The 124,616-nt window shown below is 35.1% G+C and overlaps 9 protein-coding genes and 1 long non-coding RNA gene across 17 annotated transcripts; 5 read left to right on the top strand and 5 right to left on the bottom strand.

Annotated features, from left to right (window-relative positions):
- The first annotated feature begins 4,892 nt into the window (after positions 1-4,892).
- On the top strand, positions 4,893-38,529 carry LOC136801021 (ras-specific guanine nucleotide-releasing factor RalGPS2-like). 6 transcript variants are annotated; one of them, XM_067057646.1, is made up of 19 exons: positions 4,893-5,015; positions 5,392-5,437; positions 22,386-22,466; positions 23,260-23,346; positions 24,115-24,165; positions 24,415-24,498; positions 24,723-24,812; positions 25,145-25,237; positions 25,846-25,913; positions 26,724-26,779; positions 27,040-27,119; positions 27,340-27,388; positions 28,878-28,968; positions 34,377-34,459; positions 34,770-34,974; positions 35,205-35,246; positions 35,640-35,997; positions 36,373-36,564; positions 37,018-38,529. In XM_067057646.1, exons 2-19 carry the CDS (start codon positions 5,432-5,434, stop codon positions 37,060-37,062), a joined length of 1,761 nt encoding a protein of 586 aa, XP_066913747.1. In that variant the 5' UTR covers positions 4,893-5,015; positions 5,392-5,431; the 3' UTR covers positions 37,063-38,529. The 6 variants fall into 6 exon arrangements, with proteins under 6 accessions (XP_066913747.1, XP_066913746.1, XP_066913745.1 ...); XM_067057645.1 differs by lacking the exons at positions 4,893-5,015; positions 5,392-5,437 and adding an exon at positions 10,430-10,465; XM_067057644.1 differs by lacking the exons at positions 4,893-5,015; positions 5,392-5,437 and adding an exon at positions 14,465-14,503.
- A 643-nt stretch (positions 38,530-39,172) lies between these two features.
- Positions 39,173-52,882, bottom strand: LOC136801019 (serine/threonine kinase-like domain-containing protein STKLD1). The gene is made up of 25 exons (XM_067057639.1): positions 52,772-52,882; positions 50,868-50,937; positions 50,642-50,728; positions 50,333-50,377; positions 49,977-50,051; positions 49,655-49,700; positions 49,351-49,409; positions 49,116-49,186; positions 48,735-48,787; positions 48,502-48,561; positions 48,169-48,208; positions 47,930-48,002; positions 47,500-47,580; positions 47,291-47,364; positions 46,066-46,180; positions 45,283-45,511; positions 44,555-44,619; positions 44,375-44,441; positions 43,742-43,870; positions 43,250-43,378; positions 42,401-42,532; positions 41,151-41,223; positions 40,720-40,787; positions 40,391-40,470; positions 39,173-39,886 (listed from the first exon to the last, which is right to left on the bottom strand). The coding sequence occupies exons 2-25, from the start codon at positions 50,880-50,882 to the stop codon at positions 39,785-39,787; spliced, it is 1,968 nt and encodes a 655-aa protein (XP_066913740.1). The 5' UTR covers positions 50,883-50,937; positions 52,772-52,882; the 3' UTR covers positions 39,173-39,784.
- A 7,055-nt stretch (positions 52,883-59,937) lies between these two features.
- LOC136801018 (exosome complex component RRP4-like) lies at positions 59,938-61,187 on the top strand. The gene is made up of 2 exons (XM_067057638.1): positions 59,938-60,113; positions 60,298-61,187. The coding sequence occupies exons 1-2, from the start codon at positions 59,962-59,964 to the stop codon at positions 61,016-61,018; spliced, it is 873 nt and encodes a 290-aa protein (XP_066913739.1). The 5' UTR covers positions 59,938-59,961; the 3' UTR covers positions 61,019-61,187.
- Positions 61,188-61,948: 761 nt separating this feature from the next.
- LOC136801025 (uncharacterized) lies at positions 61,949-65,099 on the bottom strand. The gene is made up of 5 exons (XM_067057653.1): positions 64,978-65,099; positions 64,397-64,796; positions 64,024-64,166; positions 63,558-63,762; positions 61,949-62,882 (listed from the first exon to the last, which is right to left on the bottom strand). The coding sequence occupies exons 2-5, from the start codon at positions 64,782-64,784 to the stop codon at positions 62,110-62,112; spliced, it is 1,509 nt and encodes a 502-aa protein (XP_066913754.1). The 5' UTR covers positions 64,785-64,796; positions 64,978-65,099; the 3' UTR covers positions 61,949-62,109.
- Positions 65,100-67,503: 2,404 nt separating this feature from the next.
- LOC136801023 (pleckstrin homology domain-containing family G member 5-like) lies at positions 67,504-83,299 on the bottom strand. Of its 2 annotated transcripts, none has more exons than XM_067057649.1 (12): positions 83,079-83,299; positions 74,590-74,693; positions 73,564-73,700; positions 73,131-73,198; positions 72,623-72,874; positions 72,108-72,305; positions 71,491-71,601; positions 71,023-71,172; positions 70,525-70,662; positions 69,941-70,057; positions 69,157-69,402; positions 67,504-68,786 (listed from the first exon to the last, which is right to left on the bottom strand). In XM_067057649.1, the coding sequence occupies exons 1-12, from the start codon at positions 83,091-83,093 to the stop codon at positions 68,517-68,519; spliced, it is 1,806 nt and encodes a 601-aa protein (XP_066913750.1). In that variant the 5' UTR covers positions 83,094-83,299; the 3' UTR covers positions 67,504-68,516. The 2 variants fall into 2 exon arrangements, with proteins under 2 accessions (XP_066913750.1, XP_066913748.1); XM_067057647.1 differs by lacking the exon at positions 83,079-83,299 and adding an exon at positions 79,501-79,711.
- Positions 83,300-86,445: 3,146 nt separating this feature from the next.
- Positions 86,446-91,051, bottom strand: LOC136801027 (putative T-box protein 7). Its single transcript, XM_067057656.1, has 5 exons — positions 90,522-91,051; positions 89,562-89,716; positions 88,759-88,880; positions 88,164-88,372; positions 86,446-87,895 (listed from the first exon to the last, which is right to left on the bottom strand). Exons 1-5 carry the CDS (start codon positions 90,950-90,952, stop codon positions 87,322-87,324), a joined length of 1,491 nt encoding a protein of 496 aa, XP_066913757.1. The 5' UTR covers positions 90,953-91,051; the 3' UTR covers positions 86,446-87,321.
- Positions 90,711-99,999, top strand: LOC136801026 (multiple inositol polyphosphate phosphatase 1-like). 2 transcript variants are annotated; one of them, XM_067057654.1, is made up of 2 exons: positions 90,711-90,783; positions 98,350-99,999. In XM_067057654.1, the coding sequence occupies exons 1-2, from the start codon at positions 90,763-90,765 to the stop codon at positions 99,835-99,837; spliced, it is 1,509 nt and encodes a 502-aa protein (XP_066913755.1). In that variant the 5' UTR covers positions 90,711-90,762; the 3' UTR covers positions 99,838-99,999. The 2 variants fall into 2 exon arrangements, with proteins under 2 accessions (XP_066913755.1, XP_066913756.1); XM_067057655.1 differs by lacking the exon at positions 90,711-90,783 and adding an exon at positions 97,397-97,526.
- Positions 95,031-97,306, top strand: LOC136801030 (multiple inositol polyphosphate phosphatase 1-like). The gene has a single exon (XM_067057658.1). The coding sequence runs from the start codon at positions 95,302-95,304 to the stop codon at positions 96,607-96,609; it is 1,308 nt and encodes a 435-aa protein (XP_066913759.1). The 5' UTR covers positions 95,031-95,301; the 3' UTR covers positions 96,610-97,306.
- A 669-nt stretch (positions 100,000-100,668) lies between the features above and the next one.
- On the top strand, positions 100,669-110,732 carry LOC136801029 (putative ammonium transporter 1). Its single transcript, XM_067057657.1, has 9 exons — positions 100,669-100,988; positions 105,255-105,344; positions 105,846-106,088; positions 106,725-106,831; positions 107,792-107,920; positions 108,424-108,615; positions 108,994-109,132; positions 109,433-109,645; positions 110,100-110,732. Exons 1-9 carry the CDS (start codon positions 100,967-100,969, stop codon positions 110,312-110,314), a joined length of 1,350 nt encoding a protein of 449 aa, XP_066913758.1. The 5' UTR covers positions 100,669-100,966; the 3' UTR covers positions 110,315-110,732.
- A 2,506-nt stretch (positions 110,733-113,238) lies between these two features.
- Positions 113,239-124,011, bottom strand: LOC136801017 (uncharacterized). Its single transcript, XR_010845790.1, has 3 exons — positions 123,830-124,011; positions 122,706-122,772; positions 113,239-114,920 (listed from the first exon to the last, which is right to left on the bottom strand). It is a non-coding gene; the product is annotated as an uncharacterized lncRNA (long non-coding RNA).
- Positions 124,012-124,616: the final 605 nt, after the last annotated feature.

The raw sequence follows: 124,616 nt of genomic DNA, 5'->3' as shown, positions 1-124,616 counted from the left end.
ATAAACTTGATGGAGTTATCAAAACAAATTTTTTGTCAAAGAGATTTAAAAGTAAGTGATAATACAGGCCAGATATCAACCAGTCCCATGATGTTTCGACGTCAATCGTCCCAAGTTAGAGCAGTTGACGGTACTGTAGAAACAAAAAGGAAGCCAGTCTAAATTCAAAAACTTGTTTTCTATTTTTTTCAAGGCCAAAACTTTTACCTCCTGCACATTTTTAAGAACACTTGCCTTTCAATGCTTGTTGTCATAACCATTCAGCATTCGGCACTTCAGTATGATTAGCCTGGGAATCCAAGCTCATAATCTTAGAAAAAAACATAAATACCTCACCTCACAAAGTTCTATCTAAGATTATAGAGCTTGGTGCAGGTAGATTAGTCTGACACAGAATATTATAAACAGTCTGTGTGTGAACCCTTGTTGATAGACTTTCTGAACTTTGGAAACCCAGGCAAACACACATAATCAACCTTTTACACGCAAGGAGTCTTTTAGTAGACTCTTTTATAATGAATCGAAAATAATAAAAATAACCCGGTTTCCTTTTGAATTTAATAAAGTTTTTTATTTAAATTTTTTAATGATGGGCACGAGAAAGTTTGCACGCGTTTTATGTTTCATTATGTTGTGTAAAATTGCTTATAATTTGGCTGCTTTTTTAATTGAAAGAATTGCAATGTTTACCGAACTTCTAGTTTGATGGATGAACTTGTTTTGATAAGAATGATACCAAGAGCTTCATTCAAGGGTTGTTTTGATTATTTTACAGATCTGGTGTCGACTTTAAAGGAGGGCTGTCGATATTAGACGATTATACGGTATTAAATTGCGTTCGCTTGCGTTCGAGTAAGGTTAGATTGCTTCAATTGATAGTTCGACTATGTTCGGTTGGTTTGATTGATTGTCAATTACATTTGATTGGTTTGATTGATTGTATTTCCCATTGGATCACTCCGTTAGAGCTTTTTAGCGTGGGCGATCGAGCGCTTACTTAATTACCGTGCGAAAGCAAACAAAATCAAACGTAATTGAAACAATGGAACAGCAAATCTTGGGTAATATTCGATTACGATTCGATTGCGTTCGACAATCGAATTTTTTCGACTGTGAAATGTTGAGTTAGCAAAAAAGTGTTTTCTTTATAAGGACAAAAATGTCAGAGATGTTTGAAATTTGTAAAATTGCATTAAGGAAAACGTTTTTTCAGATTTTTAAAAGTGATCATTTTTTTCAATTAATTGTTGCTCAATAACATAAATGACTTGTAGTAGAATGCAATGGTCTAGTATTGAAAAACTCATTACGACAGCATGAATTTTTTGATGTTAAGGTCATCGATCTTTATTTTGTAAGACTCCGGGTTAGTAAAAAATTGAGCAGCATGTAATTTTTTTACCTATTCAATGGACATGGTATTCTTCTAAAGGTTCTTTCACATCACCTAGATACTAGCATTAGGATTACCTGAAAATGTATCAATTTCTTAGCAATCAATTCTCATCTTAAAGATTTTAAGATTACCTTATTGGAACTAATTTTTGCGGGAACTAATATTTGCGTTCAAAAAAAAATTGCAAAAATTAATTTCCACAACAAATACTTTCAATAAGATTTGTAATGTTTTATGTAATGAGTCATTTAGAGAATGTTTTTTGGGTGTTTTTGCCTCACCAAAATGTGGGAGAGCTCCAATTCGGAAAGTTTTTAAGGGCAGCCTGGATTTGGCTGAAATTTGGCACACTTGTTCCTTGGGTGAATATCTGGGACACCCTGGGGGTGTTTTTTTCATTTTTTGAAAATTTTGATTTTTGGGGCCCGGGGACAAGTTTTTCGCCAGAACGAGGCTAAAACCTTGGGGCAACCTGGAGACTTCAAAAATGGTCAGATTTGGCTGAAATTTGGCACACTTGTTCCTTAGGTGAATATCTGGGGATCATTTTTTCATTTTTTGAAAATTTTGATTTTTGGGGCCCGGGGACAAGTTTTTCGCCAGAACGAGGCTAAAACCTTGGGGCAACCTGGAGACTTCAAAAATGGTCAGATTTGGCTGAAATTTGGCACACTTGTTCCTTAGGTGAATATCTGGGGATAATTTTTTCATTTTTTGAAAATTTTGATTTTTGGGGCCTGGGGCTGCCTGGGGATGAGTTTTTCGCCAAAACAAGGCTAAAACTTGGGGCAGCCTGGAGACTTCAAAAATTGGGATGAGCTGGAGTTTTTACAAGATACTTCACTAATTGGTCATTTAAAGTGATAGAGATGACGCGTTCTTTAGAAAAAGTAATGAGATTCTTTTATTCCATCTTAACGACCAACCAAATCAAATAAGAGCTTGTAAAAACTCAAGCTTGTCCCCAAAAATTGTTCTATTTGGCTGAAATTTCGCACACTTGTTCCTTGGGTGAATATCTGGGCGGGGCTACAATTGGGCCTATGAATAGTTTAAAGCCACTGAAGTTGAGCCCAGTGCATTGCGTACATTCCACTATGTAAAAATTAAAATGGTGTTAGAATTTAGATGAGTTATGCCAACATTAGACCAACTTCTGTTTATTTTTAGGCACTTCTAGCCTCAAATTGAATTGTTTTCATCATGTTTTTCTCAACTTTAGTTGAGCAGAATCTGCCTTTCTGTCATTTGTTTTCACAGGGACCAAGCCCGCCGGCCTGGCTAACATGATGGAAACATAGGGAAGAAGCTGAAACACAAACATTAATTACGCAAATCAAAATAAAAACATGATAAGATCAGTGCCAAAAAATAAGAACAGAACTTCCAAACAGTTTCAAGTAATTTTAGTGTGATAAATTGAAGGCAATCCAAAAGAGATGTATTCTGATGTATTTTGAAGTTCGTTTTAAAAGTTCACCGTGAAGAAAGGGATCAAACAGATGGACACAGGAAAACTAGATTGATAATAATAGCAAACCCCTGTCCCAATTATATTCATTCAGCTAAAGTTCATTAAATTGGAAGAATTGAAAGTAATTGATTATTTTATAAGATAAAAGCTTTTATCAATAATTTCAGCACTCAATTTAGTTTTAGTTTTCTGTAAAAGGAAGGGATTGAAAAATTGAAATCATTAAATACATTTTAGTAAGTTATTTTTTAAGAAATTTTAAAATATCCCCTGCAGTGTTATAATTTTTCGAAATTCAGAGAACTTCTCATATTCCTGATTCGGTTGTAGCAGAGTGCACCATAATACTCTTCCACCCTTTCATAGTGTCCCCCCCCCCCTTTATGAAGGGGGGAAAATGAAAATTTGAATAGTAAAGGGGGGGAAAAAAGAGGGGGTAAAACATCGGAAGTTGGCAAATTTGGTGGGGGGAAGTGTGAAATCAATTCAACTTGATCTCAGCAACCAAGGTCAGTCCACATGATATCATGTGATTAGATCATGATTGAAAAATTAACCAATTTTCGTTCTATTTTGTCTAGTATTCCTTTTGCAGCTAAATTTTACGTTTGTGTCAGGTTGAAATTTGAGAAATTTATATCAGTATATGGGGGGAGCTGATATTTTCAGAATTTTCTGGGGGGGAAGCAAAAAAGAGGGGGGAAACTAAAAAACCGAAAGGTCATAGGGGGAAAAAAAAGAGGGGGGAAATTTAAAAAAATCAAGAATTTGGTGGGGGGAACAAACCTTGGAGGACACTATGCCCTTTGTGGCACTCATTTCTGACAAAAACGATCCAGTGTTTGTAGCCATGTAGTTAAAGAATCAAGACTGAATATTTTTTCCTGCTGGGGCAAACATGGTTGCACCTATAAGTTTACATTTTTGTTGCCAAGTTTCCAGCCTTAATTGTAGAATCTTTTACAGAAGAGACTTTTAAGACTCTATAGCTCGATTGTTTTTTGTTTCAGTTTAATTGTATTTTTTATTCTTTTGAAATTACTTCTACTACAATTTTGGAAAAATTGCTTGAGAAAAAGGGGATTTCCCTGCCTGTGAAGTTTTCAACACCACAAATGATTTTTATTACTTCTGGAATGTACAGTTTTAACTCTGAGTTACATATTTCGACCATGGTTGTAGCACAATCCTAAAATCATTATCTACAATAATTGTTACTACGCAAGGTAAAATAGTTTGAGAAATTCAAGCTCACTTGGATACATCCTTGCTTTTATTTTAAAAATCTTTTTTTTAAACTTCCACAGGTTTCTTATGTTAAGCTCGGTGAACTCCCATGTTAAGAATATGTGTCATTTTTTGACTGATATATTCTTTCAATTTTTAAGTCCAGTGATTACAGTACAATTTTCAATTTTGATTTTGTGAATTATGATGCTTTTCAAGATACAGCAGGCAGATACTTATATATAGTATCAGTAGATAAACTTAGAATGAACTATTAGCATTAACAGATTCGTTTATTAATCTTTGATTTGTATTGTATGATCATAGTAATGGAGACATATTCTTCATTTTTCAGTAAGAGATTTTTGGTATTATTGAGTTAAGGTTTTTATTGATCCTCCCTCTTTATCTACAGCTATAAAAATCATCATCATTAATTATCTTGAACATTGTTTTTTGGGAGCTGGTAGTTTTGAAAAATAGTTTTTAAACAAAACACCCGATACAAACCAATTGCAATCTGTAGATAAAGATAATGAATAAACGATTTCATGTTTTGATGTCTCGTTGTTCTAATAGAAACCATTATAGATTGAAAGTTGTTTAGATAAGATAACCGTTTGAACTGAAATTCAATCAACTACAATGAAGAAATCTCTAACTTGTTTGCTTATCTATTTTTTTTCATTCTCGTTGTTCAACAAGTTTAGAGACACAGAAAGAAGAATGTCTTTTCAATACTATAGTTCTGTTTGTGTTTTTATCGTTTTTTAATTCAAGATCTTGTTTATTTTTAGAGAAGAACACATGAAAAATACTAAAACACGACAAGGTTTTTAATAATTTAAGAAGAATTAAAGAGATCTGTATTGATTTGACCTGGTTTGGATAGAAACTGGTAAAAAAATATGCTAACTGGTAAAATACTTTTACTTTCTTTTTCACATCAACAGAATAAAGCGAAAGCAACCATCAGAAGCCTAACCCTACCTTTATTGATCAGGCCTTGTTAACACATTACCAACTAACCACTTTTCGCAAGGATGAAGGCATTTTTTTTTCTGCATTTCTCTACCTTGTTTCTACAGTGAACTCTTGCTTATTCGAATCTTTCTATAATTCGAACTTTTTTTCAGTCCCCAGAGAAAAATCTAGCTCAATTTGAACAAAATATAGGATTCCCGTTTGAGTTCGAAATAGCAAGAGTCAACTGTATAAAAGATTTACCCCTCGCCTGTCATACTTCAGCTCTATAGAATATTTTACCAAATTATTTAATATTTATTCTTTATAGAAAATCATTGGAGATGACGTGAAGGTTTATTTGGCGTTAAATGAAAGTAAGTGAAAATTCTTCTTCTACTTCAACCCTTGTTCTTTTAAGCCACCAAACCTGTCATCATGTCAACAATATTGATAAGTGGGTAATTACTTTTAATAGCAAACTTGCTGCTTCCTTCATTTACCAGTTTAAAAAAAGCACAACTTCCTTCTCTATAAATTTCTACTACCAATCTCAACGAACTTTGTATAAATAAAGATTTTCAAGTCAAGCCAGTTGTTGACAACCACTATCTATGTTCTGCCAGAGCAGTTACTACTTCTTATCATCCAAACCATATGTAATGCCTCTTCTAAGGCACATCCTCTCAAGGCATACTTAAAAAAAGAAAATTTAGTATTTCCTTCATGATTCCTGCTTTGATATTTATCTCCTATAATCTGTAACTATAGAATTTGTACTTACTGACACAGCTATTCAAGCACGCATCAACGTGTTATATATAAATTCACGTTTTGTAGATTTGCACATGTTTGACATTAATGAATAATGACTCAAAAATGTCTTGCTTAAGAAACATCATGATGGCTATGCATTTATTATCGTTGTTAAATAGAAACCTCAGAACATTAAAAAGGATAAAAAACAGTTTGAATGTCTTTTTAATCTAATACACCTTATAGAGTGCATTGAGATTGAATTGTGTCAAAGAGGAAGCTAACAAAAAGCTCTATCACAAGTTAATAAGTCACCTACAAAGCTTTTTAAATGAATCAACACTATTTAATTTAAATGATAGATGGTAGGAAAATAAAAAGATTTTGCAGTCAAGTGTGGGAATCTCAGATTTAGCTTTTTTTGTCAATTGCTCGGAATAGTTTGACTGGTACCATCATGTAATGATGAGTTTACGTGACCGAAATTGTACTAGTTCGTATTTTGATGAAACATGATGTGATATAGTGCGTGTGTCCAGTGTTTTATCGAGTCCGATGACTTTGTTAATCTTGCAATGGCTTTAGGTCGCTTTTTAAATTGACTGAGGGTAGGACTGTATCAATGATTATTATCAGCTATTATGATAGTGTTTTTTTCACGTTTTCTGATTGTTGTAGCACTGGTCGATAGTCTAATTCAGATTTCGAATCACATAGTTAATTTGATTCTATTTGATTCTAATTACCAAAATCGTTCGTTTTGCGTTTGGCTTCATGGTATTTTTTATCTTCTTTAAACTGTCTGTCTTTCCTATAAATGTTGGAATAATCTGGCTCAAATTGACAACCAATTTAAGCATCTTTTTTGTGATATAAGTTTCTTTTAACAATTCACGAGAATCTCAATCATCACTTTTGAAGATTGTGTTTCTCATTCCAAAGCTGGCATAAATAAAGCTATTGGCCATAAACCAGCATTGGTTCGGAGTTGAGGAATTTTTCTGCACTATTGTTTTAAATAATGAACAATTTCTGCCCAAGATTGTAATATTTATTATGTTGTGGATGTTTTTTATATTTGAATATTGATAACTATTTGGCTCCTAATTATACATACATCTCAAGACTTTGCCAGAATGAAGTGGTTCAATATAGCTTAAATGTATAATACTCACCAATTTTCTACGAGATTTTGATTTTTGATTTTATTAAGGAAAGTATTAGGCTTGGTTGGTGTTCACCAAAGTTGGGGATAAATAGACTTGTGTATGCAGGATTGTTTTTAGTGGATAAATTTACTAATCTTGACGACAAAGCTATCTCTATGAAAGTATCTTGACCAATAATACCAGGAAATGGAATAGTTACTTTCTTATTTAATAATATCATGTCGATAATTTAATTCAACCTAACCCATAGAATGCAGCCCCCCTGGCTCTTAGGGGGGGGGGCTGGAAGCTAAAGTTCCGGTTGGGGGCTCTTTTTCCCTAAGATCAGGGGGGGGGCTACTTACTCAGGGGGGGGCTATTTGTTTAGGTCTGTTGACTGGGGGCTAACCTAACAACTTTTTCAAAGAACTAAGAAATTTTTCTTTTTACATTTTGGTATTTTGTTTGTGTAATAATGAAGTCGTACTATTGACGTTTGTTGATTAGAATTTCAAAAGAAGACATATACATTTGGTATCTCTTTCTCTTGTGTGGACATGCAAAATGAAGACCTTGCATTGTTTGAAATTTTTTCCATTCTAACATTTTTGTTTTTTTTTGTATTGTGGTGTGTGCGTGCGGGTGTGTGATATGTGATAAAGTTTGTTTATTGAAATGAATGACAAATAAAGAACGCAGCTATTTTCATGTGGTGTTTACAATTTTCTTAAGTTAGAATTGTCTTCTACTCACTTTTTTCAAAATAACAGTTTACTTTTCTATAAAATTTTATTTTTTATAGAAGGAAAATCTTCCTCTAGCTATACAAGGCCAATAAATTTATTGTGAACTTCATATTCTATGGAAAATTTTCGGTATTATACTTCTCTTCTGTGTTATAGATGAACAAAAAAGAAACTCAGAAAAGTAATAAGCCAAAGCGAGGATCCGTGAAGGTTTTCGATGGCATTCACGGAGATTTGACAGTTCAGATTTTTAAGCATAAATTAAATTTTTTTTTTGTATTTTGGTAGGGGGGGCTGTCTATTTCGAATTTTGGTGGGGGCTAAATCTCAGGGGGGGCCGAACCTTCAGGGGGGGCTTCAACCCCTCTGCATTCTATGCTAACCAGACTCGTCTACTCGGCCTGTTTGATAAATAGCAAGCTTTTGTCTGGAAGGCTAGTCTTAAGTCTGATTTATATTCCTCTAGAATTCGGAGATTTATCTCTTTCATGATAATTTACTTTTCCCCCGAAATCTTATTAACTATCTTTCTTGTTTCTCTTTTTGTAACTTGTATCAGTTTTTTTAAATCGAATCTCATTTCTTTCCATCTAAGTTTGACCTACGCCAACCTACATAATTCTATTACATCTTTCAAAATGTTTGGTCATATTATGAGATTCTTGAAACCAGTAAAATGTAGATACACTGTTGACATGATGAACCCGGTTTTGAATCCATTGGAAATATTGGTGTGTTGTTTGTAGTAAAACTAGATGGGTACACTAATTTTTGGGTTACTTTTTAGTCTATTATGCAGTATAGCCAAAATGCTGACATCAACATTTCCATGACTTGAGATAAAATCATTTTTTTTGTTTCTGACGTGTTATCCATATCCATCCCTAGTTTTTCCGCCTTGTCTACTGGAAACTCTAAAAATATGGTTTCTATTTTTTGTTTCTTGAATTATTTATCTACTTCAATGTTCATATAACACTTCACGAGATGAATAAAAGGAAAATCTAGGGACTATAAAGAAAGTTGGTCCCTTCTGTAAAAGCTTTTTCCTCTTTTTTATATTTTTGGGTCATTTTTTCATGAAGAGGGTTGGCAGTGTAATAATTTTGACTTTTCATTTTGTGTGTATTTTCAAAATCACGGTTTCTAAGTTACCATTTGTTCTTTAGCATTGTACTGTAAGGCACTTGAATTATGTTTGTAGCGGTTCCTTTTGATTGAATCGAATGCAAGGTCCTGACACGAGTTGTTTTCAACTCTCAGCCTTTTTTGTTTTTCCTACTTTCACTATGCTCTCATTTTTCTTTTACGATAAGCGCTTACAAAACCAGTCTTAATCTCCATTTCTGCTTTAAAACGAAACAGTATCCACAACCAATCTGGCTGTTCCCTTTAGAATTTTTTATTTTCCTAACTGTACGAAATCAAATTTCCTGCTGTTTGTTCACGACATGTATTTTGAAATATCTTGGCTGGACTACAAACTACATGATTATTTCGAGCTGTGTCACTTTCTCGTTTAATTCACTTATTTTATCAATCAAATAGATATTTTATATATAGGAATATCAAATTGATACTCAATATATCACTGTATTGCAGTAAGATGAGGAAATATGCTTTTGAAGATGTGATTAGCTGATATCTCTATGTTCTAAAACTTGTTCATTCAATGTCAACTCCACACCATCAGGAGACAAGTTCGTGACAAGTTTTTTTCTTGGATTTTTTACTTCCTGCTATTGAAAATCACATTCATGCTATTTTCCATTCATGTTGTTCACCAGAGTGTTCTTCTGTTCAAGGGATTCCTTGTGTGTGCTGTTAGATAAAATCAATGTCGTTGCGTGTTGGGTACCGTCTTCGGGAAAGTAATTTTTATGAAAATTTACTACAATCCTGGACTTAAATGTTTGAGAATCACTGGAAATTGTTGAGAAAACAATGGAAAGGTCTCTCCCTCTCCCCCAAGAGGCAATGTTGAGATCGGACGACTGTCCAACGGCTTTTTACTGTCCTGTCAACATTTCACGGGGGAATGGAGGTGAAGGTTAAATTCTACACTATTGATAAGTAAAGTATTTTTTTAGGATTTAAGTTTCTTACCAAGAAAGGAAATTGCTGAATTTGGAATTCTATAATCTCCTAAATACTCGTCTTACTCGAGCGAAACTCACGTGAAAATATTTAAATCTTGTGACATATCATTTGAGCTTTCTCTCATTGTGGTTGATGGAATCTTTATCTGTCAAACCTTAAGTTCTTTATGTACTCATATATGAGCCTGTCAGATGGAGTTCTGTGTCTAGAAAGCTTTCCAGTTAAAATACTAATACCTAAATTATATGGAGTATGCCTCTTTCTTTTTTACTAGTCGTCCAACAATGTTAAGTCTTTCCTGTGTCTAAAACCCCAAACAATTTGATACATTGATTCATAGACTAGCACAAGTGAAAATATTTTTACTTTTTTCCACAATGAGTTTAAAAAAAAACGAGAAAGATTTAAATTCTTTTATCATTTTGATCATCATCAAATCATTTAGTGTGAGATATATTTTTCATAAAGTGATAATGGGGGATACAAAATTACTCATTTCGTGATAAAGAATCTTAACTGCACATCACTAGAAAGTACTAGGTTTTTTTAACAAATTCGTGATTGGAGATATACAACTTGCATTTTACTGGTTGCTGATTTTTCGGTGATTGAGGTTTATAAGCAAGATATTACAATGCGTTACCACCGATATAATGTAAGTTAAATTCACTATTTTACCGACTTTTTATTATGGATGATGGTTGGCGTTGCTTGTAGAGAGATTCTATTAATATGATTGGGTAGTCAAGTAATCTTTGACTTTAACCCTATTCGGCCTAGGGGGGGGGGCTCTTTCTGTTCGGAAGTCAAACTATTGGTAATAGCTCTTGAAATAATAGAGCTTTTGCCGTGAAATTTTCTGTAAATTCTTAACTTTTATTTAGCTTCAAAATAAAAAAAGATTTGACACCTAAAAATTTTCACACCTTGAGCATGATGACATTTCTGACAGTAAGGTGTCACAAAAAGTGATACTTTTCCAATACAAATTGATTTTTAATGTCAAATATATCATTTAAACCGTAATTTATTGAATATTTAGGATAAAATAAGCATTTTAAACTCAGGCAACTTTATTCTAAAGCTTTTGTTAGAATACAATAGCTATTTATAAGAACAAAAGAAATTTTCGGTTTTTGCTCACTTTGGGCATGATGAGTGACGTCATCAAAAAAAAATTTTGTCAAAAGTTACCTTACGTGACAAGGATCTTGTGTGCCAAATTTCATCCAAAAAGACCCACTAGATCAAAAGTTAAGGGGTGGTACAGGAAAAGCCCCCCCCTAGTTCTGAACCGCCCCTAAAAGCCTAGGTTGAATAGGGTTAAGATGATGGTCTGGTTATTCACAAGGCTTCTTTGGTTTGCCATCTTTAAGTTGAACAAATCATGCATATATACATTCATCTGTTAAAAATTAGCTTTTTAAATGGAAGTTTTCAACCAGTATTGCTCTTTTATTATTCTGAGTTTGATTTTAGAGTCTCTTTACTGATCGAGGATTCCGATAAAACTCAAGCAGTTGAATAACACTTAAAGTTCTAAAACCATCGTATAATTGATATAACGTTTATGAGGGTGTTTAAAAACCGATTATTTGCTAATAGCCTATTGATTTTTAAACCATTTATGGCTTTAAAGAGTCTACCATTTTTGCATAATGAAAGCCTCAAGGCGTCCGTTATCCTTACCTTAACTATGAGTTTTTGCGGATAGAAGATCTATTTAAATTGTTGTGCTTATTTCTCGAACCCTCTGGCATCGCTCCTTTTTTAGAATATTTCGAGTAATAAATTTTTTATATAACTCGCGGTATATTCAATTTTAATAACCAGTCAAGAAAACGATCTTAATAATCAGCACGTTTCAGAAACAATATATAATTCAAGTTATAACTTTAGATTATAATTTTATATCATTAACATAGTACTGAATGCGGGGTGTTACAATATTTATTGATATGGTGTGTAGCTTGGCGAGAAGTTATCTGATTGGTTTGCTGCTAAGTGTAGTCGGGGTTTTAACTGAAGAATCTCGCTCAGTTATTTGGAATAGAAATAGCTTCAACAAAGTTTGACAATACCATAAAGTTTAACAGCAGTTTATGGTTTATCCATCCATATTATTTTGTTTAGATTGAAGACAAGGCCCAAGGGAGATTTTTGACCATGATTTGATTTTGATGACCATCCTTCATTTGATTAGCGTGCAATTTTCTTATCTCCCATCTCACGCCTTCCTTTTACTTGTGGTTTTCATTTATCTGATCACCAATATCTATTATCACCAATAATTCAAATAACTTTGACCTTTTACTTCTCTATTATGACTTTACGTTAGGAAATTTCTACCATCTATTGGTATTTTTGTCTCGATCCTACTTCCAATATACGTTTGTACAGCTCAAAACGGACAGCTACATACTATGCATAATAATTTGCCTTTTCAATAATTTTCCCTTAACAAATCTGGAAAAAATGAATAACTATATGACAAGTTGCGTTGGAGATTGGCTTCTTTTAAACGCCTTTATTACATTCTTTTTGACATTGGTCTCTTTCTTTACTATGCTTTTCTACCTAAACCTCGATGTGCGTGAAGATTTTTAGCAACAGTTTTGGTTTAACCCTCATGCATTTTATTTTTTATGGAGATAATCCTAATCCTATCCGTCAAATGAAAGGTTTAGCAAAGAAGTGGAAAATCCCCTTCTCCCTGCTTCTTAACCTAAACTATTCACGCTGTTAATGGTTGGATCTCATGAGGAAACTGAGCTGAAAATATATTTCCATATCGTCGCATCTCAAAACTAAAAAGACTTAAGTCACATTTTTAAGACTTCATCCTCTGGAAAGTTTTCAATTCTATAAAGCGTTACAACATTTCAGAACTAAAAAGCCTTTAAAATGGACGTTTTGGGACTTGAATCCATAATTTTCAGTATTTTACTACACAAAATTAAAAAAATTCAGAGTTAGAAAGACTTAAATCCAATTTTGTTGTTAAGGCTCTTTAGCTCTGAAAACCTTTATTTGCGTTTTTCTAATACAAAAAGTTTATTTTGCCTATCAATCACTAGTTCCTACGTCCTTGAGGAGATTTCTGAATCGAAAATACAATACAGTTGACGCTCTGTAATTCGACATTCTACTATTCGATAGGCTCCCTTATTCGATGAAATTTAAAGTCACCGTCAACAAGAAACTCTCATAAACGACGCTCCCTTATTCGATAAGCTCCCCTATTCGATGAAAATCCAATCCCCCTTGAAGATCGAATTAGAGAGTGTCAGCTGTATATTAAAATAACTTGAGTAGGAATAGTCGGAAATATAAAGAACTATTTTCCATGTTTCAAATCCTCTTTTCTTGTTAGCTATTGGTTACCAAGGGGAACTGCAGGTATACATAATGTCGAAATACTTTAATACCCTTTTTATTTGATGTGAGCTGACTATGTTTACATAAGTTTTAAAAGTATTAGAAGCAGAGAATTTTCTTTGTTTTACCATACTAGGGATGGAGGTTAACTTAATATTACATTTTTTTCGATGTGGTTGGCATTTTCATATAAACGTTTTACTGTACTTTGAGGCTGTTTGGTTCGGTCGTTGGATCTCGTTTTTAGTTCCTTTAAAGATAGAGAGAGCCGTGATTGTTTGATCTTTACGCTTTGACTACTGTTTCTAGTAAAAGGCACATACATTGAATCATTTTCTCAGCTATTCTTATCTGTTGTGATTTTCAGCTGGAACGTTTTTTAACTTTTTGCCTTAAAAGGAGCTCTTTTAGTAATTTTATAGTAAAAATGCTGAGGTCGTTCTTAGTTTTAAGTCAAAATTGAGCCTCATGTTCCTTTAAAATTGTTTCATTAAAAAAGCGTGTGGGAAAGGTTGTACTGACTGTGAGGACGAGACCCAAGTCCCTGGTTACTTAGCTTTAATGGCTTACTAATTGCAAGTTAATGATGGAACAGTCTCAGCGTGTGATAAAGTCAATTACGGTAATTAGATTTGCAAGTCTGATAAAAATTTAGGATAACCTTTGCATAGTTCAAAGTGACCGCGTGTTTTTGCCAAATCAATAAATAATTAAGGTTGCTTGAAATCTAAAAATGGAAACATTTTATTTATGTCTACATATAATGCAGCTGATAGTTTTGGCTTTCTATTAAAATATGATTTTCATGGTATTTTGTATGTGTGTAAAAATTAGAATATAGATTTTGATTACCATTTGCAATTTCAAATTGTTAAAACTTTTAAAATGTGTAATAGAGTCAAGTTAAAAATCGTTGTTTTGATAACGGTTTTTAACCTATGACCTACTTCAAAGCAGTATACCTACATTTTAAGAAAACTCTAAATCCGTTACTATAATGAAGAAATGAATTGGAATTGATGAAGTAATCGGATGATTGAATATTGAATCGTCTCGTAACTAGTCATCACCAGGGCCAATTTGAAATTGTGGTTGCTGATCTCACATTTAACATGTTTTCCCTTCTTCTTTAACTGATTGGTTGACCTTTTTTCGTAATATTCTTCTCTTCTCAAACGGGGAGTGACCTAGCTTCGAAAATTTTTGTTTTTGAAAAACAAGGTGGTGTGTTTTTTAAAACTCCAACTCCAAAAGAAGAAATCAAGTTCAAGTTGCTGTACCTTTTCATCAAATGTCGCCTTCCTCAGATTTTAAGGTATTAAATTTTTCTTATTGTTTTCTTATTTTCTTACTAGACTTTTAGAGATCTTTCTATCAAGTTAGCAACAACAGTTCTAGCCTGCTGGTATTTATTAACGGATTTGTGTTCCATACTGATAGCAGATTTGTAGCGGTCTGAGATTCAGACTACATTACAAAAATTCGATTTCTTGAAAGGATATTTCAGATCCATTACCTTGTTGGTATATTTTCTTTTCGAATTTCAGGTTTTTCATTGTGACCAGTCCTTTAGTCACAAATTTAGTCGTGTTGGGTCTTGACTTGCTGATAAAAGACTTTTCTTAGAATACTGTACCACAAAAAAGCACCCTAAAAACGCTTATGGAGACATTTTGCTTCTTAAAGGCTTTCATTCCGTAAATTACTCAAGCTTTCCACTTCACATGCCCAAACAAGAAAAGCAATTTTGTAAGTGTTGTTTCTTAAAACGTAAATATTGTTTCAAATATTTCATAAGATTCTATGCTTTAAAAGTTCTGCAATGTTGGTTTTGGAAAGTTTCTTTCAGCTGATTTCTTGCGTTTTTAGCTTTATATATCTTTCTTTTGACTTACTTTGAGAAAAAACTGTTTTTATTTTCTGGCGTTTTTTTCCTTATGCTAGTGCCATATCTTTTGAAAGCTTTTTTTAACTTTAGACATTTACTGGCAAGTGGGGTATAACCTCTCTTTACTGCAAAAGCAGGTCAAATCTTAAAATATGACATTTTGTTTTGAGTCTAAAGCTATTCGGAAGGAAAAACTACAAAAAAATACCTTTTTTGAGGGTATTACGTGCGTCTTGTTATTTTGATCAAAATACTTCTGAAAGTTCAATGGGTTATACAAACTGGCTCTGCTTATATTCTTTATAAGAACATTAATAAGAATTCTCTGTAAGAACATAAAGAATATTGAAATATGTTTTTACCAGGAATATTCCAGAAGGTATGATGACAAAATGAACTGGTTTTGCTGATCGTTATCAATTTCCACAATGAAAGCTTTTTTGTAGTCTTTCAGTATTTCTTAATCTTGGTTATTCTTACAAAAAGAGATTAGCTGCTACTCTAGCTTAATGTTTTCATTGGCGTTGGCTAAAAAGGGCCAATTGAAGACTTTATGAGTCAGTAAGTAGAATTTGACTAGGTAATGTCTTTATGCGTGTTTATGAGTGTGTATCAATTTTATTAGAGGGAAAACCTTGTGGGTTGTGACTACTTTCTTTTTTGTTTCGCATTTTTAAGGTCAATGTTGTTTTTCGCTTTTTTGATTCACACTTTGATTTTGATCGTCCGACATGTATTTTCGAAATAACGAACGGCGGCTGAAATTGTTTCAGCTAATTGATAAGTTCATCGAGGTTCAATGAAAGGTCAGACGACGTCGACCCTTCCCGCTCATTTTATGCAATTTTATCTATTTGGAAAATCATTTTTTTGCGTAATCTTTCGTAATAGTATAAAGCGATTAAGAAAATAAGTTAACATTTGGTTTGATTGATGATAGCTTTTTTGATCTTTTTTGAATTAGAGTTTAACCCCAATTTTTCAAACTAATGAAATTTGATTTGGACTTTCTTTTGTTGAAGTGTCTATCTCGACTTCTCGGACTCTACCGCCCTGGAATTCCCGAATTTTACCGAATTGTCGTAGTTTCACTTTTCATCAATTTGAAAATTTGAAATCTCTATCTCGACTTCTCTGACACTGTACCACCGCCCTGGAATTCCCGAATTTTACCAATGAATAGTCTTAGTTTCACTTTAGAGTTCTGTACAGGGTAATTTCTCAACAATGAGAATCCCAACGTTATCACTTTTTAAGTTTCACTTTTCTGTTTTGTTGTATTATTAGGTCATTTGCGTACGTAATCTTAGTCTTAGTGTTGCATAAGGTACTTTTTTTACATCTAAATGTTTTGATTGTCTCCCAAATCCGAAAAAAGTCCTATAAAACTGACACCACATATTATAAGGGGGTAGTATCTAATTTCTCTATTTATTGTTCATCTTATGAAATGGTCGTCAAAGTTTGAACTGTTTTGTGTTTTAAATGTTTCACAGCAAATAGAAAATTTTCAAACATCTTTTATCTTAGTAAAATTTCACATTGATACATCGAAGTATTAACCTATTGACTTGAATTCTTGTCTCAGAAAAAAGAACACTAAAAATTATCAAACATATCAGCATTTATACTATGAAGCTTAAAGTATAGAATGATCTAGCTTTGCCTTTATTGTCATATTGTGGTGAGCTAAAGGTTCAAACATCAGAGCAAATCATTCAAACACATTGGAGTTGCAATGGAAACGACTGGAAAAAAATCAAACTAGATATACAAAAAACTTGATTTTGGTCATTACCGAAGTCTGATCACTCGGACGAAATAAAGCGAGTTAACATTTTCGGACACCTTGGATCGGTAGATTTCACCAACAATTATTAAATGAGATTCATGGAAGGTTTAGGATCTCTTATCTCTCCATCACGAAATATTTACGATGCCGCCGGATTGGGTGAGAAAGCCCGCATGAACCATCCACGGTTGAGGACACGTCGTAAAACATGGGCGGGTTTCCTTGACAACCGGCCACAAAGTGCACCCAGTGAAGCTTTCTTTACCAGGTTTGCGGACATCGGTGAAGATGAAGTGCTGGTAAGTATCTTTCTCCATCTGGATTTTCGAATACCAATCTTCAAAGCTGCTATAAAAGGAGAATGGAAGCCTTGAAGCTTAATGTTCTTATATGCTTTGCTCCTATTAAGAAACGTGCACCAGTCTTCGGAGCTTCTGCGAAACATTTTGTCCTGCAGTGGCTTTCAATACTTCTTATTCCTCACTGAGACTGAGTATCATTTGATTAGTTACCAGTGGTGTAACCAGTGTCCATTATTTAGAACGATTTTAAATCAGGGTTAGTACTTATCTATCAGGTATGTATTCTCTCCTCAAAAGGTTTTTGACTTTTTTGGAAGGTTAGCATAAAAGCATTAATTTTTAATAATCGAGGAAGTTGTTGATGGTAAGCATTAACATTTATTAATGAGCTTTTTACTTTTTTTACACTTTGCATCTCGATGCTAATTCTGACCAGTCTCCTTTCTGACAGCAAGGAAAATTTACTTCAGCTATGAGTGTTTTGTTGAATGCCAAAAAGTGAAAAAAGCCTAGAATATAAGGAAGACCATTCCTAAAAGTTTTCTAGGGTGGTTTCGCAAAAATGTCTGTACATTAGAAAATAGAGGAAAAACTTTCAATTTTAAGGTATTTTAAGCAGAAAGTAAAAGGGGAAGCAATCCATATATTTAATGCTGTGAGAAAACCTTTTAAGACGTCATCAATGACAAAAATACACACACACATTATTACGAACAACTTCAAAGGGTTTAAATCGTCATTTGTTAATGATTCTCCTAAAACGATGCCAACATCAGCGTTTCTCTTTATTATCCATCATGTAATGCATTTGTAAGAAGTTTTTACATTTTGAGCCACTCTTTTCATGTTTCATAGAATTATTCTGTGCATATGCAATAAAGATTTCAGAAACACTTTTCTCGTTAAAACTAATCCAGTCCACCAATCTTCTCCCCCCCCCCTCCACTTTCACTGACTCTCACTGGAAATGCTACTTTTTTCAAGTTGTTCGATATAATAGAGAAACGCTCCTAATGTTTTTTGAGCTCTAGGGAAAATACTGTCTGCGTGGTTCGATTTATAGAGGTTTGAGTGGTTTGAATACAAGCGCAGAAGTTCGAGTTACGTAAAGGCTATTATTTTTTACAGTATCGTTCATTCCTTCAAACTCAACTGCTAATGAGTATTATTAAGCGAGCAATTACAGGAATTACACCACTTGAAAAATGAGGTTGAATTTTACATATTAAATCATGCAACATGATCATGCACGACTTCTCCTCATTAAGCAAACATTAAGAGCAATTACCTCCTTCCTTGTAACCATCTAACCATCTGATGACGTCATCATATGTTCTGTTGTTGGGATGGTACCATTTTGTTTTTTTTCTGTTTGTTGTCGTTTCAAGATGTAAACATAGCAAATTTTTTGTAGTACCAATCACAATATCTTGATGTCGGTGAGATTTCCTGTGTATAATTTCATCAAAACTTGACCTAGTACTTGTATTTATGAAATATACCAAATGGGTTAAAAAAAGGTATGCCTTTGATTCTCACTTTTACCTACGATCTAGCCTTTATAAATGTGATGAATATAAAGAATGGTGTACGCAAGTTAAGATTCTCTAAACGACATCATTCTCATTCATCATTAGCGGCTGTTTTGTAAAGGTGAGCACCCAGCTGCGGTGCAAAGATCATATACTGGTACTTGATGCCTTTCTGCATTAAGCTCAGCTATGAAAACGAAGGGTCGAGGGTAAGTTACGTACAATCGAGGTAGAAAGAGTCGCGTCCTTACTTACTTAAAATGACCTGTACCTAGCCCCTAGCATACTGCATTTTCCTTTGATTTTTTTTCACTCACTTTTCGTCCAGAGTTTACTATCGGATACATCTTTTGTAGCTTATTCATGTTTTTGCTAAAAATACACTACGAAAGAATGAGGAAAAGGTTACTTGTCTGTGACAACTCAAACATACGAAGGAAGGGTGTTCGTTCAATCGTTTGTTTTCATCACCGTGAAATTGTATAAGAGATAAAAGTTGACATAAGTAAATACATGGATCTTCCGTTTAGAGGTCTTGTATCTGTCGACGAGATCTATTCATGATTTTGTTTTCATTTCGAGTAACGAAAGATAATGTGTATTCAGTGAGAATTTTGTCGGTGATTGTTGTCGAGTTATATTTTTAGAATCAAAATGCGTTCGGATTAAGAATGTGAATATAGTTGGTTAGATTTCTGTTATAGAAGTACAGTCTTGTTTTGGTACCTATAGGTATAGGATAATTGGAATCTTGAAAATAATTTATGCTGGTACTACTTCATATGAAGAGAGATACTCGAAGAAAATGTCTTGCATAATCTGACAACTATTTTTGTAATCAAGAAATCATGACAGGACGTTTTTAACCTCTCTGCTGTAAGAGGATTTCATTCGAGAAAAATAAAGCTTTCAAAATCAATATGGCGACAGATATCTTATGGATCAATGGCTTGTCTTTTGCTAACACCAATCCTCAACATCAACAAAATAAAGTAATGTTTGCTCTTTTTGTTGACACCAAACCATATCTCTGAAATACTAAATCTGAAGTTGCATTGCCAAAGGTAACTTCGTCTTACAAAGATTTAAGATTTGGTTCAAAGTTACCAATGGATGTTTTACTTGATCGGGTCGGAAAGTGATTGGAAACATTTGTGAAGATGTATGTATGTCTCGTAGCCCGCGTGCTGAATAAACCTCGTCACGATTGCTGATGGTTTTTATGTCTATCTTCACCCTTTTCGTGCTTTTGGCACCTCAAAAATATAATTTTGCACCTTCTTTATTTATTTCTAAGCAAATATCTTGGTCCTATAAGTTCACTTAATAGATCAAGGCGATACTATAATTTTCTTAATTTAGGAGATTACACTTTATGTAAATATACATGGGATACATACAAATACAAATTAAGAGACCGCTTCCCAGCTGACACACCGTTTTTTCGACGTTTATCTAACGTTCACAACGTCCAAATAACGTTAGATGAACGTTGAAACAACGTTGTGAAGAGACCACTTATAAGAATCCATAGATAAGTGAGTGCTTCAAAAACTTTATTCTATTTTGATCGAATTATCTACAAAACCAACTCTTTAACAAAAATCACGTTAAGTCAGGTTTATCTCAATGGTCACCCCTGGCAACTAATTGGATTTTTGTGGTCCCGCTCATTAAGATACAGTACTTCGTTTATTGTTCGAATGTTGTTTCAAGATATAACATTTAGTACAAGTTGTATCATTAATGTTTAAAACCGTTTAAGTGAGGTATAACAAAAAGGGACATTCTCTGTAAGCGATCACTGGTGTGCAAAAAAAAATTGAGAAAGAGATAATCTGTTGCAAAAGAAATTTGTTGAACATCAGAGAAAAATACATCATGATTTGATCCCTAAGTAAAGTGTTCTAGCTGTGTGTGTGAAGACAACAAAATATCAATTTACTGCAAAAAGAAACTTTTTACCTGTTGTTGTGTTGTATTTTGAGATTTATTTCGTGCTTGTTACCATCAGTGTATCATCGAGTAACTTTGACTGTAGCAAAACACTCTAAAGAAGTGAAATTTAGCATTGAAATATCCATTGTTTGGTTGTTTGGTTGTTTGGTTGTTGGCCCCTTACACTTATAGAGTGACTTTTACTGTCGCGAAACAAAACACAAAACACTCTTAAAAGAAGTGGCAGTTAGAATTGAAACATTTGGTTTGTTGGTTGATTATTTGTTGACCTCTCACGTTCACGATGAGCACGCGCACAATGTACTTCAATTACAATTGGAACCAGAAAGCCCTTACACGTTCAATGTCGGAAGGGGTAAGCAGGAATAATTAGTTTAGATATGAAGGATCTGAATGACTAAATGAACATCTACCAAAGCTGTTCAAAAACTGTTATTTTTTTAAAGGGAGTACTTTTTTCTAATTATGAATGAGTTAGTTACATCACATGTAGCATCGCAAATTGATTAGGTTGTACAGTCGACTCTCTCTAATTCGAACTCGAACGGGGAATTTTGTTTGTTCGAATTAGAGAAAGATTCCAATAAAAGAAGCTCGAAATTATAGAATTGTTTTGTCTGTTGGCCTTTTTACCTTTTTTCCAGCTTGATATTTTTAAAGTCAGTATAGAGAAACATGTAACGCGGCTGATATTTCTCTCAATTTTCTCCCCAGATATTTTTGTCATGTTTTTCGAAGGTAATAAGCTTTACAACTGTAATGACAAAGTGATGAGAAAATTTGACGATCAACTTATTTTGATTGTAACTCTGATGAGAAAAAATAATTTCATTGCTCTGTTATCAAAATTCTGTATGGTTCGATTAACGAGCGGATGAGTATTTTTCTTGAGCGTTAAATAAGGAACTTCGCTTTGTGTTTAGGTATTCTTGCTCTTTCTTCGCTATTTCATCCAACTTCAAGATTATATTAATGGTGTTGGTGTTGTCAACTCTGTGCTCTGGTTTGTGACAAAGATTTTACCAGTCCTTGGTTAAACTGACAGTGTTTTTACTTTCTGTCAAAAATGATGTTTTAACGCCACAGGACCACCACCAAACATAAATTTTTCAATTTCCTCATGCTAAGAATTTTGTTTTGATCCTTTGTTTTTTGTTTTGAACGTGTTTCCCGATTTTGCAGCAGGCTTCTAAATCACCTAGGTATAATTTACCAGCTAGCTTCTTGCTCAACACTTTGTCACATTAATAAAAGTTCCGATTAAGAGTTTTCAAAGTGAAGTTTAAAAGTTTAAGTTTAAGCAATCATTTGCTTTATGATGCTGCTTCTAGCTAGATGAAACTCGGCTCTTTTGCCATGCCTTGACAATGCTTGTGAGTATCTCTGATTCGAGCATCAGGCTCGTCAACTAACCCAGCTATTCGTAAAATTTTCTTTTATTTAGTCGATTCTTAGTTAAAGTCTCTACATACTCGCTCAGCCAGTTTTTAAATACAGACTTCTGTACTAAAACTTTCTTCTTACTGAAAGTGTAATCGCGTGATGAATCATCCAACAACTGATTTGGTGGCCTCGTTTATCCAGTCTTTAAATACAGACTTTTGTACTAAAACTGTTTTGGTTTTCTTTACAGTGCAGTCGTGCGATGGGTTTGGTTGGCCTCGGTTAGCCAGTCTTTAAATACAGACTTTAGTACTAAAACTTTTCTTCTTTCTTCTTTACAGTGTAGTCGCGTGATGAACCATTCAACGACTGGTTTGGTGGCATCGAATCACAATGTGACCAGTGATATCGATTTTGGAATCGTAAGTCTAATTTTTGCGGCAAATCGAAATCGTACAGGAGGAAGTTTGACCCGGATCACGGAAATAGATGATTTTGGGGAATATAGTCCGATGACTTTGGGGAATATAGTCCGATGATTTTGGGGAATATAGTCCGATGACTTTGGGGAATATAGTCCGATGACTTTGGGGAATATAGTCCGATGACTTAAATTCAAGAAGAGCTAATAAGTCTTAATTGGGGGAATTGTCTATTGATTTCTTTTCCAATACATAAAATTGAAAACTTTTGGAATTTTAAAAAGAGACATTTTGATTGAAGTATTTATTTGTTCGTCTTCTGAGATCACTTTCCGTCAAACGGTAAAATGTTCCCGACGGCTGTCTTTGAAGCTCAAACACATAAACATCTTAGAGTATCGTTCATGTTATTTGGAATTTTTTCACTATTTCGTCATCTGGTCATCATAACATGGGATCAAAATCTCAACACTTCATCTAAATAATTCTCGTTAACTCTTGTGAGAAAGCTTTCATCTGTTAAAGTGATCAAGTTTTCACGTTTGAGAGTATGGTTTTGTATTTTCACAAGACCTAGTCCCTGATCTTTCAGAAAACGGTCTCCTGACTTCCTGCCAGGATATACAGCCTATTAACTTTGAATTCGTTTTTCAAATAGTACAGTGGATCTATTGCCCAAACATAGCACTGACTTTATTTAAAAAGGGCTTTTGCCAACAGTCTTGGTCTCTGCTAACCTAAAAACTCAAAAGAAACCATTTTATTTTATGATTTTCCCAACACATTTTTACAGGATAAAGACGTGACGTTAATCGAAGACAACCGCGAATACAACCCCGTTGTTTTTGACGTTTTGAAAGTGTCCGCCGATGAAATCGCAGTAAGAAAGATTCGCATTTTTCTCTTAATGTATTGGAAACTGTCTTTTTTTCAACAAACTGTCTTTTCAGGCATAAAGAGATATTCAGCTCTATGCGTGAAGGGCCTATATGTATGCTCATTTTTCTGGAAGATGCAAATTGAATATAATTTTCAAGGCCAAAATTAATGAATTTCATCTCTCAGAATTCTTATGGAATCTGCATTTAATTGCTTTTGCTTGTTAAGGACCCCTAATGTTTTATGGGTATTACTTTTCGCTAAAGGTTATGACATTTCTACTAACCCTTGTTAAAGAGTCACGATATATTGCCAACCTTCGCAGAGAAAATTGATTAAACCGAATTGCATTTTTGTTTCGGTTGTTCTTTTTCATCAAAGTAGATTAGGACCCGTTTCATAATTGAAACATTCCCACCACTAAGAAGCATACTGAATTGGTTGCTTATTAAAAGATTGTTAACACTCGTTATTTAACAAGGCTTACTTAGAGTCTAATTAAATCTTCAAATCAAATTCTAATTGAGAATTTACTATTTAAATATTTTAAATTGTGATCTCTTAAGATCGTGTGCAAGAAATTAAATGGGAGTTTATCCAAAATTGATAAAGAATTTCTCAAATTTGAGCTCGCGCGGTGCCGAAAGTGGAGAAAGTCCTTTAACGAATTCATAGAACAAGTATTTTTAACTCTTCCTTTTTTCCGTGTTTGTCCCAAATTCTATCGAACAACCAACAATTGATGAATCTTCTCTTTTTGTCTTTCCAGCAACAATTGACGTTAATCGATTTACCTTTGTTTCAACACATTGAACCTGAGGTATAAACAAACTGTTCTTCCCTCTCGATTATCATTCATCATTTCGGTCGCTTGTTGAATCTCGGACAACAAAGCACCATCATGAATAAATATAGTCATATAAAAAACCATTACTTTTTTGTTTTATATTTCACTAATTCATCAGAAAAACTTTGAAAAAGTTAACATTATGACATTTTAATTCTACTCATAAAAATTATTATACACTTTGGGAAATGCTACTCATTTTTTCGATATTTCATTTTGAAGGAATTGACGAGTTGTTCGTGGACGTCCAAACGAAAACATGACAATTGTCCCAACATCGTCAAAGCTACCAAACGATTCAACCAGGTAGTTAAAGTGATTTTTTTTTGTATGCATAGTTTATGAGCGCCTGTGTGTTTTTGATACTGTTTCTTAGTAATTTCATTACCAATCTCCTCAAGAGCTTACCACACCTATAAAGGTTTTTAGGTGTTTTGGGGATGTACCAGTACCAGTACCATACATCTTTCTTTACTAATTCATTACTTTGACGAATCACACTTTTTATTTTTTATGATGTTAATTTTTAGGTCAGTTATTGGGTGACACGTGAAATCCTGGATACAAACACAGCCAAGGGACGCGCAGAACGAATCGCTTACTTCATAAAAGTTGCTAAGGTAAGACCCTCGATTATGTCTGTCCAAAAATAGGAGAGATTCTCGTCTTTTTGTTTGGGTCAAGAATTCGCTTCCACAATTTGTCTTGTTCTGTTTGGTGGCATCTTTGAAATTCTTTTCCTTTTGATCAATTTGACTCATTTGAAACCGCTAACACGCAAATTAAGGACTAATAAATAAGGGTGAGGGGTATAATCTCCTCATTACATGGTACTTAAGATATTCAACATAGACTTTTAAAATTTGTTATTTTGCCGCAGTGAATTGTGCAAGCTTGTTTTGACGTCATAAAAAATGCTTGTAAACTGAATCATTTCGTTTTATTTTTTTAGAAATTACAAGAATTGAATAATTTGAATTGTTTGAAAGCAGTAGTATCGGGCTTACAATGCACACCAATATACCGTCTAAACAAAACATGGAATGTGAGTTTGTGTATTTTTAACCTCGGAGTAATGATCACATATTAGTTTGCTTAATTTGATGTCATTACTTTTGGCATTCTTCATATTATGTATCAGTAGATTCTTTGCATTCTTTCCGTGCCTTTAATGCTACAATTACTTTTTCCCTTCAGGTGAGAACTCTATTTCTCTAGTTCCAATTCCCTCAGAGTTCTTACTCTTTAGTCAAGGCCTCTCCTTGCCTATGATTGTAAATACCAAAGTGTATCGTGGTTTTGAACTGATCTTATATTGATTGCGTAGTCAAAATTCCGTATCTTCCAATAGCATGTCACACATCCCTTTATATAACGCGAAAAACCGTATATCTTATCTTTCCTGGAAGGCCCGCCTTTCTTTTACCCCTTGACGTTTTTACATTGATTCAAACAAGATAATAAAGTATAGAGAAATAACAGTATTTTCTTGTTTTGTTATTCGCGACATAATAGCTTCAAAACATGATCACCCGAGAAAAATGTGGTGACTCATTAGTATGGAATTTTGATTTCTGAATCTGTAAAAGATACCTGAGCTTTGAGTGATTTTATCTGAGACTTTAGATTTATCATCTTTTTCCTCATCTTTAGGTTGTACCAAAACGGGACAAAGAAAAGCTAGAAAAATTAAATGAGCTTGTATGCGAAGAAAATAACAGGTAAATCACGTTAAACCATACATAAAGCCCTTTCCCTTCTTTTGCGGGCTTTCTATCTGATGGCTATCGATTTACATCTAATCGATTCAAGGCTCGTCAAGAAAATAATTCTTGACTCTCGATTAAACGGTTACAGCTTGATTTCGATATTTTAATCTTCCATCAAGAATTTCAATGTTCATCTTTACTAGTAGTTTCACCGCATGCTATTGAGGGGGCGAGGTATTTCGATGTCTTTCATTGCTCAATTACTGTAGTTTCCAAATGCTTTTAAAATGGCATGTAATTTAGCATCCTAAAATGTCTTTTTGGCATCATGAAACAAAACCTTGTTTTATCGCAATCAAATCTACATTAGAACATAATTACAAGTTCATTTTCGACCACTAAAGCATGGTTTTGTGATTAATTACCAGCCCTTTTATCTCGTGACACGCTCTAACGGAAATGAAGATTCCATTGGATTTCATTAGACATATGTTGTTAATTGCTGTCATGTAATCTGATTTTCCCACGGGAATTCGAGCGTTTCCGTAATTCAATGATTTCTTCGAAAAGCTGACTTTAAGAACCATCTAAAAATTAATCTCGACGAAAGAAAAACTGTCATATTTGGATTTGAGATAGTTTGACTTATATAGTTTGGGAAGCGCCACACGTTTTGTATGACTGGGTGGCCGCCCTGTGAGTCTACTTTGTCCATAGCCCAGTGTGCTCCCTGAGTGGATGGAAAAATTTTAAATTATTTAATATAAATCTTTGAATATCTTTACAACGGTAACACCTTTCTTTGGTCTTTTTCTATTGCAGTTCCAAACTACGGCTTCACTTGCAAACGACAAAGCTACCATGTATACCTTACTTAGGTTTGTACTTCATTCCAACTTGTTCGAATTACACAGAGATTCAAATCATAGAAAGTATTTTATACTGTTTTCTCCTTGACGTGGATAAAGAACACAATCGGGTTATAGAAAGATTCGAATAATAATAGCTCGAATTATAGAGATTCTACGTTCAATTTTACGTTGAAGTTTTCAAGTTTTACTTTTTTCAAGTTGTTGTTGGTGGTTTTTGTTTTTTTTGAAAGTTAATAAATGTGAAAAGAATCGTGATTTATTTGCAGGAATGTATCTGACAGATTTGACGTATATCAACACTATACATCCTCCAACTGGTGGATTGGATGTAGAAAGGACCAATAAAGTACGCATTATTCGTAATTTAATGCTAATATGCACGGTATTAGTGTAAAATCCTCTCAATTCCATTGTGCTACTAGTTGCAAATAGCTTTTTTTAACAATATATACCTGCTCTGCCAGAAAAATCTGTGATATAGTTGGACAGAAAATTCTTATTTCTTCGCATATACTCAAAAGAATATTTTTGAAAATTAAATAATGTCAATTTTAACCATTTTGCAGATGAATGAAATACTAAGGATCATAGCAGACTACCAACAATCTTTATATGGTAAGTTCATTCAAAATGTATATTCAGCCTTTAGCTTTTGCCGATGGTAGAAATATTTCACATATTGTGTTGTTACATTTTCTTCTAGTATCGCTCCATACGTTTTCTTTATAAGAACATCCAAAATTTTTGAAGCCTTCGGATGTTGTTAACTTTTTGAGTTTCCTGAACATGTTAACATGTTCTTATTTATGCCATTTTTTGAGTATTTTTGTCCATTTTTCTAAGAAAGTGCTTTTGAGTCCGCAGAGGCTTAAAATAATTGTTCTTATATAGTTTGTTCTTATAAAAAAACGGGTACTCGATCATAGGGAAATGAGCTACTCAAATTTCCCTTCCCACAAAACCTTTCCCATCCCGAGACATCCTTATCTTCTACATCGTAGATGGCTTAACAGCTCGTGAAGGATTTTCTTGAAGTGACCCCGCATTCAACGTATAAGTGGTTTATAGAAACTTTATCTATCGTCAAAAAATTTTATTAAGCAGATCAATGACCACTTTATAACGAATCCTCATCATTTAGCAGATGATATCTAAACATTTTGAATGATTAGATTTCATAATCTACTTCTGTGATTGTACTAGTAAATCGTCTCTCTTTTCTATTCTTGATAGCAAACTGATAGAAAGCCCTGTGTTAGTTTAATAACTCGAGGGGTAAAGAATCCTCCATTTACTAAAAATTAAAAATAGATAAAAACAACGACAAATTTCATCAAAATCGACAAATTTCACTGTCCACAACTCTGACCCGGTTCCATCCTATTCCTCTTTGTTTAGTGGGGTCGTTTAGCATAATTTACAGGAAAAAAATAAGATCTAGCTGAAACTTTCTCCATACCTTCTCTATAGGATGCTTATGCCTCAGGAAAAAATCCTCTAGTGAAACATCTCTTTTTCGGGTGATTTCTTTTTTCATGCGCAAGTTCCACTTTTCGCCACATTTTGGTCTAAAATTTACCAAAAATTGCATCTTCTGCGTGAATTATCTCGAGTTAGGTAATGAAATCGGCTATACCCGTCTAAAAGTCTTCTATATAGTTTTTTGAGAGCTTTCGAATGGTATACATGATGTTGTCTCAAAAAGAGTTTGAAATTTTCAAAAATTTTTGACCTTAGGGTTTTGCCTGGGGAAAAAAGAAATTGCCCAAAAAAGGGATGTTCCACCAGTGGGATTTTAGGGGATTTTTTCCTGAGGCATAAGCATCCTATAGAAAAGGTCTGGAGAAAGTTTCAGCTATATATTTCCTACAAACAGCCTGTACTTTTGTAACACGACCACACTAGTTTATCACGCAGATTAACTACATATGATTCAAAGAACGACAAATTACGCATGCGTGTTATAATGCAGGATTCTTTAGAGGAACATACTGTCTGGACCGTTATGGCTTTTAAACTTTTATTCCTGGTCAGTTATCCAATCCAAAATGAAAAATATGCTAGCGAGTCTGGATGTAATTTTTTTTAATTTTATTTCCTGTAGATTTCAAACCGATATATGCTGTACAAAACTATTTGAACTCCGTAAAATATATCGATGAGCTGCAAAAATTCATGGAAGATGAAAATTATAAGTAAGTTATGCCATATATTAATATGAGAAAAGAATCTTACGTTTAAGTTGTATAGGCTTCACCTTTGATTATGTAATCTTTGTTTGAGTGTTCATCGTTTGTAAGCACTTCAAATTTTACCTTTAATGACAGAAACACCTACTTTTAAGGCCAGGTTAACGATATTGAGATCTAAATCGCTATGAAAAATATGCTGAACTTGCACAAACACTGCAATGTTTAAAAATAAATAATCAAAAAACCAAAAAGCACACGTTAGGTCCTTGGTTGTTCAATATGACAATTATAAAATGTCTTCTTTTTGGACCTACCTCCGGGTGCCCCGGTGGAGGTTCTATAAATTAACCCATGTCCGTTCGTTCGTCCGTTCGTTCGTTCGTCCGTCCGTCTGTTACCAGCTTTTCTCAGGATTGGCTCATTAGTTTTTTCTGATTTTTTGCACAATGATGCAAAATGGCAATGCCCAGAACGTGACGGAGCCCGATTTTTGAGAAAAAATTTATTTGGGCAAATTTGGGCCAAAAACTACCTAAAAATAGGGTTTATTGGACTTGGTTCAAAATCCTGTCATTACTTTTTTCTGATTTTTTGTACAAAGATGGAGGGCAAGATTCTCTAAAGAATGGCTGAAGTGGTTTTTCCCGGAAAATTCTTATTCGCCTTAAAAAACGGATTTTCGTATTTTGGGGGAAATTCCCTTTAACCAAATAAGAAAATATAGCTTTTAACAATGTTGACTCTTTGTTTTTTTCTGATTTTTTGCACAATGATGCAAAATGGCAATGCCTAAAATGTGTCGGAGCCCGATTTTGAAAAATAATATATTTTGGCAAATTTGGGCCAAAAACTACCTAAAAATAGGATTTTTTGGACTTTGTGCAAAATCCTGTCATTACTTTTTTCTGATGTTTTGTACAAAGATGTAAGGCAAGATTCTCTAAAGTATGGCTGAAGTGGTTTTTCCCGGAAAATTCTTTTTCGCCTTAAAAAACGGATTTTCGTATTTTGGGGAAATTCCCTTTAACCAAATGTGACTCCCCAAGCGATTTGAAGTACATAAAAGTCCGATCGGTAAAAAGACCGATCTTCTTTGGCCTCTACTCGACTGGTCTTTTTACCTTTTGGGCCGCTCTGATATTGAAGAAGGCCGATGCGAGGCCGCTTATTAAAAGTGGCCACAGTGAAGCGGCCACATAGTAAGTTTTAAGCCGCTAACAGCGACCCTTAGCGGACATTAGCGGCCCTTAGCGGACATTAGCGGCCCTTAGCGGCCATTAGCGGCCCTTAGCTTTGTTTTTCAATTTACTTACATTTTCAAGTACATTTGGAAAGATTTTTTCAGAAATCAAAAAGTGCAAAACAAAAAAAAAAGATAAAAGGGAGGGCGCTCAAAATAAAAAGGACCTAAGAAGCCATCAAATGTTGTAAATAAAATAAAATGATTGCTTCCCCAGTAGAGGAGAGGGAAAGCTTCCAAAAGGGCATCTCGCAGGCTTTGCTTTCTTATAAGCTCCTGATTTGACACAAGCTCCTGATCTGTGACGTTTCGAATGTTTGATACAACTTTTAGAATGCGAGAGAGAGAAAAAGTGAAAATCATGTGAAAAGAAAGAGAACACACAGAAGGAGTGTATTTCATCACTATTTTTGGTAAAAGTTCACGTGATAACACGAAGGAAAGCACGCAGAGGGAGCTCAATGTAAACAAACATTTAGTAAAAGTCTACACTCTGCTTCGTTCGTTGTGGGTCATGCTGGCCCCATGCTGGGCTTGGCTGAACCTCAGATATTTAGTCTCTCGAGACATTTTTCTTGCTTTCCAAATCTATATTATGATTTGAAAAGAAATGTAAGAGAGCAAAGTATTTCGCTATTCAAAAATGCTAGATAAAAAAATTCAGAATCTGTAAGTAGTTAAAGGAACAATTTTTTTAGGATAACCCTGTCTCACCACGAACGATCCTTTTGTTAATATCCCCGTCTCAGTCAGTGGAATTCTCTATTGTTATTTTAGACAATGAAAAATTCTTTATAGTCGAAATTTGGTAAAATTTTTAACTGAATTCCACAAGCTTAAGCCGAATTCAATAATTACTTTTACTGAATTTAGTTAAACTTTCTACCGAAGCGATTCAGTTAAACAGCCGAATTTAACCGAAACCATTTAACCGAAATTCGGTTATATTTTTGAGAATATCCCTAAGATATAAGGCATACTGGAGAAGTGGGACGTGGGACGGTGGGACGCTCAGGTGGGACGCTCGAGTGGGACGCTCAAGTGGGACGGTAGTGGGACGCTAAGGTGGGCGTAGTGGGACGCTAAAGTGGGACGGTAGTGGGACGCTAAGGTGGGACGGTAGTGGGACGCTAAGGTGGGACGCTAAGGTGGGACGGTAGTGGGACGCTAAGGTGGGACGGTAGTGGGACGTAGTGGGACGCTCTTTTATATGTATTTTGTCTTTTTCTTTTTATAATACAGTGAAGAGGGACAGGTCAAGTACTTATAAACAATACACAGATCGATCGAAATGTTTTTGACTTTTTTCATAGTGAATGGATTATAAAATAATAACATATCAATTTGATCGAAGCTACAAAGACACAAAAAGCTAGTCAGTCAGATAAATCAATTTCTGGCTCCTCCTCTTGGCTCTTTTTGTGTAATTCAATTGTGTAATTTACAGAGCAATTTCAACAATTCTAACGCTCTTTTTAGCCTAGAGGCTAAATGTCTAAATCAGAGTATCATATAAAAAATGAACATTCCAATCACAGGGATTTCCCCAGACACAAGATGTTTACTTTTCGAATTCAAAATTCGAATGAAAGGAAAACATTCGAATCGACAACAAAGGGTTACACCATCAGCATGAATAATAAAAGTATCCACATTGTTCACGTGAAAGGGAAAACCCGTGAGGTGAAACATACACGTGGCGCCCAAAAACTTCTTTCATCAAATTTTATGAAGTTGACTAGGCTAAAGATTTTTAAAGTCGCGTGTCCATCGTTGAAAGTTGTTTTAGATTTTTATTGAGTTTTTTGGTTTTATTTTCATTTGTTTTGTGCATCATTTTTTTTCGAATACGTTATCGCAGACTTACAGTAGTGTTCTATAAATTACTAGCCAAACCAAAAGAAAAGGAGCCAGAAATTGATTTCACATTTTTCATTAAATAATTATAAAGACAAAAAGACAATATTCTAATAAAAGAGCGTCCCACTTGAACGTCCCACTACCGTCCCACTCATGCTGAGGGGAAAGCCCTTTATTACAATTAGAATGTTTTCTTTTCATTCGAATTCAAAATCGTGTTTCTGGGGAAACCCCTCTGATTCGAATGATTACTTTGTTATTCTCAATAAATATAAACTCTTCGAAATATAGTCAGGCTGCTGCTGGACCACTTTTGTAAAAACCTTAGTGTGAAGAATCTAAAACCTATTGAAACCTGTTATATATGATTAAAGGGGGTATTAGGTTTTCCCAGATTTAGCCTAGACAAAGTTGCAAAGGATTGAAAGTGTTGGAAAATAATAAAATTGTTCTATAAATTAGACAATATGAGCCTGAAGATAAGGAGCCAGAAATTGATTACACATTTTCCGGTGTTTATTTCTGACTCGCACGCATATTGCTTGGTAGCTTTTCGATCAAACATCCAATTTGAATATTATTATTATTCGTTTATCATCCACTATATGATAAAAAAAATCAATATATATATTTTGGCCGAAATCCTGTGTAGGTTGAAAACTGAAGAACAGATCATGTATATGTGTTTTGTGAAAGTATTCATTTACTCATATGAGTTCTTTTTTACTCGTACATAATTATCAGAGAAGCAAAAATACAAAAGCCTTACGAGAGAGCGTCCCACTACAGTCCCACCTGAGCGTCCCACTACCGCCCACCTTAGCGTCCCCTACCGTCCCACTACCGTCACCTTAGCGCCCCACTACCGTCCCACCTTAGCGTCCCACTACCGTCCCACCTTAGCGTCCCACTACCGTCCCACCTTAGCGTCCCACTACCGTCCCACCTTAGCGTCCCACTACCGTCCCACCTTAGCCCCCCTACCACGTCCCACCTAACTACCCACCAAGCACCCCAGCGTCCCACTACCGCCCACCTTAGCGTCCCCTAGCGTCCCCACTTACGCGTCCCCTTAGCGTCCCACTACCGTCCCACCTTAGCGTCCCACCTGAGCGTCCCACTCGAGCGTCCCACCGTCCCACGTCCCACTTCTCCAGTATGCCAGATATAAGCGAAAAAGGATTAATTAATCAAATACAAGGATTTAAATACAAGGATTTAAATAATCGAATATGGGAGATTAAAAATAATCGACTATAGAAAATTAAATAGTCGAATCATTAATCGAACTTCATAAACGAAATCATCGATTATACTTTTGAGAAGATCCCTAAAGAAGGCCGCTAATAGGCCGCTGGCGGCTTGGCCGGTCTCTCGATCAAGAAAAAGCCTCTAATAGAGGCCTTGAGGCCATTCTTGGAAAAATTCCATTGGCCGCTTCATGGCCGATCTTCTAAAATGTTAGGCCGCTTGAAATTTCACTTCGCCCGCTACGAGACCGGTCTTTTACCCGCTTTAGCCGATCGGACTTTTGTGTACTTCAAATCGCTTGGGGAGTCACAAATAAGAAAATATAGCTTTTTTCAAAGTTGACTCGTTATTTTTTTCTGATGTTTTGCACAATGATGCAAAATAGCAATGCCTAAAATGTGACGGAGCCAGATTTTCGAAAAAAAATATATTTGGGCAAAATTTGGGCCAAAAACTGCCTAAAATAGGGTTTTTTGGACTTTGTGCAAAATCCTGTCATTACTTTTTTCTGATTTTTTGTACAAAGATGGAGGGCAAGATTTTCTAAAGAATGACTGAAGTGTTTTTTCCCGGGAAATTCTTATTCGCCTTAAAAGACGGATTTTCGTATTTTGGGAAATTCCCTTTAACCAAATAAAAAAAATATAGCTTTTCTCAATGTTGACTCATAATTTTTTTCTGATTTTATGCACAATGATGCAAAATGGCAATGCCCAAAATGTGACGGAGCCAGATTTTTAAGGAAAATTATTTTGGGCGAATTTGGGCCAAAAACAGCTTAAAAGGTTTTTGGGCCTGAATGGTTTAAGTGATTTTCGTATTTGGGGAAATTCCTTTTTACCATTTTACATTATTCAACACACAAGCTTTATTTTTCCATTCTGAATTTTTGTACAATTATTGTCACTTTTTTCTTATTTTCATCTGATGTTAATCATTAGGTAGGTCCATTCAGCATGTTGCTTGTTATAATTTTATTATGCTTTTCATTGCTTTTTCAAGATCCTAAATCTATCTCCGTTACAGTAATCCTTTTTCATTGTTTTTCTCTTTACTTCAGATTATCATGTCAGATTGAACCAACGGAACTTCAAACGCGCGCTGAACGAAATGGAAGTACTGGAAAACGGGAAACTGTCTCAGGTAATGTGTGATTTGCTCTCTACCATTCGAACCTACTACCAAAATTCTAGATTTTATGTCATATCTATTTAGGTTACAAGTTTTTCATGCAGAAACTCTTTCGTTTTCTTATTGGAATTTGCTAACTAGAATATCAGATCACTGTGTTGGTCGAAACTGCGGGCTATTCCAAATCGCTTTAGTCACTCTGCTGTCCTTAAAAATGCTAATACATGAACTTGCTGCTTAATCATGCGCAAAAAAACTAGATGTTTACATTAATCCTTCTATAGATCACCATTACTCATCATTTTCTGAATCTCTTTCACAGAATCGGATGACACGTATCGTTTGTACCCTAAACAACCAGCCTCGAAGTCAAACAGTTTGAACCCCAGGAGGACTGGATCAAGCATCAATCCTAAATCAGCCAGTCTGAATCTCCCAAGCACACCTTTCAATCAGCACCGTTCGCCTTCACCCAATAGAAAAGACTTTGTTCCTGGACATCGCAAAGTCAAAAGTCTGGGGAGCACGTAAGCTCACTTCTTATCTGTAAACAGACCCGATATCTACGGATAATTTCAAAATTCATTCATGTACTACGCTACGTCATACGTGAGATATACTCTGATACAGAATAGTTCACTTCCTGAGCTCAAAATTTTGAAACAGAAACTTTGCAAAATATCTACCTTTTTTCCTTGCTTGCATTTTCCGACATTGCTTGGTGAAACTTTCAAAGTAACTTTTATTTCGCTTTTAGGCAAATCTTTCTCCAATCGATAAGTGGAATGAATCCTAGTTCGTAAGTATTTTATTTAATTCTCAGTCTCTCAAAATATTTTGTAGTCTAAGTCTATTTTTGTGACATTATCCCTAACTAACTGAAAGTTATTTATAGGGCTTCTCAAGTAGCCTAACCCTATTCCAATATTATCAAAGAGATGACACGTATCCTTTCCATTCAATTAGGCGCGATGAGATTTAATACAGTTATAGTTGACTCTCTAATTCGATTTTCAAGGGGAAAGAATCTAATTCTTCGAATTAGAGAAAGATTCGGATTACAAGGGAGTATTGTATACTAATTTCTACTAAAGGGATCAATGTTTTAGTTCGAATTACAGAAAGATTCGAATAACAGTGTTTTGGATTGGGGAGAGTTGACTGAATGTTAAATCTGTTTTTTCGTCCATAGAACGTCAATATCATCAGGAAGTAACGTTTCAACTGGCTCTCGATATAATTTAGTGGACGATAGTATCTTGGAAGATAATTTAAACACTGATATACGGTCGAGTACGTCTTACGATTCCGGGCTAGATCATGATGAACCCGAAACTCATCCGATAATCCGATCGAACTATATAAGCGAGGATACGAAACCGGAATTTTATTTTAAATTACAAGGATTTTTAAAACGAAAGACATTAAAACGAAATGCGACCAGTCCGAAAGTAGCGAACTGGCAACGGTATTGGGTTGGAATTACTTGTTCACATTTGGTATATTTTTTACCTAAGTACAGGGCTTTTGGTGGTCATGATCGAAATAATGTAAGTTCATGTTTTATTAATTTCAAAATTTTATCCGCCAACTTTCTTTATAGATAGTTACAATATTTTTTTAACCGGAATCAATGAATAATGGGAACGACTCCTCAGTTTGATTTTGAAGAAATAGACTTTCCATATATTACGTTACAAGCAACGCTTCCCTCATTTTCAAAATAATTGTTATAGTAATTGATTCCCAGAGGAGTTCATTAGAAGTTTACTCTATTCAAAAAGTAACACTTGAAGACTCGAGGGTATATCTCCATGGCAATGGTTTCAAAACGAGGCATCTCATTGCACTAAAAATAATTTATGAAAAGGCCTATTCTCAGAATGCTAATTTATTTTTTTCAATTTTCAATTTTCCTATTGTAGTTTAAAGAAAACGCAGAGAAGATTCTTCCGTTGTTTGGTTCCGACGTCTGTGAATGTAACGAAGAAGGAAGCTTCCAGCTGACGGACGAAAGCGGTGCCAACGTATACCGGTTCCGTGCGGGAACGAATCTCAATCGGAAGCTATGGATGGATTTCATCAAAGAAGCTTCAAACGGTGGCATGAAAGAACCGGTAAGCTCTTGAGATGAGTTGAGGTTTCAAAATTTCCTATTTTGGTCTCAAACCATACTATGAATAGCAATTCTTCATATGCGTAAGTTATTTTTCAAACGGAAACACCCGAAAAAAACCTGTTACTAAAAACAGAAACAGGGTAGTCAAAATCCAAAATTTTTTTCTTTAGGTGTTTCCGTTAGGATATATGATGTTATCTTGGCTTGCGCATATCAAGAATCCCCTCGTTTTTTAACAACATTACCAAATTTAATACATAGTGGACTCAACCGTCAAAATCGATGTGACCGGGTCAGATTTTAAATTATGAAGTAATTAATCCATATCGACCAATGGGTACTTGATTTCGATGTTGAGCGAACTTTTGGACAAATAGTCGTAAATAAGGTACTTATGGACTTTGTACGTCGCTGTATATTAAACTCAATTTTTTTGTCTTTTTGCTTTCAGCCTCAAAATCTGATAACGTTTGACGATGATGATACTCATTTATGACGTCAGTGGACTACTTTCTCTTTCTGAATGTTTTCCAACCGTCATCTTTCGGTTCCACTCCACAGTTATCTCCAGTCCACGTCCGCAGATGATTATCTTCAATCATGGATGTCGCTTAATCTCCCAATTCTGTTATGGAATAACCAGTGAAGTGCAACCAACCAACTCATTATCCGTACACAAAATGATAGTTCCTGGTTTGAGACTCTGGATTCTTTTTACATCGTCACCAATTGCTTACAAATGTTTTCGATGCCATGAAAATAATAATAAATCAAACAACAAAATATTCGCTACTTAAAGCAGTGGGCAACTGAAGAATTTTTATTTCTTACATTCATTTCCAATACCATGAAAACTGCGACAAAGTGATTTCCAATAAAATACCTTGAAGTAAACAAAGGGTGATGGATAACTGAAGAATTTTTTATTGATACTTAATTATATTATATATTTACTTTGAACATAGGAAAAAGTTAATAGAATCAAATTTTTATAGAATATTGTCTAGAAAACAGAGAATACTACTATCAGTATGATATATACGTAGATACATGTTGTATTTACAAAATCTACGCTAAAATACCTTTTCAATGCGAGCTTCAACGAGATGAATACTATTGACCAAGCTCCCAGGGAGCTTCCTGATTTTTTCTTTTCGCCCGGATTCTAATTTCAATTGTTATGACATGGACATAGCAGATGAACCTAGGGCGAAAATTCAAAAAGTTTTGTGAAACCCTGTTAGTGATGAGATAAGATGATCCCAAAGAGAATTTTTTCATTTGTTGTTTCAAGAAAGGAGAGAATACTGAGCAGGTCTCTCAAAGGGCTTTAAGGGCTACATACACTACACAATATATTGTCAGGCAATATATTGATGATATATTGCTGAATGTCGACAATATATTGAAAACGTGTCCGCAATATATTGTCAGCTCGATTTGCAATATTCCAACAATAAAGGGGGATTGTTTACAGAGAGAAAATTCCTTTTTATAATAGAATACCAGTTGTTTACTTCGTACATTACGGTCCGCAAACCATATTGTCGAATATTGTTCGTCAATATATTGTGTAGTCTAAGTAGCCCTTTAGGCATACAAACTTTCGCGAGCAGAAACTTTTGCGATTTTCGCGAAAGTAAAAGTCTTTAAAAATTCTTGGAAGGGCCATTCGCGAAAGTTTCTGCTCGCGAAAGTTTGTATACCCAAATGGTTTAATATCATTATGTATAGTGATTTATTATTTCGAAATGGGACTTTATATGAAATTTCTGTAAAATATCCGTCTTAGAGTCCCGTAGAAAATTTATTTTTGTATATAGGTCCTCTTTTGTCTCCTTGAGTTCCCTTTTTTGGAAAAAGTTTGGGAGATGAAAGTTTATATTGTATAAAAGATGGAAAAAGTGTTCAAAATATAATGTTTATTGATGATAAAAACTCAAGATAAAATTACAAAAATTAATTTGTGACCCGTTGCAGATTTTTCGTACATTTTCGTACTCCAAACCTTAATCTATATAAACCTGATCGGTTTTACCAAGCGAGCCAAATAACTCTGGGTTTACTATCGAGCCTTCTTTAATCGGACATGCCTATGCTCAGCCAAAACATTCAAAACTGAATTGCCTTTCGTTTGAAAACGAATACATCTGAGTATTTTGAGTCCTTCGAAATGCGCTCATTTTCCTTGAAAATGACAAAAGAAAATTTCCCCAAAATAGAAAATCCGATTTTTACGGCCAAAATTTTCTGGGAAAAATGGCTTCCGCCACGTTTGGTGGTGTCTTTCTGCCTAAAACTGGAAAAACTAATAAACCAATTTTGCAGTTCAAATTTGCCCGAAACAATTATTTCTCAAAAATCGGGCTCCATCGCATAGGGTAAAAAATATTGATCAATATTAGCTTTCGAGTATCCGGCTTGCGAGCTGAGTATTTCTAAATTTAAGTTTTCGTTTCCCCAATATTATCTGACAAAAGCAAAATTTTCAACATTTAATTCTAGGCTTTGAGGGATTTTATGTGGCTTCGATAATTGAATTGAAGTAACTAGAAAGTCTTACAGATCAATGGCATTTTATTGGAAACAAAGAATTTCGTTACGAATTAGTAAAACGCTTTTGCATTATGTTTGAAGTAAAAAGCAGAATTTTAAAGTATATATACATTGCTCAAAGAGGAAAATAATTTGTAGTAAATATTATTGAAAAAAATATATCGGAGAACTCTAAACCATACTATTAAAAATCTAAAACCTTTAAAATATATTATTGACAATCTTGATTAATACTTCTATGATACATTCTAGCATTTGATTAAAATATATACAAAAGCTCACATTCATGACGAAAATTTCACGTCAATCATAAAAAGTCTTTCTAGACCTAATTTGCATTCTCTCAGCAAGATTCTATCTCCCTTTAGCCTAAGACATGCGGTTGCCTCCCACGAAAGGAGCTTTGAAGACCATAGTAAGGAATACTCGAGCTTTTTTATTAAAAATAGCGAAAGTCATTTTGGTAGCAAATTTTTAAAAACTGTAATTTAGATGGCAATAAGTCTTATCAACCATTTGATTTGACCCCTTTTGCGAATTGTCTCTTGTAATAAGAATCAGTTTACAAATAACCATAAAATGAGGCAGGTTATGTATGCAATATGAGCCGAACGAGCCGTATGCGACAATAATCAAAACCTGAAGTCCAATCAACAAAAATATCAACGCCTTGCACTACGAGGTCGACTTCTAAGGCTGTTACTGCGAACTTTGCGTTCCCCACCAAGGGCCGTGGCTGCTTCGTCGATTTGATGGAGGACATCCTAAAAAAGAAAAGAATATAATAAGAGGCATACTTGAAATGTTTTTGTCCATTTTGACTTTGTTCTTCGAGGTGAACAAACGTACTGTCAAACGCAATCAACCGATTGAAATTCGAAATTGAATCTCAATCGGATATTTTCACATTCAATTGACATTTGATTTGTTTGAGATTTGAAGATTGCGTTCAATTGCATTCAATTTTGACGCACGATTGAGATTCGATTGCAAAAATCACTTTCAGGGAATGAAATGATGATCAACATCACCTTTTGTAGAACGCGATTTTGAATCCAAGTATTAGTATATACGTAATAGCTCCAAAAGCATTACGTCATGAGTCCAAAAGCATAGTATAATCTTTGCGCTTTTCATCTTTAAGATAAGTTAGTGTTTGGAGTCACTGTGTAATATTTTCGCCGCTAATTATTAGATTCAAAATGGTATTGCGTCCTACAAAAAATCTATTGAGCGATTATCGAATCGAAAGAAAACAACTGACTTACTGGATTCAAGGCGAACTTCAATTGGATATCTTCCAAAGCTTTGTCGAAATTTCGAGCCTTCATTTCATTCTTTAGCTCGTCTGAAAAATGAATATCAAAGATCCCAATGTACAAACTAGCGAGCGTAATGGGTGATTAACCAAGGTTACAGTACGTCAAATCTTCCTTTGCTACTACTGCCCTAAAAGCCTGGAGCTTTTTCTTAAGTGTTGACAACATTTAATTTAAACACATTTGAAGCTATAATAATTACACTAAAAGAGACTAATGATAATTTACACCATGCTTAGAAAAACATTCAACGAAAGATTAATTTTCTAGAAACTTACAGTATTGTGCAAGCTCTGTGACACAACACGCAAAGTTTTCCGCTACCTCCTCATTCTCTCTATGATGTCTGGAAAGAAAAAAGGCGAATATTTTTAGTGTCCCCTTCTGAGGATATTACTTTACTTTCGCACAATGCTGAGTGAATTCTGCTAGAGCATGTGCAGTCAAACTTCGTATCAAATTCTCACCTTCTCCCTCTATCCATTGAGTTTAAGACCCCGAAAAAGCTAGAGAGAATAACTCTTGGATGGGAAATGAAATTTCCAATCTAATACGCATGACCCACGAGGTTCCACACAAACGTCCGATAAAAAACATTATCTTTCACTGGGTTTCGAAAAATGTACCGCGTGAAAAACAAAGAACGGTGGGAAGAATAGAACAAACAAAAAGAAAATAACTGATGAAAAAACGAATAAATACAACTGACGTGAAAGCATCCAATAGAATTGCACACCCGGGGTCGTCTTCATCTCCACGCAGAACGTCGTATGCGTAACTCTCTGAAGAAACATTGAAATATTCAGAAATCATCAGAAAAAAGAATTGCCAAGTTTTTAAAATTAAATTTTCTTTAAAGGCCTTACCATCAGGGGGGGGTCGGTATTAAAATCTCAGACATAATGACGTTTACTACGGTGGTGGGTGTGACGAAAAATCGAAAAAAATATTTACTGCCCAGGGTAGTTAAATACTAAAATGGGTGGTATCTATGTGTTAAATGTTGAAAAAAATTTACTACCTGGATAGTTAAAACTGGTAAAATTAGCAATTTTAGCTATTTTTGTGATTCTTTTAATTTTTTGGATGACTTTTTTGAAAAAATCTGAAAAATTTTATAACTTTTATAAAAATTTTCTGTTGGAAAGTTGTTTGCTGCAAACAAAAAATTCTCGAGATTTTTTGTCAATATAAAAAAGACTTTAATTCTAAGGGCAAAACATTAATTTTTGCACAAAGTGAAAAATGTGTCACAGAAATAATCATTTTTTAGCTTTTTTTGTAAAATCAGTCTTTATGACAAATTGTCTCAAAAACTTTTACTACCAGGGTAGTAAAATACCTCTTCCCAGAGTCTGGGTGGTGGTATGTAAAAATTCGTAAAAATCCTTTTACTACTCATATATGTCTGACATTTTACTACCGACCCCCCCCCCTTGTTGCCATAGCTTAAATGTCATAAGTTTCCAAAACAAAAACCTTTTCGCTAAGGCGTTTTGGTCTTCTAAACTCGCAAAACTTTCTATCGTGACTTAAGTAGATTCGAAGAAATTGAAGTATTTCTTTGGTATCGGAGAAGTTTTTATTCAGTATTAATTCGAACATGAAAGAGGTGTTCTTCATAACGAATTCCTAAAAAAACTTACAATTCATGAATCCACTCTTGCAATGTCTTCGCGCGTCATATTGCGTAACATTACGTAATTTATCCAGCCGCCATGTTGGGTTGAATAAAAAAAGGACAAAACACCTGATTTTTTTCCCGAGGATTTTTTTATTCAACCCAACATGGTGGCAGGGACAGATTATGTAATGTTACGCAATGTGACGCTTAAAAACATTGCAAGGGCGCATATCATGAATATCATCATGAAGTCAGAAAAAGTCTTCGTTCTGAAAAAATTGACCCATTCAGCCTTGTTTTAATTTACTACAACTCTCGCCCGACTTCACACTTACCATCCGCTTCAACGATAGTAGCGAGCGCCATGCAGGCATTCTTCACCACCCGGGCGTCTTCTTGATGTTTCTTCAACGCCAATAAAATCAAACGTATCGTTCCAAAGTCAGACATCATCTCAATATTTTCCTCTATGAACAAACAAAACAAAAGAAATATTTCGATCTTTGAGAAATGCAGAAAACTTATGAACATACTCTTGTAGCCGCTTTCACCTAAAGATACGCTAACGTGAACGTGGTATTTCCTAGGGTACAATTTGGCTCTTTTGTGTCTAGAACATTTGTTGACGCATGTCATACTGAGTACCCAACAAGAACCAGGATAAAAACAAAGCTGGGCTGAGGGTAAAAAGCGATGTATCAAAATTCTTGAAAAAGACATAAAAAGACATCCCTTTAGATTCAGCACACCGAAGCTAGATATCAGATTCTTTTCATCTAGACTTGGGGAGCAATTACCAGATGATCAGCTTCAGGGCATTCGTTCATTTCGGCAAAATATATCGTTTCGTTCTTTGATAGTTAAGTTTAGGGTTAGAGTTTGAAATGTGACGTTCTCTGATAGTCAGGGTTAGGGGCTTGTCGTTCTTTTTGTCGCTTTTTAATAGTTATTTGTCGTTCTTTTTAGATGGTCTGGAAACGTTAGATGAACGTCTCAGATTCTACATATTCAGTAGAAGTATTATTCGTAGTGTAACGGTAACTATATAATTTACCGTAACTACCAATATAGTAGATTTGCGGATGCTTACATATCTACACATATAGTAGAAATAAGTGCGCGATTGGTCTGGTCTAAAAGTCCTAGATTATTGGGCTATCTACATAAAATATCGATCTATCAACCTTCCATAGACAAACTCCATATAGCAGAACATGCAGCTTCCATGAGATGTGGAGTATCCATATGAGTGTCCATAGCTTGACAAATATCCTGAAGACCTCTCTCCTCTGTCACAATCTTCGCATTTGCCTCTGTTTTTTATATGAAAAAACGAAAGTGAGAATAAGCATCCTTTTATGTGAATAGTAGTACCTGTTCATAAATTACGTAACGAAAAACGCTTACGTCGCTTTCAAAACATAGCCATTAGTAGATTCCCAGAGGAGTCAATAAGAAAATTATTCTATTTGCAAAAGTAATTTTAGACACTCAAGGGCTTTAATCACTTTAGCAATGGTTTCAAAACGAGGCAGTCGTTGCACTCAAAATAAGCAATCAACTGAGTACAATGAATTTCAATGTGACAGATATTTATACAAATAAGTTGACAAATCTATGTGTAGAAAAATACTGTTATGAGAAAAGAAAGTCAACCTTCAAAGAGAACCACTTACCGTCGATACAGAGACTCCAGAAAGCAGAACAACAATTAACAGCAATTTCCACATTGTTTGGGAAATTCCGCAAAGCAGCCAGAGTGTCTTGAACACCACCAAGGCGCCCGATCTCCGATGCTGCTGATTCTACAGGAGAAAAAAATATGATTCAATCTTGTTCAAATGCTAAGAATAATTTTATAAATTTCTCGTGCGATTTCGCGATATTGTTTCCACGAAAAAGGCAAAAATTCTCGAAAATTAATCCGATTAGGGTGAAATCTTGGGTTTCATACATTTTATTTACACAAGCATTTCAATTCAACTGTAAGCTAATTAAAATAATGACAATCGTTTTCGATGTTATTTGTTTTGTGTCTTTTGTGTTTATAGAAATCCTGTCAATAGACCTTATCGGAGATTATGATGTTTCTAAAAAGCGATGCATTGTGGCATTATTTCGAGTGTATTACAACAGCATTCCCTCGAAGAATTCCTGAGAAATTTCTATTGTAATACACTCGAAACAATCCCACAATGATCGCTTTTCCAGAAAAATAAAAAACTCCGATAAGGTCTATTGTATTACCTTGATATCATAGTTGATAATAACATCTGGGATTAAAATGAAATTACGAAAAATGAACTAACCGTCAGCAGAGAGAGCCATCAACAATTGAGTAGCAGCTGCTTGCAAATCTACTGAAGATGGGTGGGACTGAAATTGGAAACAAAAATTTTGAGCTTGATTTAAAGATACTAAGAAGTGTTACACAACCTTCAACCATTACGTGGCTCGTTATAGTTTACTGCACAAAAGATTATACATACTTTCATGGCCAAGGCGACGGGAGAGATGACTTGTCGCGAGTAGAGAATATCATTTTCTTCGTGAGCTGAAAATATAAAAGATGAAGAAGTTTGGTTCACAAATAAAGAAGTAAACGCACGTGCCCTTCATTGACCGGGTCCACTGATCTCTAACTACTTGACTGGATCGGGCTTCTCGTATAAAAGAAGTGTATCTAGTCCGCCATCTTGTATTCTAATCTGGTTGTCAACAGCGAGATTCGAATGTTCTGAAATTGGAGCGCTCGGAAATTTAAAAATAGACATTTTCGCAGGAAATCTGTAAGCAGTTAGCCTATCTACAATGGGTGACGAAACACTTGGCACAAAAGGGAAATCCACCGGGAAGTTTTGAAACCACAATCGATTTGCAAGTGCTCTAAAGTAGGTTAGAAGGGTAGAGTTTTAACGCTAGACTTAAGACTTGGACCTTAGGATCTGAGGATCGAAAAGTTCAAAAATGGTCCAGTAGGGCTTGAAATATAGCCTAGAAACCAATAAATCCCTCCCAGGTCGAAATAATTGATGACATCAAATTGAAGGCCTAAAATTGACACTCTCGCTCGAACTTCAACTTTCGAAAGATGGTAAATTAGTCAAAAGTGCCAATATGTTATGGCACCGATTGTAGTGTGTAAAGGAACATGATATCTGTGAGCAGGACAAACAAAAACACTAAAAATGTAAGATTCAAAGCTAAAAAATTATACCTTCTGTAGCTAAAACAGCAAGCAGCCTGCAAGCCAAGATTTGAATGTTTACTTTTGTGATGTGTTTTCTCATTAGCTCTGAAACCAGTCTCTTTGCATCTTGAGATAATTTCAATTCTTCAGAGGGATATTCTAACAGGGTTTTCAATGCGTTAAATAAACTATTTGGGTCATTGGAATTCTTCTCCATGAACGAAAGAATACCTTCGATCCCTTTATCTGTGGGGACCTAAAAATTGAAGAAGAGATATTTTCACAACTTGTCACAACCAGCGACATACACTCACTTTAGTGAAGGAAGTATGTTTTTGGAAGGATTGAATAACTACTTTAATCGGATTAACTTTCACGATTTCGCGAATTTTTGCCACTTTCTCAAAATTAAAACGTGTGAGATTCCTGACTCGCGAAATTAAATCCAATACAAAAATCGCATTTTCTGCGGAGAAATAAGTCCAGAGTTTTTATTTGTGGCAAAAAAATGGCTCTTTTTCAGCTGTATTCAGGCTTGTTCGCGAAATTATTTTTAATCCGATTAAAGTATGAAGAGATCCAGACTAAAATTAAGAACTGCAACGAGGAGTGTTTCATTTTGCTCAAATTGGTCCCGTTTCTGTCAGGATTTCTCAAATGATTTTATACCCATCTGGTATAATATTTCACTGATGTTTCGTTCATCCATGATTTCATTGAGCATAATATTTGGTAGACTAGACCTTTGAAGAAACACTTTGACGCACGAAATTCAATCTTCGAGAATAGAGATTTGAGCAAACAACTCACTTCAGAAGTATTTTTCTTAGTTTTCTTGTCAGGGCTGTTCTTTTTACTCCCAGGTAGAAGAGGTGATTCGTTAAGAGCAAGACATTCTTGCATGTATGGCAACTCTATCAACTCGCTGAAAATTTAAAATACCAAAAGATAAATACAGCAAATATTAATAAATAGCTCTAATACGCACGAGGAACACATATTTGTTTGAGTTAAGGAGATTTCGAGTTGTAGAAGTTCGAGTTACAAAATAGTCCTCTGTATTATGAAAGGTCGAGTTGCTTGAAATCTTCGACCGTAAAGTTTTGTATTGTGCATGCGTATGAACTAAAAAAAAACTTTCTTTGTCATTTTTAACCTCTAACATGTCACCATTACTTCCAGCCCAGACGGGAAGGGGGCTACACCTAGAACTTGAAGGTTTTGGGCTGAGTTTTTTCCACTCTCACTGCTAGGTCAAACAGGTCAAAGTCATTGATTAGGCCTATGTCCAACACTTTTCATTGACTATCAGTCGACTATCAACAGTTTTTATTGACTGTCAACTGCAAATTATTGACAACAAAATATTATTTGCATTGACCATCAATATTTTATTTTCTGCAGTCAATGCTTTGTATTTACTGTCAATAGTTTTTTACCAGTATAGCTGTCAATATAAGTAATGAACTGTCAATGCCAAAAATCGTCTGTAAATATTGACAGTTGATATATAGTAAGAATTGTGCACAAAGGCGTAAAAGCATGAGACTTTGCACAATTGTAGTTTAGGGGTCAGAAATGGATTTAAAATGTAAAATACACAAACAGGAGCCATTTTTTTGGGTCTTACATTTAAATTCCATTCTTGATCCCTAAACTACATATTTTGCAAATTTTCATGCTTTTACGCCCTTGTGCACAATGTTAATGACTTTTGGCACATCTAGACTGCACTTTGTCAATAATTTGCATTTGACAGTCCATAGAACTCCCTGACAGTCAATGAAAAACATAAATATTTTCTATAGGTTCAGTTTAGACGATACAAATTTCCATTTGAATGTCCAAATGAGATCCCCTTTCAGGGGGTAATCAACAAACCTTTGTTCGTCAGGAGGTAATTAAATTTTAGGGGGAAAGAATTCTTAGGGGGCTGAAGTCTGAACCTTAATAGGTATCATGTATTACCATTACTGTTTTAGGAGTTTGTGATTGATTTGAGATTAACTCATATATGGCGTTGGTAAAAACTTACGATGCAGTCGTTCTTTGTTGAAAGTTTAATCGTAACATTGTTCTAATGGCTTGACACAAAGAAGGATTATAAATCTGAAAAGAAAATCAAGAAAAAATTTTAAGGTGTGCGATTATTGAATTTTCGAAGAATCCAAAAGTTGATTTCTTGGAAAAGAATTAATACATGAAAGCATTTAATACTTAAGCTTTAAATGTTTAAATCAGTACTTTTGCAATTTGTTCCAATATATCTTCCAGGGCTTGAGGTTTGGTTTTTATATCCATCAACAAATGTGTGATTTGTGCATACTGAAAAAGAAATCAAAATAAAAAAGGAGAGAAAGTGACACAGTACTAATTAGGATTCAAATTGCTTCCATTTATAAGACTGTAAAGGTTTTGTTTTTAAATAAGACTTCCAATTTGCTTACTCAATTTTAATTTGTAAGCTTTTTTATATTGAATTGACACGGATGTGGAGCAAAATTGGTCAGAAATAGGAAAAGAAAAACATTTTTTTGCTAATATCAACACAATATAATGATAGACAGACAATGTCCTGATATGAAATATGTGTCTCATATGAAACGAGAACACTTATGTAAAAATAAAACCTTTAACACATAGTAAAATAAAAAAATTAAACCTATATATTTACATCTAAAAGACCACATGTTGCCATTTCCAAGAAGATACATCCCATACTCCATACGTCTGAACGTTCATCATAACTATTATTTTGTTTGTATTAAAGAATTTCCTCTATACGAATAATGGTACAGCTTTTCTTGTTTGACAGCTGCAACAAAGATGGCCTGAGATGGCAGCATTTTATCAAGTAGTTATATACAAAAATAGATACATAATGAGTAAATATCTTAATCATTGAAAAGATACGGTCTTTGTAAAACTTCTGGAGCCATCCAATTCATACTACCTAAGAAAAAGATTGTAAATTGTATATTCAAGGTTTGTAATATATTCGAGTAAAACTACAGCCTATAGAATATTTGTTGTTCAGTATCAAGAAAAGAGGGGAGATAATTTTAAGTCAATGATTTGGCGAACAGGAACAAATTTGGCAAAATTCGATAACATTTTGCAAGAAATTCACCAAAATTTCTTCCACCAAATAATCTTCTTTAAAGTTAACAGAAAACTTACAAATTCAAACTATTTTGGCTCACTAAGTAAAAAGGTAATGGCCAACACTAATAGAGAAAGGCGTACCTACAGTTGTTCTCGTTTTTGTTCGAGATTCACTCATTATGGTGGAAACACCAAAATCACCTGTGAAAATACGGTAGAAAATATCAATTTTTGTCATAATAATCATTGGCAGAATTAATCAACAAATTTACCTAGAGATCACAAGAGGCTTTTTGTGTATCTTTTTAAAGTACCAAAATCGAATATTTTGTTTTTCTAAATTGATGCTGTAACATATTTAGAAATTTACATACCTATTGAGATATCAAGATCTTCAGTGACAAGGATATTGCTTGGTTTCAAATCCCTAAAAAAGAGAAAAGAAATAAAAACTACAAACAATACTACCCTGGGGATACTAGGGTTGTGAGCTGACGGGGTGTGCCACCTGACTTTCAACCCTCGGACCCTTATTCTAGACAAAACACATCCTTAAATTCATAAAAAAACAGCTCCAACTAAGGTAATTTGAGGCCTTGATTGGGTCTAATCGGTTTGCAATTTCTTCTGCTAAGGTAACCACTGTTTCTAGGGACCTGACTCGACCTAATTAGTTTTTTAAATGGTATGATAGAATGCCCTCTTGGCATTGGGTGGATATATGATGGATATTTGCTCATTAACAAGCCCTATACCTGTGAATAATATTTTTCTGGTGAACAAATACAACTGCTTCCAGAATTTGACCTATCCACTTTTTCAGTACCTGAAAAGACATCATAAAAAATGCCATTTCAAAAATAATCAAAATCTAAGCAAGATTAACTTGAAGCATAAAAACATAGTATAGTGAGGTTATTTTTTGAAGATTTGCTACAATATTCAAGAAATGGCAATACAATATCTTAAAGTTAGTTAAAAAGTAGATACCATTTCTTCGATTGAAGTATGCTTTGAACGATTTTGTTTCAGAACTCTATCCAAGTCACCTGATCAAAAACAATAGTTACAATGGAGTAACCTATTGAAAATTTAATGTCAGATTGACATTTCACATTTTGTGCTACTGCGGGGCATGAGGGATGAAAGGTGTTCTTTCTTTTTGTTCAAAAATAATATGTAAGGAAAGTAATATAATTGATGTCCTTCGAAGAGATAACTGTGTAGAATCATTTGTGTACAAAAAGTAGTAAAAAAAAGTGTGAGGCTGAGATTTGTAAAATAGTTAACTTACCCATCTGATAATAATCCATGACGATACAAACAAACATGGCTGATTGCTAAAAAAGGGTCAATTATGTGAATAGTGAAATTCAAAGGTGAATTATGTGTGATGATTTTCATCATGTATGATGGTAGGAAAATTATATCACCTAAATAAAATTCTAGTTCTAAAAAGAAATTCAAAGTCATCTTTCTTTCTTTTAATTGAACAAACTCTGATATCATCAAACACTCTCGACAGATAGAAAAAAATAGACTCTTGTAGTTATATTTTTACATAACAAAATACATAGCAGATGATAAAAACATAAACAAAAGAAAAATGTATATACTTCTTTATCCCAGGTGACAAAAAATTCTTTGTAACCACATATGAAACGATGCTTCAAAACATCTAAAGCTTTGGCCTTGCAAAATAAAGATTAGAAGAAATCTACTAAAAAATAATTCTAATGCACAACAGAAACATATGGTTTGCAAATTATGAGTAACATTTTTTCCTTTAAAGCAATAGAAAACCTTACATAAATTTTTCCAAAACTTAACAATGCATTACAGAAGAATATGATAAAGATTTATTAGCCTTGTATGATAATGATCTACATAAAAAAATAAAGCAGCAAATTTCCAAAAAACAGCCTTCATTGTGAAAAGGATATTCCAAATCAAAACAAACACAAATTTATACCTCCATGAAGGCCTTATTTGCTTCGTATTCATCATTGCACTCAATCTTTAAGAAAAGATATGGCATCTAAGTTAAAGAAATCTAATTAATGTTCTTGAATATTATTTCCAAAGTTCTTTTTGAGTTTTAAATGTTATAACCAAAGATAATATTATAATGAAAAATCCTTCCCTTGAGGAAATAACGATGAAATAAAAACAAATCATAAAATGGATTAAATGAGCATGGAATTACTAACCAGTAACACAATTAGCTTTAACTAGGAACTAAGAATATTATCCTTTTTATAAAGTATCGAGTTTAGAGTACCTTTTTCAAAACATAGTCTTCTCCATCATCTTTATGTTTTACAAGATAAACAGAGCCTTGTGATCCTTTACCAAGTCTCTGATTAATCTACAAAAATATATTTATAAAAATCAAAGTAAATTAATAGCCAATTATCAAATAACTATTTTTAAATTTCATCTAACCCATATTGGCTTGAATGTTATGTTTTTATCAAGAACCTTTATAGAGAATAATTCAAACTTACCCTATAGTTTTCCATTGTGTGTAGGGTAGGGTAGAACTTTACATATTTTTCTTTTGAAACATCTCCATTACTAAGTATTGAATATTAATTAAAACATTGGTTTCATTACTCTTTTTTACCCCATGTAAATTTACAATATCATGCAAGTCCTAAAAATGAAATTCATGTGTTTTTTTCACCCTTTTTTTCTTTAGCCGCAACACTGCCTTTGTCTTCAATTTTGATTGAAAGTGAAACTGTCAAAAAGTCAAAAAGGTAAAAGAGTGAAAATCAGCGTTTTTTAACTCAGCTTGCTTAAGACCATTATGCTCTTTTTCTAGTTTACACAATAGACAGGTCTAGGCTTTTAGGCCCTACGAAGAGTAGGAGTTTTACGCTTGAAACGAAGGAAGATATGACTAGCCCGCTCTTTTTCAGAATTGCAATTTTATCAAAAACTTTTCTTTCATAAACAATTGTTGAATTATTTTTTTCTTATATATATGGAATGATAAAAGACTGAAGTTCAAGATAATTTGAAAAATTTAATCATAAAAACAAAGATTTTTTAGTGGTCAGTTGACAAAAATAACAAAAAATATATTTTGCTTTCTAGGTGCATCAAATTTTTTTGTTGGTTTCGAAATTTTAACCAAGGTATCCTCTGACTTTGTTGAACATAAAACCTTCTAATATCTTTCGTAGATATGAGGGGATAAAGGAACTTCACACCTCTTTTCCATTACTAACAGCTTATTTATTTTTCTCCAGTCAAGATGGTTTTGTGGAGACAAATTTATGGAGACTCAGAAACAAAAAACAAAACTCAAAACAAAAATCAAAAAATTAGAAGCACAGAGAGTGGGATCAGGTGGGATTAATCTATCTTGGTCACTTTCTTGAGATTTTATTTTATCCCCTAACTTGATATTCTCTCTTTCAGCGTTTGAAAAATAAAGTTTTTTCTACATGTCGTGCTGTTCATAATAAGACAAGTACAAAAGACTCGTTTTAACAAAGTGAGACTTAAACACCATTTAGTAAATAAACAAAAAGATTACTTTCAATACACAACTTTACGAAAGAGTTTGTTAAAAATTTACTCACACACGATAAAAAAATTAAAAAAGACGAATATAATAGAAACTGCCTTAGGAATATGAGAAGAAGGAAGTTGTTGCAGTGTTAATCTTAATTGCAAAATTAAAAATTCACTCTTCTGTTGAAATAATTGATGCAAACAAACTAAAAGCGGCCAGCAAAAACAGCAAACCGGTAACTTGGCCAATTTATAAAGCCGCTCTAAAGGTCGCTTTAATAAACCGCTTTCTGTAGCGAGCGGACTTTTATCTGCCTTTAATATGGCCCGAATGGCGCCTAAGTGGGCAAAAAGTCGGTCATGGATAGATAAAAGAAAGTGCCGTCTTTGGGTCGACTTAAAATTGCTTCTAGTTTATTCTAGGTGGCGTTTAGTTTTTTTGCAAACTTAAAAAAACTGATTTTGGCTCTTTTGGGACTCTAGCTTAAGTGCTTGCTTGCGTGCAGCATAAGGTACAAAGTCCAAATATGCGTTTCCCATAATTTTTTTTTGTCTTTTTTGTTTATTATTAACAAAACAAAAAGCTAATAAAACAATAGCCAGCCCAGACAGCCAGACCTTGGTTTTTTATAATGACTATGGTTATTCATTAGACTGTTGCGTTCTTCCAAACGACTAGAATATATGACTAATCTCAGACAGGTCAACTGGGCCGAAACTTACGGGTGCCCCTCCTTAAGTTAAACATTGCTATGATGAACGGGATGAACGGTTGGGCATTGGGGGGGGGGGACACTGCTAAGTAGAAAAGCAAGTTAATAGCTCACTGGCCAAAGAAGAAGGAAACTCAAAATAAAAAAAGCAAACACAAAATAAAAAGTTTTACCTATGCTACTTTTAGGTGATAAAAATGATATGGTGTCAAAAGATCAAGTGTGGAGTTTACTGTTTAATCGTGAGTTTGTAACCTGGTGAAATTTAGCATTTAGAGAGCAAGATGAGAAATCGGAGCTTTACCACTTGACTTGTTCCCGACCGGATAGGAATCAATCTCTCACAGGTGCTCAATCAATCAGCTTCAAAGAATTTGTTTACATTGGAAGACTCTACTCGCGGTTTCTGCTTTCATCGTTGGTTTATAGGCTAGTTAGTATAATGCGCCAAATCTACAAAAATACAAAAAAGCACATGGAAGAGCATCATGAACTGGAACAAGTGTCTGGAGTAGTCTGGAGACCATACTCTGTTACAAAAATATTTCTATCCTGTCAAAATCCCAACAACTTCACTGAAATACAGAGTATGGAATTATTGACTCAATTCAAATCACTTCAAATCACAAAAGAAAAAACCGTTATCTTTTCAAAACAATTTAAAAGCTCGCGCCACTTCTTGAAACAATAGAGCTGTTTGACGTCATACTTTTGTTTATCAAATCATAACAATAAAATATTAGCCAATCAAATTTTGCGCTGATTCTTACATCTTCAATAATTCCCGGCTACTATGTCAAAACTCTGATATTTTCTGCTCGAACTAAATGCTATACCTCAAAACCACACGGACATTGTAGCCGGGTCTCCCAGCTAGTGTCTGGAGCAGCTAGGTACACAGGTAAAATTTTTAAAGTTTAATTTTAGAATATTTGTAGACAGACATTACACGACTTGACACTCACAGAGAGCCAACAAAACGTACAGTCAAATTTTATATTTTCATTTCATTTTGAATCTTTCTCTAATCTCAAGAATTTCATATTAAGTGTCTGTCACACCACGCAAGCCAAGCAAGATTGTAACAAGATGTGATTTCGAATGGTTTTTCAGGGGGTTGATTCGAGTAAAAAAAAGAAAGAGGGATTCCGTGCAGTTTTGAGACAAAAAAATCTTATTGTCTTTTGAATAAGCAGTCGATGGTATATCCACGATCTCAATCGACACAAGTGTTACGCGTAAGCCAAATCGCGTATTACAAACAACCTCTAAATTGCCGAGTACAGGAGAAAAAAAATCGAAATTCAAAATGGCGGCCAAGCCTGAGCTGATAAAACTATCAAAAATCTTCGTTTTTCAATCAGCTATTGCAGCTCAATAAATCAATGAAATAATTTGAAATAAAAAGTAAACAAACCTTGAACCTGTTCATGAATCCAAATAAATAAAAGTATTCATCTAAAGTGAAAATTACATTTCAAAATAAAACGATTTCCAAACCAACCTAAAGTCAGTGTCTGCCAACTAAAAATTTCTCTGCGTGGTCACTGCACACTGGCAAGGAGTTACAACTTCAGACTTTAGATTCCAATTCTTGTATGTATAGGCTGCAACTACACTGCCAAATGATCTGTATTACAAAGACTTCCAAATGGGTCCATAAGTTAAGAAAATGAGATTATCATCTAGCACAGGGGTTTTGTTTTTAAAAACAAACTTCAAAATTAAATTGTTAATGAACAAATTGTTACTTAAAATATCACTTACTTACAGTATACCGTGAAAAAGGGTAACTTGCATCTGTGGAGGCTAACATGCATATACCCCAATTCACAGACTTGTCTGGTCATGGTTTTCTCACCTTGTATATGGAAATCAAATTTAAGAAAACATGTAATTAATTGAGGAAAGATTAATATAATTACCATAAATTGCGTTTCCCAAAAAAAAAATTTAGAATTTTCAAAAACCGATTCGAGATTACGTCATTAGTCCAAAATATGATTGGTTGATAGATATAAGCCTGGTTTCCCATCCACTCGGTAAAATATTCACCACCCTTCAGCCACCCTGGAGAGAAAGGGCGGCAAAAAGAAGTGAGTGCGCATCCTTATGGAAACCACCCCATTTTGACATTTTTTTTAAACAAGCGGCGTAAACGGGGGAGAGTGTGCAGACGTACAGAGGAGAACTGGGGAAAGACATTTACAATCACGCTCTTCGAAACTTGCGACATGTTGTTGTGGGAAAAGAAAAGTGATTCTGATCAAAGGTACATTTTTCTATTGTCAAGTAATTTTGTCATAATGTTTCCATGTCAACACTTTGAAGAGAAGTAATACTGCTCTAGTTGGTCTGTGAATTGGGGTATATGCATGTTAGCCTCCACTGATGCAAGTTACCCTTTTTCACGGTATAATATATTTATGATATAACACCCCTTTCTTAAATAAATGGTCTCGTAAAGTCTTTTATCTTTGCCGCAAGAAGTGATAAAAATTTAATTTGACCCCCAGTTTTTTCTCTCTTTTTCTAGCCATTTCCCGCGTGTTAGTGTAGACACAACTTTAATCCAGGGAAATGAATTGTTTTCATTAGTCTAAAATCAGGGATGGTCACGTGACCAGAATTTTTATCCAGGGAAATGCTGTGGCCACAATGTTTTGCTTTAGTGAGATTGACCATTTTGTTGTTTAGATTTGAGCGGGCAAAATTTCTGTACAAACCAAAATATGGCTTTGTTGGAATACCGGTTGAAACCATAGACACATGAATAAAACCATGGTTTTATTCATGTGTCTATGTTGAAACACTTGTGAGGGATAAATTGCCGAATTAGGTCACGTGACGAATCATATCCTTTCCATACGGTTGAGAAAATATGACTTAAGTGGTGGATTGTATGTTTTCCGGACATCAGAGGGTGTCAAACACTCTTTTTTGATTTACGATGGAAAATCTGCCTTCTTTAGAGCATAGAGCAATCAAACGCAGTCGAAAGACGATTAAACGGCAATCAAACGCAGTCGAACGACAATCGAATGCAGTCGAACAACAATCAAACCAATCGAATATTACCCAGAATTTTGACGTTCGATTGAGATTCGATTGCATTCCACAATCGAATTTCAATCGGTCGATTGCGTTTGATTTTGTTCGACTGGTTCGATCGTCGATTCCGTTTGATTGAGATTGTCTGGATATATATGTCATTATTGGTTATTGTTTTAATTTTATGTTTAAAATTTCCTTTTCATCTATTCTATGATTGGATTGAGCACGAAAATTAGCAGGACCTTCCAATAAAACATCATGATAATAATGTATGTTAGCGTATTATGTGATTATTTAATAGAACTAGAACTAGAAAACCCCAGTTCAAAAAAGGATTTGATGTTCAAACCCACTTTTTAAAAATAATTCTGACAAGTTCTGACGTCAATTATTTAAAACATCACAACGTGACCTAAATTTTTTTTAAGGCATGACACTTTCTACGAAAAAGTTAGTAAAAATTGAGTTTTTAAATGGTCAACCCGCGAGTAAATAACAAAGGTCTTGCTCGAGAAGTGGATATAAAATGTGTTGTCCCATAACCAGACGGTGTCAATCGAACAAATCGAACGCCGAATCAATTGAACGCCGAATCAATTGAACGCACTTGAACACAATCGAATAATTGCAATTCGATTTTCGAACACAATCGAATCGCAATCGAATATTACCCATGGTTTGCCGTTCGATTGCTTCGATTACGTTCGATTATATTCAATTATGTTCGAGTACGTTCAAATGATTTAGATTTTATTCCCTTTCGTACGATACTTATACCCACGCTAAAAAGCTCTATGATCCAATTTAATTTAATCGCAATCAGACTCATCGAACATAATCGTAATCGAAGCAATGGAACATAGTCAACTATTAATCGAACCAATCTAACCTTACTCGAACGCAATCGAACACAATCGAATATTACCCAGGAATCAGTCGTTCGATTGAGATTCGATAACATTTGACAATTGAATCTTAATTATTTGATCGCGTTCAATTACGTTTGATTGGTTCGATTGCGATTTTTGTTCGAAGTTGTTCGATTGACACCGTCTGGTCATAAATTTGTTCGGATATGCTGATATGCCTATGATTGTTTTGAAATCAAAGTATTTATTCATGGGTCTTTTAATTTCCTCAAATTCGTAAATACAGACTAGCAAAGGTGTTTTTGGCAAGGGGGACAGCAACATTATTCTTTCTTGCAAAGCAAGTGCGGCATTCATGTCACTTGCTAGCAGGCTTTACCTAACTTGATAACAGCTGTTCGTAATTGATTTATGCGCACCCTAAAACCTCTGAAGGCGCTTGAAAATTATACATCTGAGGAAAATAGTCCTCCAGCAGAAAACTCTACAACAAGAATCTTGTTGTGCGCCGGAAAGTTAAAAACTGATACAGCGCCCTATTCATAAACACAACGCAACTTTGTTGTCATTCCTAGTCCTTTTAAACGAACGCAATCCTTACGATTTGGAGAATGCATATTCGTCAGATTGTTATATTTTCACACATCCCTTTAGAGCTTCACTTTGGTGTGCAGAAAACATTCACAATCTGATCTCAGGTTAGCTTTACCCCGATCACACAAATATTTTGGCGAAATGTTGCGCATCCCTTTGAACATCAACAGTGTTTTATTGTAAAGGCTTTTTTTTATAAGAATAGTGTACTTTGGATGAGGGTCAAGTATTCTTAAGAAAGTGTCAAAATTGAGAGTGAAATATTCTTAATGTATTCTTACTTTTTTAGACTTGACTTTTTTTTACAAACATGAGAAATTATAAATTTGAATGTTTTGGACTATTGAGTGAATATTTGGGTTAAAATTACATTTCTGCCTCAAAGCTTCAATTTATCTCTAGCAAAGGAAGCAGTTTTTTCTGTTAACCAAATACGAAATGACTGTATTCTTATCAAATTCTGTGAAATTCACCCTAGAGGGTATTCTTAGGGTGTTCTTGCATTTTGGCCAATTTTCACCCTGATATTTTTATAGAAGTTATTCTTATAAAAAAAGCGTGTATTCAATGATCAAATGTCTTGTTGATGGGCAGGTTTTAGAGATGTTGTTCAAAAGCGAATCAAACTTGTTGTGGTTTGCCTTTGACATAGGGCTCCAAGAATTGGAGCAATATGTAATGTGTGGCACAAGAGCATTTATAACATTTTTTGTGTGGTTGTCAAGAAAGCTAGAGATGCCTTTTATCTTGTTTAGTTTGAGATAGCTTTCCGGTGAGCACTATTGGCCTGGGCATCCCAGTTAAGGTTTTCATCAAAAATGACACTGAGATATTTCACTTTCTTCTTGCATTCAAGAGTGTCACCTTGAATTTGGTTAGGGACCAGACTTTTGCATTCCTTCAGTTTGTTTGCTCTTCCAAAATATATGACTTCGGTTTTGCCAGTGTTTACCATAAGTTTATTTTGGCTGAACCAATGTCCGACTTCAGAAAGTTGGCCAGATAGATTTTTAAGCCTCATGAGGCAGTCAGAAATGACAGCTATGATGGTATCGCCTGTGTAAAGATGGTGAAACACAGAAGGTCGTATACTTTGACCAATATCGTTTATGTAAAGGAAAAATACCAATGGTCCAAGGACCGATCCTTGTGGTCATCTTATCCGAGCAAGTATCTACTAGGAGTGTACATTGAAGACGGTCCAACAGATAAGATTCAAACCAGGAGAATGAGGTGTCCCTAAATCCATAGCAGAATAATTTCTTTAGAAGAATGATCTACTACTGTGTCAAAAGCCTTTTTGAGATCTACTAGTACAGAATAAAAGAATTTTATATTTTGTGTCTGTCATGCTAAAATGGTAGACCAGCTGCGATTTCAAATGGTTTATAAAGGGGTTGATTTAAAGTATGAAAGCAGGATTTCATGCAGTCTTTAAAGTCTCATTTTCTTTCGAAAAAGCAGTGTACAATTAGTCTTTAATTATATGTTTACAATTTTTGTCTTAATCCATAATTGAGAAATTATTATCTCCTGATAAAACCCCGGTCCAAAAAGCAATTTGACATTCGAATTGAAGAAGCCCCTACAGTAAATTTCTAACGAAATAATTCTGACATCAATTATCATGTGACGTCGTTGCAAATTTTTGAATTTTTAGAAGGCATGGCACTTTCCAAAAAATATTTACTAAAATGAGTTTTTAAAAGGAATGTACAGAATATGAATAAAACTGGGGTCTTCCGCGCAAGAAGTGAATATGTTGTTTTCTCTTGATGTACTCCCCGCAATTGCTGAAAACTAGTTCAGAAGATAAAGTTAGAGATAATCAACAATGTCATCTTTAGCATCCTAAGGGCTTTTGATGTGCAAGCTAAACCAGTGTTTTGGGTTCGCGACGACGTGCAGTAGAGTCACACAAATTCAGAAAATTGAGACAAAGAACATCAGTTATCTACAGGATGTATTTGCAAAAAATGACAAGGCGAGAAGGATGATAGTTATATACCTCAGTCAGGCTCCAAAGAAGACAAAATAACAAGCAAAATTGTAGAACTTAGCATCTAACTTAGCAGATAATTTTGATGGAAGTTGTTGGAATGTTTCTTGAAAGGTTCTTGACATAAAATTCTTTGTTTGAGTGTCCAATGATGACAGTGCTGTTATTAATTTTGTTAGATCTGACAAATTGATGTATGTCAGTAGTTTTGATTTCAATTGAAAAATCATAGTATGGTTTTCTAGATGTTCTTTTAGAGCTTTTAAAAAAATCTTAGAGTTCGATTATTTGTTTTACTCAAACTTTAATCGATTGATGGAGTTTGATTAGTTCAATTGTTTGATTGGTTCAACAAGCTTAATTGGTCGGGTCTGGGTTACTAGATGCTGTTTTAGAGCTTTAGAGCTAGCCCGTTCAATTCCCAAGATAGCGCATCAATTTGTTAGGCCTTGATTACACACTAAAGTAAAAATAACCCTGTCGTTTTAAATGGCAGTGTTTGAAAGTTCTGCAAAATTCCCAGGAAATAGCCTATCCCAGCGTCTCGCGCGGATATAGGTAGGTGTGTTCTCCCCTCCTTTGGATGTAGGAAATCACTTTTGGTGTTTTTTCCACAACTAGTGTAGTAGAATAATTAGAAAGAAGTGTAGAAAGTTAATAAATACAAAGCTGTACAAAGATAAAGTAAAAAGTTTTACTCTTTGAATTATAACGACAATGAACGAATTTTGTCAGAAATATTAAAAATATGAAGAAAGTATTCAAACAAAACTTAAGAGTTGCTCTGGAACTCTTACTAAATATTTTTATTTTCATATACAAGCTAACTTATATAAAAAAACAAAAAATGTCAATAGAAATTGGTCCACCCCTTGAGGAGGCGCAACTCCCAATCTACGTTCCATTTGAAGAGAAACATTTTGTTGTACCTGGAGATGTAATTACAGAAGACAGCGGCTTCATGAAAGGCCATGGAACATTTGCAGATGGCATGGAAAGGTATTTATTTTGATTACAACAATTTGATTTAAGAATTTTGAAAACATTTCTTCGTATTTTTTGTTTCAAAGGTTTCACTATAAATATTGGGCTGTAATCTTTGTTAGATCTACACACCATTTAGTCCTTAGCTCTTTTTTATGCTTGTATATTGTTTTCGATTTTCTTGATTACATTTTTATAGACTGGCAGCATCAGTGGCAGGCACCGTTGAGAGAGTCAACAAACTAGTGTCAGTCAAACCTTTTAAATCAAGATATGCTGGAGAAGTGGGGGATGTCATTGTTGGCCGAATATCAGAAGTTGCTCAAAAGAAATGGCGAGTTGATACTAACGCTAGAATGGATTCAGTTTTGCTTTTATCTGGTGTCAATCTACCCGGTGGTGAACTTCGTAAACGGTCGGCTGTGGACGAGTTATTGATGAGAGATTATTTAGTGGAAGGAGATTTAATCGTGGCAGAAGTGCAATCTGAGTTTCAGGACGGTTCATTATCACTGCACACTAGAAACTTGAAATATGGTAAATTACCTCAAGGAATAATGTTTAAAGTACCAGCTTCATTGATAAAGCGTTGTAAAACACACATGCATAACTTGCACTGTGGTGCCACCATTATACTTGGAAATAACGGCTATGTGTGGATTGGTCCTGTAATGCACGATATGGACTTGTCTTTACGGGAAGTTAAACGAGAGAAAATCAGTAAAGTTGATAGGGAATCAATAGCAAGGTTGAGGAATTGTATAAGTGCCATGGCAAGTCATGGAGTGTTGTTATATGATACTAGTATTACATTCGCTTTTGAAGCATCATTGAAATATGATATCAAAGACCTATTGAAGCCAGATATCCAAGTTGAACTGGTGGATGCAACGAGACGAAATCTTGCACAACATTTATGATTCTTTTCTTGGTATCAATCTTTTGAAATCACTATCACTATTACATTGGATAAATGGATCTGTCTATTTAGTGTCTGTTTAATCATTTGGATAAAGTATTGTATTGATCTTGATAATTACCAAGAAATCGAACAGTTACCGAAAATAAAAAAAGTGATTTCTTTGTAAATAGATAATGTTAATGGAGTTCCCTTCACAATCAAATCTTCATAGGTTCCTTACTTCTTGCAAAAATTGGTTCTTGTCCCTTGAAAGAACCTCTTGGTAGCTGGGTGACTCTTCTTACGTTTACCCTTGACCATAATGATAAATCTTTTTCAACATTATTCAAAATCTTAACTAATTAAATTCGTGACTTAAGAGTGTAATTACTGTATTTCCTTCTTAAGAGAGAAAAAGTATTGATTGATCTCATGATCCCCTTTTGGGGACTAATTTTCACACTGACTTCTTTTAGCGGAACTCAATACAATTTTGTGTAGTTTTGGGTGTCTACTGCAAAATGTCAAGGAAAGTGAAATAAAAGTTTATCTGGAAATCTTAAAACGGATTTTCTCACGATCCCTTATTAATTCGCATGAATAATTTTGGTCCGGGGGATAGGCACATTCGCGTATTATTGACGTTATGTTTTCGAATCATTATATTTCTTTCAGCAAAATGAAAATTAAGAAAATAATAGGAAAATATTATGGAAATACAGATCACTGGCAAGACAAAGTAATGACAAGTCCTTGGAGCATGATAAAGTCTGTAAGTAAAAAATCTCTTCGTTTTATATTGGTTTTATAACCCCTCTAGGCATAAGAGGTTCTTAACAAACGATGGTATGAATCAGGTTTCTGAATTCGGGTTTAGTTTTTCTCTTGACAACTTATCGCTATTTTGAATGAACTTTCGATTAAAGGTATTGTATTTTCTAATGGGCAAACGAAAAAGCAAAGGACATTAAGTTGTGAAAAAAGAATTTTATTTATCTTTTAACTCATAAAATTGTTCATACCTTACATAAGAAGAATATATTATAATAAATTATTTGGCTGGTGATTGTTGTTCATACTATAAATAGTGGCTATTACAAATTGTTATTCTCAGCTAGTTGGTACAGTGAAATGTTTTAAGAGTAGCTTATTATACTCTACAACAGATTTGACGCTTTCGAAGGACACTGATGATCCGATATACCACATCCCGTGATTGCCTTGCATCTCCAAGATCCTCCACAACATGCCATCAGCGAGATCTTGATGCGAAAATCGAGGAAAATATCGCCATGTCTTCATATACAGAACATTAACTGAACTAGCTTGAAGGTCTGTTTTCATAGCGTTTAGCAAGGTATGTCTCAGCTCAGTATAGACAGGTGCTTCGTCACCCATTTGATAAGTGACTTGTGATCTAGTCTGCTTGCCATCGTTACCGCTCGGGTATAATTTCGACTGATACATTGCCCCTGAATATCCATGAAGGGCGCCATAGGAATCTCTTAACGCCCAAAGGGAGTGTTGGCGTTTCTTATTGATGTTATCAAACCAGTAATCAATCGGCGATGGCGCCCTTAATTCCCCATCCGTGTCAACTAGGGCGGTTGTAAAGAAGGCAGGTTTTGAGCGTGAAAAGTAAAATCTTTCCTCAACGTTCGCATCCCATAATGGAAGACTCGTTTTCATCTCTGGACTCCAAATCAAGAAATCGTACGAATTGAATTTTCTCGTTCCACTGCTCTCAACTTCAAGCCACACTTTTGGTTCGGTTTTACTCCGATACAGTCGGTAAATTTCACTGCTGAAACGCACGTCCAGATTTTCAGCTTGAATGATTCTTTCCCAGAGTGTTTTGAAACCATGTCTCAACATGTACAAACCTGAAATACAGTGAAGTTTCATTAACTTGAATCTCTATATGAACGTCTCCTTAACTCGAATCGATGCTCTATAATCCTTAATTTAATCCCCGTAACTCAAAACTCCCTTAATTTGAACAAATTTTACTTTCCCGTGTCGTACGTTTTCGCGTTACGTGGAGTCCACTGTACTAACTAACATAAAGTCTAGAACCGCATACTTGCGTGCCCATTTCAATGATTTTATTGTTCATCGTGCTTGTTCTTTTCATCTTTCATAACTCGCAATTTCGTCCGTTCACTCACTTATGAAATTATTCGTTCTCTCTCTCTCTCTTTCTACATTCACTCGTCCAACTTACCTGGCATCCAGATGCAGAAATTTTCATCCGACACGCTAAAGCTCTAAAGGTCGGAAAATTTTTCAACATCTGGAAGGTTTAGATTACGAAATTTTGCAAGACCGCCTCAAAGATTTTGCAACGGGAGGTCTGGTAACCCAGCCCTCGTTTTCGGGGACTGGTGGGTCCAACTGAAATAACTTACGCGCAGAGGTAGTTGAACTCGACTGGGTATGCGGCACATCAAAGGCCCACTATCATTCCTCTACGATGCGAGATTGACCCGCTCCTTTAGAGCTTTAACGTGGGCGGCCGCCAATCCGCCATCGGAATATCAGATAATCATCCAACTTACCTGTGCCATTCGTGTTCCCTGAGAGCCTTTGGAGAAGGGATGCCATCAATTTCGGTGTATTCCACATCAGTCCATACAATGCTGGAATTTCATCGAGGCGACCGTAACCTTGCACGGAACTGGAAGCGTACAGAATGCATTGCATGGCCAACATATTGTTTCTTGATAGAAAGTCAACAAAAGTTCCTTGGATTTTCACTTTATTCTGAATTTTATGGAAGGAAAATAGATTAATTTTAGCATGATTATTGTCACCTTTTCTCCCCTTAATTTTTGGTTTGTCAGAAAAATGGACACTCTTTCAAATAAGACGCTACGGAACTTAACAAAGACTTTCACTTTCGTCCCTTCAGTCAACAATGCTTTATAAACCTTACTCCATAACTCGAAAGCCCTTTACTCGAACAACTTTTTGTTCCCCGTGCTAGTTCAAGTTACGGAGAATCAACTGTGTAAACAAACGTACATCTGGTGTTGGTTCAGGCATCAAGTCACCTTCATAAGCACCAAATATTTCATTATGTTTGGCGATATACTGCACGATTGTCTGCCCCAACTTTCCACCTGCCACTCTGATGTCGTTCGTACCGAAAAACTTCATCGCATAACCTATTATTGAAAAAATGACGCATTTCTAAATTCAGTTCTCATTATATCTCAGATATTTTTGTTAAAAAGCCTATCTGAGCCTTTCTATAAATAATATTTTCGGCACCTTCCATTTTAAGGTAAAAAGTCAATGGTTTAGTCGGATATCGCAAGTAGAACACCTTATGTAAGATGCTTTAATTTGTTTGCAAAAATTTCGCTAAACTGGGAAACTTAACAAACAAACTTACCAATCAAATATTGCTCGTAAGGAATCGGTCCCGGCAAATCATCCATCCAAACAGCAGACGGGGGTAAAATCACTAAATCATTCGGCATGTATTTATTAACCAAAGGGATAACATTGTCTTCGTAATCAGGTGCCAGATAAACTGATCCCATTTCATGGGCGACGCCCCGGTGGTTGATAGTCCATGATTTACCACCCACGAAAGAATTCTTCTCCAAAATGACAATATTGGTGAAACCGCGCTCCTTCAAACTTAGCGCCATGTGAATTCCTGACGGTCCGGCGCCGACAATGCAGATTTTATCGTGTAGCGACTTTGGACCTTTGACCGTGAGTGCGAAAGTCATTGATACCATGAGTAAGACACCAATACCTACACGGAAACTCATTTTGAAATCTCCCTATAAAGACGACAAATAGAAATTTAAGTTGGTTGATTTGGTACAATTAAACATAGTCTTATATTGTAGTAGAGTTGGGGTATTATTATTTGTCCTTGTTCATTTCGGATAATGCTGATAGTGTCAAAGAAAAGATTTTAACCTTTTTTGCAGCCTTGTTTAAAGAAATGTAAGTGATTACCTTAAACGATACTAGGCGACTCTTCCAAAACCAGCTAAATTCGACCGTTCCCGTTGAACAAATTCAAAATTCTTCCGAAGAAACTTTCTTCTTCGCTTTTTCGCTTTAAATCTAAAATCAACTTGAACTAATCGGAAAACAATTGAAATCGCAGGCAAGTGCGAAAGAGGAAGCGAGATATTTTTCCCCGGCAGGTATCAAATCGAACACAGAGATTCCTTAGTTTTGACTGTTTGGATGACTTTTAGTTGGCATGGTAACGGGCTCATATTTATTCATTTCACAGTTTCACATGTCGTGAGCATCTTATTTTCAGAAAGGAGAAATCTCCGTCATAAAAACGCTTTCAATACCTAAAGGTATTGGTACATCATAAAATTTAATGTATATAGCTCTAATTTTAAGTTTGCCTTTCCTTCTCTGGCGTAGAAAAGATAATAACATTCCTAGTTTGCTCAGAATCTCAGTTTAAACTTGAACACCTTTTTTGAAACACACGGTATCTTGTCAGTCAACGATGTAGTTGATATTTTACAGAAAAAATACTGGAAAACAATAACTTGTACGGCCTCAGGAGTATTTTTCACAGTTTAACATTATAAAGATTTACTCAGAAAGGTTTATTCTAATTCTCTTCAAACTTTCAGGACCAATTGTTAATTTATCCAAAAGAAAATACCAACTTAATAGTACCATTGAAATTCTACCTGTAACATAACATGGCCTTCATCCTTCCTTATAGAGGAAGTACACCAAATGCTTTCAAAACAAATGTATGAGCGCTATTTGTTACCCACACCAAAAGAGGGTACATTATTAAGGATAATTAAAAGATTAAACTTAAACACGAAAAGTGTTTATTCAAGGGAGGTCTAATTTGGGCCCACTATTTATTGACTGATTTGTAAAACTACGAATAAAACATGTTTTGAATGGTTTTGTTTGCTTGCCTTCAAAAATCAATCTGCTAGAAAAATGTTTTAAAATTTGAAATCCTTTTTGAAGATTTAAAAAACCCGTTCTCGATTTATAATACTTTTTAAAAATATTTTAAAAATGGCCATAAACGAAAACAGTATATTCTTCATTTCAGAAATTCTTTGAGGCTTAGAAAAATATTTATCAGAAATATAATTTACGTTTTTTCTTTTTATTACAAAAATTCTGCTAAAAAAATAGCTAATATCAAAACTAGGCCTGATAGGACCTCTCCAGGAAATCCATTCTCCTGGATTTTCGAAATAAATAAGCAGCAAATCAGCCATGTTCTTTGAGTTCAATATACATCTCTTATGGTTTATTTTTCGACTTCTAATAAAAATGAAAGCATTTCTTGTACTGTCTTGTATTGATTGCTAATAAGTTGTTCTCTGTAGTTTCCTTTCATAGCATTACAGTACAGATCTCCTCAATTAGTATTAAATAAAACCATGCTCCGTTTCAAATGATTTATCTCCGTCGCAAACCGACTCGAAATTCCATCCATTACCCAACAGACAATCGCCTCGCATTCATTTAGTACTTGGTTGAATCAAAACGATTTTGATCTTTCTCTTTGTTCTATTTCCAAACGAGTTCCAATTTTACGAATATCTTTGTTATTGATTGTAATTTTAAATACGCTTTTCGTCGGAGAGTTTATTGGTGATTGTTTTGAAGGATTTTTCCAATAAGATGTTTTACGTCGGGCGTTTGGAGTCAGTGGTCTCCGGCCCTTCAGAGTCTGTTTCAGTTGTTTAGGCGTGCTGGCGGACATAACCCGTGCCCTCATTTCAGCTTTGGGCGAAATGGGCGTGGGTGGAGGCATCAGGGTGTCGCCATTCAAAATGGTTGCTGAAATGAGAAAAATTAACGGTTAGTTTAAATTTAGATGTGAAGAAAAATGCTTCAGATTTACGATCGACCAATTAACCCTAACTTAGAAGTGTTTTTTTTATTTCCATTTAATTAAATAAAAATTAAATCAGCTCCCTAGACTACAAACGGAAGATAGTGAAGATTTATTTTACCATAGGGATTCAAATGAGAGATGGGAAAGTGCGTTTATATGTGCGTTATCTGATACTTAAAAGAAAACATCAATGAAGGAGCGGAAAAACTTACGTTTTAACTCCCTCCTTCGTGGGGTGCTCTCCATATTTGGTGTGTTGATGTTCTTCTTAGCACCACTCCCGACTCTCCACCTTACTGCTTTAAAGATCTTTCAAAAACAATGAGTGTAGACTAAGACCGTGTGTCATGTTGTAAATAGTTTCGGTTTAACAGTGAGTTGTCTATGTTAGAGTTTTTGTGAAGGTATTTTTCGTTAAAAGCGTGTTAGTAATAGTTAGACTCAGGAGTAGTAGAAGGAAGTATGTACCGTGCAGTGTATGTATGTCGGTCTAAAGCTAATAACTCTGCGTATATGTATATTCTACATCTTCAAAGTACCAACGGTAAAGATTTTTCTGTCAGTTCGTGTTTTTGAAAAGAAAATTCGACCCTCCGTCATAATGTTAAAGAAACACAGCAAAAGAACATCAAATGTCATTAATAGTTTCGTTATAATTATTATTTCCCACTAATTGACTCGAAAATTGATTATTTTATTAAAATACTATGGTAAGACAGAAAGCAGAACTATAATACAAAAACACAAAATATTAAAACGATCAACAGTATAAAATCTTAACAGAACTTTTCGTCAAATAAATTAATAATTTTTTATCGATACTTTTAAAACTTGTTTCTTTTAGGACTAGCTATCTAGTATACCATGCAACACTTCTTGAGTAATTGAGTGCTTTACTTAATATTATCATTAAGGGATATATGTGCGAGTGTCATGCAGTGTGGATACAGAGGAATAATGCCATCACGCTTTAGTTTGTACCTTATTACACTCTTATAACTAACCAAATATACGCAGGGAAAACATGTTACTAGTGCGACAATTAGTCGGTAGTGCTGTCGAAAATTATCTCGGTTCAAATCCTGTTAAACGTTTGTAACTAACGCATGGGGAGCCTATTTGCGTTAATAATTTGACTTGTTAAGGCTTGGGGACACAAGAAGTTTTTTTCGCGTTGGTGCAATGCAACATGCTCCATCCCACCAACACAAGAAAAAAAGTGTGTTTCCTTTTTTGTTTCATGGGACAAAAAGGGAGGGGAATACCCAAAACTTCTCGTGTCCTGAAGCATTTAAGTGTTATAAGGTATTTTTCAGATTTCTACAGTTTCCTGTACTAAAGCTCTCACTGACCCACCAACATCAAAATCATCTCGCTGCGAACAAATTTCAAAACCTCGAGACTTTCTCATGCAGTTGCCTTCTCGAAAAACTCTGCTCTCCAAGTCAATCGATTAAAACCATGCTGTAAACGAATGCTGTGTCAGATAAATATCAAATATTTCACCCACTGACGAAAGTTTTCTCGAAAGACAGTTGAAGTGCAATATTCTAAACACTCCTTCGAATGTCTCATGCAAAAACCCTTAACTACTTTGAACAGCTCAAAGATTCCGGGATGCATTAGCCATTCTCATGTGTAAATTCTACTACATGAAGAATTTTGAGAACAAAACGTTTATCACCACAAAAAAAACACCAGCTATGATCAATTTAGTATTGGATAAGCTCATATAAAATTCATCATCCTCTTGAGATAGTTTATCACCTCTGATAGTGGAATTTCTGGCACTGAATCGATTCCTCATAGCTTTGCCACGAGTCATTTTTCGTCCTTTATCGCCATTGCTTATGTAATCTTCTTCTTCTTCTTCCAGACGTTTTAGCCTGTATTCCAATACTGTTGTTTCGTAGTCAGTCTAAAAGGAGAGTGAAATACGATTCTTTCTGTCAAAATTTCCAAGAGGTCTCAGGAGTTACATTCGACACTGCGGTAAATTCGAATCCATCTCACCTAAAGTTTTTCGGGTCATGTTGATATAGACTCATTACCAGCCTTGTCCCAAGTAAGCTTTAGCAGTTTTCAAAAAAAGAGTTGACGTTGACCTTAGCGTTTTTATTAGTTATATCAAGTTATCTCAGATTTTAATGCTCAGCGTACTTAGGCTGCCCCCAAAAAACAGAAGCTAGCTTCTAAATTCAATACGATTTATTCATTGTAAAGAAGTAAGAAGTCATTAAAAACATGGAACTTGAAAAGTTCACTCAAAAATACGTTGTTAACTTTACCTTTGCTTTGTCAAACGCAGTCAGCCATTCTGCTTGATCCTTGGGGTTAATTTGAAGAACGAAGGCGTTCGACATCACATTGTATTCATTAAGGTAGATGACCAGGAAAGAACCAGCGTCTTTGAGAACTCTGATCACTGTCTTATCCAATCGGAATGGTTGACGGATGACTTTGTATTTATCTGTATTCTTCTTTGGTCGCGCCAGAACGAAAACGTCGGAAAACAAATAGCCTTGAACCTCTTTCTATAAATATAAGACCAAGTTGTCTTCCAGAAACCTTTGGGCTTCAAATGACAAGGGGATTTCGCTTTCTTGCATGGGGATTCTTTCATACGGAAGGACCTTAAAATATATAGGTTTTTAAAAGTTACGTAACTTTCGTCTATACAGATTCGAACGTTTGATTCCACAATGACAAAAAAACGTAACTTAAAAAAACAACATGAAAAACCTCATACAATAACCTATTATTTGTTTTAATTTCCTGTATAATGTCTCTTTCCATTTCCAGATGCTTGTCCGAACGATTTGGAAATGATTAGATATCTTGGGCTAAATTGCTTTTAGTGTATTTTTTTGTTTCACCACTTTCGTTTTCGGAATGTTTTGTTCTTTTAAAATATGACTTGCAGTCATGAGTTGCAGCTTTGTTCAAACTCGAACCCGGTCCCTTAGTCCCCACTTTTAAATGATACTGAAAGTGCCCACAAAAGGTTGTATCACGTCCATTAGTAAAATCAAAAAGTTGTACAAGTGGCCTGGGTACGAGATTACTCCTCACCTTAACTTGTTTTTCAACGAGCCTCATTGGACCTTCTTTGACGATCAGTCGCTTTCGTTCTAGAGGGAAATCTGGGATATTTCCTTTCAAATCCAAACTACTATATTCGTTCATTATCTAAAAAAAACAAGTGTTGCTCTATGAAGAAAATATTTTACACAACCTAGAAGCATTTTTTTGTCATTGAAAATTATGTGTAACCATATTCCATTTCTTGACAGAAAAGGCCTACCTGCTCATGACACGAATATTACTAGGCAAGTATTCAACGGCCTTGAAATTAATACGCAAAAAATTAACACGCATTTTATTTGCTTTTTCAAGGACACCACGGCTGGTTTTAATGAAGTGGGTTTTTATTAACACGAAATTTTTCAATTCGTGTTAATAAAATGACTAGTAATATTCGTGTAATACTTAGGTACTTAGTTTTATCAAAACTAAACATCAACGTAGAATTATTCGTATTATGAACAATTTGCTTCACTTTCAGGACTTTCAGGGAAGGCAAGTGAGAGGCCCACAATCTTCAATTTTCAAAGACCTCTATAAGGTATAGCCTAAGGTATAGCTTAGTTACCGACCTTTTCTGCTTCTTCATTTACAGCTTCTACTGGAGCATAAGTTTCTAGTCTAGCTAAGACAGCCAGCATCTTTTCATGTTCTTGTCGCATGTGAACTGCCGAATTAATCTTCGATACGAACGTTTCAACACGGTTGCGCTGAAAAGAAAATTGGTCGTCGGATGATATGAGGAAATGTTATATAAATAAATGTTATCGTTTTGCCAAGCCATGGGCATTTGATATAACCCTCTGTTGATTCTTGTTTCATTTTAATCCAAAGAACTCTAGACTAAACAACCAAAACATGTCACTGTTTCGAAGGTAGATAGGATTTTGAGGCATTTTTAAATGGAGGCCTGGGAATGCAATTTGACAAAAATGATTGTTATCATCTAATACAGCATGAAATTCTGAGCAAAAAATACAATTGGACGGTTAGTTGTATTAACACGAGAGCAACACGTCTCTCTATCTGAATAACATTGTATGGACGTCAAAAGAACGTTGTATTCATACCATTTTGCCAAGCATTTCCTTTTCATCTTCGTTTTGTGTCTTCCCTTCGACAGCTCGTATTAATAAAGAATATTTTGTGACTCGTTGTAAGGGCTTGATCAGGAAGCCTTGTAGTTTGATTCGTTTACACCGGGGATGGTCGTCACACCACTGAAACGAGACGCAAAACATATAAGATAAGATCTGTTGAAGTTTATTCTTTGAATTTTCTTTCAGTAGATGCATGGCCCCGCAAATAAAAGCACGTGTGTAAAACATATTTAGAATAGCTAAATCACTTATAATGAAAAAATTTTCCATCATTCATAATCTGCTAAAAATTGCAACTGTAGCTCGTTAGGCGTTAAAATTAAGTTATAAAGATGGGCTATTACCATAGATAAACCCATATAGTTCAAAAGGCCTTTTTGTTCCGCAACTTCTTGGGCTCAACAGAGCATCCGTGAAATAGCAGTGAAATATCCCTACCATGAAGTATTCTTTGACTTGCTCGTTGACAGCATCTGTGTAGTTGGGAAGATTGATGTTACTTGTGTCGTGGTTACAAAATGTAATGTACGGTTGAAACAACACTTCGAACTACGTAAAAGAAAGAATAAAACAAAATGAATATAAGCTATGCCGGTTAGCAGTGTGAAGTTATACGATCACAGACTTGCAATGTCATGGAGAGGCATCTTCAAGAAGCTCTTCCAGAAAGGGACATAACACATGCATGTGACATAGTGATAAACTCTCTACTGTCACTGATATGTCACTCTCTCTCAAACTGACTGATGCCCAAAGTATCGATTGTAAACCTCAAATTGCAGATATAGAACGATAAACGTAAAACTTTGTAATACATCAAAATGAATACTGATGTTTTCTTTTCCTAGGTAGCTTTCATACGCCAATATTGTTCGGAATATAGGCTCATAACTATAGTTTCAACAGTTTTTCCGCGAAAATAAGTCGCAAAGAAATGTATTGAAAAGATCTTTGTGCGAATTCGAATTCCAAAATGTGGCCCTATAATGTCGAAATTCAGTCTCTACACAGCCTTTAGGCTTAAGAGACAGACTTGTTACTCTAGTCTAACTTACTCTATCAAAAGCATTTATTAAATCGCTTGGTTTAATAGGTTGTCTTGATTTCCTGGAATTTTCGACCACAGTTATTAAAAGTTTCCAGAATTCCACGTTGAGGTCGTGAATTTCGTCGATGTTGGCGAAAATGAGGAACGGATCAACGTCCGTCAAAAATCCGTCATCTTTTAGACGACTGAAACATTTCTTGAAGACCTGAAGTTAAAAGATGTGAATGCGGTATAATTATAATTTGTTATAAAATGAGGGAGAAAAGAGTGTAAAGTCGCAGAGCTATTCGAAGTTTATTGTGAATGAAGCAGTCACGTTGTTGGGAATCTCAGATTAACGATTAATGAGTACTTTGAATTGAAATTTCCTGTAGCCTTAATAAATATTTTGCTGAGAATCAAGAACGAATGCACTTTATACACTGCCAGGAACCTGCAACCTCAATGGAGGCCTGCCTGGGAACGACATGTCTTAGAATAATATCTGGAGACTTTGTGGTTAACAAGGATTCGAATACTTACCTCAGTGACCACCCTCAGATCAGCGATGTATGTTTTCTCAGTAGTGATGAGCTCCCAGATAGCTTCTTGTTGCACTCGATCATGTCTCTCCATCTCCTCATTGCCATCAACGACGTCTTTCCAAGAAGACTCCAAGTAAAAATCACGATTGAATATTTCTTCGTCCGTTGGCGCTCCACCGTCGACCTCATCCTCCTCGAAGCCGTTCAGTGAGTAGTGGAGTAGAAGATTTGAGAACCTCTTACTTTGATCCTATGTGTGAGAGGGAAAAAGAGTTTCTGATATAGAGTTTTAAGATTTCTCTCAGGGCTTTCTTCAATTGCCTAAGATTGAGATCAAATAACGAACAAGTCACTCCAATGTTATTAGCGAGGTTTAAATATCACATGTCCTTTTGATCAATTTGAAAGTCATTTACTTTTCAAGAGCAAAGTTCAAATAGTATGGCTGCCCATTTTTTTTGGAATACTACTGTAAGAGATAGTTTAAAAAATCGGAGAAAACTTACAGGACTTTTCTTATCACCATCTCGCATGAGGGTCATGATTCGTTTGTCAACTTCAACGTCTTCTGTTGCTATGGTGATGAAAAAGGGGAAAATAGCTTTGGGAATGGGAGAAAGGAATGCCTTTCTGATTGCAAATTGGTGATGAGCGATATCTACGGAACTTTCAAAATTCATTGCCGTAGTATGCCGGAGATACAGGTACAGAGTATGGATAGAGTTAATCTCATAGAATTTCTATTTTATCTTCTTGTAAAAATTATCAAGATTTTTTTTATTGACTTAGATTAGAATTTTAGTTGATGAAACTAATTGAACATAAAGTTCGTTTATTTTAAGGGAAATGTTTCTCTATTAGGTAAGACCTTTAAAGGGATAACTTAATCAAAGCATATGTTTTAATATTTCTATAGAAATGACTCAATAAAAAACAAACCTCTTATATTTAGTGTACAGCCTCCGTACGGGAAACAGTCGCTTGCTAACGGTAACGGTGTTTTTGAAGTTTCCAGGAAAACTGCATGTGAGTCAAAAGTGAAGTCGTATGTTTGAAAGACATTCTCTAATGATTCTCTGTTTAAAATAAAGAAAAAAATCGTTGATAAACAAAGCTGGTTTATTCTTAGACTGGTACGCCAGTCGGGCTGGAACGGTATCACGCGGGAAAAGTGAGCGTAGGAGTTAGGTAAGCGTAGGAAGAAATTCTGTCGACAGCAAGGGCTGAAAGCACCCTCTCACCAACTTTGCTCGTTCTCCTACGCAGCTCCTATTCTAGCAAACGCCCGCCGCCTTTATGTTTATCTTTCTGACATGATTAATTAACTGTCTAGTTTGCTAGTCTAGTTTATTCTAAATCAATGTAACGACAGTCTATCTAACCAACTTCGGTTGCAAGTGATAAATTATAAGTGAGTTCATATATTAGTTCTTTTGAGAACGGCAAAGTTTCTGAAGCGGTTTGGAAAGAACCGCATTTCTAACCCGCACAATCAAAGACGATAAAATTGCTAATTTACCGTCGTCCTCAGTCAGTCAGGATCTAGACAAATCAGAAACTAACCGTCTCCTTCGTTGAAAAATCACAGATACATAAACTCGCTATTAGCGAGGTTAAGCAAGTGTTTATTTAGACCGTAAAGTGCGATACCGTAGGCCTGTACATAACTTGCCAAAGCAAACCATTCAAGTGAAATCTTATGTACAGGCCTGCGATATTACACTGAACGGTCTAAATAAACACTTGCTTAACCTCGCTATTGAGTATAAAAACAGTTGCATAGTTTTATGAAGTCATTTCATTGGTGGAATTCACGACCATTGGTTGAAATAAACACGAACACCTTTCCTACCCCTTAACCAATGTCTGTTTAATTAAAGTGAGGACACTATATGGCTCAAACATCTCTGTTCATCCATATAGCTTTATTGAATTGTCGAAACAATCTATTAATAGTATACTTACTTCAGGGATTTTCCTTTTTTAGCTGGTATTTTTGTTGTTTTAGCCTCTCCACCATTTCCAGTTTCTGAGTATTGCACTGAGAAGAATTTGTTTGATCCGGAATCCTAAAAGTGAGCAAAGAGTTTCATAATTAGAATGTTCCTTTAATCTCTGTTGTAAAAAAGGGAAACTTTAGCCAGAGTTTCTTGCGTCAAATCTGAACCAGGAATCCAAACTTGATCTCTGTAGTAAGAAGGGAAACTTTAGCCAGAGTTTCTTGCGTCAAATCTGAACCAGGAATCCAAACTTGATCTCTGTAGTAAAAAAGGGAAATTTTAGCCAGAGTTTCTTGCGTCAAATCTGAACCAGGAATTAAACCTCATTCTCTGCGTATTGTCGGCTTTTTGATGTTTTACTGATATCACCAGATAATCTTCTCTGGCGTCCATAAGTAACGTAAATAAAGCCTGGGATACAGAGGGACGCGGTTGCCAGAAACCCTTTCAGTGTGGTTGTGATTTTCTCCTTTTCGTAAGAAACAAGGAAAGACGGAAGAATAAACTTGCATTGGAGATATCTAAAATCAGGTCTTCCTCATCGAGACTTTGATCTTCACTGTGGATCAACAAATTCAATTTGCTTTCATCCAATGAGAGAGATTTGACTTTTACGTTCCTGATCTTTTTCTGCATTTTCATGAAATTGTTTTTATTTAAAAAATTATTGCTCATTTTGTTGGTCTTCATTTTGACTAACGCTACAGTTGACAAGTCTAGTTTCTCAATCATTTCGCTTCCCCAAAAAGCTCCAACCCTCTCACTAATGAAAACCAAAAATCTTCTTTTCAAAACTTTCTCTTTCTCTTCAACTAGCACATACGAGCATTAATCCAAAAAAAACAAATATTTAATGATTGGCTCAAGAGGAAACTTCAGGTTAGTTTTATGAGAGGAAATTACATAGATTGTAGGAAATAGCTGTAACTAGCTTCAAAACATGATGTCTTTATAATTTGATCAGGATTAAGAGGGAGAATATCTGATGGTTTATCATGGAAAATACGTTATGATATAAAAAAGTTATTTCTGACATCCAGGAAGTATTATTAAATACAAGGCTGTCATGTCAGATTGTATGTCAAGCTTCATTACACTCGCCTTTTGGACCTACCCCGGTGGGGTGGAGGTCCTATAAATTCACCTCTGTCCGTCCGTCCGTTCGTTACCAGCTTTTCTCGAGATTGAATCATAGGAATCATCTGATCTTTGGTACAAAGGTGCAAAATGGTGGTGGCCAAAATGTGACGGAGCCCGATTTTCGAAAAAAAAAATTTTTGGGCCAATTTGGGCCAAAAAACGGCTAAAAAACGGGTTTTTTGGACTTTGTGAAAAATTGGATCATTAATTTTTTCTGATTTTTTACATGAAAGTAGGGTACCATCATAGGTAAAAGATGGCTTAAGCAGATTTTTGCAAAAAAATTTATTTGGCTCAAAAAACGCATGTTTATCTATAAGAATCACTATTAATAAGCATACATCAATGTTCTTGGTCAAATTACTCAATTTTTTTTATATATGTTTTTTTTGCTCATGAGGGCTTACTTTGAAAGAATATGTGTGTTAGCCATGAAATTTTGGTTGCTTTGCGTGTTTTTATAGAAAAACTGGCCAAATTCGATATTTTTTTATAAGCACATTATCAATTACTTAGGTACGTTAGCTTTTCTCGAGATTGGCTCTTTCATTCTTTATGATTTTTGCACAAAGATGCATAATTATAAACCCTCGGATGTGACGGAGCCCAATTTTTGAAAAAAAAATGTTTTAGGGCAAATTTGGGCCAAAAAACGGCTAAATAACAGGTTTTTTGGACTTTGTCAAAAATTGGATCATTGATTTTTTCTGTTTTTTGCATGAAAGTAGGGTACCATCATAGGTAAAAGGTGGCTCAGGGAGATTTTTGCAAAAAAGATTTGTTGGCTCAAAAAACGCATGTTTATCTATAAGAATCACTATTAATAAGCATACATTAATGTTCTTAGTCAAACTACTAAATTTTTTTATGAGATAGATGTTTTTTTTTCTCATGAGGGCTTACTTTTGAAGCAATTGTGTGTTTAGACATAAAATTTTGGTTGCTTGGCGTGTTTTTATAGAAAAACTGGCCAAATTCGATATTTTTTTATAAGCACACTATCAATTACTTAGGTATTAGCTTTTCTCGAGATTGGCTCTTTGATTCTTTATGATTTTTTGCACAAAGATGCATAACTATAAACCCTCGAATGTGACGGAGCCCGATTTTCGAAAAAAAATGTTTTTAGGCAAATATGGGCCAAAAAACGGCTAAAAAAAGGTTTTTTTGGACTTTGTGTAGGTAAAAGATGTGCCAAGCAGATTTTTGTAAAAAGAACTTTTCAGCTCAAAAAACACATCTTTATCTATAAGAATGTTCTTAGCCAAATTACTCAATTTTTTGATGAGATAGATGTTTTTTGCTAACGATGTCTTGAATATGAAAGAATATTTCAAGAGCATGAAATTTTGGTTTCTAAACGTTTTTTTTTTATAAGAAACAAACGACTAATTTTAATAGATCGTCACTTTTTGTGTTCTGAATGATTGTTTAACGTTCATATGCTCACGTAGATTAAGTTTTCGTTCGTTGTTGTCATTAATTCTGCCCTTGCAGTTTGATTATTAGCCCTCTAGTGCCATTTGCGCCCGCCGCTTCGCGTCGGGCCCAAATGACACTATCGGGCGAATAATCATTCTACGCGGGCAGAAAATAACAACAAGGACCTCAAACTGAACGCTATTGTTACATTATAGTTCAAATCTCAATTATCCTCGTATGAACGTCATTCATTTTGTAACCGCAAAGGTTAAGTTTGTATTTTTAATTCAACAAAATTTATAATTTTTTTATAGAATATTGGATATTGTGCACTTTGTCTTGTCCTTAAAACAACCATGATCTACGACACGAATCCTCGTATATTTCTAATCTTTAGTCGTGTCAACATCTGCTGAGCCCTTACGCCACTACCTTCCCAGCTAGCACACAAGATTGTTTCAACCATGTTATGTTTCTTTTGGCCCATCTAACGTTATATGGACGTTAGGAACGTCGGATGGACGTTATCATGGCATTTTTTCTGTGCGCGCTGGGTTCTATACCTAAAAAGCCATCTGATCGGACTATTCCTAAATTGACCCCTGGATTATGGTTTATTATTCACTTTTTTTATAAGAGCAAACTATAATAAAAAAAAGCTTCAATGGCTAGAATATTAACCCGGGGGGTACTACCCTTGTCGACCGACAGGGGTGCTCCGCTGAGGTTCGAAAAATGGACCCTACGTGGGACTCGAAATTTGCGACAAAAGTGACCCTGAATGGGACTGAAATTCCAAAATTTTCTCACATTTTCTACTTTTTCTCCAAATTTTCCAAAAATAGGCACCCTACGAGGGACTGATTTTTCTATTTTGGTGTTTTTGCGACCCTACCTGGGACTCGTGGAGGTTAAAAAAGGTACCCTGACCAGCGGAGCATTCCCGTAACCCATCTTGCCCTAGTACCCCCCCCCCCCCCCCCCGAATATTAAGAACAAGTGAAAAGCATTTTAAGGCTTTGCGGGCTCTAAAACAACCGATTTCTAATGAAAAATTTTACGAAAATACTTACAAAAATGGCGAAAATAAGAACATCCAAAGGCTGCTTCAAAAAGTTTTGGTGTTCTTATAAAAAACGTATAGATTTCGAATTCATATAAAGGATGTATACCTTCCGAGTGGTGCACTTATAATATACAGGTATCTAAGACAAGTTAAGGTCACTTCGTCAAAGCACGGAAATATCTTTATAAAGCTTTTTGATCCGTTGCAATAAAGACCGGATAATTGATTGGGTTTAAAATATTAGTGAATGATATACCATCTATTGATTTCAACGATTAAATGGAATCCTTAATTATCAGAAAAATCATCTAATTTGATTCGCTCAAGATTTGTTTACTTCCAAAGGAGATTTTCTTTGATTGTCAAAATCAAATGTTATGTCTTTCGGGTAGCCCCCTAATGACATACATTTACCGTATGACCTGATAAAACCAATGTACACCCCTGTCTCAGTGTCCTTGTTGAGATTTCTCCCACAGTGGTAAAGAAACCCCAAAATTCTATCGTTATTCCTTTTTTTTCAAATTGTAGGGTATTTTGCCCACCGGGGACGAAATATAGGCAAAGTTTTCAAGTGAAGCAGCAGGGGTCCTACCGGGTCTCTGACACAGGGGTGTCAGACTGTGTACAGGACTCGTTTGTGGTTTCTTGTAGACCAGGCTAGTATAGTTAGAATAAAATCCGGGGTAAATATATAAGTTGTTTAAATCCTTCTTCAAACAGTGTTTCAGATCAATTTACCTTTGGATCAAAATATCATATTAATTACGTCTCGTATGTAAACTATAAATTTCACACTTTATCAAAAGTATCGAGTTACAGATGATAAGAGGCCTTGAAATACGAATCTTTCACTTCAGCGGATGATTAGCTTTTTTGATTTTCTCCATATGCAGCAGTTTCCTCAAACTGGCACACTGATAAATAACTCAAATCTCATTGGTCATAAATCAAAATTCAAAAATCCTTGGTGCGATGTAACATCAGGTTCATATGTGTCTAGACCTTTCATTTGAGACTAGGGAATAATCTCCATTTAGTTTTGCTCCTTTTGTTTTTTAACAAGGTCAGTAAGGATGAAAATTTTATCCATTAAGATTTTATATATCTCAAAACCAACTCTTTTTTTATTGTATCTATCTTGTTAATTTGCACCCTGTCACCAAGAAAACTCCACCCTTTAAATTTCTCAAGTATTGCAATCAGCTTTTGAAGGAAAAAAACTTTTTGGAAAACTTTTTTACTTACATCTAATAAATCAGATTCTGATCCAAACCTCTTTGCTCCTTTCAAACTTGTACTGATTTTCCTCAACTGCTGTTTGGCAAAATTATCTGAATTCAAAGTATTACTCGAAGACATCTTTCCAACGTTCAAACGTGTATATTCCTTCACCAAGGAAGTTTTTCCAATACAGAAAACAAGTCACTCTGATCTCCTCTAGAGTTTATGTTGTTGAAAATCGACGACAAAAAAAATCATTATTGATAATAGAGAGAGTATTATGGAGGACTTGAAATAGAAAGATTATGCAGGAGGCTGGATGCTTTGAACAAAACAAAGATGCTTTATTAAATGCAGGAATACTGAGTTCTGTATATTCTCTTCATCGCACTTTTTATAAGAACTTCGTCGTGAAATAAACTGATTACATTGGTGGTGATCTTATGGGTCTTGGCTATGTCGATGATGTTTTTTAGTTTGCACGTTTTTATAAGAAGAAGCAACTATATAAAAACATAAGGCTTCAATGGCTAAAATTTTTGAAAAGACAAGTCAAAGACATTTTAAAGCTTCTTGGACGATTTTCATTTTTTATGAAATTGCACAAAAATGCTCACAAAATGGTGAAAATAAGAACAATTTAAGACCATATTTAGGCTTTAACCCTATTATTATCAGGCTTTTTCGGATTTTGTATTCTCAAGGGGGGGTGTTTTCCACCAGCCATGCATAACTTTTGATCTAGAAAAGATATGGACTTGAAATTTGGCAGAGATGTTCTCTACCATAAAAGGAGTTCATAGAAAAAAATTTAGGTTGATGACGTCATCACAAAAGTTTCACAATTTTCGCTGACCAATGAAAAAGTACTATTCAATAAAATAGCAATTAAAGTTGAACGAATGGAGATTTTTCCATTCTGTTTTGAATTTCTAAAAGCCAAAAAGAATATCTTTAACATATTTGCCGGTTTTTAACATACTAATAAAATTGAGGTTTAAAATCTATGCAGAAAATGAGTAAATTTTTTCAAAAAATAATGAAGTCATTTTTGATGACGTCAGCAGTTTTTGAAAAATTTTTAAATATTTTTTAAAATATATTATTGATACCTAAAACCTGTCAAAATTTGAAGTCAGTTGGATGCCTAGGTCGGTGTTTTTTACACTTTTGGCAAAAACGTGAAGTTTTTTTAAACAGGTTTTAAAATAAATACAAAATGCACCTTTTCTTAATATGACATCAGGGGGATCGGCAAAGAATCGAAGATTCCATTCCATTTTTCCCGAGCCTTCTAGAGAAACTAAACCAGTACTTATAACCTCTTAAAGTTAGGAGCACGTTAGGATTAAACGATTCCATAATGAAAATGGATTATGGATTCCATGAGCAATAACTTTTGATCTAATGGGGCTTTAGAACTGAAATTTGGCAGTATAGAGCATTTATGTATTTTCTATTCCTAAATAAAAAATCTTCCAGCTGGGAGCAGTTCGGGATCACTTATTCGTAATTTTTCTTTGAGTTCAAGCCTTTTTAAACTGAGGATTGTAGTATGTTTATTTGATATTAAGTAGCTCAAATTTAACTATTTGGAAGGTTTAGGCTCTTAAGAACAAGAAAATAAGATTTTCCACTAGAATAGAGCATCTAAGGATTATCAAATCCTTCATTGAAAGTAACATACTTTGCCTTATCCGAAATGAGCGTCTTAGTCTGGAATGAAATATCCTACAAGGCTCTAAACTGATTTTTTACGTTATGCATGATATGCCGTTACGTTAATGACCTAAAATAAGCTCAGATAGAGCCCCGAAGGATTAATAATTCTATTTTGCAACAAGTTGGGGTTGGGGTAGGTTCACCACTTTAAAATGAAAGTTTTAATCCCAAAACGCTCGCGAAACCGCACTTTTTGGTATCTAAGAATGTTTTAAAGTTAAGTGGAAGTGACTTTTGATTAATTTTAGATTGTGATCAGTCCATTTTAACGATGAAATGCATCTTTTATAATTGTTCAAGTTCAAAGATGTTTTTCGGATGGAATTTCGGATCCAAAAGTGCTCTTCGTCATTGTTTCATAAAATATAGAGATCGTGTAACAAGTTCAGACCATCAGAATCAATCCAAGAGCCACCTAACTCTCATAATTCCAAAATTCTTAAAATCTAATATTTTGGAATATTGGATCCTTCTTCGCTCCTGGGACCAAAACCAAAAGTTCTAAGCTCCTGTGTCACACTTTTTTTGAAGATTTCATCCCAAAATGCTCGTTCAAATTCATTTTATTCAAGAAAAACCGTTTTTTAGAAAATTTAATGTCACGTTTTTGCCAAAAGTGTAAAAAACACCGACCTAGATCAAAAGCTATGCTAAATTTAAGATTTTGGGATTTTACAGGTTTTAGCTGGATTTTATGATATGCGTGCACAAAAAAGTCATAAAACCTGATCTGGTCGGTGTATAATTGTAAAATTTGGTATACATGCTGCTAATAGAATTATATTAAAAGTCAAAAACTTGCAGAGTGTTAAAAATTTTTTTCAGTGAGCTATTAGCAAAAGAGTGCAAGCCTGGTGGAAAACACCCCCCCCCCCCCCCCGATAAAAATAGGGTTAAACTCAGAAAGTTAAAAACATTCAAAAATCTTAAATTTTTTTATAAACAAAAAAAATGTATGTGCTGGTATATGTGAGAATGTATCAAAACTTTAGCTCTTCTTCGTTTCTAGAAGTATCTTTCTCCGAATCATTTTTGAACTTAAGTCAAAATTTAGTATTTGAAATTCTTATAAAAAAACAAAGAAATAAAAACTCCTCATGATACAAACTGTTTGAAACCTTTGCTCTCTGTCATAATAAGTTTATTATATACTTATCTGGTTTGAACTGAGAGAATAACCTCTACACTTTCGCTTCATGGACAGTGCCATATCCAACGCCAATACAGGAACTTCCCTGTGCCAATTGAATAAAAAACCTGGTTCGGGAAACTTATTCAAAAATATTGATTTTTTTTTTAGGTGACGTGGTCAAACATTGGCATTCCACTATAACTATCTCCCAAAATATATTGGCCACTGTCTTACACGAGTTTTGACCATGTGATGAAAACGCCTGGGCAAAAAGTCCACCTCTAAGTTCGAAACAAACCGACTTTCAGACCAGGTTTGTTATTCAATAGATATGAGACGGTACATTCAAAATTAATTTATTTTGTATTTTCCAATTTACAGAATCACCAAAAGGTCTGAAGTTTCAAATTTTGGTTAACTGTTCGACAAGTTTTTGAAGGCATCTAGAGCCCCAAGATGATGGTATTGAATCAGAATCAAATGTACGAGCAGAGCAGAGCAGAGTGTTGAACAATAAAGAGTTTTTAATGGTTATAAACACATTATGGTCGTATAGCTTGTATAATTCTGAATGGTTTTCTCGTGGACCTTTCCATGGTCCTTTATCGATATTTCATTTGTTTTGCTTGTACACAAGGAAGCTTATCTGTGACTCATGGCCCTTTCGAAGTGTAAAACTACAACGATATCGTTTGCTAGGTATTCCTCGGCCAATTCCTTTCAGGATGCAATCAAAAAACAAACTTACCCTTTTTGAAGACATTCTGATTCAAGAATCCTCAATAGTCCACCAGAAGAACACCAATTACTTGTAGCCAGTAATCATATCATTTTCATATCATTTGTCCACACTGTCATCAATCTGTCATTCTTTTTTTCATCAACCAGTTCATAAATTGAACTTTCTCTGTTTCTCAACATACAGATACTACATTTATATAAACATTGAACTCTGTGTATGTATTACACTATAAGAAAAAAATGTTGAACAAAACGTTATATCAATCAGTGAGGAGAAAGCTATTAACATTCTCTTTGCGTGAATTTGTGAAAACAGCCACCGATTTATCGAGTTAACAAATTCTTGTGAAAATACAATTTTGTGTACTTTTCGTGCAATTATTTCTATCTACTACACACTTTATAATTTGTTTTAAAATAAGACTGAAAAGTCGTCGATCTTCCTGTCTGTATGTCTATTTGTCCATCCTTTGAGTCCATATCTGGCTGCGAATTAGAGTTAGGAATGCTCATTCTTGTGAATGTTGTTACTCCAAGGGTACATCTAAATAGACATTCCCTTCGAATAAGAACAAGAAGTCTGGTACTTAGAGATCATTTTTTCTGATAATTAGCCTTCCATCGAATGTTGTTAAATATTGGAGAAAAGTAACAAGGCCATTTTCACCAGGAAATCATCTTCAAGATTTCCATTCATTACATGATAATCTGAACTAATCATACTTCTAACCTTTCTTATATCAAAGTAATATTGCCAACATGACTCAAAAATGTATAAACCTTTGGTAAAGCAGGAAAGATATTTATGGACCAGGTCACTGATATCACGTTTGACAGACCCAGTGGCAGTGGGACCTCTAAAAAGTCCACTGATGAAAAGTCAAACTAAAACAATTAAATTTCATCTTCATTTGAAAAAGAATAAACTGCCTTAAAAGTCTAAGGCCAATTAATCATGAAACTACTACCATCCTCGGTGATGTTTATTGTTTCCCACTGGCTTAATCATTTAACGAGGACAGGGATGTATAAGATACCAAAAAAATCAACTTCATCCCCTCATATAAAGGATCATTATTTTCCAAACTTTGCATGTATAATTACCAAATCTGTGCAATCCTTGCTCTATTACACACTTATAACTTTAAAAACCGCATTCATATCCAAAGGAAAAATATTTTTATCAAAACAAAATATGATTTGTTCGTTATCAGAAGATATAATTACTACCACACTGCACATCTGATAACAAATCGAAACTGCTTTCTGCTGACGAGACGACGAATATTTTCACTTGTTGTCTTTGCTAAATCGCAGTCAATAAACTATTTGTTGACAAGGCGATAACGTTTTTTTGTGTACATTTAGTTGATAAACCCTGGAACATTACTAGCTTTGCAAACTGCCTTTCTGAAACTGGTTACTGTACTCGATCTACGAATATCTAATTAAAATCGTTCTGAATTCTAGTATAAAAATTTCCAAACATTTTCCCACACTCAAGTGTAACTTGTAAACGTTATTTCACGAGAATTTTTTCCCCATTTCTGACTAATAAAAACAATAAACAAGGAAAAAATATTTTTCTAATTTATTTTTATTTTTTACTGAACACAGACCAAAGAAGATTTTTTTTATGTTGTTTAACCATTATTTTAGTTCGCCTTTCCCTAAAAAATACGTCCCCTTTTTTTAGTATATATTCCTGTTATGACTGTTTTTTTACGAAATATTTTCTCCCATTATATGAGCTATCTTTTACTCACAAAACTTTTAAGCTCTTTTTCTCTCTATAAATTACAACAAATAAGCGAAAATTTTATCAAAGCAACGACCCATGTCTACTATGCATGATAGCTAATCTCTTATAGCTCCCCCATCACATAATATTTCTTTTTATCGAACGAACGAACGGTCAGTTCTAACTGTGCTGAGAATTGCAACAGAAGCTTCAGTTTTCCGTTCCCTTCAGCGATAATGAACAGCCAATGCAAGAGAGAAGAAAAATTCCATTTTGAAAAACTTGAATTATGAATTAAATATACACAAGTTACAACTGAATCAGTCGAATACCTTTATAGACTTTATATTATGAAAGGTATTTCAGAATGAAATCTCCACTATTTTGTATAGAATTTGTTATTGCATTTTTATTTTTATTGGATTTCTTGATTGAGGTTATTCTTACTGCCCTCTTCATTCTCTGCTTTTTGTAAGCACAATTCATCTGCTGAGCCTTAAAATTGATATTATGAGACGTCGTTCATGTTATAATTTTGCAAGAAACTGGGACTGGGTAAGCTGAGTAAATTGTCTTTCAATCATATAATTTTTTAAAAATTTTTACCAAGCTGTGAAAGTACTCTTATAGGCCTTATCTTCCCGATGACCCAATATGAATGAATTTTTTATGTTTCTTATAAAAAACATCAATGTAACAATATTTTTGATTGATATCACGCTGAAAGACACCACATAATCAGATCAAATAATATGTTTTTTATAGGAAACAACTTAGAATAACCTTTAGTTTCTTATAATGATGACGATGGGGCTTCATCACTGGAACAAAACTAGATAGACGAGCCGCCATTTTTAAGAATAGACCATTCTACTCTATCTATTATTTAAAAAAATTATGATAATATCAGGAATAACTCTGTAGTTTAAGTGTAAGCAGGGCCAGGGGTAAAAATTTGTGATATTATTGAGCCTTATTATAAAATTGTTCTCGTAAAGGTCAAAGTATATTGGAATTAATCTTTCAAAAATGGCAACTGAGCTACCTCTGTGCCACTATATTTTGATTACATTTTGATTTAGTGAGAGTTAGTTATGATGCTCTAAATTTACTGATTCTTATAATGAGACTAAAGCTAACGAGTTGATTCGGAATAGTCGATTTCAGCCCAGCCCGGGGTCCACTTAAAACTTTTTTTATAGACTGGATGGTGCGATTAAGTGACCCGGTAGTATATGGTAATATGTTTTTGCTTAGGCGGATTGTAAACTTTTTTTGTTGAAGCAATGTTTTTATTTGAGAATAATGGATTGCAAATCTGATATTGATGTTTGCTTCTCATTTTTGATTATATCTTTCAACTCCAAGTAGTTTTATTATATTATTTGGAATTTTCTCTCAAAATGGTGACACTGCTAAACGCTCCTAGTATACTTCACTGGACTCAGCGTGATAAAAAATGACCAAAAAGCAAAGTTCAGCCAAAAGTAGACTCTACTGCCAGACTGGAAAATCTATATTTTTCGAACTTATAATGATATCTAATCAAGCTTTGAACCTATGGCGTACGATGGGCAGCTATGGACTTAGTCGGGACCTATTATGATTGATTAATTAGATTTATTTTTATATTTTTCGCTGAATATATTACTTTTAAACGACATTTATAAATATTAACAAAATGATACTCTTTCTAAAATATGCACAAATTTATTTTGATAAATAAAACTATACTCACAATAAATAATAATAATAATAATGACAAAACAACAATAAACAATGCAATTTATAATTACTACCTTTAGAACGAGGCATTAAATACAATAGAATTCAACATTTTAGGGGGGGGGTGGTAATCAAACTATTAGCTTGAAACATGAACAGAGGCTGGCTTAAAAATTCCCAGTAGTCAAATATATAAGATTTTTTTTTTCTTCACTTAAGAGTGTGTCCAAGAAATTAAGAAAATATCGCAAAAATATCTGGGAGTAATCAATGATCCTTTTCTCCGCCTATAAGCAATTATGATGACAATACCATAATTATCGTCTGTTGCAAAAATATATTGTCCGTTTTGTAATGTTATGATGACGCTGAAATTCGAATGTTGAAATCGTTTTTTATGGGAGGAGTTTTTGGAAAAAGAAGAAAGAATTTTGAAAACTATTTATTGCAGACGCGGAATGTGATTTCATATCTTATTTACTTTTTGGTTCATTGATCTTTTTTTTTCTACGCAATTATTGTTTTCTGCGCTGTTGAACAATAATCTTTCATTTTGATCTGTCACTGAATACTCAATATCGCCTAAGATGTGGTGGAAATAACCCCTTATCGATCGAATTCTGCTCTGCGACCTTATTCTGGGATATTTTTTACATATCTAAAGCATACTATGCTAAAGCTAATTTCGACTACCTAGAATGATAACCAGCACCTAGAAATCCGCCCAAACATTCGGAAATTGCTTTGATGTTGTTTTGAACGCCAGACCGCCCCTCCTTTCGTTTCACATAACCGATTTATAAGACTTCGATAAATCAATAACAATATCGGTTTGTTGTGGTTTCTGTTCGTTATCTATCGATTCACTCGAAGGATGAGTCGGAGATTTTTGTGGATGAAATGCGTTCGTTATTGTTGAAACTTCATTAGAGTGTAGGTTTTGCTCCGATTGTGTATGTTGAGTCGATAAAAGATTCGATTGTTCCTCGATGTCATGCGATTCGAAGTTAATCGGTTGGAACCAATTCATCGAATTATTATAATCGTTCGAATTACAATTGAAACTTGAAAAGTTTGTTAAAGCATTGGTATATGAAGTGCTACTTGTACTAGTATCATTATTGAAGTTCATAAGTAGCCGGTTCTTATCCTCCTCGGTCACTGATTGGTTCTCGTTGTTCATTAAAGGAAGGGAGAAAGTCGCTTCATTCGTTGTGTTTGAGTTGTTGTTGCTATTGTCAACCAAGATGGGGTCGTTCATCACGTGATTTGTCGTCTGGTTTGTGACTTCATCGTAGCTTTGACATTTTCGACGTTTTGGTTGGGTCATGTATATGTCTGTATATTGTGATCGTTCACTGTAAAAAAACGAAGGAGAATAAACTTGGATAAAGTTATATGATATAAATGAGCATTCAGAGGGCATAAGTGGCAATAAAGTTCTCAAATCTAAAACTAAAACAATTAAAAAGTTCTGGCGAACAGTTCGTAAAGATGGTCCACTTTGAGTTATCTTACCAATGCTCGTTTGCGATATTAATAAGCATTAGGTCACTCAAATCTAAAACAACAATGAAAAATACTCTTGAACAATCGCCAAAAATGTTCCTTTCTTAATTATCTTACCAATGCTCATTTGCGTTATCTCTGAATGCTTTTGCGAACGGGTTATGATCGATCTTCAATTGAGTGACGTCATCATTTTGATACGCCGTAACGGCTATGAATTCTGTTTCTTTAAATTCGAATTTCTTTGTGTCGAGAACTTGGTCGTCCAATCCGATTTGTTTGATAACTAGTTGGATGTGATATTTATGCATGGAGTTGAGAACGATCTAAAAAAAGTAAGAGTAGTGGAAATCAAAGCTAACATTCTAGAGTTCTTGAAAACCGTAGGATAATATACGTAAACTTTATTTTGGGACTAATTTGACCCATTTTCAATCTTTCGAGGTTCAAAATTTAAATTACTCTATTTTCCCGACCCTTTGAGGGACTGGAGCTTTTATTTTTGATTTTTCCGGCCCTTTAGAGGGACTTTTTGGGTTCCAAAGAACACACCCGTACCTTTCACTTGTTATAGTACCCTGGGATTTTGGTCTGCAATGCCTTTAGTTCTTGTGATAGATAATACCAAGAATCCATCCCTAACTATTTTCGATCTAGGATTTTACCAGCTTTTCTAGAAAGGTACAAAAAGATTTGAAAGTTTTGACTTTACATTATTAGAGCCTTCTTTAGCAGTCTTCTTATTTGTTAACTTGATTCTTTTGAAAGCCACTCCATTCTTCTGCCAGTATTCGCCTGTTTGAATGCCTTCAGGATGGTACATGCATTTATTACCTAGGAAACAAGATGATTTTAAGTCAATAACTTAGAATAATATATATGTTCCTACAGTGGAGTCTTCATAACTCGAAAACGCACGGAACACAATTTTGTTCGAGTTGAGGAGGTTTGGGTTATGGAGACTACACTCTAGTTTTGATCGAACCCGCCGCTTACACGGGACTACAGTTAGCTCTCGCCAATAGACGATATTGGCTTAACGAAATTCTCCTCGAATGATTACCCATGATGCATTGTGCAAAAAAATTCAGTAAGTCAATATTGTCCGTGAAATTTTTTGCGCAATGCATCATGGGTAATCATTCGGGGAGAATTCGGAAAGCCGATATCGTCAATTTAAACTCTAACGGGAATTTTGTTCGAACTACAGGGAGATTCGACTTTCAGGGCGTGTTTTGCATGGGAACAGAAAATAAACTCGAGAATCCACTGTAACATGGTTGTTTTGTAGCAAAGAAAGCCTCAGCCAAAGGAAAAACAAATGCCATAATTATCTGGGGATGCAAATCTTATCTAGGATTTCAAATAAGGAGGTCGAGAATCACGAAATAATGTATTAAATTTTGAAATATATCTAATTGATTGGTCAATGAAGTTTATACTTACATTGAAAAGCGACCGAGAAAGTGTATTCATGGAGAGTAAGAAAGAATTGACAAAAAGTTTTCCACTGACCTTCTTGCTGAGAAGCGACGCCATTGACTCTCCAGCCTGTGACACTGACGTATTTGTAACGATTGTTATCAGAAGGTATCACTTCCACTTCCATTGTGTAGAGGTCTGTGAAATTCAAACTGTGGACACCAAACGACAGTACAGGAAACATACGTCTAAAGTTGAAAGAGAATTGAAGTTCTAGCAATGACGTTTTTATATCAAAGCGAAATTTCGTACCTGATGCCATTTTCACCACTTTTTTAATTTACTGATGGACAATCTTATTTTCGCGAGCGCTAGCAGAATCAAAAAAAAGCGATTTTAGGCTGGCTTTAAGTTTGGTCAAAGGGTAAACTTTCAGGTTTTTCACTTCTGAAGCAGATTTCTAAAATTTAAAGGATCGACCGGTCAACTCTAGAATATCTGTCATGGTGGATTTTATAAATATTGCTATAGTAACCAACATTATAGCCATCTTATTCAGCATTCAATTATATGATGTTTAGTAAATGCAAGAAAACACTTCCAGCGATTGTTTCCAGTTTCGATCCCAAATACAAATTTATTGTTATCAGAGAGACAGTTTCCCTTGTCCCCGTGACAATAACTCTGTTTCAAAAACAAGAAATAATAGTAGAACCTCAAATTACCGGACACTCCAAAATAAGCAGTTTCGCCGATGGTGTTTTCTAATGAGAGATCTTACTGTATATGTATTCTTTTAATCCCTAACACTACCTCTACGCTACAATATTCTGTATTAGCCAGAACACGTTTATAAACCATTTCACAGTCGAAATGAATCATGAGTAATCAGGACTGATTGCGCCTCCGTAAAGGCTTTCTGTTGGCTAAACGCAAAAATCTTCAAAAATGTTCAAAACTTTGGACCAATAGTAAGTCGTTATTAGCGCGCAGTGGTCCTGATACCCATTAGGCTTTGCGACTGTGAAATGGCCTATTGAAAGAAATTCTTACCTTCCCATTTTAGTGATGATCATCTCATTGCCACAAACACTGAACCTTCTCCACAAAGTCTGATGATCCAACCACACCCTGGCGTACTCTAATGGAATCTTAGCCTCCATCTCATGCATACGATCATAAAACGAAGTTAAGTATGGGTTTGGAAAATAACCCAATCCCGATGCCCCGAAATGTGTAAATCGCTGGTGGAAGTTCGGTTGAAAAGTAGAGAAAAAAGGATTTGGATCTTTGAATGTGGAATTCCCGTAATACGGTAAGGTTTTATTGCCGGTACCATACTTGTGTCCTTCTTTTTGTTGTCCGTCTGTCTGTTGAGACGATGCCATTTCATTATACGGCAAGCCGTTTTCACCATAAGCCACAGGTTGATAACCGTACGAATTAGTCATTGGCGCGCTATTATTTTCAAAATTCGGAATCATGTTTTTTATTATTATTATTATTATTATTTCTTAGCGCGCGTCTATGTGCGTTGATTCCTTTGAACTGACTGGCGGCCAGAGACGTGTTCGCTCTTTTATAAATTTTTGTAATTGTAAGAGCGAGAGATTTCAATATTTCGATATTGTTTTTAGTGCTTTCTTTGACATTGGATTTCCATTATTCCGGGTTTTCATTCAAAACGTTTTGTGTGTGTGAGAACAAAAGAGAAAGATTTAATTAGAAAAGAAAACCTCTGAAAAGAATACCACCTCCTACAAAATTGAAACAAAAATCGCCTCGTAGAGCAAGAAAATAAAAATAAAATTGTAACTAAGTATATTGCTTACGATCGGAGAAATTCTCTTTTTTTTTCTTATAAAAATGTTAAGTGTCCAATGGTCAATCCAAGCTTGTTGAACCAATGAGTGTTTGAAACATGGGACCTTGAAACAAACTACCGTACTCCTCTTTTCCGCGCAATTTTGAAACATGGTTGTGATTATAGGCGTTTGGGGTAGTTTAAAATTGGTGTTCTATGCCCGGGGGGGGCACTCGATCTGAAATCGACCATACGTTCGGCACAAAATTTGGCTTCTAAAATCGGACCCTTACAGTGCAGTGAATTTCCATGAAAAATCATACCCTTACAGTGCACTTTTTCGGAATTTCTCGCCCGTAAGGGCGAAAATTTTTGCAATTTTCCAAGAAAATGTGGAATTTTTCCTCCAAAATTGACCAATTTTGTGATAATTTTACTAAAAAATTGCCCTTTTACCAAAATTTCCTACCCTTACAGTGCATTTCAATGCAGTCTTGTAATTTCCTACCCTTACAGTGCACTAGCTGAACTATGAAAAACCTACCCTTAAGGGCCGAACGTCTGGTAGGTCATTTACCTTGAGTGCCCCCCCCCCCGGGGTTCTATGTCATTCAAGTATCCTTCAGATTAAAAAAATCGTTTCCTATAAGAAATGCGAACTAAAGCAAGCAAGCTAGTAAGGTTAAGAAGTAGCCTAGTAATTATCGTTAGCTTAGCAACTCAACAAGTCGACCTGTTTCAAAGAATGTCTCCTTTGTTCTGGCAGACAAAGAACTAAATCAAAACATTTTGGTGATGTTTGGTGAAAATGTTTTAGGGGCGTGGATTGGCTCAAGCATTTTCTCATGCACCGAATGACACAACTAAGGGCGGGTCAAGGGGCGGCGTAATCAGGATGCTTTTTTTTATACAGCATACACACGCAATATATTTTTGCTTTCATATTTTCGTCTTACAGCCGGGAAATTTCAAAATGCGCTCGGGTTATTTGTAATTATGCTTTTTTCTTTTTTGCTTTTAAATGAAACACTTGCTTGATACCCTCCCCTTTTTGATATTGGAAGGATATGGTTCCAGAAAAATTGTTATTGGTGTTTTTTCTTCCTGTTTTGTTTGAGATACATTACCAAACCTTTAACATTTTGTGACCCTTTTTAAACTTTTGATCTTTGACCTATTTGTCAGGGTTTAAAAGCACTAGTTATTGTTACTATTGAACTAGCCCGAAGATCAACAAGACACTAGCTTATAATAACTTCATTAGAAATCAGAAAAAAAAGTCGCAAAATTTCGTGGTGCAACTTTATCCGTCAAAATAGTCTTGAAAATTTAGTTTCTCAACTAAGACTACGAGAAAAAATACGAGAAAATGCGATTGAAGAAGTCTAACGCAGAGTCTGATGTCGAAATTTAAATTTTTTTTCCCCCTTATACACTACACACTTATACAATTGTTGATTTATTGTTTTATGCCCGGGGGGGGGGTACTAGGGTTGCGAGCTGATGGGGGGGGTGCCGCCCGACTTTCGAACTTTGGACCCTTACCGGGACTAAAAAGGAGAAAACAAAGGAAAATTTTGGGAATTTTGCGACCCTTAGCGGGACTAATTTGACCAATTTCGACCAAATTTCGATCTTTCAGGGGGTAAAAAGTTGAAATTTTCCTATTTTTGTGGGACTGAAATTTGATTTTCTGATTTTTCAGACCCTTAGCGGGATTTTGGAAATCCAAAAAAGGTACCCTTAAGGGCGGCACATACCGTATCCTCCATTTAAGTACCCCCCCTCCCGGATACAAACTCAGGCCCGGTGGAAGCGAGGAGGCAGGGAAGACTTCAGCCTCCCCACTTTTTTGCAAAAGTATGACCTTTTTTATTTAAGGTATTTTTGTTTATTAGTAATAAGCTATAAATTTGATTCGATTTTAGCCAATCTAAGGTGGCGCCCCCTTAGACTCTAGTTTTCAGCCTCTCCTCAAATTCGTTCCACCGGGCCGGAACTGTGCTTCTTGCGCATGCGTGTATGTGGTGGTGAGAGTTTTGAGACGAAAGACACAATAAACTTGCAGTTGCTGAGACGTGAAGTGAATTTCATGAAGATATTCTCGAAAAAGCTTCAAGTCGTAACCTATCAAGTCCATTGACATACTTTTCAAAGAAAACGGCCGAAATTTTACCAGAATTATGTGGAGATGACAGAATAAGGCAGTTTTAATAGCCTACATGTGGAAATACAAGGACGAAATCTGAGAAAGTTCCCGTCTGTTATAAAGTTAATAAAAACTTTACAATTACTAATATATTTAGATGATTAGATTCGATTTTTGGTTTCAATTTTTGGACATTTTTGAAGATCCTGTGATTCGAAACATATGGTGTGAATATATCATTGAAAAACGATTGAAAAGATCTTTAAGTCTGTAATTTGATTTCACTTTATTTTTCTTGACTTTAAGCTACTCGAAATTGATGAAACTGCTGAACTAATTAAAACCTGTGTAGACGATTTAGACAAATTCGATGCGAGCCTCCAGGATTCTTTTTTTTTCCCAGCGCCTTTGATTGACATGTTTATTAGGCTGAGAAAATTTCTTTGCAGTAATAGCGTAATTGTTATTAAATTACTCTTTTGTTTTCCCCGAATAAGCCAAAAGAATATTTAACTCTTTTTCGATATGGGTTTCTATGGCTTTGGAAATAAAGAATTTCAAGAAAAATGAAAATTAAAGCTTATAGTATGAGCAAAAGAAGCAGGCAAGAAAGACTTCACACTTTGGAGAGTAAGTTGCTAAGCTATTTGAATTGAGGTGTGATGTAGTCTTGTGATGGCATGTTTTTTGAAAACTGCTTCAAACAAATTTTCTTTTCCTTGAACTCGCATCGCTTTGAAAACCATAAAAAGAATTGATGCTATTTGACGTCCACCCCCTCAGCGGTTTGCGTGAATGCGTACATTTTTGGTTGCGTGGATGCGCGAATCAAAAAAACTTACGGGAACGTGAAAATCCACTTTTTGATTACGTCTATCTTTGTGTGAATACGTGAATTTTTCATCTTTCCACCTATTATTTGCAAATGCTCCGTTACCAAGTCGAAAAATGTAGCTTTTTCTGAAAATCACAAGCGTTTTTATGAACAAGTTACCCATAATTACAATCGCGGTCATCGTGGCACCTTTTTTCAAAATTTTCTCTCTGATTTCTAGTTAAGAACAGGGCAGGAACACCGAAACACCGACCGAAAAACGGCCTAATACCGACATACCATCGAACCCGTAAGCCCCTCTATTGGTGGTAACCAGCACATTTATGCATTATGCATTTTAGCCGAAATGGCTGGATTATGAATTGCCCATTTTTCCTATTTTTGGCTTACCAAGGAGGCCGAAAAATCAGCCTTTTTACCGTACCTGATTTTACAGCGTGGTCAATACTTTTGTCTGTTCCCTAACATGCACCGAATAGATGGATAGAGTCGATATTTTACGTGGATAGCCCAGTAATATAGGACTTTTAGACAGTCTTTCGATTGTTTTCACGGGGTTCACGATCAGCCGGCTCGGCTATCCATGAACTGAACGGAACATTGGAAGGAGCGGGGATTCGAACCGCGAATCCCTGGTTTGAGACTCTGACGCCTTTGGCCACTTGGCCATCGCTCCTTGAAGCTCCTTTTTCGTATGAAAAGAACCGCGAAGTATGGCCTCAGAAAGGCAAAAGAGTTAGTTACTCTTTCGTTCTCAAACTTGGCTAGACGTAAAAGAATTCCGAGTTTGACGTGTTGCTGAAATCTGATCGCTGTCTACATCTTTTTATGTTGTTTGTTTCGAAACCTACCCTAAATAAAAACTTTTTATATGATTTTTTATTGGATGTGAACATTATTGAACGAGTGTTCGTTGTAAACATTATTGAGCGATTGTTCGTTGCAGTAGCAAAAGAACGTTGACTGGAGAAGGGAACGGTTCTTAGTGGCGTATTTGTGGAAAGAAAGTTTTCGCTCGTATTTGTAACGGCAGACTTAGAGTATAATGGCTTTTTGTCGCCTTCTTATTTGCGCGTTTATCGCTCACTCAGTTTTAAGCTCTCAAGAAGGTTTATTTTCCACCAAGACACCCTACTCCTTTATCGAAAATGATGAATTGAATGTCACGAAACCACACCCGGAGTGCATCGTTAAACAAATTAATATGGTCCATCGGCACGGACATCGATATCCGTCCGGTGGAGACACCACCAAGTTCAAGCAATTATCGGATAAGATCAATACTGGAAGAGTTGCTCCTGGTTTAAACTTCACTTTGCCATGGTATTCTCCTTTCGAGATGAAACAGAAATCAATGCTCACCAGAACCGGCGAAAAAGAGCTGTATGGTATCGGACAGCGAATCAAAAAACGTTTTCCGGATCTCTTGAAAGCGGAATACTCTCCGGTCACTCAATACTTTATGAGTAGTAATAAAGTACGCACTATCCACAGTGCTAATTCAATAGCCTCTGGTTTGTTTGATGGAAACGGTGCCCTAGGTGGAGGACGGATCCAGCCTATTGCTATCGATGTCAGCCCTAAAGATCCAAATGATCGACTGTTACGTTTTTATGATGCTTGTCCGAAATACATTCGAAATATCGATGATAAAAATGAAACAATTATTGAATATTTGAAATTTCAGAAAGGTGCTGAAGTACAAGAAGTCAAAAAGAAAGTCGAACAGAAATTGAATCTGAAGGATTTGAGTTTCACGAATCTGGAAATGATTTACGTTGGTTGTGCTTACCAGCTTGGTATGTTTGACGGCACCCTGGAATCGGGGTTCTGCGCCCTCCTTGAGAAGGAAGACCGCCAAGTATTCGAGTATGCAAGCGATTTGGAGAAGTTTTACACAGAATCGAATCTTCAGAACCCGATCACTTATGAAATTGGATGCTTCTTATTAAAAGATATCCTAACCACCCTAGAACAAGTGGTCGAGAATGAGACTGAGTCGGTTGGGATCTTCAGGTCAACACATTCTCAGGCGGTTACAATGATGTTTTCTCTATTTGGACTTAATAAGCAAACAACACCCTTAAGACACGATAACTATGTTGAACTGTTAAATCGGCATTTTCGTAGCTCGATCATTGCTCCCTTTTCCGCCAACTTCTATTTCGTTTTATACGAATGTTCGGGCGAATGGAAAATTCAGTTATATTGGAACGAACGCTTAGTGAAAATGCCGTGTTGTGTTTCAGAGCTAGATTGTGGTTTTGATGTTTTCATGGACCACTATAAAGATATGGCAGATTCGTGCTCAGAAACTTTTGATGACCTGTGTGACCTTCCTTTTATCCACTAACGGGGCTGCTTCCATGATGACATTCCCTCAACTGTGGATTTTAACATTAATTGTGCTCAGCTTCCTGAATCATTGAAGAAGAAAAAAAAATATTTCGTCCTTTTTTTATTCCTTTGATTTCTTTTTGAGGCAGTCTGAAATATTGCTCAGTATCGATCCAGTAACTGGGCCTAAAAATGATGTGAGGTTGATATCTCTTTTTCCTCTGTATCCCAGGTTTTATTTAGGCTATCGATGAACGACATAAAATAATATCTGGAGCTATCAGTAAACATCAAAGTCAATAATACGCAGGAAACGAGGTTGAACCCTAATTATAGAATATTTCTTCTCATTTTGATCGATGTCCTTTACACTTGTCGGTCGAACTTCATTTTCCTCTTGGTTAAAAATGCGGAAAGTTGGATCTAAGAATCTAAAACTAATGAGCCTATTCTACTAAGTTTGGAAAACTAACATAATATCATTTGTAATTTACCTATCCCGGGATTGTTGATCAATTTAATTTATTCAATATTAATAGACCTATATCTTAGCTATAAAATCATAATTACAGATTGAAAGTATTCAATGATTTAGTCAATTTTGTATCAATATTCTATTTTTATTTTATGCCAAATTGATGATTTTATAATGTTATGAATAATGTAAAAAATGGTCAAAAAAATTGATTCACGTTTTGAAATTATATTAGGGTATTTTTTTTAATATATTTGCGAATGAAAAATTTCGATATGTGAAAATAATTTCTTTTCCCGCTTGTCACCTTGCTTGCTTGAAGTGAAGTGGATGGGAAGAAAATAAATTTGCTTTTCGTACCAAGGGTTTGTCATCAGTTTTTACTGTGAAATTTCTTTGTGAAGATTTAGATAACAAGACATACTGAATTCCCACGACTATTCAGCAAAATTCTTCAGGTACGTTTGAAATGAAATTTTGAAATATTTTCAATGATTGGTTGTGTGAAGGTATGTACAGTTACTGAAGAATCGTTATATTCCAACACCGCTGTCTTACAGCCCCGATGAAACTGTTTCTCCCAGCGGGGATAAAATTTTCCATCGTAATCCCAATGGGGATAGAGATTCTATTGTTCCAAGCTTAAAAGATCCAGTAGGGATGGTTTTGGAGTGCAATTTTTTACAATGAAATTTGAATGGGGATGTAATCAAAGTCAATTTCCCAATGGGGCTGAAATTTAGGGATATTTTTAGTACCGGGGACGAAATTTTGGTCAAATTTTCCAGTGGGGCTGGGGTCACAGGGGTGTATTCCGTGAAATAAAGTGAAACCATTCATCACCATTCTAGCCCGAGCTTTGAATTTTGAAGAACGTGTTAAAGTAACCAAAATTATCAATATATTTTGACCTAGATTGTGGAATTTTATCCATTTGAGATATCTTTTGCCATCACCAAGGTTTCTGATTACGTACTTTCGTTTTCATCCAATATAGTTACAAATCCTAAAAAGAAACAAATAAACTTCTCTCCTCGGCTAAAACGGGATACTTTAGAATCGAAAATCTTTGGTTTTTCTTTATTTAAAAAAAAGCAAAACGGAATTAGTTTTTATGGTTGATTTAGAGTTTATGATCCAAAGCCAACTACTATATTTTTACTACGGTTTTGCTAAAATTTGAAAAGCTTCATAAGATAATTTGACCAGTAATGTCAATGGAAATCAGGAATCACGCTTTTCTTGTGTATAAAATCAGTTTTTGATTTATTTTTCATTTAGAAAATGAAGTCATTTTTGCGGCTACTTGCTACCTTTTTCCACGCATATACTATGGTCTGTGGACAGCAAGAAAAAGCCTCGTTCGCAATCAAGACACCTTACGCTTTACACGAGAATACAGACGTTTTGATACTCAGACCCCAACCTCAATGTAAAGTTAAGCAACTTAATTTCGTACACCGACATGGACATCGCTTTCCCTCCAAAAACTACATCCTAAACTTCAAAGAATTGTCGAAACTCATCAATTGGAAGGTCGAGTCGCCCCCGGAAATGGTGCTAGGTTTACCCTGGGAGCCGCCATTAGATGAAGACCATAAATCACACTTAACACACGTGGGAGAGAAAGAACTATACAACATCGGGATCCGTACACGGAAACGTTTTCCGGAGCTGTTTGAGCAACGTTACAACACGAGACGTTTCAAGTTCATGAGTACGAATAAATTACGTACTACTCACAGTGCGACGTCTCTTGCAGCTGGTTTATTTGATGGTGACGGTTCGCTACACGGCAGGATTCAACCGATCGCTTTAGATATATCACCGAACGATTGTCGCGTATTGAGATTCTACGATAATTGCCACCGCTATAAACAAGAAATCAAAAAGAACGCGATAGCCCTTTCCGAACATGAGAAATTCTTGCATGGAAAAGAAATCAAAAAAGTTGCAGACAAAATAAAGGTTAAATTGAACCTTCCAAGCATACGGTTAACTCATCGTAGTTTGGACGCTATTTTCATCGGCTGTGCGTATGAGCTTTCCATGTTTGACGGTAGCTTAGATACCGGTCTCTGTTCTTTACTCGATGACGAAGATCGCCGGGTTTTAGAATACGCTGATGACTTGGAGAAGTTCTACACTTCTGCCAACCCAAACAATCCGCTAACTTATCAGATCGCATGTCCGTTATTGAAAGATATGCTTGATTACCTGCAAGCTTCCAGAGATGGCGACACCATGTTGGTTGGGATCTTCAGATCTGCGCATTCGACCGCCATGTTGATGATGTATACATTGCTTGGATTAAACAAACAACATGTTCCATTGAGAAGTGAAAATTTCCAACAGATTCTTAACTGGAGACGACAATATTTTCGAAGCTCACAAATCACACCGTTTGCTGCGAACTTCTATTTCGTTTTATACGAATGTTCGGGCGAATGGAAAATTCAGTTATATTGGAACGAACGCTTAGTGAAAATGCCGTGTTGTGTTTCAGAGCTAGATTGTGGTTTTGATGTTTTCATGGAGTATTACCAAAAAATTGTTCAAGAGTGTGATACTGAACTTTGTAGAGAAGATTCTGAGAACATTACAATAAGCAAACAAACTGAAAGTTGTCACCAGGCCTCCTCGGAGGACGATGGCAATTTCTATTTGAAGACGATAACATTATCTTCAATTATTTTCTCAGTGGTCAAGAAATTCATATTGGATTGGATTCTAAACTATGTGAAACATTCGAATTCTAAGCAAGACTGAAAAAAGTCCTCATTTGTTAACGCATAACTTTTAAAAGAGTTGCTGTGTAAGTCCCAGTTTTGTTGTTGTGTTCTAAATGTTGCAATAAGCTAATTTTTTTGAGCACCTTTTTTTTTATTTTTTAGGAAATGATAATTTACTTCGATAGATTTTCGTTGCATTTTCTTTAACTTTTTTACTTGTTTACTCTAAAAAAGGGAGGGCTTCTGAGGGGCTATTGCTCTTACTGGCAATTTCCGGTATTTCCCACTCTCTTAAGCCTCTCCCACTTAGTTTAGTCAAGATTTTCTTTTCCAATCAGCCGGTTGTCATGACCACAATGTGTACTCACCACAAAAAAGAAAAGCATTGCAATATTCGAAATGACATCTTTAGCACGTTCGTTCAAGAAAGAAGCAAATTCCATGATTTCCTTGAAATATTGGGTTTTGACGAGAGATTATACTTTTCTTTATCTTGGATGTCTTGAAATACTTTAAGATCTATTAGTGATACGCCCTCCAATGGATGGGTGTTTCAGGGCGTTAAAAAAAAAATGTGAGGGTGCACCAAACTTTTTTCCGGTAGGAATTTTAGATTAAAAGGTTGGGTCGCATGATGTTCTTACGGCGTCTTCAAATACATATAAGCATATTTATCTTCCTTGTTCTAATAAAAACAGAAGGCCTCCCTCACTTCTTTTTTGATGTTATCAACGGTGGCATGAATCATCAATTCTCTTAAGGTTCGTTCAAAAAAGATCTACGTGGAAGAGCAAAATACCACTGCTGTCCTATAGAAATTATAATTGCATTGATAATGTATTTAAAAGTGTCGGTTGAACGGACCTCATCATATCTTGATCATCTATCAATTTGAAAAAAAAAATCTAAATAGAATGTTCACATTTTATTACTGTTGCTATTAATCGAAAAAAAAAACTTGTCATTTTAATGCCGTTAAGAATTTTATTGTAGTGGTCATTGAGGGACAATAAGATTTCTTAAGCTTATCTCTCTTCGACATAAAGTAGTTTTTACTTATTATGAGACAAATTGATACTAACCTCTAAATGAGGGGTTGAAACTTTTGTGACTGTTGTATATTGAGAAATAATTTGTAGAGAGGTGCGATCAGACGTCTGTCAAGCATGGCTACTGAACTAGTGATTCGTAAGTCATCCTTAACTTTTCATAACTTTTTCGATTATTCTGTATTTTAAACTCAGCTTTCTCATTTATAATAAGCAGAAGTAACTTAAGTTTATTAACTTTGGACTTTTTTTGAAAATTGTTCATTCTTGTTTTCAACTCTGGACTCACCAAAACACTCTACTCTGTTTTACTTCGTAAGGTTACTTACTTAGACTTTGAGAGTCTGAAATGAGGTCACTTTTACTCCTAGGGTATAGTTCAATTTCTAGATTTACTTCGTAAGGCTACTTACTTAGGCTTTGAGAGTCTGAAATGAGGTCACTTTTACTCCTAGGGTATATACTCAATTTCTAGAATGCCATTTCAATAAGACTACCTTTTTCTATAGAATCTGGGTAAAAAGGGTTACAATACAGCATTCCTCTGATCAGATTACCTTTTATCACCTCACATTTAGGTCAGATCAAATTTTGATCCCAGGAAGGGTCCTGAGATTTAAAAAAACAAATACATATTACCTGGTGAAATTTTGCAATAAGTAGAAAGTTTACTTTAATTTCAAGAAAATTCAGGTTTTTTGTTTCGACATTTTCCATTTGGGTGTCAATTTTCAAAAATTTCGGATAGCAGCAGCACATCTAAGACGCTTTTTGAAGACTTAAGATAGCCTTTTTACAAATTTCGCAACACTTTAATTAATCAATTAATGAAATTAATGAACTCTTTTCCAAAACAAAAGTCACCAAAATTTGGCAACGGCTTCCGGAAATTATAATGACGATTTTCTATGTCCAGGATGTTAAAAATTTTGAAGTAAAAAGAACTTTTTTGTCCATTGACAGTTTGCGACTGTTTTTTTATTTCTTTTGCCTTAAAAAGCTGGGTCAGCACTTACTGAGGAAAAATGAAGAGATAAAAGACGTGCACAGTATGACCAGGCTTACAAAGAAGTATCACGCAATCTAAACACTGACCGTATGATATAATTATCTACACTTTGTGCATCACGGAAAACATTTTACTGACCAGATATTTTGTTTTTGAAGCATCTGCTGCTTTTCCCATTTAGCATCATTCACTAATTACTCAAATTACATTTTGTGATCAGTTGATTCCAATTAGCAATTTTTTAAAAATCTCGTGGGAAAATGATCTTTTTTCAATGAGTCGTTTTCGAATGTATTTACGCCCTTTTTTGTGCGGAGGTCAGCGTTAATGGAAACCAAATCATAATTTTGTGTTCCAGAGTTGCATTACTCCTCACTTCTCTACTAATGCGCCACGAAGGTCTATTTTTTAAACCAAGTTAACTCCTCAGGCCTAATTTTGGGTTGCACATACTGTTGTTTTTAAGCCGGTTGCCCTACCTGACTCTAGACTAGGAATCAGTCATATATGATAATTGTTCGAGACAATCATCCCATCAGAATTGAGCGACAGTTGATCGGCATTTCTTTTCTATCAAAATCTCGCTCTCCCAATTGTATCTTTGCAAGGTAATCGAGGCATCATAAAGAAAAATCATAACCACAAAATTAGATAGTACACGTTTTTTTTATTAAAACATCCAAAAATTCACAAGCCTTCGGGTGTTCTTAACTTTTTGAGTTTTAAGCCTAGAAATGTTCATAACATGTTCTTACTTTAACCTTTTTTTGAGTATTTTGTCCAATTTCCTAAGAAATCGGGTGTTCCAGAGCCCGGGGGGGGGGGGTAAGGTAGGTGGGGGTGGTAATAGGCAAGATGGGTTACGGGGATGCTCCGCTGGTCAGGGTACCTTTTTTAACCTCCACGAGTCCCAGGTAGGGTCGTAAAAACACCAAAATAGAAAAATCAGTCCCTCGTAGGGTGCCTTTTTTTTGGAAAATTTGGGGAAAAAGTAGAAAATTTGAGAAAATTTTGGAATTTCAGTCCCATTCAGGGTCACTTTTTTCGCAAATTTCGAGTCCCTCGTAGGGTCCATTTTTCGAACCTCAGCGGAGCAGCCCCGTCGGTCGACAAGGGTAGTACCCCCCCCCCCGGGTTCCAGAGCCCGCGAAGCCTTAAAATATTCTTAACTTGTTCTTAATATTTTGGCCATCGAAGCCTTATGTTCTTATATAGTTTGTTCTTATTAAAAAAACGTGTAGGTCACTTCAAGTCACGTGGTATTAGAGCTAACTTACATAAGGTTATAGACCCTTATCTCTCGAATAGGATCAAATGCCGTTTTTAGTATGCGACAGAAAAGCTTAACATATTTGTATTACGAGCAGCAACTAATGCCATCAAAAATTCACTTTTGTTAAAACAAAATGATGAAATATCTATTCTACTACTCGAAATGATTTAATTACAAAAATGTCAATGATTTTCTTGGATAAGATGTAAAATTAACTATAGTCGACGCTCTCTAATTCGACGTTCTACTCTCTAACTCTTCTTGAAAATCGAATATCAGAGAGCATCATGTCGAATTCGACAACGGATGTCTTGTCACTTTTAGATGACTACAGTTTTCTCGTACTACAACTGCACTTATTCTCAAATTTAAAATTTTGACTCTCTTTAAGCTGTTAAAGAGACTGGCTATAACTTTATATATATATACACATATACCCCATACAACACCCTTGTTACATATTTTCCTTCGCCTTCGTGGCCCCTGCCCTTCTTTTTCTCTGATTAAACACTTGTATTTCATTTTTGGACCTACCCCGGTGGAGGTCCTATAAATTAACCTTTGTCCGTCCGTCCGTCTGTCCGTCCGTCCGTTAGTTACCAGCTTTTCTCGAGATTGGCTCATTAGCCTTTTCTGATTTTTTGCACAATGATGCAAAATGGCAATGCCCAAAATGTGACGGAGCCCGATTTTCGAAAAAAAAAATTTTGGGGCAAATTTGGGCCAAAAAACGGCTAAAAAAACGGGTTTTTTGGACTTTGTGAAAAATTGGATCATTAATTTTTTCTGATTTTTTACACAAAAGTAGGGTACCATCATAGGTATAAGATGACTCAAGCAGATTTTTGCAAAAAAATTTTGTTGGCTAAAAAAACGCATGTTTATCTATAAGAATCACTATTAATAAGCATACATTAATGTTCTTAGTCAAATTACTCAATTTTTTTATGAGATAGATGTTTTTTTTGCTCATGAGGGCTTACTTTTGAAGAATATGTGTGTTTAGACAGGAAATTTGGGTTGCTTGGCGTGTTTTAGAAGAAAAACTGGCCAAATTCGATATTTTTTATAAGCACATTGTCAATTACTTAGGTATTGGCTTTTCTCGAGATTGGCTCTTTCTTACTTTATGATTTTTTACAGAAAGATGCATAACTATAAACCCTTGAATGTGATAGAACCCGATTTTCGAAAAAAAATGTTTTTGGGCCAATTTGGGCCGAAAAACGGCTAAAAAACGGGTTTTTTGGACTTTGTGAAAAATTGGATCATTGATTTTTTCTAATTTTTTGCTTAAAAGTAGGGTACCATCATAGGTAAAAGATGGCTTAAGCAGATTTTTGCAAAAAAAATTTGTTGACTCAAAAAACGCATCTTTATCTATAAGAATCACTGTTAATAAGCATACATCAATGTTCTTAGTCAAATTACTCAATTCTTTTATGAGATAGATGCTTTTTTTTCTCACGAGTGTTTAGACGGGAAATTTTGGTTGCTTGGCGTGTTTTTATAGAAAAACTGGCCAAATTTGATATTTTTTTATAAGCACGTTATCAATTACTTAGGTATTAGATTGATTGGCTCTTTCATTTTTTATGATTTTTTGCACAAAGATGCATAACTATAAATCCTCGAATGTGACGGAGCCCGATTTTTGGAGAAAAAAATTTTGGGGTAAATTTTCAGCTAAAAATACGGCCTAAAGAATTTTGGACTTAGTGAATATGGCCAATTGTTTTTTTTTCTGATTTTTTGTATGAAAGTAGTAGATAAAGATGGCTCAAGCAGAATTTTTGTAAAAAAGAATTTTTCAGCTCAAAAAAAGCATCTTTATCAATAAGAATCACTATTAATAAACATACATCAATGTTCTTAGCAAATACTCAATTTTTTGGAGATGTTTTTTTGCTCACGAAGTCTTGAATATGAAAGAACATTTCAAGAGCATGAAATTTTGGTTTCTAAACGTTTTTTTATAAGAAACAAACGGCTAATTTTAATAGATCGTCACTTTTTGTGTTCTGAATGATTGTTTAATGGTCACGTCACGTAGATATCAATTATAAACGTGTTAAATGCATAATCCAGGTAGGTTCATCAAAGTATCACTTGTTTCATTCTAGTTGGAGTGTGCGGCTTCATTTTATTACACGCCAGTCAAGTTCAACCCAAGAATACAAGTTCTGTTATTATTGCAAACCTTCTCAGCTTAGGTAAGTGTGTTCATTCTCTATTGCCTTACTCTTGTCTCCCGAATAGACGTTCCCCCCGCTAATTGTTAAGAGAACAAAATCCATCCCCCCGCTATTATTTAATATCTATTCAATATCTTATTACAGTGTAGATAGACCTTAAACTTTTCCTTTTTGTTAGTATTGGTTCTTATTTTACGTGTTCATTTGTTAAAGTTTCTTTTTTGTTGTTAAAAAAAATTCTGTCTTCGAATGACCCCCCTCTTATTCCATCCCCCCCCCCGCGCTTATTAGAATTTAGAAAATTTTTCTACCACCCTGCTTATTGCTTATTCGGACCTCCTCCCCCCGTCTATTCGGATGACAAGAGTAGCAACCAAAATATAGTTGAGGAACTTTAAAAATGTCTACAGACCTTTATCTAGAATTAAGGGCAAGATATTGTTGGCTAGATATGATGTATTGATGGATATTAAATCTTCTTGGAGATTCTTTCAACTTTTCCTTTCTATTCCATTTCAGCGGTTGGAACGATCATTTACTGGGCAATCGGTTTCGCTTTCGCTTTTGGAGATGGTACGATAAAAAACAGCAACTTCTTCTTATCCTATGATCGATTCTTCTTAATTGATGCAAGCGATGATGATTACGCGCAGTTTGGAAGCGAACTGGTCTACCTGATGTTGGTGCTGGTGTTATGTAACAGTGGTTTTGTTTCACGCATGCGCTATTGGGTTTATCCGTTGTTGACACTCTTTATTTCTGGTAAGTTCATATCTTTATTTCTGTTCGTTTCCGTTTGTTTCATCTCTAGTATTTTCTGAAAGGTGGTATTAAAAAAAGAAGCACTAATCAATCTGTAATCCTCTGAAAAGAATAGCGATGTTAGCGACCTCATTAGAAGAAATTTTGGTGGGAAGAAATTATGGCAAATGAGTTCATTCGCCAATTTTGGTGCAATTTGGCGTAATTTATTTTGGCGATTTAATAAAATTTCTAAATTTGACGAGAATTACTTTTGGCGAACGATCCATTTTTTGTCGAATATTTAAGCTTAAAAAGGATGAAAAAGGGGTTTTTAGGAGAACTAGTGTGAAAGAATTAAAAGAAATTTAAATTTGGCGAGAATTAATTAAGTTTGCGACCGCAGTCGAAGACGACCCGAAGCACTTTTTTCGATACTCGAAGGTAGGGAAAGGCGCTCTTTCTACCTGGATTGCTCCAAATTGATTGCTGAGAGTCAAACAGAGAGGCGTCATGCCAGAGATTGAACCCATAACTCTTGTGCACCGTAGCCGAAAATGCTCTACCTTTGCACGGCTACAGTCTTTAAAATGAAATTGTAGCAGATTTTCATTGAGGCAGAAACTTGACGTTGATTTTTGTATTTCTTTTCACAAGGTGTTATATATCCTTTTGTGATCCACTGGACAAAACATCCGGAAGGTTGGTTGAAATCTGGCATCGAAGTAGAAATAGATGGAAAGGACAAAATATTAAGTTATCAGGTATGTAAACCAAACCAAACAACCATTTTGTTTTAGCACGATAGTCTTGCCGAAACCCCTCTGAACATGCAAGAAACTACCTTATCGGTCCTTTTTACGCCGGCCCTTATTGGCATTTTTTTTTTTTGGGCTCGTGGCGTAATAAGGGCCGGTGTTTGATACTGAAAGATGACATTTTAATGTAAATTTTAGTTAATACTGTTTTGATGCCTGAATAGCAGTTTTTACAAGCTTTGGCATTATTTACGGCCCTAATTGGCGTAAGCCCAAAATTAGGCTGTGGCGAAATAAGGGCCGGCGTAAAAGGGACCGGCGTCAAATTAGGGCCGACGTTCAATTAAGGCCGGCGTAAAAAGTGCCGGTAAGGTAGATGAAAATCAGACCACGCGAATATTTGAGATGTTCCTCTTTTCTAATGATCAGTAATGGCCACTTTCGGAAAGGGGAAAAACGGTGTGATTTGCTTGTACCAGATACTGCCCTTTTTTCAACATCGTCCGTTTGTAACTTTTAACAAATATCCCCCACCAGAAATCTTGGGGGATGATTGACTTAACTTGAAGTCATGTCAGTACTGTTTCAAAGAACTGACGTCACTTCAATCTAAAGCAACTCAACCATTTCACAGTCGGAATGAATCACGGGTAATTAGGACTGGTTGCGCTCTAGTACCGACGCTTTGCGACTGTGAAATAAAAATCTGACCAACAAAGTAATTGAAAAATCGTGCGGTTGGAAAGTTTAGCCGAAGACCATGTTCGCACGTGACGGTTGTGTTCCGCTCCGAAACGGAATGAAGCCATTATATTGGTTAGAAGTGACGTAACACTTGAATGTAACCGATAGAATGGCTCATTTGGTTTTTGAGCGAAAAAGAACCGTCACGTGCGAACATGGTCTTCGGCTAGACTAGTCTGGAAGTCTATAATTGTAGCTCTGCCATACTTTACTTATATTCAGGATGACGGGGGAGCGGCGTGGATTCACGTGCTCAGTGGTAGTGTGAGTTTGATCGGAACAATTTTGTTGGCGCCACGAAAAGATCGACAGGGAAAGAAATTTCGTCCAGTTGGCGGAAACTTGACCCCCGTAAGTCGAAATTTGATTCTGTTAGTCGCCTTAAATTGGTCTTGAACCCGTGTCTCTGATCTAAATGGTTTTATGAGGAGTTTCACCACCAATGGATTTCATCCTCTCATTTTCAAATCAATTCGTCATAAGCTTTATTAAGGTATTGCTCTTGATAACGATGACCTGTCTTAGGAGATTATTCCCTGGAACAAAAAGAAGTCCATGGCTGATAAAAAAATACAACTCTTCTTTTGCCCTTACACTTTTTTATAATAACTCCAATTTTCACCACCCTAAATATCATACAATATTTTTTGCTTATTTAGTCAAAGGCTTATTGTCTACCATGTATAGATTTATCGTTTTCTATGGATAGAATATCTATTACTTTACGAGATGGCAAAAAAATCTGTTAATTTGAGCCTTCGATCCTTAGCAACCTAGTTGCATAAATGTGTAATAGGGAATAAAGACATGTATCAAAAAGCCATTCTAGAAAATATTTCTCTGTCTATTTTCAGTTGATGCTAGTAGGATATTTCCTGGCTGTCATCAGTTTGCTAGCCAAACAACAGACAGGTAAAAGACACTTAGCCAACAGCCTTCTGGCGGCTGAAGGTGCCGCTTTGGTATCGTTCGCTTTGAAAAGGACTGGATATTTTGGTGATCGATCATCGACTAAAGCTCTCATCAACGGAAGCATCTCTGGTTTGGTGAGTTTTTTTGAAATATGGGAGAACTTGCAAACTTCCCTTAGTTCGCTTTTTCATGATTCTTATAGCACTCACGATTGTATCACGTCCATCAGTAAAATCAAAGAGTTGTGCAAGCGGCTCTGGTTACGAGATTTGGGCACTTGCTTCTCATGGCTCTTTTATACCCTTCCCTTCCGTGCGAAAGACCTTTTTACATAAATCGCGTTATGAACAGCCCCTTAGGGACCGCTTGCCCGCAACATAAGTTTTGGTGACCAGCCAAAAGCCATATTTCTTAAACAAACACATCTGTTTGATCAGATTCTGATGCTGAACTAAACGTACGGATGAGAGCAGAACTCTTGGACACGATTAATCTTCATACCTCTCTTTCAGGTGGCGATTTCAGTGCTTTCAAACGATTACCTAGCGTACAGTGCATTCGTCGTGGGAGTGATAGGTGGTCTCGCCTTCACTGTATGGAGCGCGCTTTTACAATTATGTCGAATTGACGATCCAACTGACTCTGCAGCAGGTTGGTTCTGAAACACTTTTTGAAGATTGTGAGATCTTACTAAACACCTTCACAGTCTCACAGCCCCGGTGGAACTTTTTCCTTAGTGGGGATTAAAATTCCTATTCAAATCCCAATGGGGATAGAAATTCCATTGTTCCTTCATCTAACTCACCCTTATTATAAACAAGTCTCTAGAACTTGGAGGCTCAATAATTTGAAAAAATGTCCCTGAGCTCGAGTGTTAATGGAGACTCTATGTAATATCGGTTCTAGTTTTATAAGAAGAAATAACTTATTTCTTTCAACATCCAATTTCAGTTCACCTTGGTGCCGGCTTTTGGGCAGCCATCGCAAGTCCATTGTTTCGAAAAACCGGGGGTATCATTTATGATGTTAGCAAATACAATTTGCAGATGTTTGGTTGGCACTTGTTGGCAGCGGTAGCCATCTTTGTGTGGAGTGGTCTGACTGTCTTCTTGGTACTCATATTCTTCGTGTTCGCAAGATCCATTAAATACAGTGGCCGAGAAGGTATGTATTTTATTTGTTATTCTAGATATTTATTAAGCAATGTTTTATACAGAAGCAACTAAAAAAGACCGACTGTTTCACACTAATTTTGATTTAAACAACGTCAAAACAATTTCGGGTGCTCCTCTATAAAACATTAGTTTAGGTATAACTCTTTCTAAAGCGTTTAATAATTTTGATATTTATGATATTCATTACATTATGTTTTCTACGGTTTTCCCCGGTTTTCCCCGGTAGTGGCAAATTTTTAAACAATTTTTCTCTAGCTTAAATTTGCCACTACTGGAAAATAAACCGGGTGTTATTCCACATTACATCGTGAATATCATGAATTCATACGTCGATAAAGTATACCAGTCTCAGAATCAAAAGCGAAAGTAAGAAAGTCTTTTAACAGTGAACCACAATAATTATTGTGCTCATTGCTTATGAATTTAACAAATTTAACCCTTAGCTGCAGAAATTGGTCTCGATCAATTGGAACACAAAGAACCAGCATATCCCGACCGCGAGCAATACACACCTGACAGGACTGACCAGATCTTAGACGATCTTTTCTTAAAAGATACCGGAATGTATGCATACGATAATCGGGCATCGCAAAACAGCGGAGCTTTCGATAACCGGGAATCAAGAAGAGATGGGAATGAACAATTTGCAAAATATTGAACACGATCTTCGTTTTGGTTTTTGTTTGGAAAAGAAAATTGAAAATCGAAAAAACGACACATTTTTTAATGCAGAAATATTAAACATCTGCAGAAAGTTAAACAATAGCGAGGTTAAATAAATCGGTATAATCACGTCAACGGACGAAATAATATGTAGCAGGTTTGTGAGTTTCAACCAATCAAATTCTGTATTTTGACTAGCCTATTACAATTTTCGTCCGTCTTCGTGATTAACCTCGCTAATAGAAAGTCCTGATTAACGATTTGGACAGTTATCTGTAAAACAGGTGATAGACATCTTCAAGAGGAGGATGATAGCAATATTTTAGATAGTGAATTAATGTATTTGGCGATGAGATCTATTGGAGGGTGTGTTTAGATCGAAGGGTAAATCACTTGAAAAAAGGTGTACGATACTTTTTGACTTTTTGACTTTTTTTAATTTTCATATGACTTTTTGACTTTTTTTTTTTGACTTTTCAAACTTTCATTTTGACTTTTTCCCGACAGATTCGCCCATTACTCTCGGGCCCCCAACAACATTTTCCGCCCAATCTGTCAAAAAATCGCCAACCGCCCATAAATTTAGCTCCACCCATCCGCCATCCAAGAAACTTTTTGACTTTTTCAAGACTTTTATTTGACTTTTTGACTTTTTTCTAAGAATTTTTGACTTTTTCTTTGACTCTTTGACTTTTTTTTGACTTTTTTTTTGACTTTTTATAGAGGTGTACGATAATTTTTCGAGTAATTTACCCCTCGGTTTAGATGACTTATTATTGACAATACACCCCTGTGTCACAGACCCACTGGGACCCCAGCACCACTGTAAACTTTGGCAAAAGTTTCGTTCCCGGTGGGAAAAACCTTGTAATTTCAGGGGTTTCAGCCCCATTGGGGAATCGGCTTTGATTTCGTCCCCATTCGAAATTCAATGTTTAAAAATTGCACTCATCCCCACTGGATTTTTTTAACCTTGGAACAATAGAATTTCTATCCCCATTGGGATTTCAATAGGAGTTTTTATCCCCACTGAGGAAAAAGGTTCCACCGGGGCTGTGAGACAGGGGTGATTATTGGTCTGACAATTTGAGGACATGATTGGGGTTCGTTGAAAAAGACTTGAAATGGTAATTTGATGGTAACCAGATTGTTTTGTCATGCTTTATCTAATCTATACATTTTGACTCAAAATAAATTTTTATTCTTTTTTTCAGTTGTATTTGTTTTTTTTCAAGACTTGTAAAATATTTCTGTTTTGTACTTTTCTTTGTATCATATGAAAATCTAGATAAGTAAATATCTCTCTTCGAGAAACAAATTTATATCAACATTCTGATGACAATTTGGTAGAGACACCCCTCTCTAGGCCGTACCTAGCACCAACAAGAAACTCGCAATTGATTCAGGAAATTCAAGACAAATTTCTTTTGGTTTTTCACAAAAGAAAAAAATTAGAAAAAAATTATGGGCCAATCCCGAGAAAAGCTGGTATTAGACGAATGAACGAACAAAGGTTAAATTAAAAGACCTCCGAGGTAGTTCTAAAAATGAATTTTGATTTTAAGTCGTAGTATTGCCTTCATAAACATTTATAATAATCTCGTTACTATTCTTTTAATTTTTTAAATGAAGATATTTCGAAAAAAAAACTAAGCCTACGTTTTGGGAGCCACTAGAAAAATGAACTCAAAAAAAGAACCCAACATTGATTGGATAAAACTCATACAAAAAGCTTAATTTTAAGAAAATCATCTTCTGGGAAAGAAAATAGACATGCTGAAGCGCTTATTTAGAAAAAAAAAAATTAACGTGCCCTATTTTCTGAATTCACTAGAAAGATTTGGATAGACTTTTTGGAGGCTGTATACGAAAGTGTTTATCTAAGAATTCTTCATTTACTAAAAATAGACAAAAAAACGACAAATTTCGCCGTTCGTTTCGCCATCCACAACCACAGATATCTGTAAAGCCCGAAGGGCTAGATAGGCAACTTTAAGCTTTCTCCAGCAAAAAAAAGTGAAGCAAAAATTTGACTTTTTAAATTTCGTGCCGATGGATAGGATCTATCATTTTAATTGTTTTTGGAGCGCGCGAGATAAAAAAAAGTAGGCGGCAAACGCTACGCTTTTTCACATCTCTCAAACCGGTGAAATTGCATATTTTAGTCACGTGACTTTGGTAGGAAATCCTTCCAAACCTAGGCTTCACTTTTCGATAAAGCCGCAAATCTAGCCCTCCGGGCTTTACAGATCTGTGTCCACAACCCCGACCAAAAGTGACTGTACAGGTATTACAAACTGATACTGTAAATTGATTTTCGGCGTACGATCGCCTATTTCAGACATTGAGATACAAATGGAGAAAAATTCACTAAAATTATTTCCTTCTCATCTACGGTTTGATCTCAAAGTGGCCGAAATTCAATGAAATATGTCATTCAAATTCAAGTAACAAATCTTGCAGTTTAGTAGACAGGAGACCCGTCCTGTATTTTTTTTGATCTGATGTATACAGGACGGGTATGACCTGTGAGGCAGATTTCGACTTCAAAAACTTTACAGTGGGAAATTTGAATTGAGCACTGTCCTCACTTACTAAAATAAACCTAATTTCGGAACTTGCTTTTTCTCTAAGAAAGTATGACCAGTGAAAGAATAACAGAATTTGATGGTTGGCTGTTTTTCAACCGTCATTAGGATCTGGGAAATTCAAATTCTCAGCCCATACCATGCTTTATATATTTCGCCATCAGTATATAGAATAAGAAATCATAGCATGGATCTCCAGGCTAGCAGCTTAGAGAGGTTGAAATTGTAAAATATGAAAAAAATGCTAGCTATACTGGAAAAGAAATGACGATGTAAAGTTTAAAGACAAAAGCGGAGGGTAAAACGAATAAAAGTTTGAAATTCTATTTCATATATATAATCCTTAGAATAATAAATTCAATTATGTACAATAATATTTACAATTCAAAATCTATAGTGTATACAACATAGGTATCACTTTAAGATAGATTGATGACGCACTCAACAGTTTACAATTTCACAAATGATAGCTACCGTATTTCCGCTATCTAGCGTTGTCTGTGATGAGTGCCGTCGCCGTCGCACTTAAAAACTTGAAAACATAAGGAATAGGTAGAATAATCACATTGCACCTGCGAAACATTTCTACCATATGATGCACATTTCAATCCTCTTTCAAAGGACTTTGCCCGCCTTGATTCAATCGATGTACAACATGGGGAAATGGGATCGAATCTTGTGATGACATCATGCTGACGTCATCGACACTATCAGTCGGATTCCCACTGAACCGTCTCAATGCTTGTCTGAAAAGTGATTTCTTTTTCCTGTTCGCCTCATAGATAGATTCTAAAGTCAGCATACAGGACGAGAGAAGCTCAGGGTTCACTTCCACGTTCGGTGCTGAGAACCTTCGCGAACAAATATCCAAGATATCCTCAACACTGCTATTACTCTTACGTCTATCAAACAAGGAGCGTCTCCTAGGGTCGAAATTTGGTACCGATTGGCTCCGCGACGTCGTTAATGAGGTTGGTGTCGGAGTAGCCGCCATGGAGAGGAATTTGGATTCAAGCAGTGCGCTGATGTTGTTGTTGTTATTATTATTGCTCAGGTCCGGTAACTTGGCTTTGCGTTTATAAATCCGGTAAGTTAGACAGTAAATAAGCGGTATAAATGGTAAATAAAGCCAGGAAATCGTATCAAAGATTGTCTGCAGTTTTTCAGAAAATGAGAAATCAATTTTTCCTTCCTTATTCATCATTTGTAAAAGATGATATAAATACTTGGGTAGATTACAAGCCACCAGGGCTATCGATAAAAGTAAGCAAACGGAAGCGAATTTGCGGTATTCACGACTCCGTTTCAATAATAAAACGCTTTCACACGTTCGTAATCGAAGAATACTGATTCGATAATAGCCGATCATTAAAAACGGAACGATAATTAATAAAACGATTATAAACGATCAAACATGAACTGTTTTCTCTATCTTCTTCCTCGATTGCATTTTTATATACAATGATCTCTGGGAGTACGCTTCCGACCGCCCAGCACCACGTCAAGGATAAGCTCAGCTTCAAGTTTAAAGAAACGCTTTTCGTTTATGTGAAGATTTACGTAAACAGAGGAATTTCTGGTAAAGCATCAATGCAATAGTACTGTGGACAACACCACAAAAAATATGGTTCAAATAATGTCCATTCAAAGAAATCCAACTCATTGATGAGCTAGATGGTTTCACCGCCGCGTGTGTATTTATGGATAACAGAATCGCTAAAGTTGATGCTAAGATATCCAAAAAAGAGATATGTAGCAGGTAATATCCATAACAAGAGTTTTTGCAGATAGGCGTCGTTTTAGTTCGCATGATGTAAGTGACGAGGTAAATGTTTGCAATAATGGCGATTGTTGCTATGGTAGCGATGATGCTGAAATGAAGCAACCCAGGGTCGTTGAACATGTTGAATGGTAGGCGAGGCAAGCTTAAAGCATGTTGTAAGAAGGACATCGAGGCGAGGAAGTTGTTTTGATGAGGAATGAAGGACAACATGGTGACTGATTATTTGCAACCTGAAAAATGAAATGGAAAATATGATTTTTACCCCTTGTAACAAAACTCATTACCCGAGCTGAAACTATATCTTCTTCCTGATCACTCAGATTTAAGAACTAAAAATAAGAATAGCACAAGAGCGAATTGAGATTGCCAAAAATATAAGAACAGCGTACTCAACCATTGAAAATTTCTCCATTTATTAAACATCACTACTAAACAACCGATTGAGCTAAACCCTCTAATCAATATCAGATGCAAGTTGCTGGATTTCGAACACTGTTTTGTTTGCAAGTCGATGTTATGTTGACTTTACATTTTCACAAAAAGGAAATATTTTGCAACTTTTATTTGAGATGCCAGCAAAAACTTCAACGTACAAAAACGAACAACGAAAAGTAGCAGCTTTGTTGGATCAAAAATGAAAGCAAACGCTTGCAGAAAAGTACAAGGTAAATAAAAACTGCCAACATTCGCTATAACACAACCTCAACCGCAACTACATTTCCGGCAGACTTCGACAAACTTTACAAAACTAAATGCACCACAGCTAAACAAGTTTCCTTTCCGACTCAAAATGGAGTTCATCCGCTCATCTTTGGGAGATGAAACTCATTTTAATCAGACATTAAAACAAATAAACATTTATTCAAGAGAAATTCCGCAGTGTTGAACAGAGCTTAGGAAAGTTTTTATCTGTAGGGTACAACGAACGAAAATGGAAACGGATGGGCCAAAATAATTATGGGGTTTTCCACACAGGAGAAAATTTGACCCCTTTTCACCGCCTAAATGCCATAAAATAGCCCTTTCCCAGAAATGAAACGTAGCCCTGTCATTAACAACAGTATATTTAGTCGGCGAAAAAGTAGTGTAGGTTTCATACGGTTTCCAACTCCAAAAAGAGAAAACTAACTGAACTAAATTGAATCCAGTTTCTTTTTTGAACAGAGCAAAAGAAAACTTTTACTATTTCGACAACGACTATCATTCTTAAAGCAAGAAAATACACCTGTATACACATACAAATATGGCGACAATATTAAATTTAATCATCAAATTATCCCCTTTTTTTGCTGAAAATCCACCTCTATCTTTTCACTCTTTTCTTCGTCTTCTTCTTTCTTTGTTTTCATTTCACAACCGTCTGACCACGAACTTTGAAAAAAAAAAGGGAAGATTTTTTTCATAAGGAGTTAAGAAATGCAGATGTGTGGAATATAAATTGCAGTAGACATTCCCCTTGGAAATGTGTTGAAAATTCGTCAGTTCTATGACGAACAGGGAATGGAACACTATATGCATATACAGTGTGTCCGAAAAAAAAAGTTGTTTGGCGCTAAATAGATCTTATCCGTGTTTTTTATTTTTCTAAAAAAGCGACGCATTGTTGGGATTGTTTTAGGGGTATTACAATAGAAATCTCTTAGGAATTCCTCGAGGGAATTCTATTGTTATACCCCCAAAACAATCCCACAATGCATTGCTGTCTTAGAAAAATCAAAAACTCTGATAAGGTCTATTTAAATCTTTTGATCATTTACTAAGATTTTCATCAACAATTTTATCAATTCAATTTGATTCAGATTTTCCTAAAAACACTTGTATTCCTCCTTTATTAGCTAAAATACTTTCGTCCATAACCGATCATTCGAAGAAATCATTTTCGCCAAAATCTCAATTAAAGATTTCCAATCGAAATTTTCAAGAAAATATTGGGTGTTGGAGAACTTTTTGGGCAAATAAAGCATTCGTACTGCACTGAAATAGCTTAAAATTCACTAATGGAAATATTTTGAAGATTTTCCTTTTTTTTTTTCTAAGACAGAAAATGAGAGAATAATATCGCCCTTCATTAAGGGACCATTAAAGTAGTAAAATTGTAAACATTGCAAGAACCACGTGTCATTATAGAGAACAATTAAAATCACGTGTCCAAAATAAACTTGTAAAATAAGTGAACAATCAAAATTAGCCATATTTGGTTTGATTTTTTATTTTGACATGTGACATTTGTTTTGATTTTGTATCCACTGCATACAGTTTGTTTACAAATTTCGCAAGTACTGTTATGTCCCTTTAAAAAAAGAAACTTTCTTTATTAAACGACCGAAGTCTTAGTTTGAGCTTCTCACAAAACGATAAAAAGAGCTTAACCATAGTAGAGAAAGGTTTCACCTTTGCTTAACCTTTCTATTGATAAAAACACGACTTTAAGGTTGCAAAATTGAAGATATTTAAACCTTAAACTGTCAAGTTACATCCTTCTTTTCACAGATTAAAATTAGTTTTTAGACATGAATTTCTTTGAAACAGAAAACTGAGCTTCTGAAGGATTACTGTAAAAGTTCAAAACCAGGAATTAAAAAAAAATCTTCCGAATGAAAATGTATTTTTATTATTGAAATCCGAAATCCAAACCCGCGCGTGAATTTTGAGAGGCTTATAATTAATCAGGTGAATATCTAAATTTTCAAAAAATCAATAGACCAGAACATTAACGAAATGTATTCCGTTCTATGGATTAAAAAAAACACTATAGGTCATAACGATAACAGCTAATTTTGGACGACATTCATACCCAGCCTAGTAATAAATCTCAACTCTCGTGGGAGTAATCGAAATGATGGTGTGTCTGTGTGATAATGAAACAAAAACATTTGACATAATTTAACGAGTTGAAAGCAGAATGTGAAATCCACTAGCCAACAAAACAGGTAGAATCTTCATCCCCGCGATTGATACTAATGTTTCGAAAATCGAGGAAGAAAATCTTACAAAAATTTCTTTATAAGAGTCACTTTTCACTAAAATTTAGTCTCTCTAAGGGCTGGTTTTGGGAGGTCTCGTCCACACATACTTTCGCGTGCCAGGTAAGAAATTAAACAAGAAATTCGCGAAAGTTAATTTCGCGAAAAATGAAATTTTCCTAAAAATCGCGAAAGTTTTAAAAGCCGAGGTGAGTCAATATTATCGATATAGTCCGGGAGCCAAACCCAAAAAATGGCATTTTGCTTAACCCAAGATTCTACAGGATAAACTATACATTTTTGGAATCCTCAACTATCCTAGTTTTGGAAATGGTCGGTCCCCAAAGCTAACTCCTGGTCAATTTTTCATACTGGGACCAAGTTTAGGGGGTACTTTTTACCCTTTGTAAGGATTTGTTAAGGAAAATGCCATTCCAGGGATGATATAATTTGCTGTATCTAGTCAATCAGTTGACCAATTGCTTTGAAACTTTGCAAAAAGTTTCAAGGTAGGCTGATGATTATTTTCGGTAAAATATTTTTGTGAAAAATTATTTTTATAGGTTTGCCAGGGGAAAAAAAGGGAAAATTTGGGTATTTTAACTAAATTTTGACCCTTTTTAAGTCTGTGACCTACCCAAACAACTTTTAATGAGACACAAACTAGGTGTTATGATAGACTTTGATGCAATACATCGGAAAAGTTTCAAACAGACAGTATTTAGTATTATTTCAGGGCTGCAGGGGGTAAAATTGCCCATTTTTATGGATTTTTACCTTATTTGAGCAATTTTCACCACTAATCTTGGCTAAAACGTTATCAAAAATAGTTTTAACTTCATTTTCGTGTAATATATCCTGAAAGATTACAATGCTGACTTAAAACTAACAAAACCAGGGTGCAAATGGACAAACCAGGGGGTATTAAGGTTATTTAAGGAGATATAGGATTTGGCTCCCGGACTAATATTATCGCAGTGACTAGGATTCAGAATGGGAGGAAGAAGTGCAAATAGTTTATTTTTCATTAATTAGCATAATATAATATTATCACTCTTTCGTTTGAAGAAAAAAAAGAGATTTGAAATAATTTTTCTATTCACTTTCCCTAGCCACTCGCAAAGTTATTGCTACTAAAATTGAACATTCACAAAAAAACCGCGAAAGTTTCTTCCGTAAATTTTCTTCAAAAAGTAAAAATCGCGAAACTTAAATCCGAGAAATTTCGCGACTTTTCAGTCTCGCGAAACTTTCTGCCCGCGAAAGTTTCTGCCCTTAAAGTATCCAATATCTGCACCCCTCGGGCCTTCCCTATCCAAAGCGTTATACTGAGATATTATGAAATGAAGTTATGGCAGATTCTTTCCTTGCCAGACAACCTTAAAAGCTAACAAAAACCACACAACTTCTTGGTCCTTTTGTTCAGAAGGTTCAGCCGGCAACTGATTCGTTCAGACAGCCAGTAGAACTAATAAACAGAGCCTCTAAACTGCTATGAAACACCTACGCAAATTGAAATAACATTAAGATCAAAGCTAAGATAAGGGTTGTTTCAAATAGATATAAAGCAATATAAAGTTTGGATTTTCCTTTCCCTATCAAATGATTACTCTACTAGACACAATAAAAAAACACCCACGTCGCTTCAGATTATATTCTTGGATTTAATGATGAAAAATATTGAAAAGAAGCGAATTTTCTTTGAATTTTCCCATTTTCATGATTGCTTTGCTCTTTTCGATTCTCTTTACTACGGTCGGTCGGTCGTTCACCCTCTAACAAAAATTATTCCATCCTCATTATCAGCCAGTCGAAATACAAAGCTCTTCGCTCCAACCGCGAAAACGTGCTGTGTAAATGAAAGTCACGAAAAAACTGAAGACAAAGGAAAGTGAAGGATGGAAGATGTTCAATATTTCGAGAGAAGATGAAAGACAAACTTCTTTTTAATTCGTGAAGAAAAATCTTTAATATCACACGCACAAAGAAAAGAAAACCTCATATTCACATTTTCATTTTCATTTTTATATTCGTTTTGATGATAATTTCTTTCGTTGAGATGACACCTACAGAGTATTATGAGATTATAGTGAAAATAAAAAAATTATGTTTTGATATCGATCGACCGATCGACTTACTAATTTCTTCTTAACTTGATTATTCTCTATCACACCCCATTTATCGATTTACCGATCAGAAATGATCCCAGAAAGCAAACGAAACAAGAACAATCAATCAATCAACAATCAAACTCAATCAATCAATCAATCAATCAAGCAATCAATCAATCAATCAATCAATCAATCAATCAATCAAATCAATCAATCAATCAATCAATCAATCAATCAATCAATCAATCAATCAATCAATCAATCAATCAATCAATCAATCAATCAATCAATCAATCAATCAATCAATCAATCCAATCAATCAATCAATCCAATCAAATCCCCTTTTTTAAAGAGCCAGCAAATTTTTTGTGACACTGGGGATATTCTTAGCTTTGTTAAATTTTTCTTGAAAAATTCGCCATTATCGTACTAGACGGCATTTTCAGCATAATCGTTCTGATGATTAGAAAAGAATAAACTCTCTGATTTGAAAGATTGTCCCCCGGACAATTGCCCCCGGGACAATTACCCCCCCCCCTAAAAAATAAATTCCCTTCGAGACAATTCTTGATCGTTACAGTTAGTCTTCTTTTTTACTTTTCTCTTGTTATTCTTTAAAACTGCATTTAAAAACATTTAAGAATGCTGTTAATAGCATAATTTGTCCACTTTTTACTCGTACCACTCATTCACAGGTCTGCATCATACAACCACTGTAAAACAAACATGTGTGACCAAAAATTAATTTTCATTCACAAAACTTCACAAAATATCTTCAAAAAAAATCAGGAAATTCCAAACATTAGTTTTTTTATAAGAACATTAAGGCTAAAATTGAGTTATTTGATCACCATAAATGTTGACATATTTTGGATTTAAATGATTATAGGGAAATGAGGCAGTTGAGAGGGGATGCAAAAATAATGAAACTGTCTTGGGGGTAATTGTCACGGGGGCAATTGTCTGGGCGCAATTGTCTGGGCGCAATTGTCTGGGGGTAATTGTCGGGGGGGGGGGGTAATTGGGTAATTGTCCTGTCACCGAGTTGTGAACACACTGAGAATTTGCTCTCTTTTTAAAAACACAAAATTATTTTTATCAATCTCCCACAGTCATTAATAACAAGATTTCCACTTGGTATTTCATTTCTTTAAGTTCTCCCGTGATGATTTGAAATTTCTCACTGTGAAAGGGATGATTCCGACAATCTTCAAAATAATCTGTTTCAGTATTTCAAATAGCCATAGAAGGTTAAAGACTTCGTCTGGCAAGTGCAACCACGTAAAAAACGTGCCAGATTTCTCAATTTAAATTCCTAAATTCAAACTTATTATATAATGTGTTTGAGAAAAGTTTTAACACTTAACTAATCTCGAGAAAATTCTTGTAAAAGCACTACTATTGCTCCCAAGGAACCAAGTTAATTTCATTTTGAAAAACAAAAAAAAAAACAAATGAGGCTCTTTCATGCGAGCCTCAAGACAAGTTGTGAGATAATGATGTGTTAAGAATAAGACGAGTTTCATCTAAGAGGAACAAACATGAAGACTGGAATTTTTTTCGGGGGTAACAGACTCTATCCGCCGCGCAACATATTACGTTTTATAATATACAAACTATGTTATATCATAATAATTGATACCTGATGAAGTTCTGAAAATAGAACGAAATATCGTAAACAAACAGTGTTGATTTTACTTTTTTGTTCACTTATATCATAATAATATCATAGTGGGCAGCACCCCTCCAACCCCCACCTGAATAAAGTCACCCCCACCTGCATAGGGTAACCCCCACCTGAAAAATGCTACTGACCCAACCCCCACCTTCTTGGACCACCCCCACCTAAATTCTGAAAAGTTTCCAACCCCCACCCCCACCTGAAAAAGGTTTTTGACTGTTTTAACAATTTTGAGGGTAAGCAAGGTTAATCACTTGAAAATAATTTCTATGCTTTTTATACTTCATACATCTTTTGTTATAATTATTAGACTTGGGAAGAAATAGATTTTTACTGTCAATGTATATGTTTATGATGAGCAGGGTTGAAAGAAAGTTTTTGAGTCAAAATAAGAAAACTAGTAAATAAACTTCCAACCCCCACCTGAAAAAAGTGACCCCACCTGTATAGGGTAACCCCCACCTAAGATTTGTGAGCAGGCTAACCCCCACTGCTTAAATTTTTCTGAAAACCTCCAACCCCCCCTAAAGTTAGGGGGGGGGTTCCCACTATGAATATATTATACGGACGATAGCATCGTCCATGTGTTGAATGAAAATAGGGCCTTTGTATAGGGCCTTTGTATATATTTCAAACTGTTTTGATAAAGCGTTGTTGGAAATATACAACTGAAATCTTTTAATCACACTTCCAGTGAATTTTTGACAATGGGCTCTTCCAAAAATTTTCGTGCATGGTTGAGGATATTGAATATATTGTCCGGGGGGGGGGGGGGGGGGGGTGGGGTAGTGAAAATCTAAAAAATTTGCCCTGTTTGGGGGCAAAACTTCTCTGTTTAGGAGAAAATTATGAATATCCAGGAGGCCAACTGATGCTTGTCCGGGGGGTTATATCTGTTGTCCGGTTGGTCAAAAGTCACAATGTCCGGTGGGTAAATTTCCAAAAAATGTTATATCCTCCACCCCCAAATTCAAATGTTTTTTGGAAGAGCTCAATATATGATTTTATTTTTCAATTGCCCAAAACTTTCGGTTAAAGATATAAATGGTTTCAAATTTTGTTTTTTGGGAGATTGATTACTTCGGATAAATCTTTTTTTCTTTTAAATTTTTTTTGTCAATCTTTTTCATTAAAACAAATTTATTCCTCGCGTAACATCTTTTCGAGACTTTGTGACCAATTTGTGAACCAAGGACGTGCCAAAAATTCAATTTTAGGTTAATAAGCTTGCTCAAATAGAAGAAATTAAAATATTCTTACCGCCATTTTGATCAAAACCACTTGTGACCAGCAATACTAAAGTTATTTTTCTTCAACCAATATTTCTCTGTAAAATATGAAAAAATGAAAATCGTAGGAAAAAAATTAAAACATAGATGAAGAAAATTATTATATCATATAATAAACTCATCCTCATAAAGCAAAATAAAATGGGATAGATTCAGATAAAAGTACGAAAGTTTTTCCTCTTCTTCTTTATTAGCAGTTAATAAAAAGTCTGTTTTCAACAGATACCACAATTGGTAGGGAACTCTTTCATTCCGAAGGGAATATTTTCCATAAACGTCTCTGCTAATGTATACTACAGTGGGACTACAGTGTTATGAAAAACTCGTTAGAGACTCTCTTTTCATGAAAAGTTCCAAGACGAAAAACAGATGGTTCTGAGTATACAGTTTTCCCAACTCTTCAACAAAGACTTCTTGTTGTTTTTCGTTACTCTTATTACATGTTTTTTTTTTTATAAGCATAACGCTTATAAGCATATGAAGGCTCAGATTTGCAGAATTCCTAAGCATAACATGAGCATATATGTCAGCCTGAAATATTTTTCAAGTGGTCATTTTTATCTGTTTTTGTTTCATTTTTATCTGGTTTGGTAGAGGCCAAGTAAAAAATAAGACATTCCACGGCTAGCTGCATTCCACTGCTCCCAAAATCTGAACAAATTTTTTTACAAAATTTCTGAATTCATTAAAAAACTTGGCACGGGGTGAATCATAAGCATAATTCTTAAGCATATAATAAGCATAAACTATGCCTGGATGCTTTGAGAACTTAAGCATACACGAGCCTGACCAAGGGGCATAAACTTGCTTATAAAAAAAAAAACATGTACAAACTTTCCTCATCAAAAGCAGATTATTTTCCCCTTTTTTTCGCTAATTTCTCAATCCCTACTTTAATAAACCTCAAAAGTCGGCTAACACTAGCTTTCACTGTAATACGTACGTTTTATTCTCAATTTTCGACGATACTTGCAAAAAATTACGATTTTGTTTCAAAGTTGAGAAAATTTACTCAGCTTGGTAAACGTGAAAACAAAGTTAAAGAAGGAAGTAAAATTCATTAGGCTCTTCCCTTCAATGAGGACACTGACTCACAGGGAAAACTTGTAGTGTTTTGAGTATTAAAACCAAATCCTTTTCTCCGTCCATTTGTCCAGTGTGGAGCTCCAAAAGGTTCTTTTTCAGGCATATGACAAAACGGATTCGTCACCATATAATAAGAACGTTGATAATTGTTGGTCTAATGTCAACATCGAACATCTGATTCCCTCACATGTCTTAAAGATAGGAATTACAAGAAGGAATCACTGATCGAAAACTATAGTTTTTGTCTCATAAAATTAATTTTTCCAAATAATGACATAAAGTTTGTCAAAAATTTCAGATTCAATAGATTTTTTGACTTTCATTCTACAAAATTACCTCCAACAAGACCGACAAAAAAGTTAAAGATGAATTTGTTACATTATACTTGTCATTAGTCGCAATTTAACCTTTACAGTTCTAAATACGTATATATACGTTCTTCAAAGGGCCCCGTCTGCAGGACAAGGCTCATAACCTTATTCCAGCTACAATACCCTCCTTGTTCAAGAAAGCTGATGCAACAATGAGCTTTCGAACAGTGACAAAAATTTTGTCTAAAAAAAACATTTGAAGACGACCCACAATCACAGTTTGAAATTTTTAATTTGCCGTGGATCGGGAGGAAAAAAATGAGGCCGCTTCTAAAGATAAAAGAATCCAAACAAGCTACATGCTGAATGGACCTACCTGAAGGCTAAAAAATGGCACAATTTTAAGATAATGCAAATTGTAAAAGCAGAAAAAAATACCACACCAATGCACAAGAACTGCTCATTTTCTTTAACAATAGAAGAGA

The sequence above is a fragment of the Clytia hemisphaerica genome, unplaced genomic scaffold, assembly GCF_902728285.1.
Source record: "Clytia hemisphaerica strain Z4C2 unplaced genomic scaffold, Clytia hemisphaerica genome assembly, whole genome shotgun sequence".
Classification (NCBI taxonomy): domain Eukaryota; kingdom Metazoa; phylum Cnidaria; class Hydrozoa; order Leptothecata; family Clytiidae; genus Clytia; species Clytia hemisphaerica.
The sequence above is the reverse complement of the archived record's forward strand: the minus strand, read 5'-3'. Positions and strand labels throughout refer to the sequence as shown.

Coding starts and splice junctions, on each gene's coding strand:
- LOC136801021 (XM_067057641.1), top strand. CDS start 16,958: ATGAGATTCATGGAAGGTTTAGGATCTCTTATCTCTCCATCACGAAAT. Junction 24,499..24,722: donor CTACCAAACGATTCAACCAG/GTAGTTAAAGTG, acceptor GTTAATTTTTAG/GTCAGTTATTGGGTGACACG. Junction 28,969..34,376: donor ATGGAAGATGAAAATTATAA/GTAAGTTATGCC, acceptor TCTTTACTTCAG/ATTATCATGTCAGATTGAAC.
- LOC136801019 (XM_067057639.1), bottom strand. Junction 49,701..49,976: donor TTGTCACCTGGGATAAAGAA/GTATATACATTT, acceptor ACCCTTTTTTAG/CAATCAGCCATGTTTGTTTG. Junction 48,209..48,501: donor AAAAACGAGAACAACTGTAG/GTACGCCTTTCT, acceptor TCTTTTTCTTAG/GTAGTATGAATTGGATGGCT.
- LOC136801018 (XM_067057638.1), top strand. CDS start 59,962: ATGTCAATAGAAATTGGTCCACCCCTTGAGGAGGCGCAACTCCCAATC. Junction 60,114..60,297: donor TTTGCAGATGGCATGGAAAG/GTATTTATTTTG, acceptor ACATTTTTATAG/ACTGGCAGCATCAGTGGCAG.
- LOC136801025 (XM_067057653.1), bottom strand. CDS start 64,784: ATGAGTTTCCGTGTAGGTATTGGTGTCTTACTCATGGTATCAATGACT. Junction 64,167..64,396: donor TTACGAGCAATATTTGATTG/GTAAGTTTGTTT, acceptor TTTCAATAATAG/GTTATGCGATGAAGTTTTTC. Junction 63,763..64,023: donor TGCCTGAACCAACACCAGAT/GTACGTTTGTTT, acceptor CATAAAATTCAG/AATAAAGTGAAAATCCAAGG.
- LOC136801023 (XM_067057647.1), bottom strand. CDS start 79,614: ATGTCTTCGAGTAATACTTTGAATTCAGATAATTTTGCCAAACAGCAG. Junction 71,173..71,490: donor AAGTCAAAGAATACTTCATG/GTAGGGATATTT, acceptor GTCTCGTTTCAG/TGGTGTGACGACCATCCCCG. Junction 69,403..69,940: donor TCGTTGAAAAACAAGTTAAG/GTGAGGAGTAAT, acceptor TTATATTTATAG/AAAGAGGTTCAAGGCTATTT.
- LOC136801026 (XM_067057654.1), top strand. CDS start 90,763: ATGTGGAATTCCCGTAATACG. Junction 90,784..98,349: donor TGTGGAATTCCCGTAATACG/GTAAGGTTTTAT, acceptor TTTTTCATTTAG/AAAATGAAGTCATTTTTGCG.
- LOC136801027 (XM_067057656.1), bottom strand. CDS start 90,952: ATGATTCCGAATTTTGAAAATAATAGCGCGCCAATGACTAATTCGTAC. Junction 89,717..90,521: donor ATCATCACTAAAATGGGAAG/GTAAGAATTTCT, acceptor TTTCAACTTTAG/ACGTATGTTTCCTGTACTGT. Junction 87,896..88,163: donor GATAACGCAAATGAGCATTG/GTAAGATAATTA, acceptor GTTTTTTTACAG/TGAACGATCACAATATACAG.
- LOC136801030 (XM_067057658.1), top strand. CDS start 95,302: ATGGCTTTTTGTCGCCTTCTTATTTGCGCGTTTATCGCTCACTCAGTT.
- LOC136801029 (XM_067057657.1), top strand. CDS start 100,967: ATGGCTACTGAACTAGTGATTC. Junction 106,089..106,724: donor GTTGACACTCTTTATTTCTG/GTAAGTTCATAT, acceptor TCTTTTCACAAG/GTGTTATATATCCTTTTGTG. Junction 108,616..108,993: donor ACGGAAGCATCTCTGGTTTG/GTGAGTTTTTTT, acceptor CCTCTCTTTCAG/GTGGCGATTTCAGTGCTTTC.